General features: G+C 40.2%; 6 protein-coding genes, 2 long non-coding RNA genes and 2 pseudogenes across 9 annotated transcripts; 6 read left to right on the forward strand and 4 right to left on the reverse strand.

The window, feature by feature from the left end:
- The first annotated feature begins 29,785 nt into the window (after nt 1–29,785).
- On the forward strand, nt 29,786–32,165 carry LOC127754919 (protein FLOWERING LOCUS T-like). Its single transcript, XM_052280525.1, has 4 exons — nt 29,786–30,103; nt 30,769–30,830; nt 31,034–31,074; nt 31,560–32,165. Exons 1-4 carry the CDS (start codon nt 29,912–29,914, stop codon nt 31,787–31,789), a joined length of 525 nt encoding a protein of 174 aa, XP_052136485.1. The 5' UTR covers nt 29,786–29,911; the 3' UTR covers nt 31,790–32,165.
- A 3,328-nt stretch (nt 32,166–35,493) lies between these two features.
- Nucleotides 35,494–44,508, reverse strand: LOC127754835 (plant UBX domain-containing protein 11). Its single transcript, XM_052280431.1, has 10 exons — nt 44,318–44,508; nt 42,769–42,868; nt 41,885–41,937; nt 41,487–41,568; nt 40,797–40,862; nt 40,621–40,688; nt 38,464–38,676; nt 37,871–38,381; nt 36,097–36,369; nt 35,494–35,967 (listed from the first exon to the last, which is right to left on the reverse strand). Exons 2-10 carry the CDS (start codon nt 42,866–42,868, stop codon nt 35,726–35,728), a joined length of 1,608 nt encoding a protein of 535 aa, XP_052136391.1. The 5' UTR covers nt 44,318–44,508; the 3' UTR covers nt 35,494–35,725.
- Nucleotides 44,509–50,959: 6,451 nt separating this feature from the next.
- Nucleotides 50,960–51,842, forward strand: LOC127755677 (uncharacterized; annotated as a pseudogene).
- A 19,898-nt stretch (nt 51,843–71,740) lies between these two features.
- On the reverse strand, nt 71,741–78,432 carry LOC127754863 (uncharacterized). Its single transcript, XR_008012907.1, has 5 exons — nt 78,291–78,432; nt 77,500–77,736; nt 73,080–73,168; nt 72,619–72,668; nt 71,741–72,246 (listed from the first exon to the last, which is right to left on the reverse strand). It is a non-coding gene; the product is annotated as an uncharacterized LOC127754863 (long non-coding RNA).
- On the forward strand, nt 73,175–79,024 carry LOC127754860 (protein CURLY FLAG LEAF 1-like). The gene is made up of 2 exons (XM_052280452.1): nt 73,175–77,742; nt 78,273–79,024. The coding sequence occupies exons 1-2, from the start codon at nt 77,515–77,517 to the stop codon at nt 78,681–78,683; spliced, it is 639 nt and encodes a 212-aa protein (XP_052136412.1). The 5' UTR covers nt 73,175–77,514; the 3' UTR covers nt 78,684–79,024.
- LOC127754861 (uncharacterized) lies at nt 78,567–83,993 on the reverse strand. 2 transcript variants are annotated; one of them, XR_008012905.1, is made up of 3 exons: nt 81,633–83,993; nt 81,156–81,531; nt 78,567–78,674 (listed from the first exon to the last, which is right to left on the reverse strand). It is a non-coding gene; the product is annotated as an uncharacterized LOC127754861 (long non-coding RNA). The 2 variants fall into 2 exon arrangements; XR_008012906.1 differs by lacking the exon at nt 78,567–78,674 and adding an exon at nt 79,244–79,727.
- A 3,552-nt stretch (nt 83,994–87,545) lies between these two features.
- Nucleotides 87,546–92,588, reverse strand: LOC127754935 (probable E3 ubiquitin-protein ligase RHB1A). The gene is made up of 6 exons (XM_052280545.1): nt 92,268–92,588; nt 90,725–90,867; nt 89,655–89,829; nt 89,421–89,561; nt 88,697–88,806; nt 87,546–88,159 (listed from the first exon to the last, which is right to left on the reverse strand). The coding sequence occupies exons 2-6, from the start codon at nt 90,788–90,790 to the stop codon at nt 88,130–88,132; spliced, it is 522 nt and encodes a 173-aa protein (XP_052136505.1). The 5' UTR covers nt 90,791–90,867; nt 92,268–92,588; the 3' UTR covers nt 87,546–88,129.
- A 7,665-nt stretch (nt 92,589–100,253) lies between these two features.
- Nucleotides 100,254–100,969, forward strand: LOC127755678 (uncharacterized; annotated as a pseudogene).
- A 4,007-nt stretch (nt 100,970–104,976) lies between these two features.
- LOC127754292 (rust resistance kinase Lr10-like) lies at nt 104,977–105,468 on the forward strand. The gene has a single exon (XM_052279773.1). It carries the CDS (start codon nt 104,977–104,979, stop codon nt 105,466–105,468), a length of 492 nt encoding a protein of 163 aa, XP_052135733.1.
- Nucleotides 105,469–111,981: 6,513 nt separating this feature from the next.
- LOC127755172 (adenylylsulfatase HINT3-like) lies at nt 111,982–118,265 on the forward strand. The gene is made up of 7 exons (XM_052280832.1): nt 111,982–112,260; nt 113,632–113,687; nt 114,294–114,351; nt 115,538–115,604; nt 117,032–117,087; nt 117,437–117,490; nt 117,612–118,265. Exons 1-7 carry the CDS (start codon nt 112,045–112,047, stop codon nt 117,738–117,740), a joined length of 636 nt encoding a protein of 211 aa, XP_052136792.1. The 5' UTR covers nt 111,982–112,044; the 3' UTR covers nt 117,741–118,265.
- Nucleotides 118,266–127,598: the final 9,333 nt, after the last annotated feature.

A 127,598-nucleotide genomic window follows, 5' to 3' on the forward strand; every position in this document is an offset into this window, starting at 1 on the left:
TATTCAAAGTAAATCAAACATGCTTTATGAGATTTTCACCTGGCTAGGTGCACTTCATTGGCATGCCCTCGATTAGTAATGTCTTGCATTAAGACAATAGCTTAATTATATTATTAGTAGCGGAAAGCGGTAGGGTGTAAGAGGGCAGAAGGAGTGAAGAGTGGAAACTGAAGATTGGTCAGTCACATAGCATAGGCCACTCAAGCCGATTGATGTTAGGCCATGTTTAGTTCCCACACAAAAATTTTATACCTTTTCACATCGAGCATTTGAACACCTGTATAAAATGTTAAATATAGCCTAAAAAATAACTAATTGTACAGATTGCGACTAATTTGCAAGACGAATCTTTTAAGCTAAATTGCTCTATGATTTGATAATATGGTGCTACAGTAAACATTTGCTAATGACGAATTTATTACGCTTAATAAATTTGTCTCGCTGTTTACTAACGGATTCTGTAATTAGTTTTTTTATTATTACCCGAACACCGATGTGACACCCTATATAATATCTTATGCGACACGCCAAAATTTTACACTAGTGTGCAAGCAACAAACAGTGATTAATTTTCTCCTAACTGTTTGAGGACAGGACCATCAAATCAATCGACAGTTCTTTTTTTTTTAAAAAAAAAATTACATGTGAACCTATGGATCTGGTGGAACCCACTGGTCGATCTCCATTAAGAAGCTGGAATCTGTATGCAAATTGTAGATATGTTAATGTTTTACAGAATACCCTTATTTTTTTACACTTCGAATTTATTTCATGTTCTGAATGTTTTTAGATATTGAACACGTAACTTTCGAAAATTCTCAAACATTTTAAAAATACAGAGTTTGTAGTTTGATAACATATAAAAATCAAACAACATTTGTTCAAATTTATATAAATAATGATGTTCTAAACCCTTGGTGCAAATCTATCAACTCTATTAATAATAGTTTCATAAAAAGAACACAAGTAATAATAATAATATGAATAGTACAATAAGTTTCAAGAGGAAATAAAAATTATAAAAATCAGAAAACATTTGAGATAAATTACATAAGCAAACAATTTGTAATTTTCTTGAGAACAAGTTATTATAGACTTAAATCAAAGCGATCACAATTTTGTACATTCTACTAAGGTTAAAACCCGATACAACATTTACTACTAGTTATCTTTTAATTTTATTTCAGCCTATTCTTTAGCTAAGTGCTAATGGATGACAATTATTCGAGGTCACAGACAAATAAATTAAATATTAGAGAGTTGAAAAGTTGATTTTAAGAAAGTTTTCTAAGAAATACCGATGAATTTTTTTTTTAAAAAAACAACATACTATGTAGGAGTTTGAGAAGAATGCACGAGATAATACATAATCCATAAGTTGAAAAGTACGGGGCCATATATATATCTGAGACACTTTTATTTTTTTTTTCAGATTTTCCATAGGACAATATAACATATACAAGGAAAAGGATGTATGTGGACAGTTTGATCATGTACTCTTTGAGACCTTTCGTTGTAGTTAGTTCACACTTTACATTGAGAACCATCTCTGAGTTCGGTGGCAGCCAAAGTTTGTTGGAATATTAATTCTCTCATCATAGTTTATAACCCCACCCTAAAATTTTTTACGCTGTCACATTGAACGTTTGAACACATGCATGAAGTATTAAATATAAGCTAAAAAATAACTAATTGTACAGATTGCGACTAATTTGCGAGATGAATCTTTTAAGCCTAATTTCTCCATGATTTGACAATGTGGTGCTACAGTAAACATTTGCTAATGATGGATTAGGTAGGCTTAATAAATTCGCCTCGCGGTTTACTAATAGATTCTGTAATTAGTACTTTTATTAGTGCCCGAACACCCCATGCGACATCCTATATAATACTCGATGTGACACGCCAAACCTTTACACCCCTAGATCTAAACACCCCCTAATATGTACTTCGGTGCTCACACATGTAAATGCTATTTATTATATCATTCAAAAAAAATTGTTAAAATATAGAAGCATAGTTTTAATAGTTTAATTTCAAAGTACTTGATGATTTTTTATAAATTGATAGTTAAAAGAAGATAAAAAGTTTAACTTAGAATAAAGATATAAAATACAGTAAGTAATTTAAAACGGAGGAAATACGTACCATTCCATTTTATAGTAGCCGTCGTAATCCTGATCTCTATTCTTTGTAACAATATGTTTAACTTATAGCAATAATTAAAAAATATTAATAAATGAAAGTGTTTTTTTGTGATGAACCTTATTTTATTTTCCATGTATTAAATCTTATTTTTTTTGTACATACTAATGACTTTGATTTTGTGAGATATAACTGATCTTCCATCCACCAAAGAATGGAGAGAGAGAATATATGTTAGCACTTTTTTGTTCGATGGCGAGAACTACAGAAAACAGTTCTCATTGGACGGTCGACAAATGCCATTTGGCCACTATATATGCAGGAAACGGCCATAATTTGATTCCTGACAAATATATACATATATATACTCCATGTAAAAATCGTCCTTGTGGGGGAATGCATGCGCACAAGTCGGCGCGCGACCGCGGCAGGCTTGTGCATGCGCATGCCAAGTTGCAATTTAACTTAATACTTTAAAAACGCACACAGTTGTCCTACTTTCGTCCCCTCTAACCATACATTTTAAAAAAGTTTTCTACGAAATATACTGAGGAAGAAGTTTTATTTTTTTAGAGAAATGGAGTTTGAGAAGAATGCAATAATCCATAATCCATAAGTTAAAAAGTACGGGACCATATATTTGAAACATTTTTCGGGAGATATATTTGAATCTCCGCAGGTGGAGACCATATGTTTTTTCTTTGTGCGTAACCACCTTATTAGTTTTATTCTCGATTCATGCATCTAGCCAATCTCTAATTATATGAGTCTGGTCCGTGCTTTATTGTTAATCCATCCATTCAGCTAATTAATCTCTAGATTATTTAGGTTTGACTAACTGCAAAACACAGATATTACCATTATTATATATATAAATGTAAGCCGTCCTTGTGTGTCGTCCATGCCTAGCTGCCTCCTTCCAAAGCAAAGCAAGCATGCATGTATTAATAGTTAATTGATTGCATGTTACTTGTCACTTTCCTCTAGCTATACATACCAGTGGTCCATGCATATATGTGCATGCATCACAAACTATGCTGGCCAGCAGCTAGCTTGATCATCATATCATCTCATGATCTCATATATACGTATCTCCTTCATAGCTTGCAAGATCTTTGACTCCTCTATGCTAATTAGCTTTCATTTATACCCTTCTTGCCTTTTGGCCACCTTCCATACATGTGTCTTTTTGGACTAAACCAAAATACCACAGCATCTTTCACAGTAATCTCTCACACCGGATCGAGCATATATATGTGAGATTTTGGGCTCTACCACGGGCATGTGCATGCACGGACACATGCGTTATCAGTTTACTTAATTTCTTCCAGTCGGTTATAAAGTGACAAAATCCCTGAACAATATGCTAATTATATCCAACATGTACTTCCCTTTCGCAAATGCGGTATATATATTGCATGCGGTTTATTTTAACGGAGAGCATTTGGCTTTATGCGTCGGCAGCTACAGCACGCACTGTTGCGTTGAATTGCTAGAGAAAACAGTCGTCGTCGTCGTCTCATTTTCCCTTTTTTTTTAGAACTAAACACAGTTGTTTAATTTTGCATTTAGCATAGCTTGTGAAGGAAGGGACGTCGGCGGATGATTCTTGCCGGCTGGCTGGCTTCCTCCGCTGGTCAAAAGGTTAACTCTTTATGTTGCCACTTACATTTGACATTATTCGATGCAAGTATCCATATGCTAATTGTATATACACATTAATTGTGCTTTTACTTTGGGTAGTAAGTTTCTTTGTGCGCTGATGGAGAGGTCTAGACGGAATATCCATCATAATATATTAGTAATTGGACGTTTTACTCCATCCAAACTCAGAAGTGCCATAATTAATGCTAACTCCTCAACTTCCCTTCTAGACCAGCATACACAGGCTGTCACCGGTAATATTCTGTTTACACAGAGATAAAATTTTACTCCTACCACTTACCATGATGAACTTAATTAGGTTGTTAGACATACTGACAGAAAGACATACATACTTACTTCCTCCATCCCATAACATAAAAGACTTTGGAGAAATATGACACATCATAATAGTTTATAGTTTATAGTATTATGGGACGGAGGGATCGAGTACGTATGTATGGAGCACTTTTCTAGGTACTAGTAGCTAATTAGCAGGCAAGCAAGCGTGCTTGAATGCATGCTGCTTAGAGTGAGATCGCAGATATGATTATTGTTCCATATGCTCTTTGCCCTTTACGGCGTCCGTCCCTTGTGGATCGATCATTCCTTGATCACGCAGCTCTCAATTAACTTGATTTACGTACACATTAGAGGATCGATTATATTTATATATATGCACATGCATACTCCCTTCCTCTTAGAAATTAATGGATGATATGGCATATGTATTAAGAAGAGGACTAGAAATATATGATTTATTTACCTTCTTTATCGGAATAACTAAGGAGTAATCCGGAATTATAATAAGGCCAATGGATATATAGTATGAATACTACGTATATTTAAGACAAAATTCAAACTTTAAAACTCGCTATATTTTAAAATAGGAGTACATTATATATATATATATATATATCACATATCGATATTTTGAATAGAGTGATCACTTAAAAAACGATTTTTCCTAGTGTCACCCTTTCCTTTTCTCAAGCGGGTAAAAATAAAAAAATGCCAGCAAAAATGTAACCGGAGGTCCTCGCTTAAAAACCGCTTGCGAAAATTAATTTTCACATGTGGTCCTTCTAAAGAGCCACCATGAAAAATACCCATTGGAAGATATGAAAAACAACCTATAGATGTATCAATGCATATAGGCCTCTTAATTATGCATGTGTACATTTTTTCAGATATAAATCTAAAGTGTTCGGATAGAGACGCACGTCTATTTTACATATAGATATATATGGAGGTTGTGCGCAAATGGTTCACATGATAGATTTGTCATTTTTTTCCTCAGTGTGGTTCTAAAATTTAAACTTCAAAGTTCTACGATATTAGTTATATATGGTACCAACGTTATCAGTCAGTATGTTCTATATTTTTTTCCATATATAGCTATTACAAATATTCGGAAACGGTAAGTTATCCCTCTTAAAGACCTTGTGATCTGTTTGGAGGGCAATAAAAAAGAGATTAGACGGGATTGAGAGAGAATAAACATTCCCTCCATTAAAAAGTTGTATTATCGATCATACGAGATGTTTGGTTTGGAGAGGGACACTGGTCCCACGCGTATCAGAGTTTGTGGAAATCCGTGAATTCTATCGTATTTACATTTAGTTTGGGGAGAGACATTGATCCCACATGTTAGAGTTTTGGGGGTGAGGTGTTTTTTATTTTTTTGCGCGGGGGGAGGGGGGGGGGGGGGGAGAGGGGGGTGAGGTGTTGAGGATGGGGTGGTGGCTACTCAACATTCACCACCACCACCACCACTATTAAGCTATGTATTGTCTCTAGATTTACAAAGAAAGATATTTATTTATGTCATCATCAGATATCTTTGTATACATGAGGCAGCTAAATCCATTCTCGATCACACGAAAGCATATAAGCCTATAAGATCCTTTTGCAGCTTGAAAACGTACGTCATGCTTCTTCTTCTTTTTTTTTTCATTTGCTGCACATATGGTGAAACGGAAAAGAAAAGGGCCCCCCAAAATTGAGCTAGATATTGCTCATGTGCCCCTTCGAATTTACTTTCTAGATAGTGGAGTTCTACAAAAACAATTAAGGAAATAGAGGAAAAGAGATCACAGAAAAGTCAAATTAATGACTATTGGTTTAGATTTACGGGTTATTATATACCCCAGTGCATCAGGTCTAAAGCAACCTTTTTTTAAGACTCGTATGACAATAGTGTGCAGGGGGCAACATGATTTACTGAAATCTAAATTGTACTTGAGTTAAATTTTGTATTCAAAATCTTTAGTACCAAGCCACCATGATTTACATTTCATATATTTGGCATTAGGAAACGATCACATAGCTGAAGAGAAGATTTTTTTTCCCGTTGAATTGAATCTATGGTTTTAGAAATTGCATGATCATGGGTGTTCATTTAGAGGCTCAAACAAAAAGCTACATATCAAATCTCTCCCGCCACTTAATTACAAAAAAAAAGATCTACAGTAGATATTATATATTGTATCCATTTGCATCATGCAAATTGGCCTATTGTTTTTATCAATATTTTCAGTTTAATTATTTTTTCAGCTCGCTACTCATCAAATGTCAGCTATATATTCAATTAATTTCAAGGTATTATTTTATCCAAGATATTGATGGTAAACACTACACCAGATCCTCACATCTTTGACGGCATATCTGTGACGGGCTTTAGCATTGGTCAGTGATGAGAGTCACCTTTGACGGGTCCTACGGGACGCCGTCATCGGTGAGGCATCCTTCTGCAACCCGTCACAGGTAACTAGTCACCTGTGACGGTCCCACAGTAGAAACCGTCAAAGGTGAGGTAAATCTCACCTCTGACGGCTCCCACATCCGGCTCGTACCTGTGATAGGTTGCATCCTTATAAACCGTCAAAGGTGAGGTTAACTCACCTCAAACGGACCCATCACTAGAGCTCGTCACAGGTGGGGAGGGGGGGCTGAGTAGACTAATATGTACTCCCTTATCCACTCTCTCCCTCACACTCTCTCTCTTATCCATAGAAACAAAAGGACCTCTCTCTCTCTCCCTTACCCACACTAACAGAAACAAGAGGGGAGGCTCTTGCGGCGGCGGCGGAGGACCCGACGGCCCCTGGGAGAGGCGGCAGCGTGGCGGTGGTTCGGTAGCGTTGGGCGACGGCTCAGCGACGCGTGGCAGCGGCGGTGGTGTGGAGGCGCAGCGGCAAGGTGGTGCGGTGGCGGCGCTGGGCAGCGGCGGTGGTGCGGAGGCAAAGCGGCGAGGTGGTGCGGCGGCGCTAGGCGGCGAGCGGCGGCGGCGGCGGCGGTACCCACATCCTCCTCCCCCTTCTCTTATTTCCGATCTGGTGCGTGGCTCAGCGGTGCGTGGCGGCGGTGAGGAGGGCTCGACGGCGTGCGGAGGCGAGGAGGAGGTGAGAGGCGGCGCCGCGGCCTCCATCCCCGATCGGCGGGGGCCACCTCCATCCCCGACCGCCAGCATCCAGGAGCTCGGGGTCACCGGCGCCAAGCTCGAGTGACAACGACGATGACCACCGACGACAACCGCCGAGTCTGCCTCCGGGACACGGATCTGGCCTCTGGGACACGGATCTGGCCGTCGATGCCTCCCCCACCTCCCGGCCACCAGCGCCTCCACCCTTTCTTCCCCGCCGATGTGGTCGGTCGCCATGGCTGCCATCCCTCGCCCGCCGGTCTCCAGATCTGTCGCCGGTGTGCAGTGTGCCCCTCTCGCCCCCTATCCTTTTGCATTGATATGATATTGTTGTATGTGCATTGAGAAATTCTTGCCATCCCCTTTGTGTGAATACTTCTATATGAGATCTATCGGTTTGAATTTTTTGTGTGATGATGAATGTGAGCAAAGCAGCTCTGAGCCTGTGACAACGAGCACCACCACAGCAGCGTGCACCATTTTTTTTGTTTGTTTTTCACACCAGTGACGGGTTGCACGCTGCTTCTTTTATTTTTTTCTGGGTTAAAGACATCAGTGACGGACCACAAAATAATGGATCATTTGAGATAATAGTCACCTGTAACGGGTTTTATATGTGGTCCGTCACAAGTGGCCTTCACCACTGACGGGCCTCCATCCGTCAAAGGTGAGGAGAGTCATCAGTGACCACTAATCTCTTACCAGAGCTATATCCGTCAAAGGTGACACTCTGGACCCGTCACAGGTAGCGCTACCCAGGAAAGCGAAAAGTCTTGTCTTACAAACGTATTGTGTTTTGCAAGTCAAAAAAAAAAACAAAAAAGTTCCTACTGCAGATATAGCAGGATATATCGTCCCAACGCTTTGATGGAAGGTTCTGTGCAGTGGCGTTGGGATCCGCTACAGTAGCATCTACCTACTGCAGAGGTAAACAGTAAAATGCATTAGATACTCTTTTTTATCTTTGGACGATATAAAATTGCTACAGTAAAATAACACATTTAGACAGCAATAAACAGTGCGTGAATAGTAAAACTGGTAACTATTCACTACTACATACAAGATTTTTCCGTGTGGGCATTTTTACTTTTCGGTGCGGTGGTCCGGCCCGTTTGCACCCAGGTATCTGCGAAAATCATTTTTTCGCGTGCAGGCGGGCCAACTGCACGGGATAATCGATTATCCCATGCGGTTGTGTTATACCACCCGCACAGAACCAAAAATAAAAAAAAAGTGAAAATCTCCACCGGCTACCGGACCACACCCACCCAGCCGCCGCCGAGCCCGCCACCGTCATCGCCGTTGAGCCCGCCTGCCGCCGACACAGTCGCGCTGGCCGCCACCGCCGCCAGATCCGCTGCCTTGACGATGCTCGTGACGACCAGGAGGAGGACGACGAGCACACGACAGAGCCTTGCCTTGCCTTGCCTTGCCTTGTCAGAGCGCACGACATCCGCTGCCTTGCCTTGCCTTGATGGAGCCGAGCACATGACGAGGACGACGACTAAGAGGAGGGGAAGCCTGGCCGCCGCTGTCTCGCTACTCGCCGTCGTGCTTGGCCGCCGCCTCGCCCAGGTCACCACCGTGCCCGGCTGCCACCTTGCCCAGGCCACCGCCATCACCCAGGCCGCCGCCTCGGCCCGACTGCCGCCATCGCCGGCCCAACAGAGGGGAAGGGGAGGATGGGAGGGGGAGGAGGAGGGGAAGCCAGCCAGGAAGGTGTGGGGGAGGAGGTGGGAAGCCGGGCGGGTGTGTGGCTGAGAGAGGAGTAAAAGGAAGAGATAAGGTAGAGAGAGAGAGGGGAGAGTGGTTGAGGGAGGACAAAAGGGAAAAATGAAGAGAGAGATGGGAAAAATTTGAAGTGGGTGGGAGGGAAATGAGGGAGGATTATCCTGTGCCGTTGGATTAGGACGCCCGCACGGGAAAATCGATTTTCCCATATAGGCGACAGCCTGGCACTGGTCTATTTTTCCATGCGGTTCCACTTATGGACCGCATGGAAACAATAGGGGGACGTCTTGGAAAATCAATCCTGTAGTAGTGATTTGGTCAATGCTCACTGCATTAATCAACAATGTGAAATATTATAAAAAAATTCAAAATTCCACTTTGTCAAAGATTGCTTGTTGCCGTCATTGCGGTGCTCGCCCTGCCAGCTGCTCGAGGCCACTGAGCATAGTACCCATAGTGCCGTCAACCTCTTCTGGTGGTCCACACACCTACCCCTCCTCAACTATGGCTGCTGGTGCAAACCACACTACAATTAATTTGGCCTTTTATGACGACCCACTGTTATCACAAGTCAGTGAAAATTTGTCGCTAAACAGTGGATCACCTTCTGTATAGAACAAATATGATTACAAGATCAGTACATTTATTGATTGATGATCATGTCTCATGGATCACTATATAGCTAGAGATATCAAATTAATAATGTGGACACGTGTTGAAGAACATGTTATGGATAGATCCAACCTTATACACTGCAATGATTATTATGTGCCATCGGCTAGTCTCAAGTAGTGTTGTGTAGAATCTTTGTATCTGAGATTATCATAGTTCTAGTGACATACTTTGATGCTGTCAAATACTACTCCGTAGCTAAGTAGTTATAAATGTAGTTTTTAACTTTGCTATGAATCATGTAATGGGATGTGAGTAATCAAGATAGAAATTGCGCAGTCCTGTTAATGGGACAGATATCTTCTGTGCCCCTCGATGTAATAAACCACGGAAGTGCATGGCCATGCCGAGATGAGTAAAGCGCCAATTCCTAGGAAAGTAATCTAATATAGGATCAAGTTAATGATTGAGCTATTGATAGGGTAGCACAAATCTAGTCTTGAGCTTACACTACTACATAAAGTCTAATAGGTGCCGGTTGAGAAATCCCCATAGGTGCGGAATTTCCCAACCGGCACTACGGAGGCGGTACATATGAGGGAAGCTCATCAGTGCCAGATTGCCAACCGGCACCGATAGGGGGGGTGGCAAATGAAAAAAAGAGATGCCGGCACGAAGAATAAGCTAATCAAGCCGATTCATGGAGCCAATTGCTCTCAATCACATTGCCTCTAATTCCCAAAATAAACATCATGAATCACTCGATTGCAATCACAAAATAAATCATGAATCAACATAAAGAATTAATCTCCTATTGTAATTACTAAATCAACATCCTGAATCACAAAATCCCCACAAAACATTCACAAATCACAAGATAGGAGAAGAGGCTGGACATGGGAGAGAACCGCCACACTGGAGAGCAATCGTTGCTGTTGTCGCCATGCTGGGGTGGGGAGGGTAGCCGGAGTAGCAGGCACTACGGAGGCGGTACATATGAGGGAAGCTCATCAGTGCCAGATTGCCAACCAGCACCGATAGGGGGGGTGGCAAATAAAAAAAGAGATGCCGGCATGAAGAATAAGCTAATTGAGCCGATTCATGGAGCCAATTGCTCTCAATCACATTGCCTCCAATTCCCAAAATAAACATCACGAATCACTCGATTGCAATCACAAAATAACTCATGAATCAACATAAAGAATTAATCTCCTATTGTAATTACTAAATCAACATCCTGAATCACAAAATCCCCACAAAACATTCACAAATCACAAGATAGGAGAAGAGGCTGGACATGGGAGAGAACCGCCACACTGGAGAGCAATCGTCGCTGTTGTCGCCATGCTGGGGTGGGGAGAGTAGCCGGAGTAGCAGGCACCACTAGGAGAGGGGGAGCAGCCAGCGGGGAGAGGAGGAGCAGTCACCACCGTTGCCGCCACGCCAGGGAGGGGGAGTAGCTGCCCGCTGCCTCACCAAGGAGACGAGAGAGGGATAAGGACGCGAGGATGTAGGAGAGACATGAGGGATTGAGAAAGTGCGGAAGGTGCGTTGGACGAGAGGGTAAGGTTTTGATTTCTCACATACAACTTAAAAGGTTTTGATTTCTCTTCTCCCATGTCCACGCACTCGGCTCAGCTTGGTTCCATTAAAGTGCCACTTTCTTATAAAATTGATACTTTTATCCCACGCATAGGTGCTAGGTTTTAACATGAACCGATACCTTTGTCCAACAACGCTCAAAGGTGTCGGTTCCTATTAACAACTGGCACCTATGTCACCATATAGGTGCCGGTTGTCTCAGACGACACCCTGCGGGAGCACTCTCGGGTTGGAAAAGCACTATAGGTGTCATTTCTAGGCTTTCTGGTATCTATAGTGCCATCGCCTATTTGCTGTTTTGTACTAGTGTTAATCAATATCATGAGGCAAAGGTGTTTGTACACAAAAGCATCAAAGGTTCAACTGATCTGATCTTTATGTATGCTCACCAGGTCAATATATCGTGCTAGGGGCAACTATTGACACATGGACAGAGAAAACACTTTCGGGTTGCAACCAAGTATGCATGAATCTACGGGGTTGGAACAAGATAATTGGATGGGGATACAATAATGGCTCAATTCAGATAGGGATCTGATAGGACTCCTAATAGACCTTGGAGGCCTGGTTAAGGTCCTATTTGCAGAGAAAATTCCCTATGTTCCTCTGAAAATTCACACATTTTCAATCCCTTATGTGCCCTGAAATTTGCCTCATCATTTACATGCCTCTGAGTTTTCATTTTGATCTCCTCTATGTGTTTGTTGACTATGAGTTGACTATTAAATGTTTTTCAAATTGACTATATTGTTTGTCTGTAATACTTATGTTCTAGTTTAGTGATAAAAACACAATTCGCATGCAAAAAAGATTTATTTGTAAAAAACAAATGGAATATGATTTATTTGACCACAGATATAAAGATTTATTCAAGAGCGAGGGGTCGCTGGGTATAGGTGTCACACATGAGTAGCTACCACTTCTGATCCTGGGCCAAAACAAAACCACGTGGGGCTAGCACCACTATATACGTTGTTCCTTCCATAGATGTGTCAATGCTGACCAGCCTGGAAATGCAGGGAAGCAATGACGCGAGGAGACATCAACTAATTCTTGTACATACATCTAATCGGTCTGCTCTGACTCTTCTTCCAACTTGGCCCGTCAAGTGGTAATTATCTATAACCTTTTACATTGGATGGCTCTAGGTTTATGTGGTAGAAAAATTATGCTATCATACCCTACCTATAACCCTTCATCGAGTCCCTGAATAATTGATCCATTGTCTCTTGTAGTTTTTTTTTTTTGCCCATTTGAGATTATTGGTTTAAATTTGAAACATTAGCAACTAGTGTGTACTTACAACAGTGTACGATGTTGGTATAAGCTAGTGAAAAATTAACCCTCAAAAAACAAATCAACTATATTTGTGAAATTTTGAAGCTTTGATCCAATCATCTAAGCATCCAACAGTTTTAGCTCTATGTATGGCTCCACTGTTGTGAGCTATTGTGAAACATTGTAATGTGCTTCTTTCACTGCTTTTACTCCAAGTCGACGAATCTTTTCTTTCCATTTGTCCCCCTTCTAGCCAATTTCTGCTCATGTCAAGTTATAGGTACTCCAATTGCCTTCCCACTTTTTTTTTTGCGGGGCCTTCCCACTTTTTAAGTAATCTATGGAACACTTAACAACTTTTATGTAGTGTACCCCTTTATCTTAGAGCCTTCTAGGTAATGAGGACATCACTCCTCTAGATACACATGAGAGAGGACAGAAAGCACTTGAGAAAGGCTATCAGATGGACAAGGCCAACAAGGGCATTCAAGTCAAATTGGCAGCCCAATTCATATCAAGTTCGAGTTCACCTCGGAATTTAGAAGCAGCCCACACTAAAATCATCACTCAGATCTCATAGGACTCCATTTTCGACATTCTACATACATATATATGGAAAGCTAATGAAATCACCTTTCCAACGGATCTGGTTTCACATCAAAATTTATGTTGAGTCAATGGGAATCATAGAAACAAGTGGGCATCCACAATCTATCTGGTGCTGCGTTATCGTCTTTTGGCCCGTTGGGTTGTGTATCATGCAATGGTCCACCAGGGATGCATTCAAGGGTCCTTGGCTGACTCTAGCCCCTTTATATTCAGTTGCCGTCATTAAGTTATGCTAGGGTTTTGATTATATTAATCAACCATTGAAGTTTTGTCGTTCATCGATTTGTGGCACCGTAACTTCGAGTGCTTAATCATTCATCTACAATTGAGTTGCAATATTTCTTGTTCTTGCTTGTGTTTTTCGATTCGTGTGTAGGGTTCGGATTGTGTTGATCGGAAGCCAAATCAGGTGTGTTAAGTTTCTGCCAAATTAAGTGTTTCCACCTAACGGAAGATTGGGCACCCCATTGCCGCGATTCCATATGTAGCCCTTTTGAATGGACATGAACCTCTTGTATGGACACATTTAATGTAAATATAACAACACAGTTATCTTAAGCATGATGTGAACCATGAGGTCTACCATTACATCAAAATATGCTTGAGGGAATCACAACACAATTTGGCATATAGTATGATGAAGAACTAGGGTCCCGATCTTCCGATAGGTATTAATAACTTGATACACATGATCCGACTTCCGATCAACATGATCCAAATCCAGCAATCGTAGCACCACGTCTCTTCTGGTTATCAACGGTACAACGCTTGGTTGATCTCGTCGAGAAGGCTAATCCCTACATGGGAATCAAAGAACACAAGGAAGAACAAGTTAGATTACAACTAAATTTGCAGATGAATGATTAAGATCTCAAAGTTGGGGTTCCAAAACGGAGCTAAACACGCTCAAGGATGGCGAACTCCGCTTTTCTCGGTGATGGCGATCGTGATGGCGATTAGCCATGGTGCCTCCCTCGCCGCCGGGTGGGTGGGATTTCCACCCTGGTAATGAGATCAGGGATCAGTGCCGTCGTCTCCATGGTACTCCGGTGCACTCTTCTTCTTTCTATTGCTCTCATCCTTTCAAATTGGTGGTGGACGTCCCCCGTTCCACTTTTCGTCTTGAGGAGTCCTCTATTGCTATTGCTCTTAGAGCTTGTTTGGGAGGTTCCCCTGCTGGATTTTTTGTTTCGCATCTCAATGATCGGTGTTACAGTTTCTGTGTTTGTAACAAATCTGTTGGTTTGTGGATTTACAACCTCCGATCATATATTTGCCGTGATTATCACATGAGGTTTTTCTTATGGCGTGATGGTGGTCCTAATTGGAGGTTTGAGTTTCGTCGGTGGGAATCTGAGCAGCTCAGTGAGTGGTCTGTTGTTAAGAGAAAGAAATCTATGTCTGTTAAATCAAAGTCTGTTACTGTTGCTTCATCCTCCATTCCAATCTCTAAGGTTTTTAACCGCTTCAATGTTCTTGATTCCTCTCGTTCATGTTCCAAATTTCTGATTGCAAGCTCATCAGATCTGAACTCTCAGAATCCGATCTCTGGGCCTAAAGTTTCGAAGGTTGTTGATAAACCCTCTGATCCGATTCCTAAGCCTACTCCCAATGCTGGGCCTAAACCCTTGGGTAGTGGCCCATTCAAACGGTTTTCCCCTAGGGTTCGAAAAGTCTGGGTTAAAAAATCGGTTGTCATGCCTAAGTCCCCCCGTCTTCCACTCTCTGCTGTTGCGGAAAACCCCTTTTCTCGAGAAAGCTCTCCGTCTTCAATGGCGAACCTTCATCCAAATCCTCTCCGATTCATCCCTCCCGGACTGCATTTGCACCCAGCTGGGCCTCATCGACGCCGGCGAGTGGACTCAGTTAACTTCACTCCCTCAATCATGAGTCATGAGCAGTACGTCTTGGCTCTGGTCCTTCCTCCGTTGCCTGAAGATCAGTGGGATGAGCATCGTGCTGAGATTAGGGAGTTTCTTGATCAGGTCAGGAATATTCGTGTGCTTGCTTCCTTCCCGCATCCGAATGCTGTCGCTTTATTCCAGATTAGTTCACCTGTTCATCGGGATGCTTTAGTTCTTGGTGAGCCCATTGCTTATGATGCGGTTCATGAGGTCCGTTTTGTTAGACATGATCAGGGTCCGAATTGGCGTAATGCTCCCTATAATCATAGAGGTTGGGTCATGTTGCTTGATTTCCCGCTGGACTATGTTACTTTGCATAATGTGAAACAAGTCATTTCAACCTTTGGTGAGCTGGACTGGTGGTATGATTCTGATACTCTCAAGGGTAGGGTTTTGGCAAGAGTATGGTATAAAGATTTAGACTCTGTGCCACAGTATGTTGTTTGGGAGCAACCAAATGCTCCAAACGGCCAGTCATGGACTATCTATGTTTATACCCTAAATGGTGAGTTTGCTGATGCTTTCCCTCCTGATGATGATCTGCCGATGGGTGAAGGTCCTGTGGATCCTAATGTTAATTTTGAGGATGCTCCAGCTTGGGAATTTGGTAATGTGCAGAATTTTGATCAGGAAGAGAATCAGGGTTGGGGTAATTGGGATGAGGGTCAGGACAATGTGAATGACAATGTTGATTTTCTGCCTAAGATTCCACAGCCTACTGATGTGCTACAAATTAATTCCTTCTCTGCTAGTTCTATTTTAGCTGTCAATTCAGATAACTCTGGTTCTATTATCAGTATTTCCAGTGGTGAAGCAAGTGAGATTGGGGCTGACAATAGCTTGATGGTCCAGGAAGTTTCTGTTGATGCTAATGTTTTAAAGAATTTATGCCAGGGGTTTCCTCAGATTATGTTTGATAAGAATTTTGTCAAGGATGCATCCTTTTGGTCTGCCTTAAACTCTGGAAGTGTTCTTGGTTCTTCTAAATGGGCTTCAGGGAATGATGTTCCTATTGCTTCTGGGGCTAATGAAATTCTTGATCCTGTTCCACTTGCTGTTGCGCCGCCTCCTAGTGTTTTTTTAGCCCTCACTGATTCTGACGCCCCAGTTAAACCAGCAAAAAGGGCTTACAAGAAGAGAGCAGTTGGATCTGCCACTCCTGTTGTTGCTATAGGATTAAGAAGGAGCACAAGACTCCTTGCTATTTCTGATGGACGCAAATTGAGTTTTAAGGATGATATTCTTGTTGAGCCTGATCCTAATCAAGGAATTGGGAAACCTAGGGGTAAGTCTGTAAAAAAGCTCAAGCAGGTTGCTCATGAGGTGGGCCTTCTTTTCTCAGGAAGTTCTCTGCAAGAATCTGACTTCATGGAAGGTACAGCTGAAGTGGAAGGTCCTGCTGATTGCCCTATTCCTCTCCTCCAGAAAATGGCCACTGATCTTTGTGGTGTTGCTCCTCAGGATGTGACACAGGAAAGCCTCCTGGCTTCTGCTCCAAAGTCTGTTGATGATGAATCTTGAGTTTCTAAGTCTGGTTCTGTTTAGGTTTCCTAGGAATAAATCTAGAACTTTGTCCTGTTCTATGTTCCTTAGCCCTAGTGGCTTTGTTTATCTTCAGTTCTGTTCCTTCGTGTCCTATGTTTCCTCTCCAGACTATTGCTCTGTAGTCTGTTCTAGCTTGCCCCCTTTATTTTTTGCTTGGACCAGTCAGCTCTTGGCTTTGGAATGTAATTTAATTATGTTCTATTTACCTTGTTCCTTATCTACTTTCTATGAGTAATCTTATAAGAAATTGGAATATTCTGTGTTGGAATGTGAGAGGTGTAAATTCAGCGGATAAATGCAGAGCTGTCAGGCAAGCTGTTGATGATAGTAGTTGCTCAGTTTTTTGTTTACAGGAAACCAAGAAGGAAAGTTTTGATACTGCTTATGTTAAGAAGTTAGCTCCGAAACGCTTTGATTCTTTCTCTTTCTCTCCTTCCGTTGGAGCTTCTGGAGGTATCTTGGTCTGTTGGGTTGGGGCAATCTTTGCTGCTAATGTTATTTGTATCACCCGGTCTGCTGTGATTGTAAAGTTCTTTTCAAAACACTCTGCTGAGTCCTGGACTCTTGTTTCAGTCTATGGCCCGTGTGTTGATCCTGATAGATCCCTCTTTGCCCAGTGGTTGTTTGATTTGCAAATTCCTGACAATGAAAATTGGATCCTCTTGGGTGACTTTAACTTTTACAGATCTGTTGAGAACAGAAATAGGGCAGGTGGGGATATGAATGACATGATGATTTTCAATAATATAATCAGTAATCTTGGTCTCCTTGAGTTGCCTTTGAAAGGTAGGTCTTACACGTGGAGTAATATGCAGAATTCACCTCTCTTGGAGCAACTTGACTGGTTCTTTACGACTGTTTCTTGGACTGCTTCCTATCCAAGCACCTTGGTAAAGCCTTTGGCTAGATCTATTTCTGATCATGTCCCATGTGTGGTCCAAATAGAAACTTCAATCCCAAAGTCTAATCTCTTTAGGTTTGAGAATTTCTGGATAGAGCATGAGGGTTTCTTTCAGTTGATTTCTTCAATCTGGTCTAATCATGGGACTGGTTTGGATGCTGCTAAGAATATAACATCAAAATTTAAATCTCTTAGAAAAGGTCTCAAAAAATGGAGTAAAGGCTTGTCCAAGTTGTCCTCACTCATAGCAAACTGTAATTTGGTCATAGCCTTTATTGATAATCTTGAGGAGATAAGAGATTTGACCTTGGCTGAATGGAATCTCAGATTCATTGTTAAAAGGAAAGTTTTGCAGTACCTGAGATATAAGCAAATGTACTGGCAGAAAAGATGCACTATAAGGTGGGCAACTTTTGGTGGTGAGAATACTAAATTTTTTCATGCAGCGGCTACTGAGAGGTACAGAAAGAACTTAATAACTCACTTGCAGACAGATGATGGAAGAGTTTTAACCCAGCACAATGAAAAGGCGTAGATAATTTTTCAAACTTTTCAGTAGAGAATGGGAGTGTCTTTGCTACCTGTTATGCACTTTGACCTGCAGAGTTTGGTTTCTCACAATGATAGTCTTGCCCACTTGTCTGAAAACTTCTCCATCTCTGAAATTGATGAGGTTGTTAAAAGAATGCCTACTGATAGAGCACCCGGTCCAGATGGTTTTAATGGATGCTTTATTAAAAGTTGTTGGCCTATTATTAGGCAGGATTTTTACACCCTTTGTGCTCAGTTTTGTGAAGGTAACTTGGCTTTGGAAAGTTTAAATAGATCTTTCATTACTCTTGTTCCCAAGAAATCAACACCTGAGAGGGTTAATGACTACAGATCGATTTCTCTCCAAAGTGTGGCTCTCAAGCTTTTAACAAAGGTTCTTGCTGATAGGCTTCAGTCTGTAATTACAGAACTCATCCATCAAAACCAATATGGTTTCATCAAAGCCAGGACAATACAGGATTGTCTCTCTTGGTCTTTTGAGTACTTACACCAGTGCCAACAATCAAAAAGGGAGATAGTGCTGTTGAAGTTGGACTTTGAGAAAGCTTTTGATACTATAGAGCACTCTACTATTTTGGACATCATGAGACAAAAAGGTTTTGATTCAAAGTGGTTGAATTGGATTGATTTGATCTTTTCTTCAGCATCTTCTTCAGTTCTTCTAAATGGGGTTCCTGGAAGGAATTTTTATTGCAAAAGGGGTGTAAGGCAAGGGGATCCATTATCACCTCTTTTATTTGTGCTAGGTGCTGATTTACTGCAGTCTGTTATCAACAAAGATTATTCTCAGGGTGTTTTGACTATTCCAATCCCAACTCCTGATAATGACTTTCCAGTTGTACAGTATGCAGACGATACTCTCCTTTTCTTGACAGCTTCCTCAAAAGAGCTTTTCTGTTTGAAGGCTATTCTCAACACTTATGCAGATTCTACCGGTTTGAAGATTAACTACAGTAAGTCATGCATGATTCCTCTGAATGTGGACATAGAAAAGGTGCAGCATTTGTCCAAGATGTTTGGTTGCTCAGTGGGCACTTTACCTTTCACCTATTTAGGTCTGCCTTTGGGAACAACTAGGCCAAAGATAATTGATTTTGCCCCCTTAGTTGATAGGGTTGAGAGAAGATTGTCTGCTACTTCTGCTCTTCTGTCTTATGGAGATAGATTAACTATGGTCAATTCAGTTTTATCTTCCCTCCCAACTTACTATATGTGCTCTCTTTCCCTTCCAAAGTCAATAATTGAAAATATTGATAGAGCTAGAAGAAATTGTTTATGGAGAGGAATTGATATTAATTCTAGCAGGAAATCTTTGGTTCTTTGGGAAAGGGTTTGTCAACCTGAGGCTGCATAATAATGCTCTTTTAATGAAAAATCTGCACAAATTTTATAATAGGCTCTCAATACCTTGGGTTAGCTTGATCTGGTCCACTTATTATATTAACAAAGTTCCTCATGCTGATCGCCCTAGAGGGTCTTTTTGGTGGAAAGATGTTCTACAATTTGCAGACATTTTCAGGGGATTGTCCACCTGTAAGGTTGGGGATGGAAAGACTTGTCTGTTTTGGGATGATTTCTGGAATAATAAAGTCAGGTCAGTAATGTACCCAAGGATTCACTCTTATGCTGTTTCTTTGAAGGATTCAGTGAGTTTAACCTCTTCCAAGAGTATTTCGCAGCGTTTTAATCTCCCTCTGTCTGAGCAAGCCTTCCATGAGTATGATACAATGTGTGCAGCTGATCCTTTAGATCAATTATCTGATGAGAATGATGTCTGGTCTTATGTTTGGGGAAATGGTTTGTTCTCTTCCAAGAAAATATATGACATTAATTTCATGCATATACATGCGCCTAGTTATCTAGCTTGGATCTAGAAGAGTAAGTGCGCTATGAAGGTTAAAGTTTTTGGATGGTTCCTGTTAATTGATGGACTCAATACTTATGACATGCTTGACAGAAGGCATTGCCCTCCCAATAATTTAGATCTAACTTGTGTCCTTTGCTCAACCTGTGCAAGAGAAACCACCTTTCATCTATTTTTTCAATGTCCTTTTAGTGCTGATTGCTGGGCACAGTTTGGAATTGTCTGGGATATTTCTCTTGCCTTCACAGATATGCTGCATCAGGCAATGAATTCTTATAAGTCTACGCACTTTGTGGAGAAATTTCTTTATGCAGCCTGGAATATTTGGAAACAGAGGAACTCCCTGATTTTCCAGAATTTAGCACCCTCAATTTCTTCTTGGAAAGCTCTCTTTAAGAGTGATCTTTCCCTTTTAGTTTTTAGATTAAATGTTTCTGAGAGACAGTCCCTTTTGAATTGGTTATATCTTTTGTAATTTATTTTCTATAATAAAGCTATTTAACTGTGGGGGCTTCCCCTACAGTGCCTTCTTTCAAAAAAAAAAAGTTGGGGTTCCATAAACTGCACTAGTAGCGAAACTGCAATGATAGAAATAATTTAAGAAAAAACCCAACTCTAAACTATGATGGCTACTAAATGAATATGATTAGGGGTGTCCTAGGGTTGCTCTTGGACGCCACCCCCTTGGACTTAGCCCATGACACAATTACAAGGCCCAAGGCCCAAGGCCCAAATCAAAGTTGGACAGTATGAGGTATGTGTCTTGTTTTGCAGATTTCCGACAACTATCTTGATGTGGGACCAAAACCATCTGAAAGTAGATTCCATATGCTTTCCAACAAGTATTGTTAGGCCCTAAGATTCCTTATAGATCATCGCCTAGGTCCATTTGAAGTTGATGCTATTAAGAGACCCGACCGAATCCAAAACATGCATAACATTATCTCTTGCCTTCTATGGATCAAAAGTGATGTGGTATTGTTGGAGTAGACTTGGGAAAAGTCTTGGTTTGGTCCCCAATCAACTTTTTTTATCAGCCATGTATTCCTTATATTCGGTCTCTTTTCCTTTATCCATGCAAGTACCTCTTCAAATGAGAACACACAAAACTCATAGTGCAATAATGTTTATTTCAAATATATAACTCATAAATCTCACGTGGAAAGCATGGATCTTTGGTTGATGAATACACAAGGTAGGTATGACCATGTAGGTATGGCCATATCCGAGCTATTGATGTCCTCATCATAGTCCTTGCCAAGAATACATGAAGCGGGCCTAATTCTTTGGGGTCAATGTCCTTATGAGACACTACATTAAATAAATAATACTTCCTTGTCATGACAACCTTTTTACATGTACTGGTTTGATGGCCATGATTGTAATATCGAGAAATACGATGAGCATTACATGGCAGTAGTACAAAATATAACCGGAATAAATAAATCATTCGTGGAGACTAATATGTTTTATGAGAAACCTGTAGGAACTCTAACCCCGTGAAGAAACTTGAAATTGCTCGTATGGGAGGTAGACTTTCCAATTCTGTCCTTTTATGGGGTGAAGCCATTTCCTGTTCACCGTGTTTACATGGTAGTTACATGAATTTAGACAATACTTTGTTTTGTTCAGTATGTTCAGTAAGACTCCAATGATGAAGTCAAATACATTCTTTTTTAGGTGCATGACATTGATGGCATGGTGGACCTTGAAATTTTTTTCTGTAGGGCAAGTACTTGAATGACTGCTTCTTGGATGGCATGATGAGCTCGTCAATATTTTTCGTTCTCTTTGTTCCCTTCGAACACTTCTTGGTCCCCATTTAAAAAACAATATGCATGTTCTTTGTCATTTCAAACACTAATACGCCACCTTTTGGGATTCGTGCATCATCATTCTCTTACTTATTGTCGAACTATTTGGCCATCTTGCGGTATTTGTGATTTGTGGTAAAGAACTGTCAGCGCCACATGTACATTAGCTTGTTGGAGATTAGAAGGTACCTATATATGGTTTCATCCAAACAAATTACATATCATGTCTTTCCTTTGATCTGTCCTGAAACATAAAAACAATGCGAGATAGTCATTGATGGAAATGAAAATTGTGGCTTTTATTGTGAAGTACTACCTTAAATATTCATCCTGCATCTAAACCCCCATCTCCCTTACATCCGCAATATCTTTCATCAATGGTTCATAAAACACGTCAATATCAATACCAGGTTGTCACATAACTTGAATAAAGATGGACAGTAAAACGTACTTTCACTTTTGAAAAAGTCATGTACGAAGGTTGTACATGGTCAGGAGTATCGGCCAGGTGCTATGTGAGATGCTCAAGACTCCAAGAGGGTTCACTCTGTCGGTACTTGATGCAAACCTTATATTTCTCGAATCATTGGCAAATTTTGGGTACATTACATCAAAGTTCTTCCACCGACGAGCGTCGGTGGGGTGTTGAAGCATCTCATCCTTCTTGTGCTTTCCTTGATGCCTACACATCAGTCGGCATCCCGAGAGTTGGACTACCATCACTTCATGCAATCTTTCACAAGAATGTACCACATCACCAGTTGAGGGATTTTCTTTCCGTTGGGCAAAGCATAAAGCAATTTTTTCCTCATCAATAGCATCATCTGGCAAAGTTTTTTACATATCTTGTACTGAGCTAGATCTACATCTTGGGAAACTATCCAACAAAGCATACTCTTTCCTTCTATTACAGGATGTAGACATGCAGTGGTTCACACAAGCATTAATCTTTTGCACACCAAATGAAACTAGAAAGATTAGTTTCTTCGCTAGAGATGTGTTGGTTGATAAAGAGTTAGGATTTGGGAACAAGTCTTTCAAATGACCCAACAAGCTGTGAAGCTACTATCAGACCAACCATTTCTGGCCTTCAACATTAGAAGTTCAAGCACTTATCACAATATTGTGTATTCCTTGTTGCATCCCTTTGATTCATCATATAAATGTTTCTTCACTGCCTTCTCTAACATCTCTCACCAATCCCATTGGCACTTCCAGTTTAGTATGGTGCATATCTCCTTTAAATCAAAATCAATATCATCGCAACCATCGACATCATCCATACTATATATCACCAACAACATCCATCACAATTTTACCAGATTCATCTTGTATATCACGATGGTTGCTTCTTTCAGATATATTTGTCTCACCATGATGGGACCAAATTGTGTAGTCCTTTTCAAATCTACACGTCATCAAGTGCGCTCTCATTATAGATGGATTTGCCCATAATTTTTTATTCTTGGAATCAATACATGGATAATGTATTTTGCTTCTCTTCATACTTGAAGCGTGTGCCTGGCAGCTTCAATAAATAAATTTAGATACTTCAATCAATGTATAATGGCACAAATCTTAGCATATGCATGGTACGTTCATTGCCAATCAATTTGTAAATTCATGTGAAATTAAATAATTTACAACAATCTAAAATAAACTGTCCAAATATCTAACTAATTAATACCTAACTAATTGATATATAATAATCATAAATACAGACCTATAGTAAATACTGTGCACACGAAAAAATTGCTTACATCTAAAAAAATATCCAGTATATCCCTTTTATCTCTCTCCTAACTATATCTAGAAAATTGACTTGGATACAAATACTCATTTTTTTTCAATAAAAACATCAAAATTTCTCAATAAGGGGTGATAATACATGATGAGGATGTTAGGTCCCGATCTTCCAATAGGTATTGATAAACGGTCGATTTGGGCAGAGTCACGACACAGCTCGATCTGGCTTCTGAACGAACACGCTCTTGAGCCCCGCAATCGCGGCACCACGTCCCCTCTGGTTATCACTCGTGTCGAAACGCGGATGGCCTTGCCGAGAAGGCTAATCCCTGTTTACGAATCGAAGAACACAAACAAGAACAAGGAAAAATACAACAGATGAATGATTAAGCTCACAAGTTGGGGTCTTACAAACTGATCTAGCGGCAAAACTATTCTTGATAGAATAATCTAAGCAAAACCCGAACCCTAAAGATGACGGCGGGTACTTATATATAGAGTTTAGGGTCGTGCAAACAACCCTTGACGGAACCCTAATGGGTTCCAACACGATACACGACCCAAAGGCCCAAATACGGTGACGCATCAACGGGATAGATTCTGGATGTCAACTTGTTCGGTCGATTCCCGTTGACTTCGAAAGAATTTGGATGTGGGACCAGAACCATTGGAAAGGTTATTTTCTTAGCTTTCCATCCACATAAAGAACGCCCCAATCCAAGCACGTATGCAACCTAGGCACCCGTTTTAGTGTAGACTGGTCCTGGACTCCGAATCGTACTCGAAGTTGACTTGGTTCAGGCCTCCACCTTGACTTGAACGTCCTTGATGATCCTCCATGCCTCTAAGTCCCTCTCTAAGTGTCTCCTTGTCCTCTCCATTATTCCTAATCATTAGGTAGCAATCTATTCTCAAAATCATATAAAGAAGAACATAGGAACGAGCTCACCTCTAAATTCAATTGTCAGTGCGAGCTATTGTTATTGGTCCTTGAATGACTGGTGGAGGATTGTTGTGTGTATCCGAAGGAGTGATGTCCTCATGAATACACCATTGAATGTGTATAGTTAAATCTCCATCACATCCAAAGCATAAAAATGGAAGAGAACTTCAAAACTATATAAGAAAACATAGATCTAAACTTAGATAGTGGCTATGAAAAATAGTGTTTATAGTTGTGTGGCGTGCACCTCTGCACATGCAAAATTTCTTTCCAATGATCCTACATTCAAATCCTCCCACCATCTTTGTTTTCATTTGTTATTCACAGTTGCGGCAGATGAAAAAAGAAAAAGAATCTTGGCACGGCCAGGGTTGTAACTTAGGTAGCTAGCGTGCAATAGCCGACACTTATAGAACTACACTAAGCATGGTTTGTTTCTCAATTGGTGCTATCACATCATTATGAGTCACCTCAGGGCCATCGCCAGGAACCTTTGCTAAGATGTTGGACCTCAGAGATGAGATGCGCGCCTATGCAAGTTACTTAACTTACGCCCAAAGTTTTACACAAAGGTAGATTGCATCTCTATATGTTAGGAATAGTGGGAAAGCACATAAAACATTGCAAACTTCGAATTCATATTATGGACCTTACATAGGAATTATTGTAAACGTATTTGATTCCACATGGATGAAATTATGGCGAGTGCACTACGAGACTTTGCACCTATATATCATGTGTGTCATTATGTTTTTCCATATATCCCGCAAGCAACCGAAAGAAAAAAATATTTTTTTTGTGATGGGCTTACTTAAACCTACAGAACAACTACATTCTATGCATATAATTGAAGGAGTTGATAGAAATCTAGTTTTGATAAAACTCGAGATCCAAACAGAACCCTTTAGTTAACTCTAGTTAACGATGATATACCACATTGATGTAGCAATAAACAAAGTAAACTGTTATGATCAGTTACTTTACATATTTTGCTTTAGCTTATAAAAATTCTAACAAACCTGTCAAAAAAGTGACAGTTGGACTCTCAAACCAATCACATACGCATCAATCTTACATAAGCATCCGTAGTTTATATAAACGATGCACAAACATACATATATACATATATATATATAATTGGTAGCTTAGCTTTGCTAGATATAGGACCACTACTCATATGTGCATAAATTTGTGTGTGTTTGTATATATACATACACACACATATATATAGATATATATACCGATCCGTGGTTGGCATGCATGCAATTATCTAGTGTAGCCGAGAAGCATGCTTCTGCCTCGAGATGAGAGACGCTTCCAAAGTTTATTTTATCAACGCATGCACACTTCCATGTTATGAGATCATTTGAGCTGAACTCATGCTTAGAGCTAGCCTCTCCTAAATTAAATTAAATTAAATTAAAGCTCATGCATGCATATGCTCAACACACACAGAGAAGAGGACCACCCTATACTAATTACAAGCCTTAAGATAAATCTCAAGAAATCTCAGTACATGGATCTTGTTACCTGCTGGAGAACACTACTTAAGAATGAAGCAGAGAGAGACAGTGGGAGTAGAGTTACTTGAGGGCTTAATTAAGGCATCCCTTGATTAATGGCTTTCAGCCTTTCACGACTTTTGATATGCAGATTTACCAATTTTATAAGCATGGTTAGGATAATCATTTCGGAATATATTGGATGGAATGATTCTAGAAAAGGTCCATACAAGTCGAAAACCTAGCCATCCATAGACTTGTGTAGCCATGCATATTAACCTAGCTACTAGCAACATCACCACCCCAGCACTTAATAATTAATTAGCTTAGTTTTTATAGTGCGATGATGATAGGTATGAGAATATATATACAACCAAAGGGCAAAATTAATTGTTTTCAAAAAAGGCTGGGCGATGATAGGAATTAAAGGAGCACAGAAGAATATAAACCTAAGTGGTGATCAATTAATTGATGAAATTAAAGCTGCAGAGAGAAACAATACATTGTATGAAGCTAGGAAGCAGCAGAGCATGCCTGCTCAATTCTGTTGGCCAAGTTTCAACTTGGAATAGTGGAGTAATATTCTGTGTCCTCTATGAGATCTCAGGTCTTAAGCTAATGAAATGCAATTAACTGAATCACCCCCCCAAAGTATCTTCCCTTTGCAGTACCTAGACAAGCTTAACTAAACTAGCTATAGCTAACACAGTTAGTCACACACACCGGCCTACTCCTGCTAATTAAACCATGCGGTAATTTAATTAGTTAACTGCCCAATAGATGGTTTAGTATGTGATCATATGCATGGCATGCTCATGCCAATGATCAGTGGTGTGCATCAATTAATTTAGTTAAACAACTCGTCCAGATACAGTGCATCACACGCGCGCGCGCCTACTAGTACTAACTGTACTGGAGATTAATCACACTTTAGAAAGACATTAGTTTTGCCAGTATCTATTATTGCCTGTTTCTTGAAGGGAAGATGGAGGCATCTCTCTCTTTAATTTGCTGATAATTTAACTACAGTTGAGTCCCTTTCGTATATATGCAAATGCCATCACTCATGCACAATAATGCAGAATCTGGGAGGGTATTAGTAGCTTGCTTGCCTAGTTAATCCATTGCTCAAAGTTGGCCAACATTTTTCATAGAATACCGACAGATCATTATTCTTGATCCTATATTAATTAACTAATATTGACACATGGATAACTGTTGGGCGTTACACGTAGCAAGATGCCATCTTGTTAGGCCTAGGGTACAAAGCAACCGCAAGGTAGTGCAGTCGATTAAGGTAAACTTGAATGACTTGGCAAAGAATGATAGGTCAGATCAAATCATCAAATGATTGCATTTCTAGTTATAGGAAACTTATACCATGATGGTTACCTTATCTTCAGATGGTGTTCAACCTAGCCGCGTAAGTTAACTCTAGAAGAACATATATATAGCTGTTTAATAATAAAGTAGCTAGTACATCAGCTAGTAGTATTAATTTGTGTTGTACCATTATTTGCATTATTCTCCACAAATTAAGATACAAGAAATCCTAGCTAAATTGGGATGAATCTGATGGGTGTTTAGTGTGCTACTTTGCATTGACAGTCCAGAATTCAACTATCACGCACAACTATTCCGTTATCGTTTTAGACATGCTCCCAAGACTAATTTAAAAACTTTGAACATTACTATTTTATAAAATATTTAGATTTTGGATGTATGAAAAATCTTGTGTATGTGTCTGTAGATTATTTTACTATGTTTAGTTCCTGAAATTGGGAAGAAGTTTGAGAAAAGTTAGTAGTTTGGAAAAAAAAGTTGGGAGTTTATGTGTGTAGGAAAGTTTTGAATGTGATGTGATGTGATCAATGGAAAGTTGGGAGTTGGAGGGAAGTTTGGTGTGAACTAAACAGGGCCTTTATTAGTTTTACAAATTGTTAAAATTGTAATTTTAGAACCGTGTGAATAATGTCTAATTATAACACATACTTTTTTTTTTACCAGAGGAATACTTGGGACAGATTCACTCCAAGTGGTAGTTTCATTCTCATTAAACAGGGTGCCATGTCAGTATTTTTAATGATGTGACAAGGAATTAATGAAGGAATTAATGAGTTTTATCTTCATGAAACTATATTTATATTGTTTACAATACAATTTGTCTCTTGCATGTATTGTGTATTGCTTATGAAACAACAAAATGAAACAATGTATTGTATGAGCTATTTTAATTATCAATTACATATCTTGTTACCTATATGGCACCCTTGAAAACGTAAAAATAACACCTCCCACTAGAAATGGCCTAATTAAAACATTGCCAATCTGTGATCGGATGGAGTACACTTTCTTCTACAATCTCATTTGCCAAGATGCACATTATATTTTGTCCTAAATCTCTACAAGATGCAAATTAGTATAAGAGAATGGTGTGGGCTGGCCAACCATCTTTACCAAATAGCTCGTTCATATCATTGGTCATCAAGGAACAATATTTCACAAGAAAAGGTGTCTTGTGTGGGATTATATATATCCTGACTTTGTTCCAAGCTGCAACATGTCATTTTGCACATGTCTTAACTCAATTTACTTTGAATACTTTGAACATCATGTTGTTAAATGTTTATATTATATGAATGTATGATGAAGGCGTGACGATCGATATTTACCTAAAAATATTGTCATAATTAAAATTGTGATTTTATCAGGTTTTCTTGATAAATTGTGATAAAAATGAGTGGCCAAAGTTGTATTTTTTTTTTTGAAATTATGTTGGTAATAAAAAAAGACATGTTTTCATGATTAGAGGCAGGGAGCAAAAAAATAAACTAATGTAACACGAAGAAAAATAAAACTCTCAATCTATACATGAACATGCCTATATTTCTGAGATAGCGAAAGGCCTAGGGGTCTTCTGATTAGCACCACAAGGTGCGCTAGCCGACCGGAGTTCAAGCCCCATTGATCTCTTAATTAATAAATATTTATATGAGAACCCTTCCTCTTATATCCAGCTTTTTTTTGTGTGTGTTTCTGAGACAGAATAATAAACCTTGAAAATTTATATACCATATAAATCTTCTCAAGAGCTGTTCTTGCATTGTTCCATGGCTGAATTTCATTGACATGCATGCTATGCACTGCACCATACATTCTGCTGTTATATACCAAAGCTTTCTGCACATCATATCCACTTTTACATGCATGGAGTGCTGATCGAATCCAATGCTGTAACCCAGTTGAGTGAGAAAAGTGCCAAGGAAAAAGAGAATGTCATGTTGTAAATTGTAGTCACGTCGTCTGTGATGTCAGACCGAATTGAATTAGGGCTTAAACTAAGATCGCCAAAAGGAAAGCCAAAGGGTACTAATCTCTCCAACTGTGGCTTAGCTTAGCTTAGCTTACTTGTCCCATGAGGCAACGACTCTTCTCTGCCTTTAGTTCATCATCATATCACTAGCTCTGCATGCTGGCCTAGCTGATGCAGAGAGATCATGCATCAGTTAGAGCTCTCACTAATTAGCTGCTGATATGATATGTAGCTAGCTAGTAGCGCATGCACCGTCGTGCCTGATGGGACCTAGGTCAAAAGTGACCAAACTTTTTCACCTTATTATACTTGAAGTGCATCAAATGGGTCCAGATTTAGCGAATAAGTGACACGGCGTCGTCAAGATTTGATTCACCAATGGATCGGAAGAGAGAGCATACAAATGGGTCTATTGTGCATGCCTGGACGCACTAACCCTAAAGGATGGAGAAGGGAGAGCTTCATAACCTCTTGCCAGAACCACCCAAATCCATTCTTATTTGCCCTAAAAGCAGATTCCGAGAGCCCTGGAAAAATACAGTGCAAAACTTAATTTAGCTTTTCATCAGGATGTCTCAGCTATTGATCATTTGGTAGTAGTATATATCATCCATCTCCTCTATAAATAGGCACCCCCATTCACTCCATCATCTCATCAAAGCCCTCACAGTAAGCAACATTTGAGAGCTCTCATCCTAGCTAAGCTATCTCATCTCACAGCAAGCTCTAGCTACTGATCTCCAGCTGATCCTCAGTTTCTCCCCCAATCATATTCTGTGATCAACATGTCTAGGGACCCATTGGTTGTTGGTCATGTCGTCGGCGATATCGTGGACCCGTTCGTCACCACCGCTTCGCTTAGGGTCTTCTACAACAGCAAGGAGATGACAAATGGGTCTGAGCTCAAGCCATCTCAGGTGTTGAACCAGCCAAGGATTTATATCGAAGGTCGCGACATGAGGACGTTCTACACGCTTGTAAGTGTGATACATAGTTCGGTTGAAGTTGTTGCTACAATAGGTTCATCTTTCTTGAAATCATTGGCCTTCTATGGTTTATTAGGCTTTGTCTCTTTTTTTCTTTATAAAACTTGAATTTTGAGTAGTCCTAATTAATGGATATAATTGGCATCTCTCTAGCTTGACTATTTACTGGAACCAACCCAGCATATCGCCTAAATAAAGTGTCCACTATATTCCCTGATATTATAAGATGGAAATAAAAGCATATGTCATTCAGTTGACGTCTTTAGTTCATGTGCATGTTTTGTTAATATGTCCTTTAGTAGACAATACTAACTAATCCGTCCTCTTAGTATTGGTAAATTGCAATGTTTTAGATCACATCCACTGACTACACACACACACACACACACACACTACCCTTTGCCCAATCACCAAAATTATTTCTGGTACTAATTCAACTCCTATGTATCAATTTCCTTGTGATATTTACTTGTTTTTTTGTATATGCATGCTCCCATATAAGAATTATTGTATATGCTCAACAATGATCAAAACATATTTATGCACACAACATGAGCTTGTCATAGACTTTATGAGTGCTCATTCTATGAGAATATCTAGAGTGTTTGAGAGATTCATCTCACATGTGTCTACACATCTATATATCTTGTTGCTAGGTAATGGTGGACCCTGATGCACCAAGCCCCAGCAACCCTACTAAAAGAGAGTACCTTCATTGGTAAGCTCCATGTAGCTTTTATGTGCATGCGTTTGAGTGGCAATCCACAGGCCCTTTATTTCCCCCCTTCACTTTATTTACATGCATGCATGCATGCGGTGTGCTGCTCCTGTTGTTGATAGATGCATGCATGAGTATAATATTTATATCATCTTGACATAGTACTGATTTGTTAGTTCTCAATATCTGATGCAAAAATATAGGATGGTGACAGACATTCCAGAGACCACTGATGCCAGATTTGGTAAGTGATTTGACTCTTGTTAATGCCATTTTATCTGCATGTCATGTGACTTCTCTGTCCTATGTTCAAGTTGTTCAAGCTACCTAATCAAATATTTTGGTTTTCGGCGCCGACAAAAGCTAAAGTGTCTCTAAGGGTTTCTTTTTGCCACACAAATAAATTAATAGGTGTACAGTTAAACAGTGGCATGAAAAGAGAACATGATTCCTATCTTCGATTATATTGTGCTTCATAGAAACTAATTAAACATGGTATATATCATGTGCTGCACACATTTGATCCATGTTTGGAAAGATGAAAAATAATATATTACTTCCACAAATATATTAGATTGAGTTATCTGCTTTGTAACATTAACTTAAATTTTTCATTCATCTAAGTTATAACATAACCTAAATTTTTCATTCATCTAAGTTTATAACATCTTTTAGCATAAAATCTTCACCACTACAGAAATTAAATGTTGATATTGTATGTGTCATCAGGTAATGAGATTGTCCCCTATGAGAGCCCACGCCCAACTGCAGGCATCCACCGCTTCGTGTTCATCCTATTCAGGCAGTCAGTCAGGCAGACCACCTATGCACCAGGGTGGCGCCAAAACTTCAATACAAGGGACTTTGCTGAGCTCTACAACCTCGGTTCGCCGGTCGCCGCGCTCTTCTTCAACTGCCAGAGGGAGAACGGCTGTGGAGGAAGAAGGTGTGTTAGATGATATATGTATAAATTGTTGGGTGCTAACTGAGAAAGTCCCCTTCTATATACATAATATGGTGATCAATTCTGCATGCACTAGCTTACCTCTTTGGAAGGCACACAGAAGCTAGCTAGCATATAAAATAGCAATTGGGGGAGATAAGTATCAATTCCTAAAGGGGCATATATATGTGTGTGAGAGTGCGTGTTTGTGTTTGTCTCTTTGTGTAAGTGCCTAATGTGTAGGCATTGCATGCTTGCACAATGGTATAAGAACTATATATAAATATATAGTTCACTGAAGAATGTAGCTCTTGTAATGTTGTTGTTTGTCCTAGCTCTCCTTCCCAGAAAGCTTGAGCTGCGCATTGTTCCAATTGACTACATGGTTTGAAGAAAAAGGGGAAAATTGCTTATGTTTGTTTCTAAGCTGTGATGTTTTAAGATACCCAGATGGATAGATTATTAATGTCTTTTCCCTTACTAGTTTTACAAAATGTCCCTTGTTTGTCACCTAACCAGCTGTCAAACCAATGTGTCAATCTAGCTAGCTAGTTTCAGGTTAACTAAAAAGCCTATTTTTATTATGTCCCTAAAGAATAACTATATATAGCAAAAGTTCACAGCATGTGTACATGCATATATGCTGAGAGAATCTTAAAGAGACATATATTAATTCATTGTTCAGTTTTTCACTTTTCCTTGAACAATATAATGTGTACAATTAATGCATGTGAATGTAAGTAGTAAGCTGCAATAATATGCCTAGAATTCTTCAGATTGATTTGTGCAATTATATATCCAATTGAAGATTCCTTAAATTTTGTATAAGCACTTGCTTGGACGAAGGTTTTTTTATAGATCACCCACAACTATTACTGCCCTAGCTATATATAAGTTCATGTGACAAATGGACTGTCGCTGAACAAAATATAGAACCAGTGGACCTAGTTTAGTAATTATGGCACTGCAGCAAAATATACAGAAAAGAGGAGGCGGAGAAGTTCAAACCACTTACGACTTCTAATAATTAACAATTTTGGAAAGTTCGAGGGAAAGAGTTAGAGCGGATTCGCTTGTAAATAGGCCCAGACCAGCACCTCTTTTGTTCTACATGGCATCTTGATTCTTCACTACACCCAATCTGTATTAACACATTCACGTAAGTTTCGGATGAAAGTTTATTCGGTCTATCTAAAAATATGGCGATGTATTTTTTAAAAAAATATCAAATGTAATTATAATATAGACCTAGTACAATTATATATGTAATTTAGAGACTTACAACATAAATATACGCGGACTATTTTTTCATGAAAAACATGCGACACATTTATAGCTAATCCGAAGGTTGTTACCACCATAGACTTTAAAACCAGATAGAATGCAACCATCCTGAACTTTTCAACATATAATCACTAATTAAAGTGGTTTTGGATTATGACGTTTTATATTTGGAAGCTTATATGAGCGTTTTCATAACTAATTAAGATAACAAATTTATCAGTTAGAGTGAGAGAGAGAGAAGAAAAGTAGCAGAGTTCAGTGAAATTTTGACATATATCACTAGTATACATAAACAATTTTGTCAGACAGCCAAAATAGATTTTCGAGTGCGGGCCAAAATAGGTCCGTCTACACCTAGGGGTCTACAAAAATCATCATTTTTCTGTACGGGTGGTGCACCCGCATGGAAAAAAACACAAAGAAAATTAAAAAAAAATCCAAACCCTAGCCCTGAAACCCACCACACCCTGCTCGGCGCCGTCACTCAAAACCCTAGTCCGCTGCCTCCACCCGGATCATCGTCGTTGTCAAGGTCATAGCCGTCAAGGGTCGTAGTCATCGTTGGGGAGGGCCACCGGAGCCCATGCCCGAGCCCTCCACCTCCTGAGTGCTCGCGTGAGCGCTTTGCCGGCGCTGGATCCGTGTGGGGCCACTTCTCCGCTAGCCTCCCGCTCGAGCCTGCCGCCTAATTCGCGCGGGGAGGGCGGAGGGGGCCGCCGCGCGCCATCACCCCCGCCCACCACCACCGGTGCCTATCGTCTGGGGGAGGAGAGGGGAGAGAAGGTGGGGAGAGGAGGAGGAGGAGGAGGAGGAGGAGGAGGCAGGGAGAGGAGCGGAGGAGAGAGAGAGAATGGAGGAGTAAGTGTTGGAATAGGGGGTGGGGAGATTTTCACATGCGGATCACTTAAGAGGCCCGCATATGAAAATATGCTTATTTCGCATGTTTAGAGGCCCATATGCAAAAATAATTTTTTTGTATGCAGACCTCTTAAGGAGCTGTGTGTGAAAATATGGTCGATTATGGCCAGCCTGTAGTTTATTACGGTGCTTGTCCATAAAAGTCATTTGTGTAGTAGTGTAAGTCAATATGCATGGCACAATGCCAAAAATTATATGTAAATTAGGTAAAATTCACTTTGTGGGTTACATAAACGGAATCGTAAAGTTTGCATTTTGGGTTACTAAAAAAACTCGGCCTTTTGTGCTCCTGCAGCGTCAGCTCCAGTATCCTTGTCTCCACACCTCACTTAATAGTGATGATGTTTCATCTGTATTGTTAATTTTGTTTGTGTTTTGCATTTAATATTTGTTTTCTTTTTCTTTTTTATCTTCTTTTTTTGAAAAAATGATTTTGGAGGAGTGTCATAATCGAACTTTCTATGCGTCCTAGCTCCAGTTAGTTCTGAAGATTTGCAACAGCTAGCAAATCGTAACGAGGCAGCTCTCAAAAAAGAAAATCGTAACGAGGCCCATCACATCAAAGGGTTGGTTTGGGCTTTTTCTCTTTGCTTCTTACGCCGCCGTATATTACCCCTTCTTCCCGCCACGGCGGCGGGCGCCACCCCTTCAAGGCTTCAACCACGCAGACATAACCTAACCTACCTGACCACTTTGAAAAGTGTTTTGGTTTTAAAACAAATACTCCATCCATCCGTTCCATCATAAATGCAGACATAAGTTTCCGTCCGTAACGTTTGACCATCCGTCTTATTTAAAAAATTTATAAAAAAAATTTAAAAGTTACAATAAAAATACTAATTATAAAAATATTTTAAATAAGATGGATAGTTAAAGTTGGACACTGAAACCCATAACTATGCTTATTATGGGACAGAGGGATTATATAAAAAGCATACATACACGCACGCCATAAACACAACCGTTAGACGTTAGTATACCCCCTAACACACGCTTTAAGAGCACCCGCAATGGTAAAGTAAGGTGTTCTCTATAAAACATGTACATCTCAGCAATAAACTAGATTAATAGTAAACCACCTATATATCTACATAAGTATCTATAGCTCTCTAAACCATTGCCTCGTTTTTCTCTATAGACTATCTCCAGGTTAATACATAGCTTTGTTCTCTCTCTCCATTTAATCTCTTCCAAATAGGAAAATATACTGATATAGATCTCTTGTAAAGAGCCTATAAATAACCATTGCGGATGCTCTAAGATATAAAAAACATTGGTGTGCTTCCCAAATCACAAGGCCACTGCTACGGATATTATTTCTTCCCCTTTTCCTAGTTCCAAGCCAGAGTTACCATTTACATTATGACTGGGTAGAGAACATTAATACAATGTCAATATCACGTATTTTTTTCGATGGCGGATTATACTTTCAACAGGTTATTAATTACCATTGCACTCACTACTGGCATACGAGTATAGTACATTATAAACTTTTGACCAGAAAAAACACAGACAAAATGCAAACGAAAATATCTCTCCATACTACCCAAACTGACGAAGAATCGGCTCCCGGAAACGAACCATCACAGCCAATCATCAGATGTATTATCATTTTACACTAGAAGTCTATGTTGTGGTACTGGTACCACTGAATTTAACATCTCAAATTTGTTTGTATTTATTTACCTAGATCGTGTTATTTGTCCAAGTATATATTTAACTCTGCCATGATATTGCCGGTGCTCAGCTCTCATTTCTTATCTTCGCCTCCGAACTCTGTAGAATTCCCGTTCCAGTAAACATTCCTATCATCAGATGGGCCTTGGTCATCACTTCTCAAACTGTGAACGTTGCCACCGAATTGTCTCGGCCGCCTCCTCAAGGTGCTCCCGGAGCTAGTATCCCTAGCAGCCTGTTGGCTCGCACTATCAGGAATGCGGCTTTCCGAAGCAGTGTCCTCTCCAGGACGATTCCAGGGTCCAGTGCTCGGTCCTGTTTCATGGAAATATAGACATTTCTGAACTAGCAACCATGAATAGCAAGGCTGAAAAAGGTGAAACTCCACGGAATCGTTAACACCTCATCTTTAGAAATTCGAGACTAAAGAGTAAGAAAACATACTGTACTGTGGCGACCCCTGATTTGCCAACTGATCAGGGTTTGATGGAGCAGCATTTGCTCTCAAGTAGGACAGTGGATTCACAAACGATAGGGCAGTTCTCAGATAACCGAAATATCCCGAACCACCTGAGCTGTCTGCATCCATATTGTTATCCCCTTCATGGGGTGATGATGATGATTGGCGCTTTGCTGCTCGAATGGTTTTATGATGTGGAACAATAGTGAGAGCCTGCCGGGTTTCAATACCCAGTTCATGCAACGTGGCTTCCATGTCTGAATAAAATTTTGATAATCAGTCCAAACATAGAGAGCAGTCAATGAAGTAACACAAAATGAATGAAATGCTCCAATCAGAAACCGAAAAGGTTAACACTCAACATGCTTATAGAATTGCCATATTTGACAAATGATATCATTGGAGCAAATTACATGCATAAATGAAGGTTACTTGATAAGCTTGTTCTAAAGATGCTCTAAACATGTGCTACAAACTTTATTTTTACATATATTACATATCTGGATGTTTATTATCCATTGAAAAATGCTTTCAGATCTGCACAAAGTAAATAAAATTATTAGAGACAAGATGGGATGTTGGTTAATTTTGAAAGGTCACATCAATCTCCACACATTGGATTGGATAGATAGGATAGTGCATCATTTAGCCTATTTGGTGGACGTCCAGGTAATTTGTTTACGGCTTATTGAGCATGGTATGTGTTTGAAGCCCAGAACACTTGAGCACCATAGGAAATGTATTTCAGCTGTAAAGGTCTAAAGGATATGAGCGGGTTTTTCATATAAGATATTTCAAAATCATTATAGTATATTATTAGCAGATGACAAGAAAAATCAGAGTTAATTTGTTCAATTGTATCACAAAGGAATGTTACTCAAACAATGACATTGCAAACGTGAAAATTGAGTCAATGTGTTACTAAACTACTTCAAAAGTTTCTTACAAGCTGCAGTTATTCTTAATTCCTATCAGTTCATCAAATAACCTTTGGAAATTCGGATGCAGCATTTTGGGGTAAGAAAGAATAGGTACATATATGTGTAAGAACATGAAGGCAGGCGGTAGTGGCTAAAAACAAACATAGAGGAAGCTTAACATTTCTGATTGATAATCCGTGAACTAAATGAAGCAAGAATACGATAACAAACTAAACAAGCGGAATGAAGCATGTGCAAACTTCATAGTACTGCATAAAAACATCTGGTGTAATGATTCTAGAAAGGTTACTGTCCCATGTCTATATGAAATGCATGTTATGGGGGTAGTACCACCACTCCATCTTTGAGTTACAAATTATAACTTAGTCATGTAATCAAATCATCCAACAAAACCAAAGATCATCTATGAACTAAAATTCCAGCTGATTAAGAAAATAAATACCGCATTTTTCATCCTTCACATTTCTTTTTCGGTCAGTCTACTCTCTACTAATGTCTGATGTCCTAAGCCAATTTCATTTTATTGTCCTGCTGGAGCAGGAAGGATACTTTGTAATTACTAAAACATCGAAGAATAGAATATCATTTGACCAAAATGATATTATGAGAATAGAATAGCACCAATGCAAAAACATGGCAGCTAAAAGTATTTCATTGAAGTAAAGAATGGCATAGGATTAATCTCTTGTCAAGTTCCAGGAGTAAAAGACATTATTTTATCCATCCATGCCTTGGCTGCAATGTCCACCCAGCCAACAAGCTTTGAGTGAATAGAGAATAAAATGATAATCTTACTGTGAAGGAAAAGACCCAGTACCTTGTTCAGTGAAAACTTTTCTTGGATAAAGCATAGCAAGATCGTAGGATCCAGCCCCATTAGCACGGTTTTCATCCACAAAATTCTTCACCTTCCTTAAGTTATCATCTTTTGTCAGTTTAATCTGCAGACTAGGTCCATCAGGAATGCGAACGACCAGCTGAATATCATTTGACCTCACAGGGGCAGGTTCAATAGGGGTGCTAGTGGTTGTTGCCTTGTCTTGATCCACAGCTACCTTTGACGATTTACCTCTACTAGCTACTCTGGTAGGAACTGACTCTGAGGAAACTTTGGTGAAACCATCATCCACTTTATTTTTCTGTTTTAGTGATGCTGTATTGCCTGATTGAACTGGATTTGCACAACCTTCTATATTTGAGCTCCTTGGATGATCAGGCAAAGAACCTTTAACTTGCGCACTATCTGAATCTGGCCTTTCTTGAACAGTTCTATTACCTGGACTTGAATCCAAATTTGAGGATTCTTTTTCACTTATGCTGGGAGTTTCCTGTTGCACAAAGAAGTGATAAGATGCACAAGGCAATCCTCAAATGAGAAGATAATATTCTATGAAATGGGAGAAAACATACATCACGGCTTGTGCTTCTAGGTGGCTGTGCCACCGAATCAGTAGGATTAGCAAACCCACTGGCTCCAGAAGTTCCTGTAGATTGATTTGATGAAGTAGAGGGATTCTCTGCAGCAGATGAGCCTCCTTGAGTAGGTAGAGTGGTCGGGGTGGTATTCACAGGTTCAGTCATTCTTGAAGCAAGTGATGCAGTCAGAAAGGCTGCTGCTGTACCCTGCAATATTTGACAACAGGTCATATTTATTGGAGCTAAACCACTAGTGGAAGTACATAAAACATACAACCAAGTAACTAACTCATAATTACTTAAAAAGCAAACAACCACTCTTTTTTTTCTTTTCTTTAACTTATGATATTTACCAGTAAATTCGATACATTCAGAAATGGCAGGCTGTAAGAACATGATTTCATGCTTCGTTGAGGTGGTTTTTAAACAGGATTCTTACAAGTTAAACACATGTGATCAGTGCCGGGGAAGCCAGAAAAGGTTTGCCAGCTAGTCAAGAATCTAGCTGCAACACAATTTGGAACTACTCTCTCTGTCCTAGAATGTAGCTACTTTTAGCATTCAAAATTTATCCCAAAATATAACTATATTTTCTAGAGTACTACTTCCCCCACCAACCACTACTCATTTAATCTTCACCCTCCCACTCTTCAACCACCCCTTGTTTAATGAGAGGCATCATAGTCTTTTCCCTTCATCCTTAATCTCTCTCGAGAAATGCTAGAAATACTTATATTTTGGGATGGAGGGAGTAGGTGGCAAGTTAGTCAGACAGGCCAACTCGGCAATTCCTCAGCCACAGTGACGAAGTCAGCTTAGAGCAGGTACAATAGCACGCTATAAGCCAGCTGCAAACATATTTTAAGGATATAAATGAGGAGAGAGAAGAGTAGCGGACTACAGATTTGTAGCCAGCTGTAGCACGGACTCCAAGACACGTGTGTATGACAGGTGGGACCAGGTATTAATAGTGTAGTATGTAACTATTGTATGAATGAGTTATTAGATTGGCTATAGATAAATTGGAGCTATTAGTTGGCTATACTATTAAACTTGCTCTTATGCAGTGACTAATCAGTGGCTTGGGCTTGAAGGAAGGTATAAACAGCCTGGATACAACAGAAAAAACACCAATTTCGTGGCCAATGCCTGCAGCATATCATAGAGAGAACTCAACTCGTCACACACTGCTGCCCCCAGCTCACCAGTGGGCTACAGTGTCCAACTCATAGGCATGCCACCTCTTCATCTGCTGCTTCCAGATGTGAAAGGAAATGGAGCATTTGACATGGTAATTCACAAGTCTCACTAGACCTTTATTTGCATAGAGCATATGTTTCTATTATCTAACAAATTTTACTTTGCAATTTGAATATACATAAAAGAAAAGAAAGTCTACGGATGTGTCACCTCAACCACTTAATGATAACATTTTTTTTTTCAATAAAGCCTTATGGAGAGAGTATAAAATAACTTCAAAAACATATGTGGGGCATTTGGACATAAAATAGAAAAACAGATAGTGGTTAATAAAAAAAGAGTAAATTTCATAAAACTACATATACTTTGCACGATCTATCACAAAACTACATATTTAAGAACTTGTTTCACAAAACTACAGATTTAGTGTCTTCGTTTATCACAAAACTATAGGTACTTTGCATTATATATCACAAAACTACAGGTTTAATATCTTCATTCATTACAAAACTACACAGGTTTAGTGTTTTCATTATCACAAAACTACAGGTTTTAGCATTCGGAGACACTATACCTGTAGTTTTGTGATAAATGAAGATATGAAATGTGTAGTTCTGTGATAAATGAATACGCTAATCTATCTATAGTTTTGTGAAACAAGTTCTTAAATATGTAGTTTTGTGATCGATTATACAAAGTACATGTAGTTTTGTGATAAACGGAGACACTAAATCTGTAGTTTTGTGAAACAAGCTCTTCAATATGTAGTTTTGTGATAAATTGTGCAAGATACCTGTAGTTTTGTGAAATTTACTAAAAAAATTACTCAAACATCATGTATTAAAATCCATTGTGAAGTGAACTAGCCAAGTGGTATTCAAAAGTAGCAGTTGAAAACAAATAAATAAATTATCACAATTGAATGTCAATTTTTTTTCTGGAATGGAGTACCTGCAGGTGAAGGGTAGCCCAAGCTTTCTCAATATTTTCTTTCAGATCTTTCGAGCTGATGTATCCCTCTAAGAAAAGCAAAAAAAAAAATAAATAGCACTGTTGCAATAGCTTGACCTTATGAAAGAAAGGTTCTACTGCTAAACTTTAAAACTACTTTTCTGAAGTATTCATACCATGACACCATAGCATAACACCATTCTGTCCAATGACAGATATACTTGGGATAGCCTTCTGTGGATCTAATCAAAAAGTATGTTAAGGATAAAACTGCACGCACAAATAAGACTCGTGATTATAGATAATAAAACATTTCCTGTGCAAGATAACAGAACTAACTCCTGATTAACCATTTTAAGTACCAAATGTAAAATATGGAAATGAGATAAAGTTATAACATATACTTACAGATAACCTCCTGGATATAATTGAATGCTTATCATGTAGTTCTACCGTTATAACAATCATGATGCAGTTCTACTGTTGTATAAGAAAATATGATGAACCTATCTCATCACATTCAACCATCAGCAAATGATAATCAAATCAAAATGTTTCAACATTCTATTCATATCAGAGCACTAACAATCCATGATGTCAGTAAGATACCCTTGCAATTAAAGTTTTAAGTTAAACAAATGTATTTCACCACAACAAATTATGGCATGAAGTTCAAATGTGAACATCATCAAATAATTGTTTTTAAAATGGATGCAAGGACATCTGCCCATTCATTTTAAATCGGAATCAGGACAAGCACTAATACCCCTTGGCACTGAAGTGTAAAATCAAGAGTGAATTGTCTCTGGCCAATCCAAAGCAAACATAAAGTTACAGTAAAAAAAATGCATGTGTACAAAGGATACATATAGCTGAAAATTGGGATGCATCGATGTTGCCTTGTTTTAGATGCAGGAATACGCAACAGTTGCCTATCACTTCAGCCACCTGTGCACATACATAAAGACACAAGAGCAACTTGGTAACTTCAATATATAACAATCACAGAAAATAAGTCCATCTCTGGTCCCTCAAGTCCTGTTAGGAGTCTAATTTTTACCCTTAACCTCAGTGTTCGGTGCGTAATAAACCCCACCTCCCCCCCTCCCCCAACCCCCCAAAAAACCCCATAATTTGACACTTGAGGGATGTAATTAATCGATATTAAAGCTAAGACTGAAAAAAAATTGTAACGAAATTTGAAGGATCCAGAGTGGACTTTCACCAAAACAGAATTATCCAGGCAATTATGAAAGAAACCTACACTTTCATTAACAAGTGTCGACTGGTCCAAACTACTCGAAGTCTCATCTTCACCTGAAATGCAGCAATATATGATGTTCTGTCAATATCCTGGACTGATCAATGTACTGCATATTGTCAATTACAACATAAGAGGTATTGAACAATGTGCTATAATGCACATTTGTGTTGCATAAGGGGATAATGTACTGCATATTGCAGCATGCGCCAACAGAAAATTATTTTGGTAGAAAAGTAAGTAGTTTAGTTGAATTGCATACTGTCAATAGGTTTTACTTTCATTTGCCTCTAGATACAACGTTAGAAGCCCCTCCAGATAGGAGACATGCTCATGCTATCCTTTAAGAAAAAGGATTATATTTGTTTCTACAGAATGTGATTTACCTCCTGGTCAGGGGTTAATGGATTTCCCAAACTTCACTGATGTCTAAGATCAGAACTCACTAAACCAGACAAATTTCACATATTTGAAATTTGAATTTAAATTTCTGGTTTTTTTTTTTTTTGAAAAAGAGTGCATGCAAAGAATTTTTGTTATGTTGTTGCAAATTGGGCATGTACTAGATTCAGTGCAAATCAATTCCAAGTTAACAAGAGAAATTATTAGTGTTCCAGTAATTTCCCCATTGAATCAGAATAAACAAGTCTCGTGAGAAAATTAATATTTGGCTGATCTAGAGAATAACTGAACAGAAAAGTAATTAGCATGACTAATTTCAACCTGAGGTTATAATATCTGTCTGATTGTGCATCACTAATTTTGTTCCAAATAAAATAAAAGGTTTGCCTCCTATATTTGACTTTTGCAGCATAAATCATGGATATCATCAGACAATTAGTAAGGTAGATAGCATAACAACGAGCTGCTAGGATTAGCAAGCTGACCTGATATGTACACTACAAAGAGTTTGTTATCCCTTCTTGACTGAAGGATAGCATCTGGAATGGAGCCTTTGTACGTCAAGGAATCAAGTGCCCTCTCCATCTAAGTTAGACAAAGAAATGGTGCATCATTACATGGAAAATACAAAGAATCAAGTGTGAAAATACAACGTATCCATTATGCATTTCTTCCTTTCTTTTAGTATCTTCCTTATTAATCAAAATCATAATATGCATTGTGTTATTACAAGTTAAAGTCATGTATACCCAAGTAATGAAAGAAAATATGCTGACAGCAAACTTATACTAGCCTTCTAAAAGTAAGGTGTTCACTTTCTAATCACCACCAAGTGAAAGACACAATAAGATCTTTGATTTTAAGAACTGATTCATAGATTACATGAGTTTACACCCCAAAAAAACAGAATCATAAATGCATTCAATTACCCAAGCAATTCATCTAACAGTAGGCGTACTGTAATTTCAATTGAATGGCAAAAACAGTGAAAATGTATGGTTCAAAAAAAAAACTCTGAATCCTGTTGACCAAACACCACGCAGGCACATAATGATAACTTTCTTTTTTTTTTCTTTGGTTGTGGGGAGCACATACTGATAAGTAACGGATTGAAAATACTAATACCAATTTGACATGTTAGCCCGGCAAATCTGCATAGCTATCTACCGTAAGCATGTCCAAATACAAGGACCACAAAAAACATCACAAGTCCTTTTCATTACCTCTTAGACCGAATATGAAAGTAAATTTCACAAAACTACAAAAACTACAGATACTTCGGTTAAATTATCAGAAAACTACAGATTTAATACTAATTTTATCACAAAACTACAAATTTAAGGTAAAATATCGCAAAACTACAGATTCAGTAACAAAGTTATCACAAAATTACAGGTTTAATATCAATTTAATCACAAAACTTGGACATTTATAACTCAAGCATAACATTAGTGCAAAGGATTTAGACCCAAAATCTATAGTTTTGTGATAATTTTATCATTAAAAATGTAGTTTTGTTATACTTAGTCTTAAACCTGTAGTTTTGTGATAAATGTGTTGCTAAATATGTAGTTCTATGATATATATGACCTTAAATCTATAGTTTTGCGATAATTTGGTCAAAGTATCCGTAGTTTTATGAAATTTACTCAGATTTTCCAAGGAGATATAGCTGCAGGTCAAACAGCCTAGGAATTGACGGAAGTTCTAGACTACTCCATACCAGCAACAAACAAGCACACAGAATAGTTGCCATACCAGCAAAGAACCGCTTGGAACGACCACGAACAATCACAAACACAATCATAGGCTAGCTGAAATTCCATGGATCGATTGGCCTTGCCCACACAGGCACGGAACGGAGGGATTCACTAGCAGTAAACTACGTAGTTTCCTGAGACCAGCAAAGGCCAATCCATCGCCCAGCAAGATTCGTCCCACTCCCCGAGGAATCAAGATTTGAGGGGGAATGATTAGGGCTAGCTAGCTAACCAGTCAGTCAAATCAGTCAGACTGTCAAGAGTCAAGACTCACCTGGGGAAGGGCCGATCCGGGCCGAGGAGGGCGCTGGAGCGGACAAAGGAGGCGGCCGCGACGGCGAACCGGCGAGGAGAGGCGAGGCTTGTCGGTGACGGCGACGGCGACGCGGCGGAGGAGTGGTGGTGATGGGGGGGAGGAATCGATCGAGCGGAAGCGAAGCGGAGGATGATATGCGGAGGTGGAGACGGAGACCGAGCACGATTTGGTTCAGATGTGAGCCGGCTGCGGGCCGGGCCGGGCCGGGCCGGGCCGGGCCGGGTATAACTGCCACGACCCACGAGGCGTCGGTATGACTGAACTTTGTTTGCCGAGCAATTTTATACTATGTTTGGTCGAGCTGTAGTATTTGAAAAAGTAGATGTGGGTTATGGCTTTTCGAAAAGTAGCTGTGGAATATGGGCTGTGGTTTTTGGAAAAACTTGTTTGGTTCAACCGCTGGGGCTTTTGAAATAACTAGTCCTGCTTACAAGCGGGCCCCACATGTCATACATACATAGGATCTTCTTCTTTCTCTGGCATCATGGGGATGCCCGAGCTCGCTGGGCGGGGTGGGGCGGTGCGGTGCCGCGTCGGGCAGAGCGCCGACGACGGGCGGAGAAGAGGAGCGACGGCGGCGGCAACGGCGGAGAAGAGGAGCAGCGCGGCGGCGGCGGGGGTGAAGAGGAGCAGCGACGGATCGTGGGCGGAGAAGAGGGGCGGAGGGGCGAAGGGATGGCAGAGGGTGGTAGGGCGGCGGGCAGAGCATCCATCTCCTCGCCTACCTCGCCGGACTCCTCGCCTCCTCCCGTCTCGCCCCGATCGCTGCCGGGGGAAAGGAGCGCATGGCTCGAGTTACCATATTTTACACATAAAATTTTGATTTCTCAAAATACTTTCTAGTACATTTTACACTAGAAAGTACCTCGAGGTACCAAATATTGGATGGTAAAATTACACTTGTTTGCCTTCTCGACCCATTGGGTTTGCCGATTATCTCATCTATTTCTTGTGTTATTGGCTACTGCAAAATTTAATCTAGAGGTAAAATAATTTCACTTTTTTTTATTTTGATTACCACAAATGTTTTAAGAATATTTTTTCCGAGCTTTTAAGAACATTTTTCAAAACATTTTCTTTAGAAATACAATATAAATGCTGGCGTGCATACACTCATACTCGATTCCTATGACCACCGCGAAGGACTGGGTTGATATTTACGAAATTACCACGGACGCCGACAGCAATCTTTTTCGATCTTTTAAGAACAATTTTGTTAAGTAAAACATATTGTTACATACACGGTATAAGTGTTGGCGCACGTATATGTAAACTCTATCCCTATGAGCACCTCCACAGTCATCTCTCTGTCGACGTACCTACCACTAAAAGTAAAAGAATAATTAGTCATAAATACGAGCACATGTGCCAAATCCAAAACTTGAACCCAAGTTTGCAAGATCGACCACAAGAAACCTAACCAGCTGGGTTTCAGCTCACTTCATAAGTAAAACAAAATCTAGTCTTAAGTAAGATCAGATAAAAATTCAATAATCCGGTAGTGATACTTGTACATATCACTCCAGATAATCACTTATCCAAAAATGAAAAAAAAATTGTGTATAAAATAACTATATTTACCCCCGCCCTCCCCCCAACAATCATCATAATTTCTTTCGTTTGCAAAATCCACATATAACGGAAAAAATTAAGGGAGCTACAAATCGAATGCCTGATTCCCTCCAGAAAAATCAAGCGGTGGACCATCGGATGAAAAAAAAAATTCAGCAATTGAAACATTTAAAAATTTTGTGAAATACAGTGAAAACACATGTTGCTATCATGTATGGAATAATGCATTTTACCAGTTTGAAACATATATTTTTCCTTAATTAGAATATAATCATGTAATATCTTGTGGTAAAGAATTAATTGCAGCAAAATTAATGATTTAATTGGATCATAGATCAAATAAGTAGTTTAGAAGAAATTAGTACGGCAGTGAAGAGATTTAGAGCAAGTGGTTGCGTAAGTTTAGTGAAACATGGTGAAAACACACGCTAAAATATGTCGCTATAGCGTATGAAATATTGAGTTTTAATAGCTTGAAACATATGTTTTTTATTAGAATATGATTATGTTATATCTTGTTATAAACATTTCACACACAGAACACCCAAAAATGAGAAACTATCAGTCAGTTCTCACTCCCACTCCCCTCTCCACCCACCTCACTCCCCTTTCCATCCTTGCGGTTCCCTCTCCCCTCTTTGCCAATGCAGATCCTTGTCAATGGAGCACATCAACGGGATACGCCTACACCGACAGGCCCATTAGTGGTGGTGCAGATCGAGGCAGCGGACTAGCTAGCGGACTTACTAGCGATGGCACAGTTCTAGGTGGTGGGCCAGCGCTTCTCCGATGATGTTGTAGTCTCGAGCTTCCCATATTGCCAATGGTCTCAAGCTCCCCTGTGTCATCGACAATCTCGAGCTTAAAAATCTGGAACCTTCCATCCTCGTTCTGAGCAATGGACCTAGTAGTGGATCTACTCAAAGCGGTGACAACTATAGTGAATTTTCTCGGAACAAGAACCTTAGAGCATGTCTAATAAGCCAACCTGGACGGTGATAATGTGACCACGTCAGCTTCACTGCTGTGCTCGAGGAGGGAATGGTAGAGAGAGAACACAAGTCGACGATAGAATTATCGCCGGCTGCAGCACGCGGTACAATGAAGAAAGAGAAATAAGCCTGATGGAGATTGGTTTAGAACAACAGTAGCAGCAATTAGTGGAACCCATATCAATTAAAAAATATATTAGCTGTTATCACAAATGATAGTAATAAAGACCATTGTTATATGAGCAGTCTATACTAACGGTTTATAGATGATGTGGCTATTTTATAGCTAGCAAGTTGATGATATTATTAAACCTGCTCTTAGCGATGGTGAAATGACACCGCTGTTAGACGTGATGTGGCGTCGGGCTACACAAGGCACCTTCAGTTCCCAGTGAGAGCCTTCCTCTCACAAGGGCGTAGCCAGCTAGGTGGCACCGTGGTCCACAGACCACCTAAAAATTTGAAATTATAGTATATGTGCTAGTTAATATAGTAAAAATTATATAGTGGACCACCCTTTTAATTGACATATTATATATAGATGGACCACTTTTACTTTAAATTCTATCTACGTCACTGTCCTCTCAAAGCCTTCTGCCAAGGCACGAGCACCCTCACGAAGCCACTTCTCCCTCCTCCCCAACACAGCAGATGGTCGAGGCCAATCGTTACAGTGGTGCATTGTTCATGGGTTAAGGAAAATTAAACAGCACTCTTTTAATTTTGAATCGTCTACACAGTTTACTTAAAAATGACATGAGAGGGGCCGAAGACGTGGGATGCATCAGCTGAGATGGTTTAGGAACCATTTGTAACTAATGACGGTTGGAGTATTTTTGTAATGGACTAGCTAGCAGTGATACTCTCTGCTACAAGTATCTTCCATATAAATTTACATGCTGATTAGAAGCACCGTAATTGGACTAGAAATTTTAAGCTGTCCATCTAGAGATGGCAACGGGGAATTCCCCGTCGGAGGTTACCCCACCAAACCCGCCTCCGCGGAGAAAAATTTCCCCCATCACCATCACCGTGAAATGCAACGGGGCAACATCATTCACCATCACCGCCTCCGTGCGGGTAATTTATCCCCGTGGAGCCTCCATCCCTGCGAAAATTTAGAATGGATGGACAGAGGGTGGAGGTATAGAGGATGAGACCGAGGCGACGGCGGCGCTAGGACCTTGTGCGGCGGCGCTTCAAACTGGTGCGGCAGGGTGCGGCGGCATCGGGATGTGCAGCGGCAGCGTCGAGACCTGGCGGTGCGGCGTCCCTGCGAGGGTGTGGCCGAGGACGCGGCGAGCCGGCGACCATGCGCGGGCACGGAGAGCCGGCGACCCTGCACGGCACGGAGAGCCGGCGACCCTGCGCGGTGCGGCGCCCTGCGAGATCGGGACAGCAGACGACGGTGTGGGGATGGGGTGGGGATGGAAGGGAGAAAGATTGGAATGGCTAGGGTTTTGGTAATGCTTTATATATTCTATGTTTTGGGCCTGGTTTTAATGGGCCATATGGGCCAAATACACAGGATAATACTGCACATATACTTATTATACCGGGCCTCCACGGAGAGCGGGGATGGGGGACGGTGAACTAAACCCGCCCCCGCCAGACCCGACGGAGACTACTTTGTCTCCATTTCATTCCCCATGGAGACACAATTGATACCATCACCATCACCTAATGGGATAATTCTCCACGGGGGACCGGAGAGCGGGTACCCATTGCCATTCCTATGTCCATCTCTGACGGCCGCGGCAACCGCAGACCGTCCACTGGCCCGACCTTCTGCAATTCCCTGGTGCATTGTCCCCCTGACTGGCAGCCGAGAATCAATTCACTGCTCATTTAAACCTGCCTGCCTCGACCATTATTTTTTAGGCGCCTACGAGATGGCAGGGCAGGAATTTTTTTTTTACTTTTTAGTTTAAAAGAAAACTTATTTTAGAAATACATTTACGAGAAAACTTATACTAGGAATGTATCATTTTCACGGCATCAGTATAGCACCCTGATCCAATATTACAGTATCAAAGACATTATTGCCATCCCCTAACCAACCCTCGAAAACTAAGTCACTATTGTGAAGAGGATCGGTACCAAAAACATTGGCACACCGATGATCTACTTATACCTTTTTTTTAAAAGGACGTATTTATAACACAACAATATTTACAAATGGATCCTCGGCATAAATATGGCACAACATCGCGAAGTGACCGCCTTCGCTCAATTTGTTTATATTTTAGTCTGTTTTTGGATTTTTTTTTCTTTTTTTCAGAATAGGTTCTCGATGTAAGTGTTATTGATGCCGACCTCCTACACATAAGTGACTTTGCTTCCGCCAAGGGGAAAGGAGGATGGTGTCAATGCCATTGACACTATCACGTTGAACCATGGCGGCAATGATACTAGCACCGCAAAAGGCATTCATTCATCAAATAAGTTTTTTTTTCCAAAGGTATATTGCTAAATAAGTTTTAAAAGGGAAAAATGTAAAATATCTAGGATGGCAGGGGGCACTATGGTTTCTCTAAAAATATAAGTGATAACCTTATCCATGCCATGCCTGATAAAGGGCCTTTTGGAGGTTCTAGCAGCCGTAGCTACTCCTAGAATCAAAAAGCTTTTCTAAACAATTTAGTTTTTCATCTAGATTTTGAGAAGTTGTTGTTACGCAGTTGTAGGATTATTCGAAAAATAAACTAAATAAACTGAAGTTAGAAGCTGGAGAACCTACCAGCCTTTTTATATTCTCAGAAACTTGTTGCTTCCTAGTTGTTTCTTAGAATTTTTAAGCTCTCTAAATAATTCTAAAATAGCTTATAAAGATAGCTTGGTCTAACTAACCAGGTTGTTATTCTAATATTGGAAGCTCGAACAGGATCATTCGCCATTTATGGTAAAAATAGACTAATTATGGTATTGTCAAGTTAATTGTTAATTAACAACAAAATATAAAAGAGAGAGGAGGGATCCGAAATGTCCGGTGAGGCGATCCTGAAAGCAAACGTGGTGCTCCTGAGGGCGACTGTGGAGTTCTTGGTTTCTCCATGATTTCTCCATGGCTGATATCTCATTTGCGGATGGTTGGGATTTCTCTCCGGGCTTGGCTTTTGCCTCGGAGATCAGATCCAGGTTCTCTTCGTCAGCGCATTTCATTTCTGGTTTTTCAAGATTGCCTTCTTTCAAGTTGGTTATTTGCTTCTCTCGTTTTAAGTTTCGTTTGAATGTTGAGTCTGTGGCTCTTGCTTTGTGTGCTTGCCTTGGCAGTGATCCAAATGGTTTTCAAGTTTATCATCTTCAGAATAATTGTTTTAGTTTTGTGGTGGCAAGCAAGCAAATTGGTTTAAGGATTTATTCCCTAAAATCCTATGCATGTTCTCATTTTAAATTGTTCTTTCATTTGTGGAGAAATTAATGGTGGTCCCGATTAGTATAAGGAGTAGTCTAATTGGTTGATTGAGAAAGAAAATGATTAGACTCTTGTGATAAAAAAAAAGAGGTCTTCCTTGATTAGATCTGGGGTTTCTTTTGCTGAGGCTACTAAGTTTGATCCTTCTAAGTCTTCTATGGTGATCCCTGTGAAGAAAGTGTTTAATAACATGAAGTCAAATCTCAGGTTTTCAAATGCTTCCTCTAAGAAATATGTTCGTGATCGCCTAAGTTTTGATGTTCCCAACAGAACATTTGCCTTTCAGCGGTTGGATGTTCCTCGTGATAGCCTAGAATTTTCAAAATTTCTCGATCCAAAATTACCGCCAATCGGGTGTCTGATCGGTAAGAAGTTCTGAATTGTAGTCGGTGTCTTGGGCAAGGCCATTCTTCAAGTAGGTGTTCCTCTTCTATTAGATGTCGGGCTTGCTTTGGTTATGGACATGTGGCCCAAAACTGTTTGGCCGTAAAAGCAGAGAGAAGAAATCATGGATAGTTAAGGCTAAACCTAACCCTGACTCTTCGTCACATCACCGAAAAGGGTGAGAAAACCTCATCTGCAATCCAACCTGTTCTTCCTCACCCTGTTCAATCCACTTTCATGGCCAACATTAACATTAATCCTGGGCGATTTGTGGAGCCGGGTCAACACATTCATGAGGGTACTCCCCTCAAAATCTAGAGAGCAGATTTGACATTTCCTCCCCCCGCAGCGGCAGCACGAGTCCTATTTCCTTGCTTAAATTGAACCAACGGTACATGAAGATGAGTTGGATGTCCAGCGTCTACAAATTAGGAACTATCTTCAAGCTGAACTAGGTATTGCTGTTACTCATTGTTCCCCTCTTCCATTGGCGATTAGTCTGTTTGCGGTCAGATCAACTTTGATTAGAGATTATCTGGTTCAAGCTTTTGGCTTTCATTACAATGGTGTCAATGTGGTGAGGTTTACAAATCATGATAGGGGCTTGAATTGGCGTGCTGCTCATGCTAATATGGTGGGGTGGGTAATGTTCCTAGGATTTCCCCTTGATTTCCATACTTAGTATTACATCTCTAGAGTTGTTAGTCTTTTTGGTAGACTAGATTACTGGCAAGAGGGAGATGTAATCCCAGGAAGGGTTATACTTCAGGCTTATTTTGATGATGTTGATATGGTCCCTAGAAGAATTGTAATAAAGGAAATCAACCAGCATGGTGGTCAAGGTGAATCTTGGGCTTTTGGTGTTTTTGTGCTAAATAATGAATTTGTTGATGCTCAGCCACCTTATGAAGATTTGCCACCAGTTGGTCCTTTGGGTGTTCAGACACCTAATAATAATCAGCCAAATGCTCCTTTTGATTATAATGATCATGTTGATGAGGCTAATCATGATAACTTGGGAAACTGGGAGCAGCATGATAATCAACAGGCAACAGGAAATTCTGGTGTTAGCTCAAACTCTGATCTTAATGGTGTATTGCAGTTGGTTCCTGTTGTTTAGGAAGTTGAGCCTGCTATCGAGGAAAGACAGATTATTACCTGAGTCCCACTTGACATTCAAGGCTGTTGTTGGCCCGATTTTCGGTGAGTTGATGATAACTACGATTTGGGAGAAATGTTGACGACCCGACTACAACCGTACAAGACATTGTTGTGTTGCGCCTTAGCGATCGATACACCTCTCCGTGGGTTATTGATCTTGCCGGTGTAGACCAACCTTATTCCTGCAAGCAAATCGAAGAAACAAGCAAGAACAAGATAAAAGCAATCTGAATTGCAAATAGAAATTGAGTACAAATGATAAGTTGGGGTTCCGTAACGAGTAAACCGGCGATCTAACCGATCACGGGATTACACGGCAAAGTAGCAAAGCTAAACTTTAATCTAAACAAAACCTAAGAAACCATGAAGGGGTAGCAAGCTATTTATGAAGATGGCAGGACCCTAGGTCGTCCTCCACCTGGTTGGGGCACACCCCACATGGGCCCCACTTGGGCCGGGGTCCCAAACGAAGTTACAAGCCCATAGGCCCATTACAGGTGACGCAACACCTTGTTTCTTCAATTGTGGCTCACTGAGATGGAATTTCGCAATGATGTTGGATCTATTGGAAAGACGACTTCGAGAGCTTTCCATCAAGTACTCACGAGCCGAAAACGGATGTCTCATACAGATTCGGCGGCCATTTGAAGTCAGCAGTGTAGCAGGTGGCCAAATCGGATTCCAGCACTTAGAGGATTTGATCTTGATATCATCTTGTTCATCCATGATGTGAGCAACAGTTGTATCCCTAGTAGCCATGGTCACATCATCCTCCCCTTCTTCACGGAAAACCGTCCTCGGTTTTTCCATATGGTGCTCTTCACATAGTCCATCCAAAATAACCTGTTTCATCCAATCAAAACTAGAGAAACTCGAAGTAGTGTGATTAGCAATAATAGTGGACAAATGTGACTCATCAGAAGCACACTCACCTTGAGTAATATCAGCACCATTTAATTTACCTTTTATGCCCTCTTCAGATAATGTAAGTGCATCAGTCTTCTCTTCTTCCTTCGTGATCGATAGAGATGGCATCTCGATCATATTCCTCTTCTCCTCATGGTGAATGTTCTGAGCTCCCTGCAAAATGTCAGATATAGGAGGCACAAGCATAGCTTGTTTCTCCCTTGGGTTCTTTAAAATATTGCTCTCAACACTACAAGCAAGCATGAACAAGTGGCCTATATGATTATATGTCACGTTAATAAGCCCCGCCTGAATATCGGAATTAAGCCCTCTAAAAAATCTAGTCATTGTGTTCTCATTGCTTTCTTTTAAACCACTATAAGTGATACAAATTTTAAAGTTACAAAAGTACTCCCGCACGGTTGTGTCACCTTGTTTTAGATGTTCTAATTTCTAAAGGAGAGTATGTTTATAATATGAAAACACAAAATTTTTCCTCATCATTGTTTTGCGTTCATCCCAAGTTTCAAGCTTATTACCAAAAGTATACCACCAAAAAGATGCAGAACCGGTACACTTTTTACTAGCAGCATTAATCATTTGAGCATTAGAGAAATCATACTCATCAAATTGTTTGTCTATTGCTAGCTCCCAATTAACATAAGCGGCGGAATCATACTTACCATAAAAAACTGGCAAATTAGATTCTACCCTTGCAAGATCACTATCATGTACCTCATATGCAATGCGTGAAGAAGTCGCTATATCTTGTTGATGGTGAAGAAGTCGATGTTGGGCCTGACCATCTCATTTCCCCTCGCAAAATCCTGCCATGGTTAGTAGCAAATAAGAAACATACACAAGAATATGCACGCTCCTATCAACTACTAGGTAGTGGTAGCTAAAATATCACACACACTCAAACTTTTCACCAAGCTCTTACAAGTTCTTACCAAAGCAAGCGGAATGGTGACGTATACAGACTCAACCAAGCACCCCAATAGAGTTTGGATGTATCGATGCCTTAGCAAACACTTGCTGTACGGTTGCAATCAAATCTGTGGAGCTCTGGGTAGGCTTAAATATGTAGCAAAGGAATAGCAAATGCTCAATCCAGAGAATGCAAAGTTGAATGATCGTTCAAAGTCAAGTACCGTGCTGATCCTAGGCTAGAACGTACTAGAGACGCGAGCCTAGACATAAACGATACCACGAGAAACAACTCACAACTCTGATATATGAAGGCGGTCTCAAAAACAACTCATTTCTTTTCTTCTTCTTCTTCTTCTTTCTTTCTTTCTTTCTTTTTTTCTTTCTTTCTTTTATTTTTCTTTCTTATTTTTTGGTGCAGCTTTTTTTTCTTTTGTATGCACCTTTCTGCCTTTTTCTCACTTTTTTTTGATTTTTTAACAAAAAACCGACTCAAGGACCTTAATGTAAGATTATAGGGACTCAAATGTAAATACAAAAATTATAGGGACTCAAATGTAAAAGTCCAAACCTAAAATTAAAATTATATAAAAATGGAATGCTCAAATTATGCCTGTTCCGTTTTTCCAAACGGATCTTGAAACCGACACCAAAACAAAAATTCACCAAGGTGTTTGACACAACTCAGAACAGGAGGAACCAGTGAGGGGAAGGAGTCGGACTCACAGGACTCCCGGAGAGAGAGGTTTGGTGGCTTTGTGATATGGAAGGCCGGACTTGTGTAGGATAAAAACAGAAACTTATTTTTAATCGATCCAATCTACTATTTCCTTCCTGATCAATCTTGACATACTTCCAAAAACAGATTTGGTAATCCTCCTTCCTCCCCTCGTGCATGAACACAAGCACGACCGAAACACAAACACGGCCAACTCGGCAACTCAACAACTCCAAAACCGACCGATAAAACTTATGAAAACTACAAAAATAGAACCCTGGCAGCAAGGCGATTTCGTTTTCATAGATCCCGATGACAACAAGCACACGACGATGACAACGACAGTGGTACAAAACGTGACCAGAACTCGAAACTCTAAATGAACTAAACGCTAGGACCAGCAACACGACTCGACGATGCAACGCAAACTCAACAAAGCAAAAGCTGAAAAGAACAATGCAATTGCACAATATGGCTAGGTAAATGATACAATTTGTTATGGGTAGATAAAAACTCACCGAGCAACGAAAGCTCTGATACCACATAATGAATGCTGAGTCCCACTTGACACTCAAGGCTGTTGTTGGCCCGATCTTTCGATGAGTTGATGATAACTACGATTTTGGAGAAACGTTGACGACTCGACTACAGCCATACAAGACGTTGTTGTGTTGCGCCTTAGCGATCGATACACCTCTCCGTGGATTGTTGATCTTGCCGGTGCAAACCAACCTTATTCCTACAAGCAAATCGAAGAAACAAGCAAGAACAAGATAAAAGCAATCTGAATTGTGAATAGAAATTGAGTACGAATGATAAGTTGGGGTTTCGTAACGAGTAAACCGGCGATCTAACCGATCACGGGATTACACGGCAAAGTAGCAAAGCTAAACTTTAATCTAAACAAAATCCAAGAAACCCTGAAGGGGTAGCAAGCTATTTATGAAGATGGGAGGACCCTAGGTCGTCCTCCACCTGGTTAGGGCGCACCCCACATGGGCCCCACTTGGGCTGGGGTCCCAAACGAAGTTACAAGCCCATAGGCCCATTACAGGTGACGCAACACTTTGTTTCTTCAATTGCGGCTCACTGAGATGGAATTTCGCAATGAGGTTAGATCTATCGGAAGACGACTCTGAGAGCTTTCCATCAAGTACTCACGAGCCGAAAACGGATGTCGTATACAGATTCGGCGGCCGTTTGAAGTCAGCAGTGTAGCAGGTGGCCGAATCAGATTCCAGCAGTTGGAGAACTTGATCTTGATATCATCTTGTTCATCCATGATGTGAGCAACGGTTGTATCCATAGTAGCCATGGTTACATCATTATGTTTGCTGAGGAGCCTCAATTCTTTATTTCTGAGGGAACTTTTGGTAGATTACAGGAGTTTTGGTTGAGGAAAGAGTTGCTTGAGCAACTGGCCAAAAAGTGTAACAATGTCAGCATTCCATAGCCTTTAACTTCTTTGGCCCCTTTTACTCAGCTTGTTTTATCCAAAAGAAAAGCTTCTGCTGATCAGCTGCCACCTTTTAAACGTCTGCATGTGGGCCGGTGAGGCCTCTGAATGGGCTGTGGTCCAATTTAAAGGCCCTGATGATTTACCTATGCCTGTGCCGTTGTCTGTTATGCCTCCCTCTGATGTGGATGTTGCTGATATCTTTGAATCCCTCCCTGATGTTGCTGGATAGAAAAGCCTGGACTTGGTACGTTTTGTTGATTCCCAGGAAGCTTGCACCTTTTCTCAGCTGGAGGAACATGTGGAGCCATCAACTCCTTTGCAGTTGCTGCTCTACCCCCTAAAGCTCCCATTAAGAAAAGAGATGGTAAAACAATTTTGTGTGACCCTGAAAGAAGGCAAAGTTCTAGGCTAAGGGCTTATGCACAAGGTTGTCTCCAACTTGACCCAAGAATGGGGTTTGGGAAACCTAGGGGGAAATCTGCAAGGAAGTTAAAGGAATTAGCAGGTATTGCAAAATTGTCTTCAGAGGGTATTTTACATGATTCTAATTTTCATCTTGATTTCTCTATGGATGATAATGGTTCCTATACTGATTCATCGCCATCTGATTGCTCTATTTCTCTCTTACAAAAGATGGGAGTGGAGATGTGCGGCCTTCATCTTGAGGATGTGGCTGAATCAAAGCTTCAGGGGGAGAAGCTGAAAGAACTTCCAAGTCCTACAGAAGATGCTGAATGATCCTATGCACATGTGGGGGCAGTTCTTTTTGGTTGTGCTTTTGGTGGCTGTCTTTTATGTCTGTGTCGGCTATGATGCAACTTGGTCCTGTTTCCAGACTCTTTGTAATGCAAACTTATGGTTGCAATTGTGCCAAACTTGTCAGATTAGCTTTGCTTGTTCTGAGACCCCCTATGCTATTTTTATCTGTTTAAATGACTAGCTCAAATTGTCATGATTGGAATGTTCTTTGTTGGAATATTCGTAGTATGAATTCGGCTGAAAAATGGGATGCTCTTAGACAGGCTGTTGATGATAGCAATTGTCAAGTGATATGTTTGCAAGAAACAAAAAAGAAAACTTATAGATAAAGAATACATGAGGAAGGTTATGCCAAAAAAATTTGACGATTTTCTCTTTGTTCCTTTGAGAGGGGCATCTAGTGGCATCCTAGTTGCATGGAACAACAAGTTTTTTATGGGAACTTTGTAGTCTTTCATTAATCATGCTATATCTATAAAGTTTGTTTCAAGGCACAATAAGGAGATTTGGTTTTTAACCTATGTTTATGGTCCCTGCAGTGGACAAGAAAGAGATGAGTTTGTAAACTGGTTAAAAAAATTCAGTTAGATCAAGATGAGACTAGGTTGTTTTTAGGTGATTTTAATTTTTATAGATCTACTGCAAATAGAAATAAGCCAGGTGCTAATATGAATGATATTCTCATCTTCAATGATATCATTAGCACTCTTGGTTTGGTTGAACTACCTTTAAAAGGTAGATCCTTCACTTGGAGTAATATGCAACAAAATCCTCTTTTGGAGCAGCTTGATTGGTTTTTCAGTTCAACTTCCTGGACTCTTTCATATCCAAATACAGTTGTGGTCCCTCTTCCTAGAGTGATTTCAGGTCACGTTCCCTATGTGATAAAGATTCAGACTAAGATCCCTAAGAGTAACATCTCTCGTTTTGAGAATTTCTAGGTAGATTTTGATGGTTTTTTTTTTGAGAAAGTTGTATCTGTATGGCTGATAGACCCTGGTTTTGAAGATCCAGCAAAATGTATCTCCTTCAAATTAAAGCAATTTAGGAAAGCTTTGACTACATGGAGTAAAAATTTATCAAGGCTAAATGCTCTAATAAATAATAGCAATAAGGTCCTTCACTTCTTGGACTTAATAGAAGAATGCATATCTCTGGTTCTCCATGAGTGGGCTTTCAGAGAAATTGTTAAAAAAAACATATTCTCAAATTGTTTGGTCATAGAAGAAAATATTGGAAAAAAAAGATGCACAAACATATGGATGGTTCTGGGGGAGGAAAACACATATTTTTTTCATGCTATGGCTACTGAAAGATATAGGTTTAATACCATTTCTCATTTTTCTGCTGGGATGGGTAATAGTCTGATCTCCCACTAGGACAAAACTGACCTCTTCTATCTATCTTGCAAGAATAGAATGGGAACCCCTTTGGGTATGAGCATGGCTTTCAATCTAGTTAATTTCTTCACTAGAACAACAGATTTGTCCTATTTGGTAGATCCTTTTTCTTCCCAGGAGATAGATGATCTGGTCAAAAGAATATCTATAGACAAGGCTTTAGGACCCGATGGTTTTAATGGATATTTCTTGAAGAAATGTTGGCCCATTATTGTTCAAGATTTTTACAGACTTATTGCTCATTTTCATGCGGGTTGCATAGATATTCAGCCTCTAAATTCTTCATTTATTACTTTGGTGCCAAAGAAGACAAATCTGGAAACAGCTAATGATTTTAGACCTATCTCCTTAATGAACATAAGTCTGAAGTTGCTAACTAAGGCATTCGTTGATAGACTACAAGGGGTGATCACCAAATTGATTCATCAAAATCAATATAGTTTTATTAAAGGAAGAACAATACAAGATTGTCTAGCATGGGCTTTTGAATACATTCACCAATGTCAACAATCAAATAGGGAAATTGTAATTATAAAGCTTGATTTTGAGAAAGCTTTTGACTCCATTGAACATGAAGCAATCTTAATGATAATGAGGCATATGGGTTTCCCTGCTAAATGGTTAAGTTGGGTTGACATGATTTTTAACTCAACGTGTACTTCAGTCCTTTTAAATAGAGTTCCTGGTATGTCTTTTAAATGCAAAAGAAGGGTAAGACAAGGCGATCCTTTATCCCCTCTATTGTTTGTTTTGGGGGTTGAGCTATTACAAGCAATCCTTAATAGAGCCTGCCAGTTGGGTTTAATTTCTAAACCTATTCGGCCTGATGATGAAAGTGATTTTCCAATGATTCAGTATGCAGATGATGCTATTATACTTATGAAAGCTGATCAAAAGGAGTTTTTCTGTCTCAAGGCTCTTCTTAATACCTTTGCTCAATCCACAGGCCTTAAAATTAATTTTCACAAATCAAACATCTATCCATTGAATATGGATGAACAGAAAGTTGAAAGCTTGTCTGGTTTATTTGGTTGCAAACTGGGGACCCTTCCTTTTACTTACCTTGGTTTATCAATGGGAACTACCAGACCAAAAGTTGTAGACTTTGCTCCTTTGGTGGATAGAATTGAGAGGAGATTGACAACTAGTTCTATTTTTCCTACCATATGGGAAGGTTAACTCTTATAAATTTTGTTCTGTTTGCAATACCTACTTACTATATGTGTTCTCCGCAAATGCCAAAGACTGCAATTCTAGCAATTGACTCTGCTAGAAGGCATTGCCTGTGGAGAGGTTCTGAGGAGAAAATTTTTAGTGGCATGGGACAAGGTTTGTATGCCAAATAAAAGGGGTGGCCTAGGGATTATTAACCTACATATTTAGAATATGGCTCTATTACTCAAGCACCTTCACAAATTCTATTCCTCTGAAGATCTTCCTTGGGTGAGTTAATTTGGGACTCATACTACAGTTCTAAAGTACCACATATAGTCTCTAATAAGGGTTCTTTTTGGTGGAGGGATGTCATCAACTTAGCAGATATATATAGAGCAATAGCTCAATGTACTGATGTTAATGGAAAATCTATCACTTTTGGGGAAGATATGTGGAATGGAAAGATCAGATGCCAGCAGTATGAAAGTCTTTATAATTAGGGTATACATAGAATTGCTTCTGTCAAAAGTTTTACTGAAAGAGAGTTTGAAGATTGTTTTCAATTGCCCCTCACCACTCAATTATATGATGACTTTCTGAATTTGCAAGCAGAGTTGCAAAATCTGGTTCTAACCAATGGCATAGGTGATAATTGGTCCTTCATTTGGAACAGTCATAGATATTCTTCCTAGAAATTTTATGGACATAATTTCATTGGCCTTTCTCCTCCAAGGCCGTTTGCCTGGATTTGGAAGATGAAATGTGTGAATAAAATTAAGGTGTTCATGTGGCTTCTCTTTTGTGATACTCAACACAAGGGACATACTTGACAGAAGAAATTGTGCTCGAGAAGATGCTGATTTAACTTGTGCTCTCTACTCTTTAGGAGTAAGAGAAAGCAGAGAACATATGTTCTTCTCTTATTCTTTCAGTTTTGCTTGCTGGAGGAAGAAAGGTCTCTCTTGGAGTTCTAATCTAGAATTCTTTCAGATGATTGTTTTGGAGAAAATCCGTTTTAGAAAAAAGGGTTTTATGGAGATTTTCTCCATTGCATGTTGGCATATTTGGAAACAACGCAATGCCCTCATCTTTCAGAATGTTGCTCCTCATCCAAATTTTTGGTTTGTTAAGTTTCGGTAAGAAATTCTCATGCATATTTGCAGGATGAATGAACCACTTCTCTCTTCAGTTTCTAATTGGTTACAAACTTTGTTGTTTTGTTGTATTTTAATATAATCCAAACAACTGGGTAAGACATGGTATTATCTTAAAACAATCAACAATAAAATGTATTAATTATCATAATCAATCACTAATGATCATGATTAACAAAGGTGATCTACGCTTCTCTGGCCATTTTTTTGGGATGAGTTTATCTAGCATCTTCATCTCGATCTTAGCCGCCCTATCCACTCTTGTCCATAAACCAAACGCACACTTAAATGTTATATCCTTCAACCAAACAAATCCTTAAAGAAGTAGCAAAACTTGAAATAGTCCAAATTATTTGGTAAAGAAACCAATGATATTAACCTCTTCAAATTTTATTGAAGAAATAATGAAATCAGTAGGAAGTTTAAACAGAAGGAGGCCAGCCCCACTCGCGCTGCCTCCTCTCTCGACATTCAAAATCCCTCCCACCATATATGTGTACATGTAGGAGAAACAGTTGACCCATTAAATCTATTAAGAAAATTGTGATTATTTTTTCCTCAAAACACATGTATGTGTACTACTAGTACACTGGTGAAGAAACCATTTATACTCCCAGTTGGTAACCCCCTTTAGTCCCGGTTTTTCAACCGGGGCTAAACATGTCCATCTTTAGTCCCGGTTGAAATAACCGGGACTAAAGATAAGGTCTTTAGTCCTAAAGAAAGGGTAGCGGTAGTCCCGTTAGGTCTCTTTTTTTCATTGTTTTTTAGCCAGAGTTTAATCCCTGTATTTTCTCCCAAATCAAGTGGGATACATATCCCCAAATCAAACCTCAAATCAAAGTAAAATCCCAAAACATTCACATCACAAATCTTAAGTTACTTATACAAACAAATCAAATACATCACAAATCTTTAAAAAAATTACACACAAACCAAATACATCACAGATTATACATCTCAGATCCATGCAACAAATGTCACACCCTAAAAATTTCAAATATATAAATTGTTGTTTAATTGGAATTATTAGAATTGATTTTAAAAGCCTAGAAGAGAAGATCTAATTTTAAATAATAAATTCCAATATAAAATGGGGCCAGATAAAATTTTATTAAATACTTTGCTTAATTCTATAATTCCTAGATTTTTCTGGGATTTATTTGAGCTAAGGAAGTATTTTTAATAAATGGAATTGCATTTCATGAATAATTTAAATTGGAAAAAGTTTCAAAAAGTCTCTTTTGGCTTTGGGCCGAAAGTCGGCCCAAAACCTTTTCTCTCTCTCCCCGGCCCAAGTCGGCCCAGTCCGCAGCCGCAGCCGTCGCTCGCGCGCGCGCGTCCGCCCGCTGACAGGTGGGGCCCACCTGTCAGACTCGTCGTCTTCCTCGCGCCGCCGCCGCCCGAAACCCTAGCGCCGCGCCGCCGTCGTCTCCTTCCAAATCCAGCCGCCCCTTTCCGTTTCCGGTGAAATCAATAGAGGGGAAATGATCTTCTCGATCTCCTCTACCTTTTCCCTTTTGGAACTTCGGCTAAAATCGTTTGGAAAGCGGAGGATTCGATCTCGAATCGGATTCGTCTCTCTCTCCCGAACCCTAACCTTTCCTTCGTGTCGCCGGTCGCCGTGGGCCTTCGCCGCCGCCTCCTTGCCCCTTTAAAAGGATCCCCGGTGTCTCCGCTACCCGTCGCCACCCTCGCCTTCGCCTCTCGTCGCCGGTAGAGCTCTAGCACCGTGTAGCTTAGCGCCGCCGTCGCCGCCGCCGCTCCAGCCGTGCGCCGTCGTCGCTCCAGTCGTCGCCGTCGCTCGGGAAGGCCGCCGTCGTGGTCGCCGTCGCGTCGCCGTCCTCGTCCGCCCCTCCGCCGTCGCTGTCGACCGCCGGAACATCGTCGCCGTCGTCAAGCCGGAGGTCGCCGCCGCTTCTTCTTCGCCGCTGTCGCCGACCGTTGTTCTTCCGCCGTTTCTTTGGTCACCGGTGAGTTCGCCGTGCCGTCCGCTACCCGTAGGTGCTCTCCGTTCGCGCCGCCGCGCCGTCGTTCGCCGGCGAGCTCGCGCGGTTCGGTCGCCGCCGGAGGTGACGTCACCGCTGACGCCATCGGTGCCGACCGCTGTGGTCTGGCCGTGGACCGGTCGATCTCGGCCGTTCGTTTTGGATGGATCGATCTCGGCCGTCCGTTCTCGTGAACCGTCGCCGTGCACCCGGTCCACCGCAAACCCTAGCCGCTGACGCAATAAATCCTCTTTTCCTTTTCAAAAATAATTCATTATTGCGTCATAATTCAATTAAAATCCATATAAGTGTTTTAATCCGATTTAATCTTTAAAAATTCATAACTAATTCATCTTAGCTCGGATTTAGTTGGTTCAAGTCTCTAAATTTTTCTAAAATTGAGATCTACATGTTAAAAATATCCACATGTACTGTTCATGCTTGTTTATGTGCTGTTTTGGTGTTTTGCTCTTTTCTGTTTAGATTCCGACGTTTCCGGAGAGTCCGTTATCGCAGGAGAAGAACTTGAAGAGTTCCAAGGCCAGCAAGGCAAGTCACACAGATCCCAAACAACCCCTTTGAGCATGTTGATCCCATTTAAAGCTATTGTTTCTATTCAACTATTGCATTTATTTTCGAATGTCATTGGGTGGAATTAACCTATTGTTTGTTATAGCCCTTTTGTTCTTGATTACTTTATTCCTTGATACCTTGGGTTCTTATAAATTGACTAGTTGAGCTTTATATTGGTTCAGCTAGATATTAGATGTGATTGCTTAGCCATGCTTAGAAACTTTAGCACACTATTGGGATAACTTATGACTCACTATTATTTAATGATGGCTTAATGATGACTCATGATGGTTAATCATGATTGGTAAATTAATTAATTTGCCAACTAAAACCTGATAATGGTGGGTTGTGAGCACATGGTTTTGATGGTCGTGCTCATGACAATTAAGGACCGGTTCACGAGTTTCGGTTGTGAAACATTAACCGTGCCAACCACAAGCCAGCGTGGGCAACGGCTTTACCTTTTGTATAGCATAGTTCATTGCGGGGCACCAGACTGAGAAGTGGCGGAGATAAGCCCACGGGGGTCGCTGGGGAGTCCATGCCTTGTTTATAAGGGGGTGATTATGATCCAGGAACGGTGCACTGTGGTGGATTGTGTTGTGCGAGGGGTACTGTCACAGCTCCTTTCTGAGGTACCGTGGTGGTATCAAGGCGCATGGTGACATGTCGTGGGGCTGTGTCTTGTGGGTACAGTGGTACACCTCTGGTCAGAGTAAAACTATTCGAATAGCCGTGCCCGCGGTTATGGGCGGGTCTAACAATGTCTTTCGTGATTAGTCTCACACCTCTCATCAGAATAAAAGATACTATGACTGGTAATAATTTGATTAGCTCCTGGTTTGGAATGGAATATTCCTGGTTTGGAGATAGAACTGTGCAGCCGGGATTGGTTGTTCAGAATGGTTGGGCCTATGCAACAGGGTATGTTGTATAGCGTTGGATTAATATTGTTTAATTATTACTCAACTGTTTCACTAAATTCTGAAATGTTTATTAAATGCTGTTTATGCAAATGAAACCCTACTATGCCATCCTTTGTTATCCTGTACACTTGCATATTTGCTGCGTGGCTTGCTGAGTATGTCATATACTCACCTTGCAATCATTCATCAGAGGAGGAGTTCTACAGTGATGCTGATGGTGTGGAGGATTAGGTGTAGCCCTGGTCAAGCTGCCTGTGGAGTGGAATCGTCTGCGCCGTTTATCTTATTTTCCGCTGCTTAGATCTTTATTGATTGAGAGGAACTATCTACCTCTGTAATGACATTTTATTCGCTTATTAATTAGAGTAATAATTGTACTCTATTATCAATTTGTTATTGTGTGCCTCGGCTGATTCCTGGACGAGGGTTCGCGCACATGTAAGCGTTTGGAATTTTGGATAAAAATTCCGGGCGTGACAACAAATCACAAAATTATACATCTTAGTGAATCACAAATTGTAAAAAAAAAAAGACGCCGGCAGCGGCTGCCGCCTGCCGCCGCTTGCCACTGGGCCCGTGCGCGGCCCAGCCGGCCGCCTGCTGCGTGGGAAGGGAGGAGGGGGAGGAGAGGGCCGGGGATGGGAGGGGAAGGGGAGGAGGCGGAGGGGAGGAGGAGGGAGATCGATCTGAGAGGGAGGAAGGGAGGAGGAGAGGGAGATCGATCTGAGCGGATGGGAAGGGAGGACGGGGAGGAGAGGGCCGGGGATGGGAGGAGGAAGGGGAGGAGGCGGAGGGGGAGGAGGAGAGGGAGATCGATCTGAGAGGGAGGAGGGGAGGAGGAGAGGGAGATCGATCTGAGCCTCTAACAAGAGAATAAGTGCGAGGCGGTTGTGGAGGAGAGGATAGGGAAGAGGGATTATATATTAAGCGTTGAATTTTAGTTCCGGTTGGTATTACCAACCGGGACTAAAAATCTTCTAGATCTTTAGTCCCGGTTGATAACACCAACCGAGACTAAAGTTAGGATCTTTAGTCCCGGTTGGTAACACCAACCATACCCGCTGTAGCCACCAACCGGGACTAAAGATCATCTTTAGTCCCGGTTTTTAGTGGAACCGGGACTATTGTGGATTTTGGCCGATCGACCAAAGATGGTTTCTCCACCAGTGGTAGTTGAAATCAACGTCAGTGTTCGGGACACTTGCCACTATGCTTCGATCTACCCTTCGTCAAAAACAAACCCAATCCTAAGTGTGTCCAGGTTCAAACCCAGAATTGGGTTTTTTTTGACGGTGGGAGTAGCTCTTATATTGCGTCATATGACACAATTAGTAATTATTACTAAGTATAGTAGCCTTTCATCATGATTTTAGAATGACACTATGCCGCTATTTTATATTTTATATTGTACTATGGTGTTAAACACTTAAACCTAGTGAAATTAGGATTAAATGAAAACGACTCTTGAGTCACATCTATACATATGTAGTACTATTTTCATAAGGTAAATTTTGCTATAGGATATCCCAACTTTATGGTTTTAGCTGTAGCTTGTAGGACATCGTTCGAACTCACTTTTTGGGGAAAATACTCCCTAAACGTGGTTATTTATTGATAGACACCGTACGCATTGAAATATTAATTTCTGGTTGAATAAGAGAGATAAAGAGCATGAAAGGTCAAAAATACCCCTAACTCTTTCTCTTCTTCCCTATTTCCCCTTCTAACGTCGCTGCTGCGACTGCTTGTCTTCCAGATCGCTGCTTGTCGCTGCACCGACATCGCCTTCTTTCCCTACAGTGCGCACTGTCGGGCGCTACACAAGCTCTGCGTTGTCAGATCACCAGACGCCGATGCTCCCCCTTCGCCTGACGACTCCAACATACGGCCGTAAGCACCAGATAATTCAAGATCGCGCGCAAAGCTAGCTAACCATTTCGGAATGCACACACAGTGGCGAAGGTAAGGGGGGTGCCAAAGGGTGCCAACACCCCCTATCCAAACACTACCACCACTACACCCTCATGTTTTTACTCTATATTAAGTTAGCTAAGATAAGTATTTATCTAGTTTATTTTGTGTAGCTTGAAAGTATTATCAGTTTAATTAGTTAGCAAGTCTAAAAATATTAGCAAGAAACATGATCTACAAAATTAGTTTGTGATTTCTCATCTTTTTCAAAGTAAAATAGATGATACTTATTTGTGAGATTATTTAATAGTTTACATTAAAAGAATTTAGCAATAAAGACTAGTTTTAAATTTCCAATGATATTATTAAAGAGCTAAAATTCAAGTTTTTCTTAAAGGACTAATTTACGCATTGCTTGTTATTGACGGTGACTATTCTTAAAGGACTATTTATTCGGTCTCATGGTTTATCTTCACCCCACACCCCCCTAATCTCAAATCCTGGCTTCGCCCCTGTGCACACATGCATGTATCCTTTTGATTTTTGCAGAGGAGTTATTTTTGAGGCTTTGACGAGATCAAACGGACTGAGCTGAACAATGGCAATGGAGCTGCCGAGCTGGAGTCCTCCTCGCGCGCATGTCGCCATGGCGGCTGCTTCCGCGGCGAACAACGGTGGCGACAGCTTGGCTAGTGACAGCCGTCTCACGGTGGCGTCTGACGCGGCGCACCTAGCAGGAGGCTCGCCCGACGACCACGGCCGCCGCCGGTTGGGACTCTCTCACCCCGCGCCCGTCATCTTGAGCCGTGGGCGGCGCTTCACCTGTGAGACGCCGTGGAGGGAGACAGAGGAAGAGATAAGGAAGAAGAGAGAAACGGGAAGAGGAAAAGAAAAAGAAAGGAGGGGTAATTTGATCACTTCGTGTAAAAATTTGGGTCCTATATTGTCTCATCAGTACAAATACACTATTTTAATGGGTGCGGTGTCCGCTGGCAAATAACTACGATTAGATAGTGTATTCCCTCAAAAGTGAATTCGTGCGGTGTCCTACAGCTAAAACCATAAAGTTGCGATGTCCTGTAGCAAAATTTACCTTTTCATAAATCCCGCATAAAAATTTATACAAACGTTCGTTGTTAGAGAGTTTGATCGGAATTTTGACATGCAATAGTAAAACACTAAAACATCTCGTATACTCTTAATTTACGCTCGAAAGCAACAATGATTAAGATTAAGATTAAGATTTTATCTCGGTTTATGTTAGCACGTTTTTCAAACTATTAAACGATTTGTTTCGTGCGGAAACGTTCTATATAGAAGTTGCATTAAAATATTAAATATATTCATTTGTCAATTTTGTCATAATTAAAACTTAATTAATAATATACTAATAGCTTTCTCGTTTTACGTATGTCAACATAATCTTCATCTTGATCAGTTTGAAACACTACATGTATTGATTTTCTTTGGTTCACTCAGCTTGATCAAGTCGAAGAAATGCTCAATAAATTTCAAGAACCTTATAGAACTTTTCCCATGTGTTTAAATCTAGTCTTAAATAATTTGGATTCTAGTGGATGGAGGACCAACAACCCCGCCAATTTATATCAATATCGTGTCATTTGTGTTTTTATGTTACTGTGCGATTGAAGGAAGATGGTGCTTGTACGGCTATGGAAATATCCGTACAGGATGCTTGCTCTCAGGCCTCCATTACACCAATGCCGGTCGAACGAGCAACCAACCTAATCGATCGGCCATTCACTGCTGCAATTTCAACGATGGATTTCATCTCGGGCCTGTTTGGTGGACTCCAACTCCTAAATTTAGCTCCAGGAATTAGGTCTGGAGTAAAGTTATGGAGTAGTCAGCTCTATTTCTCTAGTTCATTTTGTAATAGAACTTCACCCAGCCTACTCCCATTTTAAATGTAGCTAAAACTGTTTGGCTATACTCGGCTATACTCTAGCTGAAGAGGTGAAACTGGAGCTGTTGTAATTAACACGATAGTAGCAACTTGTTACGAGGTTTGACCTATTGTGTGTTTTATATACTAAATATTGTTCACACGTTGCAACAAAATTGTAACTAAAGAAAATTATCATTAATCTATTATTAACATCTGTTTTATGTATTATATATAATTTTAATTGGCATCTGAGCCTTTTGGTCTATACGTTTTTTTAAATAAGTAAAGAGTCGATGGTGAGATTGGTTGATGGTCTTGTGATCCCAAATTATTCTTTTCTCATAGAGTTGGCGATGATAGCTTTTATCACCTCACCATCAGCATTTACCCCCTTCTGAAAGGAGTTACATATATTTAGTAATGATGAAAGATGACATATATTCTACTCCCTCCATATTTTAATATATGACGTCGTTGACTTTTTTTTAACGTTTGATCATTCGTCTTATTCAAAAAATTTATATAATTTTCATTTATTTTATTGTGACTTGATTCGTCATAAAAAAATATTATATTTGCACAAAAATTTTGAATAAAAAATGATCAAACGTTGGTCAAAAAGTTAACAGCGTCATACGTTAAAATAGGGAGTAGATCAAAACTAACAGGTTGTTGTAGACCAGGGATTATATATAAACAACAATAACGAGGCTGGTAATTAAGGTGACCCAATGAGCAGTTCAGTCGCTTACAGTGCCATGCATCCACACAGTTCAGTCGCTTACAGTGCAATACAATTTGTTGAATCTTTAAACATTCCATAAACTTTTAAAAAGATTTTACAAGGGATTAAGGAGTCAAGCCTAAGACTCAAGTCCTAATTGCACTATACTTGTCTCCACCCCTGCATCCAAATTGACCTATCTTCTTGCTATTATAAGTGGCAAAAAAAACACAACATTACTACGGTATAACTTAACAATGAAAGCGAAGTTATCCGTCCTTTCCCTCCGTTCTCCCCTGAACCATGGAGAAAAACGGAAAAAGAAAACAGTTGGTTACAAAGAATCGTGTGCTTTAGACTAGATGCACGCCTAGCCCATTTCCAGCCCCCTTTGATTCAAAGGAAATTCATAGTAATTTTAGAGGATTTTATTCCTATAGAAATTTTTTTTATATAGTCCTTTGAATCAAAGGAATGGATTTTATGGAATCCTATGAAATTTCTATGGAATGTCTAATGCCATACAAGTTTTGGAGCAATTCTAATATGAGGTAGAACCTCATGGAAACTTTTATTCTAGTCTTTCTCTCTCTTCTAATTCCTACGTTTTTCCTGCGGTCCAATCAAACGATCATTCCTGTGTTTTCCTGTGTTTTGTAATCCTCTGTTTTACACTTACATTCATATCAAAATCCTACGTTTTTCCTATTTCTACGTTTTCTCATTCCTGCGATTCAAATAGGCTCCTAATGTTATGGGTCCATAGCAATGCACTGCTAACAACAAAAGCAGAGTTATCCGTCCTCTCCCTGTGCTCTTCCTGGTGCCATAGAGAAAAACAGAAATATATTTTTTAAAAAAAAAATCGTGTGCTTTAGGCCCTGTTCAGTTAAAAACAAAAATTTTCATGTTGTTACATCGAATGTTTAGACACATACATTAAATATTAAATGTAGGTAAAAAAACCAATTACACAGATTGCGTGTAAATTACGAGACGAATCTTTTAAGCCTAATTGTACCATGTTTTGATAATGTGGTGCTACAATAAACATTTGCTAACGACGGATTAATTAAACTTAATAAATTCGTCTCGCAGTTTTCTGGCGGAATCTGTATTTGTTTTGTTATTAGACTACGTTTAATATTTCAAATGTGTGTCCGTATATCCGATGTGATAACCAAACCTAAAAATTTTCCCCAACTAAACAACGCCTTAGACTAGACTCACACCTAGTCTTGTAATGCTATGACGCACTGCCATATTACTATTTACTAGTCCTAGATAATCCATCATAGATCGTTAAATGAAATCATACGTGATTATCATAAGTAGTTTTGACCCTAATTATTTGTCCATATTAAAACGATAGAACCCACTATAGTCTTGCCTTTTGGTACACTTATCGAGCATGTTGATAAGGGAAGCACCCTTTTGTATTATGTATAGTAAAATAGTTTGAACTTTTAGTTCTATCAATTTTGTCAGAAAAATTCTCACCCTTCAAAAAAAAAACTCCTCCCTCCGTCCCTAAATATTTATTTGATGCCGTTAACTTTTTTAAATATGTTCGACCGTTCGTCTTATTAAAAAAATTTAAGTAATTATTAATTCTTTTCCTATCATTTAATTCATTATTAAATATAATTTTATATATACATATAGTTTTATATATTTCACGGAAGTTTTTGAATAAGGCAAACGGTCAAACATATTTTAAAAAGTCAACAGCATCAAATATTTAGGGAAGGAGGAAGTATTAACTTTCTAAAGGTTGTCAATGAGAGTATAGGCGTAGGGATGTAAGTGGGTTTTTTTTTTCATGCTTATTAACTGTAGTTAATTTATTCATTCAAATTTTGTATATAATCATATAAAAAACAAACTATTAAGTGGGTTTATGTCGATAGCAGGATAGCCCACTTGCATACTACCTAGAAATATTCATGCCATATGAATACTTGAACTTTTGGCTCTTGTAACCTTAAAATCAATCCAAAGGAGGTGCCATGTGATCTGAGGTACTACATCTGTACAATACAGTACAGATAACGGTGTTAAATTGTGGTGTACCTTGTAGCAAGATTGTTGCTTCTAAAACGAAGCTTTCTGAATCTGGTAGCGGCGCACGCACATATGATGAGCGAATGCACCTGTTTGGTTGCTACCCTTAGAGAAGCATGCCTGGCCTTAGATAAGCCTGACCAGATATAGGTCTTGTTTGGTTGCTACCATCAGACTATTCTCCACTAGCCTGGCCTGACGGATACAGGCTCCAGGCGCAACAAATGCGTGCTTACCATCAAAATCTCAACTGTACACAGCCATTAGCCCATCACCGCGCGGAGCTCCTGCCACCATCGCACGAGGTTGCCCCTGCCGCCACTGCGTGAAGCCCACACCTACCTCAATCGCCACCGCGCCCGTCGCGTGAAGCCTCCATCGCCGGCAAGCAAAGCCCCTGCCGTGGTCGTCGTCGAGCGAAGTCCCCGCCTTGGTTGAGTTTGTGTGAAGCTTCGCGCGATCCCCTTGGCCAGATCCAGCCTAGAGTGAAGCTTCCGCTGATGCCTGATGCTGCTGATTTTTGCGGATCATTGTTGTGACTTTGTTGTTTGTATGCGTGCAATTCGCTGGATGTTTGGATTTGGGGATTTTTCTTTTTGAGGGAAAGAAGCGATTTGGAGATTATTTTCCTCGTATAGGTGATTGATTTATTAATGGAAAGCTAGGTAGCATATGGATTTTGTGAGATTTTTCCCGAGACGCCAAGCCGTTTTCTCGAGATTTTTTTTCTTCCCGTCTAATACTTGAGTTAGCAGTAATCATCTACTCAGGCAGCAATAGCAAACCAAACAAGCAACTCGTCAGGCTGCCTGGTCAGGTAGAACCCATGAGTTTGTTGGATGCCTCTCAGGCGTGCAAATTCTTCAGGCGTGGTGCTCAGGTCACCAACCAAACAGGCCCACAGCGATGCCGGCGGCGAGGAAGATGAACCAAACGGAGCAAACAGGTAATGGAGGTGTATAGGAGGATCTTACTTCAGTAGGTGTAGTGTGTTGAATGCAACCGTTTCTGCCTGCCATGGTGGTGTAGTCTCGTATACATCTTCTGTTGAGATGTATGGGGCAAGAAAAGAAAACGTACTGCATTCAATGAACTCAAGTCTGACACTATATGTCTCTGAGGAGTTCAGTCTCTTCTCCCTTGGGGAAGCAGTGTATGCACACCTTCTCTAAGATCATTTGACAGGTACAAAAAAAAAAAAGAACAGATGGAATTATCCATGTTGAGCTAATTCAAAACTTCATTCAGAAAAATCGAACTAAAATATCTGAATGTGTAGTATATGCATTAAATTTAGCATTTGTATAAATCAAAGAGTAGTTTAAGACTGTATAGATAACAGAAAAATCATCTAACGACATATCATCATCCATCCACAAATCAAAACTGTATAGAGTAGTTTACGACTGTAAAGACTGTATAGATAACAGAAAAATCATTTAACAGAAAAATCTAAGGTTTAAGATAACAGGGAATAGCAAGTACCAATTCACATGGCAAGTTGGCAACAATGCTCTAAATCATCATCCACAAATTCAGGTACGTACCGTCACTTTATTATCCTGTTTGGTGACCATAGGTCAAGCTTCAGCACAGAAAATGAACTCAAATGCTCTTGGACAGAAGTCTTGTCAAAGTTCAAGGAGACCCAGTTACTGAAGAAGAGCGAGCAAACATCCGGGAATCTGTGAATTTGTTTGCTAAGAATGGAGGCAATTAATCATCTAACGACATATCCAAGCATCTTCAATGGTGCAGCCAGGTCCCATGGTTCCGAAATTAAAGAACTGCTCCTTCCAAAAAGAAAAAGCAGATCAATGTAAGGGTTAGTTTCTGTTATAGTACAAGATGTGACAGCAACATAACTTGCTAAGAAACTTCTGATCAGAAAAAAATGCCACAGTTAATTTCCTAGGAGATCTAACCTAATGATGCTGTACATGCACATCAATTTAAAAACTTTTAAAGAGTCCTTTAATTTCGCCCGCTATTCCCACTACCAGAGTTATTAGTGAAATGTGAGAGAAATGTAGTGTCTAAATTACATAAAGTGTACAGTAGCCATTCCCATAACCAAATTAATAATCTTTTACATAATTTGTTTCAAATCTTGGTCTGCATAGAAGCGAGGTGCAAATGATGGTCAAGCAGGAGAGTACCACATCATCAAACTCTCTCAACGGTTTTGTTATACAGCCGACAAACAGAACTGCACAAATATAAAACAGAGAACAGAGACACTCAGTATGAAATTACTATTTCTAAAGAGGCAGAAAACTAAATACATACATACAGTACATATGTACCCGGTTTGCATACTTATAAGGAAACAAATATAAGTTATTTTTTATTCTAATAATAACCATGTTGTTTTTTATTCTAATAATATAATGGAAGTATATGTAATAAGAATACATTCAAAAGAAAGAACAGAATCAGAAAGGAGTAAATTGTCATTTTGCAGAATAAGCTTGTCTATATTTTTATAATTCAGCACAAAGTCAATCTGATTTCTCGTAACTCAAGAGTTATCAACTTATCATAGACATAATCTAAGAAAAATAAGAATCTTATCCATGAGATATTTAGCATAGCATTCAAGGGCAACAATATTCATAACCTGAGAAGAAGCAGTTTTCAGTGCAAAAACTCATCTAAGGTGTCCTCAAACTTGACCCCTCGTTCAAAACTTCAAATATGAAAATATTCCTGCAAATATGTTGATACCCAGTTTGACCAGTTTATGATTATTTACAACTCAAAATTACTATTCATCAATTCAAATGAAAAGACTATATCAATTCTTCCTGACATTTCTTTAATTTTGAACAAAAAAATTATATATCATCAATGATTAATAGATGCATCATTCGAAAAGTTGGTCAAACCAGTAGATACAACGGAGCCAGTACACACCATTACGGTCAGTAACTAGCAGATCTTTTAATTGCCTGTGAGGATTATCAAGCAGGGCTAGAGTCTACAATAGCGTGATGTTGTACAGTGAAAGCAATCTAATTCTAAATGACAAAGCAGATGAATGTAATCAAAATGTTACAACCAGTAAACTGCAAGCAATTACCCCAGAAAAATCAATTCAGATTATTCACCTATGTATTACGATTAAAGAGCAAGACCAGGCTTATCAAAAGCTCAATATTAAGCGCCTAAAATACAAAAAGAACAGGGTATCTTTGCACAAAAGTGACTATTAGAACTACAATAATGTATGTACACCTTGACAGAACAATTCCACAATACTTTTAAAGATATCTTTCTAAAAAATCATCTGTAAAATGCTAAGCTAAGCATCCATTCATCTGTAAAATAAAATAAAGTAAGAAGAGATTTTTTGCGAGTTTATGATCACCGCAGATTCCCAGTTACTGAAAACTACTGAAGCATAGAAACGAGCAGCTAATTCCGTACTCACTCAAAATCTTTATAGACTAGAAAATCAAACTGATATATCTACAATCAAAAACTAAGTCTATAGTGAAATATATATTTTTTAGGCAACAATGGTTGTATTAATTTTGGAGCACTATGTTTTAGGGAACAATTATATTTTATTTTAGTTCTACAATATTTATATAGGCTATGAATATTTCTCAGTGCAAATGCGAATTTATTTTGAAATGTTTGAACTTTGTAGTCATTACAAATTTTAGAAGTTAAATTAGTTTCAGTGTTGGCTACTTTAGTGCCATGCCACCTATAATATGATCAAGGTTGAAAGAGAACAGTTTTCAAACGACTGAACTGACTCCAGTTTTGAAGTTAAGGGTGCATTGTTAGACTTCGACAAAGTTTATGGTAGTAAAATGAACTTTTTTCTATCTATAGTTTACTCCTTAAAAGTTAAAATAGTCTTACTCCCTTTATTCCAAAATATAAGGCACAACCATCATTAACCCAAAGACCAAAAAATAATTATTATCACCTCATAGTTTGGATTACCCTAATAAATAGAATGCATGCATCCAATAAAATTAGATATCTTGATGGTGGAAGATTTAAATAATAATATTTTAGTGCAAAAGAGGTGCTAATTAATGACATGCATGTGTGCACGCTTTATATTATGAAACAACTTTAAAAAGTAGTTGTGCCTTATATTATGGAATGGAGGGAGTATTAAGTTTCTACAGAGTATCTTTGGAAGGGTGAGGAAATTACAGATGCAAAATATGGTCCAATTATTGAAGTTGTATATATGCCCTCAATTTAAAAATGTTTGTCCAATATCTTGAGTGTCTATTAAAATGTTGTCTTTGAGGAAATCAAGAATGTAGTTATTGCCATGTGTCCATTCCCTATCCCTAATTAAATGCTTTGAAGAAGAGGGTTGTAGTGTTATGTCATTTAGCAAGGCTATTCCTGTTTTGTCTCATAATTTTTTTCGTATATTTAGTACGTCCTTGATATCATCGACACATGCAATTTGGACTGTGGCCAAATATTTTTGAAATAGGGAGGACAAAATCATTGACAACAAAACACTCTGTGCAAACTAAATTGTGTACTGTTTCCCCGTATGCCCTTCCAATGAATTCAATATATTACTGTAACGACATTTAAAAATAAAGATATTTCTGTATATAAAAAAAATCAACAATGGAGCTGAAATTAATGATAGCTAGCTCAACTGCAAAATAATGGGCATTCATTCATGAGCATCACCACATCAGGTATGGTCTTCAAAGTGGAAATGCAGGTAGGCATAAAGGTTTGGATGTGAACACATTCAAGAAACCATGCATGATATACATGTGCATGCAGTATCTCTACTGTTGGTTCAAATTACTACTACTACTACTACTGATGATGCTATTAGCCATCATCCCTGTGAACAAAGCGAATCACATCAAATCAAGATCAGCTGTCCTGAAGAATTAATATCCAAGGAAGGAACATCAAACATTAAATAGATTCATGCCCCAACGACCAAAGAGAGAGGCGCCTCTATTTATTGTTATGGTTGGCATCGGTGAGGAGATCACAATGCAAAGAGCAACAAGGAATTAGAGAAGAGCCCAAGAGAATGGTCAGCCCAACAAAGCCCCCTATTTATTCCTCCCCAAATACCTGCCTTGTCCCTATTTACTGCATGGGTGTTGGGGGTGGTGAGTGAGACGTGTTTTCATTACCCCATATCATCATATATCTCCCCTCTCTTTATGAGGATTAGATTTAGGGTGTAGTACATCATGCAAAAGGGGGCCATGCATGAATGCTCACCCACAAGAAGCAGTTCATGATTATAACACAGTTAATGGCGTAGCCATAGAAAGGATGATGGTCAGACGATTACAAATGAGAGGCATAAAGGCATGCGTGAGGCAGAGGCACCCTCCTCTCTGCCTTGCATGCGTTCTGGAGTACTCGTATTTGCTAGCTAGATTCACTTTGCTCCTGAGCCGATCACGAACTACTACCTTTATTATCTCGTGCAATCTCAGTCAGGTCAGGAGCCATGCTTGATGAGCACTAATTATAAGCTACTACGTACTGTACTCTTTTGCTATCAGTAAATCCAGATTCCAGCACTACATAGCCACATAGATCATACCTAGAACCATAGGCTAATTGATAATAAAGTTATACTCCTAACTTGCACCATGTTTACTCGGACAGGAAGTATATATAGGGAATCTGTCGCCAAACTATCACTACCACAAAACACCATGGCTATGAAGCTTTTTTCACATTTTTCCAGTGTAAAATTAGAATCAATACCTATAACCACTCTTCCGTACCGGTTTATTGTAAAAACCGACACCAATGGTTCCCAAAGTCATAGGTGCCGGTTCTTATATATACTTCCTATCCAAGTAAACATGGTGCAAGTTATCCTTCTATCAAGAGAATCATGCACATCCAGAACACAAGAGATAGATGCACGCATATGCACGTGACCACGCGCCGAACATCTATGATCCTAGGACGTACACCAACACCTTGCAAACCATGCACGCAAGCTTGCGTGGGATATGAAGGAAGCTAGCAGGTACAGTTGCGACAATGGAGGGGATTAATTAGGAGCCAGCCAGCCAAGCCAGCAGGGTAGTAGTGTAGTAGCAGCAGCAATACGTCCTCCTAGCAGTAGCAGAAGCAGCTACTTCTGTTCCAAAATAAATTTATTTCTTACCTATCTTATACTCTCTTCGTCTCAAAATAAATAGTCTTCTATTTTAAAATTTTAAACTAGAGGGTTGTAATTATTTTGAGACGGAGGATGTACAAAACTAGTATACTCCTATTTACCAAATCTCAATGTGATTATTTGTCACTTTATTTACTCTTAAAGTATTTATCATCTGTTATTTCATAAACTTCAATACAACGATTACTTAAAAAAAAAACTTATTTTGAAACAAATAGGAATGAACTTATTTTTATTAGGACACAAAAGAGTACGTACTACTAGCAGCAGCTAGCTAGCAGATGGCAACAGATTTGATGACGGCTATGTATGTATGCATGTATGTAGCGTATGCAAGTGAGTAGCTGCACTGCATGCCGCCGCTGCTGCCATCTCACGGCCGGATGGTGGTGGCGTTATGGCGCGCAGCAGCAGCAGAGTGATCGAAGCTAGCAATGCAATGCAGTGCAAGGGCGGCTTAAATGGGGGAGGAGGTGGCCGGAGAGATTTGAGAGAGGGAGAGAGCTAGCAGCCACAGTATTTAAGTTCACTACTTGTCACCCTTTAATGCCCAGACTGCCCTCCACTCTTTTAATGAGGCGTTGGATGAAGGCCATTTAAGAAACCCCCCTCTCCTCTCTGCTCATCCTCCTCCCTCTTTACTGCACCACGCTCTCACCCTCATGACATCAACAACAACAACCCCCTATAAAATTCGAGTTCCCGGCTGCCATCTTGCAGTTGTAGAACAAGAATAGAAGCAGCAGCAGCAACAGCAATCGCAGTAAGAGCAGTATATGTATATTACTATATATATAAGTTATAGCAGACAGCAGCAGTAGAAACTAGAAAACTTGGAAGAGAGTAGACGATCGAAGAGATCAGAATTGCTTACAGGATCGGCCGGTCGATGGAGGTGCAGCCGGAGCTCTCCCTGGGGCCGACGTTGCTGGGCTTCGGCGTCGGCGCCGGCGCCGGCAAGAGCTCGTCGTCGTCGGAGTCAGACGGCAGCAGCGACGACGGCAGCAGGAAGAGGAGGAAGCACTTCGCCTGGGAGGAGGCCGTGTCCCACGCGAGCCTGGACCTCCACCTCAACGACCCCCTCCCCATGGACTGGGAGCAGTGCCTTGACCTACACGTGAGTTCAGTTTACAGCCATGCATATGAATATTCAGTAGCAGTAAACACACGCTTCTTGCGTTTTGCAGTTATTATCCTCTCTTGTTTCACCGCACATTTTGCCATACATTTTGCCATATCAAGAAGCACAAAAACTGCAGGTGTAGTTGATAGAATCAGGCATTACAGCATAGCTCAAATTCAAAGCTATTATCGTTTCATATCTGCTTGATATGCCAAACAAAATAATTTCGTGAAAAATAAGAGATAGAGGGAGTACGAACGTTCTAAATAATAACATGTTGCACCAGAAAAACTCTACACAAGCTATGTGGTACCTACCTGGTGGCAATCTGGCACTGTGCCACTACACTACAATGGTTAATTACATGCTGACGGCTAGGTGACGCTAGCAAAATGTATAATGAAGCTGATGATGATGATCATCAGGGGTTGATGTGTCACATATGATTAGTTTCGATCTTTTGACTAATTAATGACCGTATGATTTTTTGATAGAGATTTTGCGTATGTACTGTATTATTGCAGTCTGGGAGGATGTACTACCTGAACAGGAAGACCATGAGGAAGAGCTGGGTGAGGCCCATGGAGGAGCACGGCGGCAGCAACACTCTGGACCTGGAGCTCAACATCTCCACGATCCCGTCCACCTTCCACGTCGGAGCCGGCAAGGCGAGCTCTGGCGGCGCCGCCGCCATCGCGGAGGACGATGCGAGGATCGCCGGCGGCGGTGGCGGCGTAGGCTCGTTGGGACCAATGGTGGCCGTCCCGTGCGTCAACTGCCACCTCCTCGTCATGCTCTGCAAGTCCTCGCCGGCGTGCCCCAACTGCAAGTTCGTGCAGCCGTCGGTGCCGGCGCCGGCCATGCCGCGGACGCCGCCGCGTCGCCGGCTGGAGGCCACCGTCAAGCCGCTGGAGACGCTCAGCCTTCTGCACTAAAGCAAATTAAGAAAGATGACAGTAGAAAATGCGGGGGAGAGAGTGACAGACAGCAAGTGAAAGCAGCTACAAATGTGTTAATTACTACTCAGCAGTAGTGATGATAGATGAGCTAGATTATGGGTGGGGTGTGCTGTGTGTGTGTGGATCAATTTACTGTATGAGTGCTGCACATGCTACATTGCTTCAATGCAAATGAGGCGATCAAGTAGTAAATGGGATTAATTAAGCGTACTTCCCCTGCTCCCATTAAAAAACAAATCGAGGATGGTGATGCTCCCCTCCACCATCATAAAGTCCCATCACTCAAAATTGATACGGGCTCTGATGTCCAGAACGGTCTACAAGCAGATTTGCTACTCCCTTCTTCCACAAAGACTTCATTTTTCAGTTTTTGGATACAACGTTTTGACTCTTTGTCTTTTTTAAAAATACTCTATGATTAGTATTTTTATTGTTATTGAATGATAAAACATGAATAGAACTTTATACGTGACTATTTTTTTTTTATTTTCTCATAAAATTTTAAAAAAGGACGGACGGTTAAATATTGGACACAGAAAACTAAAATTAGAGTCTTTATGGGACAGAGGGAGTATCACTTATGCTTTCCTTTCTACATATAGCCTGTTAAAACACTGACTCTACTGAATCATCATATAACCTTATATGCAGAGAAACAGTAAAAGGATGCAATGCTAGTTAATTACTGCCTTCTCTGGTGACGTCCTGTCTGCCTTCATACTTACTAGCATATTGTGAGTTTCAATTGCATTTTCAGGCCACAGGTAGCAAAAAACCAAAGTGATGTATCTTCACCATTTGCATGCAAACGACAAGCCTATGCTGAGATAAACCATATAAGAACGCAATGACATGTATGAAGCCTGCAGTGACGGCAGCACAGCATCAGCTATGGGTAAATGCAAGGAAGGTAGGGAATTAGTGGTTACCTAGAAAGTTTGATTGTTTCACTATTCGGTCCATAAATTTCTTTCCTAAGCATGAAAGGCTTGGGTGATTTCAGTAGATTCTGCATCCTATCTAAGAACAGGAAAAGAACATCAATTTAATGTATTCAATGCCGAAAATGGGTTAGTTCAGCCGTAACTAATTAATACCATTACAGGGCGTTATGTTGTTGTTTGCTAAACGTAATGGTCCAAGGCAAAAGAGAAGTTAGGGGTCATGTGGAAATGTCTTTTTCCATAAAAAGACTGTCAGTTGGGTATAATTATATTGTACACTCTGCAGGCTTATGTGACATTGGCAACAAATTGTCTAACAATATGAGCTTAAACACAAACAAAAGCTTGAGAGGTTGTTTTGGATGGTTTTTACAACTTACACATACTGTGGCTTGCCACAGGTTTTGTAGCAGATTTTTTTTTTTTTTTGAAACGATTTGGCAGAGAATTTGGCCAGGCAGGTAATAGAGTGGCACACCACCATTGTGGCAAAGAGCCAAACCTTAGCCTCATTTGATCAAACCCACTGGACCCCTTACCCAAAGAAAAAAGAAGAGAAGATTGGCTGGGAATGTTAATGTTACTTGTCTTAGAATGTAACACAACAGCTAGTCTCTTTAAAATATTGATGCAGATTTTGAAATACATAGCCAAAACTATTTTCCAAGTTGGACAGTCTACTGAGATAGATTGTATTATGATTCGGCCGCATTTTGGGGTAAAAAAAAAAAGAACTCTGATGGTAGTGTTTCACTTTTTCCCCATTACAAAGGAGTACATTGCATAGGACAAAGGGCAACTGTTCCTAATTTTGCATGTCTTAATCAAATATAACTCGGTGATGCTCAAAACAGTTTGATAGATGGTAGTTTGTCCTAACATGGCGTACATAATAAAGAGTATTTATGATTACTAAATACTCCTTAGTACGCCACTATACTCATACATATTTAATGAATCCAACACAACTGCTAGTTCTGTGCATTAATTCTTTACAAGCAGTACTGTAGTTGAAGATAAGATTAGTATCAACTGCAAATAATACTGAAAAATTTCATACTGTTAAATATATTAAATTTCAGCCATATTGAAGATAGCTTTGAGAAGGCCAGCATTGTCTCGTTTAAGAGAAGAACTCTCACTATGTACCCATCTCCAACACTTATTTTAGTGAAAAATCATGCCTCCTCAGTCACCCAGCCACCATGATTTACAGAGGTCATGGAGAACAAAAATTAAAAAAAAAATGGAGATGTAACACCAATAACTTTAAAATTTTACATATGAAGTATCAATTCTTATTTGGAGATTAAGAAAGATAATATTCATAGAGGATAACATGGAAACTGAGATTTAGTTTGTGGTTAATGCTACTGTAAAGGAAAGGAATATGTTGTCAAATATATATTTGTCTTGCGTACAAATATTTACCCATTGTGAACATGGTTGGCATATTGACACAGCGAACAAATACACATGAACAAAATAATGATAGGAGATTTACCTCTAAATTGATTGTAAATAGATAAACAACCCCCGCATGATTATCGAAGCGGATTGACTTCAAGAAGCATTGTGTTGTGCTTCTCTTCTCTCTCAGTAACCTTGTTCAATGATCACCAATAATTGAGAACCTTGAAAAGGATCCTTGCCAATAAGCATGAAGTAGATGGAAGATAAATTTCCACTATGAATAAAAAAAACTGTGCAAGTTCATATTTGGACCTGCTTGCCTATAACTGGGAAAATTGACTTGATCAAATTCGGTGTATTTGTAATGCACAATGGACTTGGATGATATCAGAACAAACAGCCGGAATTCAATCCATGCTTAGCATAGAACAAGTTCTTCCACATTTCACCCCTTCTAATGCTTATTCCTGGAACAATAGTATACTTTAATCAAGATTACTGGTCAAATATATAGTAAGAATTAAGAAATCAAAGAAAGCGATGTCTATCTGTAAGCTGAGTTCTCAACCTGTGATATTGCTACCTACTTGTCCTTTTCAATCAACTGGCAGAACTAATTTTCTGGTGACAGGTGCATGGCAGAGGAATGGAGCATGCTTGATACATTCCTATTGCATTAAGAATGGTATCCATCTGACTTCAAGTGCAAATAATGCTCTATAGCTTTCAAATACATGTGAAGCATCTGGCACAGAAAGACTCATGGAGCCATACCTTCTACTGCATTGGCATGGACATCCGAAACACTTGCCAGCGAGACCTCGAGGATTATCAGGTATACATATATATTCACATTTACTAAAATCAGCATGTGAAAGACAAACAATCTACAAGTTGCCCAAATGTTCATAGGCCAGTTGGAAGATCACTTCGTGCATAGACTATCGACGGTGGCCCAGCAGCAGTTCCCTGCATTGTGTGCAATCAGGCAGGAGAGATCATTGGGAGAAGACGCAGATACCAGAAAAGCAGTCGGAGGTGCTAGTATACTGAAGATGAAGCAAATCTATCAAGCCCTGAAAGGGCCAAGGCAACCTTGTGCAAACTAGACGTTCATTTGGAAGAACCGAGCTCCTCCGAAAGTACAATTCTTCGCTTGGCTACTTTCTAAAGAACGGCTCCCAACCAAGTTGAATCTCTTCAAGAAGAATGTGGTACAATCAGCAACATGTGTTCTCTGTGCTGGCGCAAATGAAACTGCTCCTCACTTCTGCATCCAATGTCCCTTTGTTGTTGCATTGGAGCTCGCTGGGGATCCAACCAAACATCAGCTCAATGCAAGAATTACACAATCTGCGTAGACCAAATCAGATTCCAGCCAAACATTTCCAGGTTTTTTACCTATTGTGCTTCTTGGGGCTATGGAACCACCGCCACGATGTCGTCTTCCGGAACCAAACTCCCTCTACAGCCAGGCTAGCCTCTAAATGCCTTGAAGAAGCGACCCTTTGGGCTGAACGCCTAAATTGTGCCGATAGGATTGTAGTTGAATCCTGAAAAGAAACTCTTTCTTCCTCCTTACACTCTAATGTAACGAACTGACATTGTACCGTTCTCCATTGTCTATAAAATTCAGGTAGGGAAGCTCTTCTGCCCGATGACCAGTCAAAAAAAAAATCAGCATTTCAGTTCAGTCTCCCTGTCATCACCAGTCTGAACTCATCCAATGTATACTTGAATATCTTTCTTGCAAGCATAAAAGTTCTCTTGCCACCACAATGAAAGTCTAGGAGCTTATCTGTAGCGCATTTCTCAGTCCAACTGGCCATGTCGAAGAAAATTCCACATTTACATGTACCTTGCAATCTTCTAGAAGTGCATTCTAACCTGCATCAAACCCCGCAATGTTTCTTTGCCATAATGTCAGTTTCTCCTAAAAGCCCAGGCAAAGCTCACATCATGCTCTGTTCCAGTTTCAACTTTCAACAACACAACCGCTTCCATTTCCTCAAGAACAGCAGCGCCCAGCTGAAATCCACAGATAATTGTGACATAACCGGGCCGTTGCTTTCAGCATCTCCTGCCACCAGCCAGTATCACATGATTTCCAAGCACTGGTTGCCCTATGCCATATTGCCACCATGAGCCCATGACCATCTCACATGCCATAAGACCAATTTTGCGCCGGCGATCGCATCTCACCAGCTTGCGTCCCCCCACATCAACACACAAACAGTCCACATTAACACAGCCTACTCATTACCCAACACGATGGACATAGATCACACGTACTGTAGCAGCACGGCACAAGGCCAATCCGTCCAAAACACCATCCTGCATCCTCGAGAGACCCAGCTGCACCAAGAAACGAGACAAAAGACACAAGTCGCAAGTGGGCAGGGCAGCCAAGGCAGGCTACCTTTCGTGGTTCACTGAATTGCCGACGGGGCCATGGTCACGCAGACAAAGCAGTTCTGCTCCCTTCGCATGTACCCGCATATCTCCGGCCCTAGGCCCGAAACGCGACACGCGCCATGCTTCCGCTTCGTTAGCCTGTCCAGGAAGCGGACAATGTAGCCGAGCATTTCGTCGAGCACCTTGCGTGCGTTCAGGCAGGAACGCGCGCGCGGTAGTGTGGGGATGGGGGTGGGCGCTACGCCACCGGCCACCGGACCATCAGAGCGCTTTCCCTGTGAACCATCCTCCGTGGTGGCCGGTGGCCGGTGCGGCCGCCGCCGAGGGGTGGGAGTGGCGGCTGGTCGGACGGCAGCGACACAATTTGGGCGAGGTGGCCTGTGCCCCGTGAGGCTATGATAGGCGGAAGACAAAGCGCGCTTGCCAGCCCGATTGACCGGGTACTTTTTTTTTTACCTTAGGCCGGGGACAAAATATAATAAGTTTTCGAATGGTGAATTTTAATTTTCATCACTTTTTAGTGGTAAAGTTTTATTTTGGATCATCTTCAAAATATGATAGGATTGGAGGAGATTTTATAGAATTTTGCTCGAATTTTGGAGGGAGGAGAAAGAGCGATCCCCATGCCGCCAAGCCAGGGAAAAGGCGAGGAGGAACAAAGAGATGGCCTGGGGTGGCTCCGCCGCATGGCGCTAAGGTTGGTCAATGCCAACCGTCTCGGTGCCGACCTTTGCCACGTCGGCCTATGGGCCCAGCCTCCCGCTCGACGGCATGTGAGGCCGTCACGATCTCAATATCAAGACGTATGGCGCTGACGTGTTAGAGGTCAACATCAGGGCTAGGGTCCATTTTTTTAATAGTTTTCAACAGGGACCTATTTCGAAAATAGTTTTGAAAAGGGTTAATTGTAAAATTTTCGGCCATCTCGCATTTAAACAGAGCCCGCTTGACGATTAAATTGTGGTTTTAGTCACTAGCTTTCACTCACTCTTCTTTCTTTCCTTTCCTCTCTAAATAAAAAAGATTATTTATGGTTAAATCTAAGAGTAAAAAAATAGTCATGGTTCAATAAAGAGTAAAAAAATTAATCATAGTTAAATCTTAGGAAAAAATTTTAAGGTCGGGCAGGCGCATCCGCCTTGCTGACCCGACATTAGCGAGAGAGGCTAGATAGGAGAGACAGAGGATAGAGACAGTGGAGGTGATGGTCGAGGCGACTCCAACGAAGGTATGGCTGACAGGTAAGCACTGCTTATTGCCGACGTAGCTATCAAATCTACTCACATCATCAATGGTCGATCTGGGACCACCCACCCCCTGTTGTAGGGGAGATGGAAATAGAGAGTGGAGGTACGGTGATGCCCTAGTGGGGTGTTTTTTGGTATAAATTTTCAAGCAGATCTTGGTAGTCCACTGGAAGTGTGCTAGGTACACTTTTTTTTTCACACATTTCAAGTCATGGTCTGGAGGGGCACAATGTTTATCAGGGCTATGAAAAAAGCCCCTTTTCTCGTGGAGAAAGAACGGAACTCTTTAAAAATGAAATAGGTCTTCAGAACTTCTTAAAAACAGTCCTAAATATATTGGAACACATTAGCATTGACTAAAAATAAAAACACCTAATTTTAGAGACCTTGTTGGATCACCCAGTTCATACGTGTCATCTAAGACCCAAGAACCTAGTGCGCAGACTGGACGTTCCATTCTTGTGAGCAGGAAATCAACTTTTGTTTTTCCCTACATGTGCAACTCACACGTTCAATTTTTTTCTCTTCAGATCCCATGACAGCTACAGGCAGCTCAACCATGAGTCCATGACGTGTGCTTGCTTGTTCCACAGTTATACCAAAGTATTTGACATTTAGGGTAAAATTTAGTCAATAATTTGTCAAGGTCTTGGTACAAAAGAATAGACATATAATCTGCTTTAAAAAGTGCTGTCGTGATATCATTGACTTTTTTTAATTTTATGAACTTACAATTTTCCCTAGAATTATGGGTAATTATTGATGGTCAAAGTTTAAGTTTGATCCAATCATGTCGTAAACTTTAAAGTATTTATAACTTTCACATTTGTTACTTTGTTACACCCACCTACAAAACCTCTCGTCATACACCATTTAACCAATCCACCAAAGTTTTTTCATAGAAAGCCCATATTCCATCTGGCTAATGGACCAAGACTTTTGGAGCAAACAAAAGGAAAATCGATTTTGCTATATCTCACTCGAAAGATTTTTTTCTTATATCTCACTTGATTTTCTCACTCAAATTTACGGTGCATTTTTTTGTAAGTTATAGTGTAATTTATGAAACTTACATTATAACTTTTGTAAGTTACAATGTAATTTTTTAATCTTCGTATATAAGTTTTGAAATTTGTATTGGATTTGGTCTTTTTCTTAAAGATATGGTAATTTAGTGTCCATTATGGTGTTTCTTAGTTGCTTTTTACCTTTTACTGTGTTTATCGGATTTTAATCTAAAAATTAAAAATATGTGTGATACGATCATATAAATCTTTCGAAAGATGCATAGGTACTCCCAAGGAAAATACAAATCATCCAACGTTATCTGTAGCTGAATCTGACTTAAAAGAAAAACATGAAGCAAATAAGCATACAACCGTCGGCACAATTTCAGCCCAAAACCAGGATTTTTTTTTTTTGATGGCACGATTACAAAACAAATGTAACACGCAAAACAAAACCCTATTACTGATAGAACAATTTGAGACTGAACTTATAGCATTACTACTAGCTGCATAGCTGACAACGAAAGCTACCAGGCCAGGCTTATCCGCACCAAAAGATAAATGTATAAATTTACACGCACACAAAACTACATTTATAACGGCAACGTAACTAATATGTACTCCCGCTGTCCTATAAAAAACCAAACTAATACTGAATGTGACATATCCTTGTACTATAAATCTAGACACATGTATATCACATCTGGTACTAAATTCTTTTTTATAGGACGGAGGGAGTAAGTGACATGTAATTATGGTACAAATATGATATGACTGCATTTTAACCTTAGCTTTTATCACGAAACTGTACATTTATCCAAGAAAAATACTTCCCCCGTCCTATAATGTAAATAATTTTTAGGTTAACATGGTTATTAAGAAAAACATGTGAGAATGATTAGACGAAGTGTGTGATTTATTGAGAAGAGAAAATAGACGAAGGAGAATGATTGTGATTGGTTGAGAGATGAGGTAGGTGAAGAAATAGCTTCATTTTAAAACAAGGTATTGTGTTAAAAATAACTACTCCCTCCGTCCCAAAATATAAGAAGTTTTAGAGTTGGACACGGTTATTAAGAAAGTAGGTAGAAGTGAGTGGTGAAGGGTTGTGATTGGATGAGTAGTGGATGTATGTGGGAAAAGTGAATGATGGAGACTTCTGATTGGTTGGGAAGAGAATGTTCGTATAGAAGTTGTTATATTTTGGGAGAAATCCTAAGGGCTAAAAGTTATTATATTTTAGAACGGATGAAGTATATTTTAAGATGGAGGTAGTAACACAGTTGACAACTCCGCACTCGGAACTGGTTTGATGGCATGAGACAGAATGAGTTTCAGAGTATATAAGATATTAACAAATCTGACTGTAATAAGCCAATAATTCTAAAAAAAATGAAATTGTGCATGTACTTTCATAGTGTTACACTTATATATAATAAAGTCTTAAATAAATTCAGCCGTAAGAAAATAAAAAAAAAGTTTTACATCTATAAATCTATCATAATATTTTTTTTCTCTCTACGTATAATGTATAATGAATTTGAAGATGATATTTTACATATATATATATAATATTAATACTGTTTATGTATGCATTTTCATATAACTTTCTGTGATATTTATTAATTGGTGTCTATGGTGTGTACACGTGAAGACTTATTGATAGAATTTCTATGTTCCTGATATAAATTCTGTAATTCCGAGCAAAGAATTATAGAGGAAAAATCTCATCCCGTAAGGAAATTTAATAATCATATAAGCATTATTAATACTTAATACCACCCTTGAGAACCGTTATTTTAACAGGAAACATTAGCTGAACCCAAAAAAGATGCCGAGATTATAAAGCAGGCAAATGTATACCATTTTACATAAATCAGCCAACTTGTTTCACAACAGGGGACTTAATAGTCCCTGACTAATCAAAAGGCGAAGGATATACATGAAGCTTGTACAGCTTTGATCGTTGAACATAAATTAGAATAAAGTTTTTTTTTCCCTGTCACCTATCTAACGTGTCATGATTTATACAGACGCTAACCGCAACCAGAAATGAAATGGAAGACATCCCAAGTTCAAAACTACAAAGAAACAGATAGCTCATCTGGGGGTTTCATCAACTGTGAAGCAATCGAACCAGCAGTAGATATGGATACCAACAAATCCTCCTGTTGTCATGAACAGTTAATGCTTCAAACAAAATGTAAAAGGCTGAGATGATATTTAACAAATTTCAAGCCATTCCCGTCTTTAATTATTTTCCCTTAGTTTTCTCAAAATTCATTCCAATAGCACCCCCGTCTGACCAGGTTGATATATCAGGAGCTTTGCTGACTGTACTTCCTCATTAAAACAAACTAGCATCAAACCAAACATAATAGTCCCATGCTCCAATGCTATTCATACATATCATCTATCAAAGTAATCTGCAACATAAGATAAGGAAGCTTTCAGCAAAGAAGGTATTCTCCTGGTACATATTCCGTGCACAAAAATATAAGTATCCAAAATTGAGAGAAATCAGGTAAAATAGAATCCATGTTGGGTGAAAATTAGCAGTTCTTTATGAAGTCTGAAGAATGTTTGCAAACTTGCGTGATTAATTTTGGTGGAATCCACGCTATTTACACAAACTTCTTCCAAAATGAAGCTTTAGATTAACAGAAATATCAGGAACAAACATGAGGGAAAATCTCACAGACCAGAGCCCATCTGTTTTCATTCATATTGATATTATCAAGTGGTGGTTCTTAGATGGATTTATTCCACAGTTTTCACTAAGGATAACCATATGGGAAGATGAAATTATAGTAATTTCTTTAAAACATAGATCTTCTCACTGTGTGATGCAACATTAAAAAGAATACAACATACTGAAATGATAACATAAAATACATCCATGTGGTACAATAGCAACAAATATAAAATTATAAACTATGATAAATTGGCTTTCGTTAACTAACCTGGTCACAAACTGGGCAGGTATCACTTCGCTCCATCCATTCAAGTATGCAACAAAGATGGAAATGATGCTCACATTTAGTTAAAGAGCGAGGATTTTCTGCATCATATTCTGGTGAAAGGACAAACAGAAGTCATGACTGGAGTTTTGTGGTCCATAAGAAAATAAGCAAATAAGATTTAGAGTATCAATAAATGTTAATGGAGTGCAAGTACAATGCACATTGTTACCCAATATTGCACCTAGGAATCAACAAAAGGGTATGTACCAATTGAGAAAAAAGAATATACACAATTGGAACCCTTCATCTCTTTGAGAAGCAACTATCTAAGATTGGTTGCATATTAAGCACAACACTTCTTAAGGCTTATTTCATATGCAGCATGGCCATATACATCCATTAAGGATGTGCATACATATTACATCTATTGAAGGTAAATAAAAGGAGCACAAGCAATCCTTTAATTGGTAAATTATAGGTAAGATATCCTAAACCATTATTTCCGAAATTAAGAATAGTTTCTTTCAGCTAAAAACAAACGGATCAAACATACAGTGCACTTTTACCAGTTTTACTGTGACAGTAGTAAAATAGCACTACAGCAGGCAGAACACGTGTATCCAGTTCTACATTCAACCAGGTAAAGTTTGTACTCAAACAAATATCCAGTTATTATTATGGCAATCTAAGGAATCAGGTTTTCAATGGTCAAAAGAAATACAACCTTCAAGACAGATTGGGCAAACATCCTCCTCATCAGGCTTATCTTCAGCGACACATTTTTCACATGATTTGAACTCATCCACCTCTAAAGATTCCTCCTGTTGGTCATCGGTTTTGCTCTTCAGGTCTGACTTCTCCAAATCTGAAAATGAATTTGAAACTATAAGCTTCCACCACTACCATTTGAGGTTAATTCCATTCCTCATGTTCACAGGCTCAAAGGTAGTTAGTTTACCAGGGTTTTCTGGGACTGGCAAACTAACATCATAAGGCAATGGTGCAGGTGGTGCTCGGTAAGTATCAGGAGTGGATGTATCCAGATTTGTGTCAACAGCAACTATAGCAGAAGCTGGAGATGATCCATCATAGGCTGAAGACAATGGTTCATGCTCCTCTTGATTTTGCTGACGCTGAACAAAGAAAAGCCAAATAACATAAGCCAAATAAAGCGTTGGACAATGCAAACAGTACAAATACCAAGTTATATTATCAATTAACTGGCTACACTTGTTTAAAGCAAGCTGCACACTTTCTAGAGTTTTCAACTTGATATTGCTGAATCTCAAGTGAATACTCAAATTGGAGAGTCACACTAAAAGAGAAATAAATTCTCCTGTTGCACTGAAACTACAAAGTTATCTGTAAACTCCTAGCACCACGATGTTATTAATATGTGCAAGTAACAGAAGCACAATCTGGGCCACTCTCATATGACAGATGATAGATAACTAAATCACGTATTAATAGGCAGAAGCATAGAGAAACCAAAATATAAAATTAGAAATATGTCAAAATCTTGAAATGGATCGATTTGGTGTTAACGAAATGCACCAACACTAAACTGCAGTTAATGACAAGAACAAGAAAAAAACTACCACTTTCAGGTATACCTTTCTACTGGAAAAGTAGAACAGATGTTAGATATACCTAAGATTAATTTCAGGTTGCATGGTACTGCATAATGTCGCACAAGTTTTTCTCTTTTTTTTTTTTTAGATAAGGAAGATGGTTACATCCCCAGTCTCTGCATCTAGGATGCACACAACCATCAAGTTTGAGTTTTAAGAAACAGTCTCAATAAGGGATGGAAACCCCCATGAGAATAAGCAAAGCATGCAGTAAATAGAAGCACATAAAGCATGATGCACTAAGTAAAAGCATATTAGGCATGAATCCTATTAGTAGCCTGCCATCCAAAGTGGGTAAAAAAGGTCCTTGACGATCAACTCCAGGAGTGTGGCTCTTGGTAATAATAGAACATTTGAATTAAGATAATGTATCTAAGATAATTCAGGATCTACATACATAGATATGAACTGGTGCTCTATCTGTCTCAGATCCTCTTGATGAACAGCAACAGCAGCCCCCCATGCTATCCTGAATGAAAAAGCTTACTCCAGGCTATGAAATAGCTGCCGTTTAAAACTAAAATTCCGTCTCTCATAGCCCTACAAAATGAACAAGCCTATGTTGAAGCAAGAAAGAACAGGAAATCGTGCAGTGAACTAGAAAACATAGCATATGCATAACTGACATCACAAAAGGTACCAGTAAAATTGTGCAGGTAGCTTAACATGAGCAGTATCTTTCACTAGGTGCTGGCTGCTGAGAGACTACATATTTTCTTCTAATACAGCTTGTTTAAAATATCTCAACTCTCAAGAACTAAACCACCATTTCCGGGCATTACATATAGTAGACTATCATATAAAACAAGTTAATCCATGTGCTATTATATATATTATAATTATAATATCTCAGTATGGTTCAGAACAATCTACAATGTAACTTGACCAGTTTTTCAGTTAATAAATTAATAAGATATGGAGTTGCAAGCGTTATTCCCTGCATCTAAGGCATGCAAAACTAGAAAGTTACATGTACTACTTGGGCCTTAACCACAATGTGTTCGTTTGAACTGTTCAAACGGTCCTAGATGAAGCAATGGATTGTATGTAACACAAGCAAATACTCCTCATAGACACATAACCCATTCTTCTACAGATACAATAAGTACATACCAGGCACAAATAAGCACTGGCCAATATGGGAAGTGTGGATATTATATCCCAAACATCACAAGATTCAATCCAACAAAGGCCTACTTTCCCAGTTATTATATTTATACACCAGAAGCACTTGTGTGCAAAGTGCTCCACTATGGAGCTCTGAAAGCTATACTCCAAAACAATAATGAAACAAATACGAATTCCATTGCCAACCCACGTAAATTTCTTTATCTCAAGGAACTTTACTGCGTTCCCCTCGGGACCTTTGATGCAGTGACAGTTTCATCCTAGTGCGAATTCTGTGACAGAAATGCTAAATTATGCATATATCAGCAGTCCAAGCTCAAGCTATAACCTCTTAAGCTAGAATTCAACGGACACTGCATTAAATTCACACAGAACATACATCTTTCACAGCTATTATGGCTTGATTGCTACTTGTTATGATGTTTTCCATGATGGGTTTTACAGTCAAACTGTCGGGGAAATATATTTCGTACCATAAATCATTAACTGAAAAGAACATCTATTTTCTTGCAATAAAGCTCGAATTCGTGTTTCCAATCAAGAAACCATCCCCAAGTTCTCTTCGAGCAGAGCCATACATAAAAGGTATAAACAAGCTGTTATTTGGGTAGAAACCCCCAATCAAATTCTGCAAAAACCAAAAACACCAAAAAGAAGAAAAAAAATCTTAACAAATTGAATGAACTGGATTATCCATCCAGGAAAGTAAAATCAGCCTAGTAAATCACTCATCAAAGCAAAGAGAAAGAAAACACCAGAGCAAAACCCCCCCTCTTAACACAAAGAACCGAGAGCGAGTCAGGACCCATCACCAGCGAGAGAGGAGAGTCAATCCGAGTCCAGGGGTAGATCGATCGATCCCCGCTCCTCCACCGCCAATCCACAAGAAGAATCAGAGACAAGCAAGAACCCACGGAGACGTCTACGGAGAGAGAGAAAGAACTCCCTCCGAGCTGGCGAAACCGAGGCCCCGGTGAGTGAGGGAGGGGAGCGGGTGAGAGGCCCCCGATCGGTGGCGTCGCCCTCGCCGGTCGCCGCCGCCGCCGCCGCGACGGGGAGAAGAGAGAGAGAGAGAGAGGGAGAGAGGGAGGAGACGAGGAGGAGAGTGGGAAGTCCAAGAGGAGAAGTGGACGATGGCTGGAGGGGTGAGGGGGGTATTTTAGGGGTTTTGTAGGGGTGTTTCTGCAAAACTGGAGAGGATGATGAGCAAAATTTTGGCTGCCGAGGGTTTGGGATTCGCTTCCCAATTGCCGCTTTCACATTGGATTCTGCAGTACAGTTTGTGTGGTCTTCCCTGGCAGTGGTGGTTGGTAGTACTTGAAATGTGCGAGAGTGAGTGACCAAGAGTTGTAGGTATTAATAAGAACACTAATTTGAAAAAGCTCGTATTTTACAATAAACAAATAGTATTGAATTGTTTTACAATAACAATGTTTATTTGGGGAGGAAAATCCACGTCCCAAATCAAGGGCTTGAAAAATTAGACGAGTTAAATTGGAATCCTCTCGTGATGTATCATTGTTTTTTTTTTAAAAAAAAACATGCTACATGTAGACGCTCACAACGCGTGAATACTCATCTCTATAAATGCATGCTCACTCATATCCCACCCTATGAGGATTCATAAAGTCGCCATAGACGTCTCGTTAATACGAGCGCCCATGTCAATTGTAGTACTTTAGCTCGGTGGGCCAGTTTGATTACAAGAAACCTAACCAGTTAAGTTACGCCCACTTCATAGGCACTGGACATTTCATCCGCTTTTGGTTCACCATTTGTATGTGAATTATGATATTCAGTTTGTAGCTTACTTACTACATGTATGTGTAATCTAATGAAGATGAAAGAGAAGTTAGGATACGTAAAATAAAATGTCATTAGTGCATATTAATTGAGTTTTAATTATTACAAACTTGGAAAGTAAATCTATTTGATACTTTAAAACAACTTTTGCATAGAAATTTTTAGCACGGAAAATACCGTTTAGCTGTTTAAAAAAACATGTTAATGAAAATCGAGGTAAAATCTATGGTTATGATATTTTCAATCGCATGGCACCATGAAAATGCATTTGTCTCGTACTTTTTCTAACTTCAATGTATTTGTTCCTTACGTTCTTAAACACTCCAGTAAATTGGTGCACGTTCGATAGCCATTCCTGCGGAATCATTACGGCTACAACGCTTGTGTTGTGCGGCTGCAGTTGTGCTGCTTGCTACTGCAACTAGATGCCATGGAGCTGCAGAAAATACCGGCCGAACAGGCCCATTGATTATCTTAAAGAGGAAGTTTTTGTTTTGGAATATATGAAGAAAGAAAAAACAAAGTCTTTATAAGATGAAGGGAGCACATAGTTACATAGGATACTGTTTCAGAACATTAGTGCACTCACAGTGGCATCGTACAAAAACCCCACGGACAATCTAGTGCCCTGCAGTAAACTGCTCATCGTACATCATGATCTTGACCGAGAAAAACAAAAGTTGCAAAGCAAACTGAACTAAACTCCAAAAACTTGGAAACAACAACTTGTTAGCCGTTGGTCTGTTGAACTGACTTTAAACTTTAGAGGCATAAATTATTGTCAATAAATGGTCCAAAACAAACCAAACCAAACCAAAGACCACATTTGCTCGATTCAATCGCGGTGACAGTGATCCAAACCTATATTTTCCAAACAAACTCCAACGAAATTGCGCAACTAATCAGAAGGGGAAGTTTCTTCTCAACCAAACCCACAACTTAATTGACCACGGCCAAGTTGAGAAATCAATACAAAACATCACAAGAAAAATCGCCCAAGCAGACGAGATTGACATGCCAAGCTCTGCGTTCGTTCGGGTAACATCTAGGGAGAAAACACCTCGTTCACCACGCGCACGCTTCCCAAACTACTAAACGGTGTGTTTTTGATAAAAAAAATTTTATAGGAAAGTTGCTTTAAAAAATCATATTAATCTATTTTTAAAATTTGAAATAATCGATACTCAATTAATTATGAGCTAATAACTCGTCTCGTTTTACGTATTTCTCAATCTCCTTAATCACCTTCTCCTCAAACTCACCCAGAACAGAACAGACGAAGCTACCGCACAAATTCTGTGAGATTAGGGTGCTCTTGGGGGATCTTCTAGCTACTACAGGTTCTCCCAGAATCAGAAACTCTCCCAGATAGTTAAGCTTTCGGTCTAAATTCTAATAAACTGTGGCGGTGGAATTCAGAAAAAAAATTGGAAACCAGAATATGAGAAACCCAGTTTTTCCAGGTTCTAAGAAACTAGCTACCAACCAGCTACATCTCAAAATTTTAAGTTCCCCAAACAGACCAGCTTTGCTCTCGCTTCAGTCTCCGCCGCTCTGTAAATTTGTAGGACAAGGAGGGGGTTTCTGTAACGTGGCCGACTACTAGCAGTAGTAGCATCCGGTTCCTCTTCACTTCAGTTGACTACTTTTATTTTTATTCATTATTATCATTATCATTTCTTCGCTTGAGATAATTAAAAAAAAAGATTATTCGGAGACGCAGCATAGGCTGACACGCCACGTTGACAGGACGCGTGGACTCCACCGTCACACTGACAGTGGGCCCCAGCGCTCAGAGGGCAGTTTCATTTCATTTTATTTATTATTTTTTACAAGGATGTCATCTTCGCCTAGTGCCAAGAGGTGGTTGAGACGGTTGGACTCTCTGTGATGGTAACGGCGCCGACGTGGCAGATTTTCCGTTTACCTTTTTTTTACCTAACAGCGATGGTTAAGGTAGCTGATCTGTGTCACTGACTGACTCACTTTGTGCTAACTGGCTGTGAAAAAAAAAAGGGAGAAACATATGTACTCTCTCCAGTTTCATTTTAATTAACGTTTTGGACAATGGCACGGTCTACAAAATATATCATTGACCTTATTTTCCTATTATAATATACACAATAAATAAATACATGTTTATTTTTATTATAGTGCTTTGAAAGACAAATCTATATAGTTTCTTTAAACTAAATATTTTTAAAGTTATTAATTGTTAAAGTTATAAAAGTTTGACCTCAACCTTGTCTAAAACGTCAATTATTATAGAACCAGAGAGAGTATACGTAGAGCGTGTAGAAGTGACGAGAATACTACGAGATAGTAGTGTCTTACGTGTACAACATTGTTTTTGGTGCTACCATTTTATTTTAAATTAAATCGAGCTGCTCCCTATCATGTTTTCTTTCTAAACAGGAAGTAAGGTCCCCATCGTTTGGCTTTTTTCCTAATAAGCCAAAACGGTTTATTAGAGAATAAGAATAAATTTGTAGGTAAAACTTTTATATATGTGTTCTTCGTGACTTAAAAACTAATGTTGAAAATATCTCAAAATCAATCTCAAAATTAAGTTTGAAAATTTAAATTTTGGTTTTTTTCTTTGGCTGATTAGGCCATCCGATAGAAACCTAATGTACCATCTAGTGTCCGTTTATACTTAAAAACAAAAATAAAGATAAAGGTATAACACGGAAAAAATATTACTCCGTAGAACATAATTGATTGAATTAAAAACTTTAAAATTAGATTTATCTAATATTTTAAAGCAACTCAAGTTTTCACATAAATTTTTTTATTTAATAGTTTGAAAAGTATGCCAATAGAAACCGAGGTATAATCTATATCTTAATAATAAATAAATGGGGGTTTTTATGGTCTAACATACTCCCTATGTTTTTTTAATTATGACGCCGTTGACTTTTTGAGATATGTTTCACCATTCGTCATATATATATATATATATATATATATATATATATATATATATATATATATATATATATATATATATACATATATATATACATACATATATATACATATATACATATATACATATATATACATATATATATATATATGAACATTAACTTCTTTACTAACAAGTTCAAACAAGTTTGAACTGAGTTTGAACTTTTTTTTGTTAGATTTTGGTTCTAGGTATATAACATCCAAACATATAATTCGTTAGGTATGTAATAATGAATTGTGAAATAAAGTTAAGTTTGAGTTGTTTTGTTGTTAGGCATTTGTATGAATCAAATTCATATACCTAGGTATATAGTCACAATTTGTAAATTTTTAAAAATTTGAGAGAATTTGTGTGTTTTATACCTTGGAGCCCGGGCACCATGGAGTCCCATATGGGTATCCTGTATGTATGTATGTATACACACACACACACACACATATATATATATATATGTATATATGTATACATATATATGGCAACATATCCTATGCACACAGGCCCTCACGTGTACACACGTGCACACCAACTAAAAAATGTCACCAAAAAATCTAGAAAAAATCATACACATACTTTCAATTGTATTACACCTAGGGTTAAAATCTTAACGTCAAATTCATTATATTTTAGCCGTAACAAAAAAAACAAAAAATCTGACAGTTTTAAGGTTGCAATTTTGTCAGAATTTTATCTTTTTTGTTATTCTCTATGTAGAATGAATTTGAAGATGCGACTTTGCACGTAGATGTAATACTATTGAAAGTATATGTATGAATTTTCCTAGAATTTTTTGTGATAATTTTTAGTTGGTGTACACGGTGTGTACATGTGAGGGCCTGTGTGCATAGGATACGCTCCTCATATATATATATATGTATATATATACATACATATATACATACATACTCATTCAAATTGGGTATATATTCAATTTGAATTTTGGAGCCCATACTCTATGTAGCACCAGTTAATTTACCTTATATATATATGTAGATATATATATATATACATATATATATATGTATATGTATATATATATGTATGTGTGTGTAATTATCATTTATTTTATTGTGACTTGATTTATCATCAAATATTTCTTAAGCATAACTTAATTTTTTTTTATATTTGCACAAAAACTTGAATAAAACGGATGATCAAACGTCTATTAAAAAGTTAACAACGTCATATATTAAAATGGAGGTAGTAACAATTAGTCGGTGTTTGTTTTTATGGTCACTACTCTCTCAGTCAAAAAAAAAAAAAATTCCTAGGACATAGTGTAGTTCTAGGTCAAACCCAGAATTAGGTTTTTGTAGTGACGGAGTACGTTGCATCTTTGATCAATGGTTTCGTGTAATTCTTGTTGCGTTGTTAAATTAGGAAACGATCTATCTAGCTCAATAAAAAATAAGGGGTTGGTATGACTTATAAAACTTGTAGCCGAGAGATGTTGTGTAACACTTGATGTGTCGCACCTAACGCTTGTAGCTGAGTGTGCTTACGGCGTGTCACAAATACTTAGCCATTTATTGGAATTTCATATCTCCCCTAAACTGCTCATTTTGTAAGTTTGTGTATTAAATAACATATATAGTTTAAATTATTGTACTAGAATATTCAGTCCAAGCAAGTAATGAGTCATAAACTCTATATATTGTTATATTAATATATGGTGTGTTTAGTTCACGTCAAAATTGAAAGTTTGGTTGAAATTGAAACGATGTGATGAAAAAGTTAGAAGTTTGTGTGTGTAGAAAAGTTTTGATGTGATGAAAAAATTAAAAGTTTGAAGAAAAATTTTAAAACTAAACTCGGCCATACTGTAATTTACGAAGAAAACACTTAATTGCGGCGTAATAGTGTAACTAATTGTGGATGGATTATCCCACATTCAATTCCTGATTTACACGAATATTACACATAAACAGGTGAGATAAAGTTAACAGGGTTTTAAGTAAGGTCAAAGATTTGCTGTTGACATATTTAAGAGTTTGTTGCGCGTGGGAGTGCATCTTTCGTGGTGGATATGTGAGTATGCTAAATGTAGTGGTGTGTCTTCTATGAGTATACTACAATTCACTCTTTTTATATTTTTATATTAGTATATGTATGTGCATCCGGACCTTCTCATTGAAAAGACAAATGCTCCACACATGGCTTTATTCGAAAGGAATGGTGCAGTCTCCATGGCAGCACGGTTAATTTGCTTGCGTGGGTGGTGGCAGTTGGTTGGATAAGGGCAAGTACTATAAGCATCTTATCACTAATTCTAAGATGCTATGTAGACTTAAATAATAATGTGGAGGAGAGAAGAGAAGAGAGAGAAGCAGCCACCCCTCATGCAAGGGGCAACCTCCACATAAGTTTCAAGAAATGAGAGAGAAAGATAGAAGTGGATTGGTAGCAAGTGTATTGGGTGTAGTGTAAATAGATGCAATCTATTGTATGTATTACCTCTAAATTAATATAGATGATTTAGATAAAATTAGATGTGACCATCTCCGCTATTATAAAACTTGCCATAAGGGATGTGAACCAAACCAGTCAGCCAGCCACTTGGACAACACGACACGCATCATTAATCTTTTTTTAATGGAGCAATGTGGATGCGTAACTGTGACGGAGGGCCATTGACTGATTAATTAATTAATTAATTACTCATAGTGTGACTAATCCGTTTACTTAATTACCATGGGAGAATGCGACCTGCTTAATTTGTACGTATATATGTATGCATCCAAAGTATAGGGGTTCCAACGCATGAATGGGAATTGGGGGGACAGAGACGCCATGTGGACAGTGTTCTAGGTGCATCGTCACGTCCTTGTAGCCAAGAAGCACGACACGATCGATGCTATGGTGGCACTCAAATACTTCCCCGGTTTTATATTATAAGACTTTTTAGCATTGTTCACACACACATATATATATATATATATATATATATATATATATATATGTTAATGAATCTAAATATATATGTGTGTCTAGATTTATTAACATCTATATGAATATAGATAATGTTAGAAAGTCTTATAACCTGAAACGAAGGTTGTATGTTTTATATGCTTTCGTGACTACTACTACTTGAATTTCCTCATGTTTTAAAGTTGAAATGCCAATAATGTAGTTTAAACCTATGCCAAACAACTGCTACCTGGATGTTCTCTCTTTTTTATCGTGGCAAAAAAATTTAAACTCTAACAAAAAAAAAAGATAGCCAATATGGAACCTATTTGGTAGAATTTTAACTCCTAAATTTAACTTCTAAGAGTTGGGTTTGAAGTGTAGTTTTGGAGCAATGTAAACCAAGCTCCAACTCTCTCGATTATTTTGTGAGAGAATTTCAACCTACTCCACTCTCCTTTTAAGGGGAATTGAAACTGTTTGGTTGAGCGCTAAAGCTGTACCAAACAGACCAATAGTCCTAAGAAAAAGAAAAAGAAAAGATAGCCAATATTGACATTTAGCGAAAGAGAAAATTGATGTCATGGGAGAAATTGGTACTCATATAATTATCCCATAAATCGGATAGGGAGTGAGTGAGAGGAGGGCATATTTGTTATACGGCTACTTGAGACATTTTATACACCATTCTATTTACTTAGCACACATTCTCTAACAAGAAAAAACCAATTTACACTATCGATATTGTAGCCGAGGAAGGAGTCCTAATTAAACTAGAAAGAGAGATTATTGCTCAGTCTAGAGGTTAGTTAACTAGCCTTCTTCGATAAGAATAGATCAAAAATATCAAAAGGCAAAAGCTTATGATGTTTTTCTAAGTGATAATAATACCAAATATTATCACATGATTACCAATAGTAAACATAGAAAAAAATGGAATCTTCTTCCTTGAATAAAATGAAGGGAAGATTGAGGGTAATGAAGCTTTGAAGAATTATATAACAAACTTTTATAAACCATTGGCACCACCGAAGGACAACTCAATCTAGAACGAGGACATTTCTCAAGTGACTGAGTTAGAAAATGAATCTCTTACCGTTCTCCCAAAAAGAGGTACGGGATGTGTGTGACACGTAAAGTAATGAACCCCCTGTATTTGATGATTTCCCCATTGAGTTTTACCAAAAAAATTTTGGGAAGTAGTTAAGGATATTTTGTTGAATTTATTCAATGAAATTCATGCTGGAGACCTAATGAGGACATCAAACTCCTTTAATACATCAACGTCTCCACAAGTACAACTTCAAGGTCCTATACTCCTATTACCCGTGCTCCTGCACGTCAACTCAACTATCAGGTGAGTTCATTCTTGAGTTCTTATTTTTCTTGTTTATATCCCGGAGACGCGTGCACTCTTGTCTCAGGAACGATGGGGAGGATCCAACGGAGAGAGGATTCACATGGGGTGGATTCGAACTGCGGGACAACGCCAACTTCTGATAGTTGCCACGACTTCATGCAAACTCCGATTTGAGCGTGCAAGTACTTCATCGAAAGCTTTCAAATGGATCCAGCCCCATGTCCATATCTGATCTGGAGCGGCCGCAATCATCGTTTTACTGCCGTGTACTTTTTTGTCAACGGTTTTGCGTCACCTCATTTGGCCCCAATGGGCTGTTTATCAAGTTGGGCCCGTTAAGGGCGCGTCTTAGGGTTAGAGTATGACCCCAACACCCCTGTGGTCGTTCTCCCCCTCTTTTTATACCTTTTGCCGCCGCCAAGAATACTTGGATTTTGTTTAGATCAAAGTATAGCGTCGCTACTTTGACGAGTTAATCCCGTGATCGGTTAGATCGCCTGATTGCTTGTCACTGAACTCTAGTTGTGCTATTTCTACTGATTCAATCCATCACCTTTGATTTGCAAATTGAGTTGTTTGTTTATCTTGATCTTGCTAGTTCTCAATTGCTTGCATGAACAATTACCCTCATGGTTGGGCTGATCGTGCATTCCGTCGAGATTCACGACCGCCTCTAGAGTTGGTGTAACAATTGCCAAGGTGCAACATCCCTGGATAGTTGTAGTCGGATCGTCAACATCGCTCCATCCAATCGAATTATCCTCTCATCGAAAGATCAGGACACCCTCGCTCACATCAAGACCTCTCATTATTTGGTCTAAACTTTAGGGTGATTATAATACTTCCAAAAGTTAAAAGAGGCTAATTATATCTAACACATAGACCAATTTGTCTATCAAAGTTGCCACAAACAAAATCAATTCGATGGACGACCATACAGTGAGCCCGACAAACTGTTTTTTTGCGTTGGTGAAACATACTTGATAGAGTTGTCTTCATACATGAGACATTTGATGAAATGCATCGAAAGAAACCTGAGTGGGGTAATTTTAAAAAAATGACTTCAAGAAAACCTATGGTAAAGTTTTTGATAGGAAAATCATATGATAAAGTTAAATGACCATTCTTGCTACAAACTTTATAAATGAAAAAGTTCTCGTCGAGATGGATTTTAAGTCTATTATTTTGCAATAAAGTGTAGTAATAAAAATCAATGATGATGTCGGTTATTTCTTTCGGGTAAAAAAGAAATGCCTTCGACAAGGTGACCTCCTATCTCCAATACTTTTTAATATCATATCTGACATGCTTGCCGTTCTAATTAAGAGCTAAGGCCAATGGACAGATTGAGAAAGTATTACATATATAATTGATTGTGGCTTGTCTATTTTATAATACACCGCTTGTTCTTTTCATAGAACATGATCTAGAAAAGGCTCGAAATTTGGAACGTTTTTTTACACGCGTTGTAGGTGTCGTTGACGTAGACTTTGTGCACAGAGTTGTACCGATCCTCGGAGAACGGCTACTGCGTCTGCATATCCTCCATTCCTTCATGAACAGTGACATGACTCTCGTGAAAAGACACGAATATTAGAGAATGACCTAATACTATCAAATAATTAGAAGAGGTGAAGCTTCGAATCCAAGTTGTCTAGCACACCACTTCGTAGAGCTAGCCGGAAGACCCCCTCATCAGATATCTCCCGAGTCCCAAGCGTGATATCCTGCTTAATTAGTTAATTACCATCCAACAATCAGGCTTAGCAATTCATATCAAATTTACTTATATGATTTGTAATATTTTTCACGGAGTTTGTTATAGAAAAGGTTAAATTCGGTGCATGTGCTTCTTGATTCCATAGATTTGATTGGGAATGTTTCGCATAGTATATAGATTTGACGTGAAAACTTGATTCCAGGAACGAAATGGGCCAAGGTAGCCCAGCCTGGTGTACCTCTGGTGAGCACAGTAGATAGAGGTTTTGTTCAGGGAATAAGTTTACTTTAACACCCTTAACTAGTTGCTTAATTAATTTGATTTGTATCACTCAACCACAATACCGGATATCTTGACCCCCAATTATTAAAATCGGTGCAATTTGACTCTCTTAGCAGTTTTGAAGGGTGGATTCCCTGACGTGGTGCCTACGTGGCGGTGTTGACCTGGTCTTTATGCAACGTAGCATTGACGTGGCACTTATATGACATTAGAACTAAAAAAATATGTGGAACACATTTGTCATTCACAAAAAATAATTTGTGGGGCCCACATGCCATGCTCTCTCTTCTTCTCTTCTTCCTCCTCCCTCTCTCTTATCTCTCTCTTTCTCTCCCCTTTCTCTTCACCTTCATCCGGCAGCGACAGGAGGGGCTCGAATGGCGGCGGCGGCGGCGGCAGTGGAAACCACCCCACGCCACAGACCTCCAACGAGGCGGCCGCGTTTGCCTCCGACAGGCGCACTGGATTATTCCCAGCCTCGAGCAAGGCCATTCATGGCCTGCGTGAGGTGACGGCTGCTATCGCGGGAGAAGATGAGTGCGTCGTGTGCTTGCTTGATTTCAGGGCGGGCGACAAGCTTAGGATGATGTTAGAGTCATATTTGTATCGGGTTCAGTTTCTTAATTATCTCCCGATTTTGTTTCTATAGAAAGTTCTTTATATGTTGGAATAACTGAAGAACGAGCAAGGTGGGTGAGGGCTTCGGCGCCGAGGTGACCAAGTCGACGATGCCAAAGTGTGGAGTCGGGAACGGCAAGGGCATATTGGAGTTCAGCTGGGCGGATAAGGTAGAGATCTCTGGAGCTATTGCACTTGACGATCACGTTCCTGGACTAAAAATCCTTCACATCAAGACCATGTTTTTCAAATTCAACGAAAACATCATTATCGTGAGCAAAGCGACGAACGCAATAAGATTTTAATAATTTCAGGACTAACAAGAGCATGAGGAGGACGACAGGCTTGGGCATTCTGCTCACACAGCAGCAGGATCAACCGGCCGATGAACCAGTTGAAAAGGCTCTATTTTTGTTCCAGTTCACCTGCTGGAAATCCTTACCACTGATACTCCTTCTGTCTCAAAATATAAACATTTTTAGCTATGAATATAGATAACCGTGTATCTAGATTTATAGCTAAAAGTTGTTATATTTTGCGATGGAGGTAGTATATGATTTCTATGTTCCAACATTTATCTACCCATGAATGTAAATCTAGAAGCATGTTGCTGTGCTGTGTCGATCTACTCCAGATGAAGTAGGACTCTAAGGCTGCTTTCGTTTGGAGAATAAAGGGAGTGAGTTTGTTTCGTATTCCGCGCACGTTTCCCGAACTAGTAAACCTTGTGTTTTTTGCAAAAATTTTCTATAGGAAAGTTGCTTTAAAAAATCATATTAATCCATTTTTAAAGTTTAAAATAGTTAATACCCAATTAATCACACGCTAAGGGCTTACCTAGTTTTACGTATCTTTCTAATCTTTTCTATCTCATTCTCCTCAAACACAACGTAAGACATGTTATTTATGTTCTCTACAGAATGTCAAACTATAAGTGCAATGCCATGTTTATTTCAGCTCTCTTTGTTGTGGGGAAATAGCACCAAAAGTCCACAACAGAGATCAAATGTGGGGAGGCGTAATATCCCACAAAAAAGTAGCCACCAGACGAGGCTAATTTACCTCCAGAACGTTCGAAATTAGGGGAGAAAAACTGGAAACAATCGAACACGCACAACATTTTTCTTATACATTTCACTCGACGGCCCGGCCCAAGGCCTGATGATTTGGCCCGGCCCAGGCATAGCACGGCCCGAGTTGGGTCGTGCCCGTGCCAGGGCTGCTACCTCGGCACACTGGCCAGCACGAAGTTCAGGGATGTGAAACAAACTTATTTTCAACCATATGTAAGGCAGGGCACAAAGAATAGGGAGGAAAAATAGACGTATCATATAGCACGACCCAAAGAGTAAGGGACGTAAAATAGACTTATTTTAGCTATATATATGTCACGGAAAAAGTACACCGAAGGTCCCTGAACTTGTCACCGAGATAAAAAACGTCCTTGAATCGCAATACCAGACACCCGAGGTCCCCTAACTTTACAAAACCGGACACCCGATGTCCCTCAGCGGTTTTCAACCCAGTTTTGTCCGACGTAGCGGCTGAGTCAGCGTGGGACCCACATGGGCCCCACATGTCAGCTGGCCACTTCAGCTTCATCCCTCTCCCCCTCTTCTCTCCCTTCCTCCTCCTCTCTCTCTCACTCTTGTCTCTATCGGCGGGCGAGCAAGGCGGCTTCGGCAGCGGAAGCAGGAGAGCAAGGCGGCGACGACGGCGGCCTCCGGTCTCCCCCACCCTCTTCGCTCTGGGCTGAGGCTGCCGTGAGTCAAATCGGCGGAAACCCAAATCGACGGCGGCGGCGACGCGTCGGGGAGGAGCTCGTGGTGGCAGTGGCCGAGGACGGCGAGGTTCCTGTGGGAGATGGCGCACAAGAAGCCCATCCGGTTCACGCCGCGGCAGCTCGCTGGGTTCACGCGCGGCTACTCGGCGCGGCTCAGCGCCGGCGGCTTCGGGACGGTGTACGGCGGCGCGCTCCCCAACGGCCTCGGTGTGGCCGTCAAGGTGCTCTGCGGCGGCATGGGCAGGAGGTCCGAGGAGCAGTTCATGGCGGAGGTGGGCACCATCGGGAGGACGCACCACATCAACCTCGTTAGGCTGTTCGGCTTCTGCTTCGATGCCGCCGTGCGCGCGCTGGTGTACGAGTTCATGGGCGACGGCGCGCTCGATGCCTACCTGTTCGACCGGACCCGCGCCATCGGCGACAGCGACGGCCTCCGGTCTCCCCCGTCCTCTTCGCTCTGGGCTGAGGCCGCCGTGAGTCAAAATCGGCGGAAACCCAAATCGGCGGCGGCAGCAACGCGTCGGGGAGGAGCTCGTGGTGGCAGTGGTCGAGGACGGCGAGGCTGGCGGTGATGTGCGCCTGGTTGCGGCGGAGCGGGCTGCGGAAGACCGCGGCGGAGTGGCCGTGGAGGGAGCAGCAGAACGACGAGCAAGAACTCGCCGCGGCAGCGGTGGCGAGGCGATGGAAGGAGGAGAAGTTGGCGGTGGCGGCGGCGAGCTCATGGAAGGCGCGCGAGGAGGAGAACGCATCGGGATCGGTGGCGGCAGGTAGGCTCGCGAGGAAGCGAGCATAGATGGCAGAGGCGGTGCCGGCGGGGGGATTGGAAGGCGGCGGCCGCAAGAAGAGCAGCGGCGAGGCGGGAGCAGGCTGTGGAGAGTGAGAGGCGCGCGACGGTCGGCATGGGGACAGCGCATGGGGAGTGGCGGCGCTCGGCCGGCAAGGGAGATGCCGCCTCCTGCTCCCGCATCGCCGTGCCGCCATGTCCTCCTCCCACGGGCTGCCGCCGTGGATGGGGAGTGGCGGCGCTCGGCCTCGTCGTCGTCGTCGGCGCCTCCGGGCAAGGATAGGGCCGCTGCCGCCGCCGTGCTCCCCGATATGGATAGGGCTGCCCCAAGCCTGAGCGCCGCCTCTCCTGCCTCGCCCTGCCGAGCTCCGAGCCGGCCACCGCCCTTCACCGCCAGCGTCCTCCTCCTCCTTCGCCGCTGCATCGACAGCGTGCCCCGCTGCTCCCTCCCGGCCGCCTCAGCGACGTCATCCCTGTGAGTGCGAGAGCAGAGCGAGAGGAAGGAAAGAGAAACAGAGAAAGAGAAAGGGGAAAGAGAGGGTGACGTGGACATATGACATGTGGGGCCCACGCTGACTCAGCCACCACGTGGACCAAAACCGGGGTCAAAACCACCGAGGGACCTTGGGTGACCGGTTTTGTATAGTTAGGGGACCTCGGTTGTCTGGTATTGCGGTTCAAGGATGTTTTCGTATCTCGGTGACAAGTTCAGGGACCTCCGGTGTACTTTTTCCTATATGTCACAGCCCAAAAAATAAGGGAGGTTAAATAGACTTATTTCAAAGAAGGCATGATGGGCCGCTTATGCCTTCGGACCGACACGTCACAACCTGACTATTGGTGGGCCATGCTGGCCCGATGGCCTCGGGCCGTGCTTAGCCCGTGCCTGGGTCAGGACGTGCCGGGCGGGTCTTATGGCCATCTATACGGACAAATATGCAGCTTGTTGGGATACGCGTACGCTACGATAGCATAAATCAAAATTTTCTATTGTGTAAACCAGGAACCATGCAAGTATTAGATCATAGATCGTTACCACTAGACGCGCTGCGCAGCGGAAGAAGGCGCTAAGAAGTCGAAGGAATTCTCGCGAAGTAGCGCGCGTCGATGTAGAGGAAGTAGTCGATCGCACCGGCTCGACCTTCTCCTCCTCGTGCGTTCTCCTCGCTGTATTCCCACGCCGATCAGCACCGCAAACCAGTGGCGCCTCTACCAGTATCCACACGTACAGGGACGGAACGCCACGCGCAGATGTGCTAGCACCCGCGCACGACTAGGGTTTTGCTCGGGGAGGGGAATGACAGCTAGGGTTTCTAACGTGATGCAATACCTCCGCCGGTCACACCCCTCACGAATATATAGGATCCATCACTCGGGCCTCCACGGCCCATAGGACTCTTATTCGGATCCCTATCCGAATTAAGCACATATTGGATCTCCATCCAATCCCCTTATTTCGGCCCATTAAGCGTGCGACACTGTAGGTTTATGTACACTCGGCTGTAACCCGAGAACTCCTTTTCGGTCCACGCGTCAACAGCGGCCCCTAGCAGAACGTATTGACCCACCGGGCATACATAAATATCATAGCGGTTGAACCTCTAGTGTATACTTGTATGAACCCTTTTGCCTCACGATATCGATTAAGCTCAAGGCTAGATATGTGCCATCCTCTAATAGCTCAATCATTCACTCGAACCTGTTGATAGATTATATAACTTGTGATTGACTCCTCAATCACCTTTGGCATGGCCATGCACTTACATAATCTACAACATCGAGGGGCCCAGAGATATCTCTTCATAGCAGGGGCAAATCCCATCTTAATTATTCATATCCCACTACTTGTTTCATAGCATACCCGAAAACTACTTTTATAACTACCCAATTACGGAGTAGCATTTACCAGTCCCTAAGTAAGCTACTACACATGTTGGGAACCATGATAATCTCAGGTCTAAGGATTCAACACCAACACTAAATGAGATCACTGATGACACAACACATATGGCTCTTGCAGTGTCTCATGTTGGGTCTATCCAACAACATGTTCACTAACATGTGTTTACATTATTAATTTGGTATCTCTATACCATGATCCATGAGACATGATCATCAATTAATACATGTGCTGATCATTTAAACATATTTGTTCCACATATGATATTTGATCAGGGATCCTTTAGAAATAGTAACACATAATATAAAGAGTCTCATGAAAGAATCACATATTCATTAACCAATAATGAGTTTATCTATTTCAAGAAATAAAGTCGGATAAATATATAAACATAATATGTGATACAATTATCTCTATGATTGCCTCTAGGGCATATCACTAACACAGCTCTGGCGCGTCCACTTCCTCAAGCTGCGGGCCATCCTGTCAGACTACGATTGAGACGGGCAGGTGAAGTTGGGGACATATTTAGCGAGGCTGCAAAAATTAGCAAGGCGTAGCCAGGTGAAGTTGGGGACATCAACGGACACGGAAATGGGGATGATCCAGGCAAAATTCCCACGACAATGGGCCAAGAAGAAGAAGAAGCAGACTAAGTCATGCATACAGAAGCTGATGCAGAATTCCAGGTTCCTCCGTGTTGCCAACTTCGACGGCCTTGAGATCGGCAAGAAGCTGCCCTCCGAGGTCACCAAATCCATCCACGCTCGCGTCCCAAACCTCAGGAAGCTGCGGCTCACGGGGATGATGTTGTCATAGGAATTCATCAAACAACTCAGTGACCTGCAATTCCTTTCCGCGCTCACTCTACGCGGCACTTCTTACACAGTGAGCCAGCCTATCTTCGATCATGGATTTCATAGCCTCACGGAGCTGATGGTGAGCGCGGAGAACCTTGACAGGATCGAAATACATGAGTTGGCACTTCCCAAACTTAAGGATCTGGATGTTGTCGGCCATGGCAATGATTTCCATGTTGAGATCCATGGTCACCTTGTGAGAGGCATCAAAGGTAAGGATGAGAAACCTTTTAAGATCCTGCATGTAAAGTCAAGGGAGAACAACAAGAATGAAGATTCCATGTCCTGAAGAATGAAGATTAATTGTGTGCTCATGTGCTTGTATTGTGCGCATGCTCCTGATTGCATTCTCCCTCTGTGTGTGTATTGAACTACTGCACGGCACAGTACGTGCAACGTAGTTACGTGGAACACCTCACAGCCTCCCCCACAGCTCTCATCAAGTATTTCTTTTACCCACACAAACAATTGTGCAGTCCCACCTTCTAACCCGCATCCTCCACTCACTTTTCCTGCCAGTAATTTGTTTACTGCAACAACCTAAGAGTATATAAACCCATCAACACCTTAACCTAATCAACCATCCCCGTCACTATCCAATCCTCTTCCATTTTTCCCGGATCTGGGGCAACTAGCCGCACCATTTGCCGCCGCTTCGACGCCCTACACCGGTGACGGCGGATCGGACCAAGAGAGTGAGAGGGCCTAGATGGCGGTGGTGTTTCACAATGACCTCCACCCCCGCTCCACCCGGATAAGGCATGCCATCGCTGCCAGACCATCATGACAACCCATGATGTGGAAGCAGGAGGAGGTGCACTCGCACGATGCCACGGTGGCAATGGGGATGACGCCCGGGAACTTGTGTCGCGGTGCACCAGGAGGGACATATGACGGCGGCGATCAGGACCAGACACCTGCCAGTGTCTATGTTACCCTGATATGGCTACAAAGTCACGTATCTGTATCAGATATGACAACGGATATATGTCGGATACGCTCCAATATCCGTACGTATCCCACATATTGCTGATTTCCAAAAAAAAAAGCAAAATAAATCGAGATACGCTAGTGATATGTCCTGATACGGCCACGGCCCGCCTCTGCACTTCACTCGCTACTGCGATGCGCCACCTCATGCGCTCCCAACCTGATGCCTCTAGCGTGTGCCTGGCTTTGCCGCCAGACACCGGCTGCAGCCGTGTCGTCGCCATTCGTGGGAACACAGCTCCCCCTCCACGAGATGACAAAGACGTCGCTGGTGCTCCTATTTATGGTTAATTATTATTTTAGTGGTATGCGATGTATCTGCTAATATCAAGGTGCCATTGATTAGCGAGACGCCCACAGTGACTCTACCTAGTATTTCGAAGATGTTCGCAGGAGTTCACACACTCAAAGTTCTCAAAAAAAAAAGTTCACACTCTCAACCTTTGAGATCAAAGGCAAAGTTTGTCGTTGCTTTCATCCACACCCTGCATCCTTCGATCAACTGTTACATGCTTTACGTTCCTAGCTACCAGCAAAAAGTCAATAAAACAAACTCTACCAGCAAAAAGTCAAGAAAACAAACTCAACCAGCAAAGCATGAAAAAAAAGTAAGAACTAGCAACACATCCTTCGCTTTTTGGAACCATTTGGTATCCATTCATTCAGGAAAACAATTCCATTCTATAAGACTATATTACTTTTGTTGTTTTGTAAAAAGAAAAAAAAAGAGACACAGCTAATCTTGAGAAAAGCTATATGGAAAAAAGTCCTAGAGAATTTTTATATACCTTAATTTTACATGATATGAGTAAATACAGATTTTCTATGAGTTTCATCTAATTAAACCAAATGGTAGCAGGAAGTTTTTGTGAGGATTTTTTAGTACTGTAGCAATACTAATCAATCGATGTCCTTTAAATTTGTCCAGCACAACTGATTTTATCATTAATTTGGTTGCTAATTATTCTTGAAGTGGGCAAAAGAAGGATGTGAGCTCATTCGTAGATGCGGGATGTGTGTTGGAAATATGGTCACAAGTCGGCATATTTTAATCCAAAATATTAAGACAATAAGTATGACATTTGCAGTGTGTGGTGATCTAGTGATAGAACTGAACGTAAACATGAGCATGCGTAGGATAATATAAGCATAAACATAATGAACAGTCACATAGGATTGGAATCCTATGGATACGTAAACTAGCAGTACCAACGTAAACTGCAGAAACGTAAACAGCAACAACACATACGTAAACTGCAACAGCAACAACTAGAAGAAACATTATAACCTGAGAATGGCCCTCCACTGGTATTTGAGGCAGTATTGCCTCCTCCATTGGTGTTGACGGGAGCCTCCTTCTCCGTGTCTCCAGTGTTGTTGTCGTCGCCGGTGTTCGACATGTTGGCGTAGACGATGCAGAGGAAGACGAACCGGAGCGAAAGACGTTCATGCCGATGACGAACAGATGAAGAAGCGCGAGAAGCACTTCCCAAAAACCTGATCACCCGCCTACCCGTGCAGATACTCAGGCGAGGGTGTGGTTCCGGAGGCCCTGCTCGTTCCAATCACTTGTGCGCGTAAGAGATCAGGACCGGGGAGAACTGAAGCAGCGTAGGAATAGAAGGGGATGAACCAACGATGGAAGAATAAGCGTAGAAGTAAACCAAACCGAGAGTAGAGTAAGCCAGATCAAGATCAGAGATCAATCTTCTCTCGTCTATCTCTGTCATCCTTATTAGTGCGTAGGAAGGGAGAGATGAATCCCGATCGCCCAAACCGAGAGTAGAGTAAGCCAGATCAAGATCAGAGATCAATCTTCTCTCGTCTATCTCTGTCATCCTTATTAGTGCGTAGGAAGGGAGAGATGAATCCCGATCGCTTTTGCTTCTGTTACCGCAGTAACAACGTAATCAATCGAGGAATTGATTCGCTTGCCATTACGTTACAGGAATTATTGGGATTCAATTCTCAGCCGTTGCAAAACTTGAGAGAGAGAGAGCAGCCGCCTCGCCCACGCCCTCGGCCCGGCCGGCTCGGCGCGCACGTGTGGCTGTCCGTTCCCCACCTCAACCGGTCAACAGAGAATCTTCAATAACTCTCTATTTATATTGACTCCACTTTTAATCTCCAAGGTGGTATTATTATCTCTAACATTTATTGTGGGCCCTTGAGATTTTAATTGAATTAAATTGGGCCTAGTCCATTTATTCCAACAATGTGTATGTATGTATTCATAGGATTAAGCTTACGCGTGTGAAGTGTTAATAGGGATAGTGTGTGTTTGTAGAGGTTAGGCTCCCATTAGTTGCCTATATTTACTAATAAGCCAAAACGACTTATTATGAAATAAAAATTAATTTATAGCCAAGTCAATGCTTAAAAAAGAAATTATATTGAAAATATTTTAAAATATTCTTCAAAACTGAGTTTGAAAATTCAAATTTAGGCTTTAGGTTATTTGAGCAACCAATGGGGCTCGTGGCCTAAAAAAAACGCAATTGCCAAAAAAGAAAAACTGTTCTGAGAAGAAAAAAAACAAAAAGAAAAACCAGCAGAAGGCACGCGAGCCCTGTCCATAGACCACGCTTTCATCCCCACTTTGTCTCCCACACAAATGTCGCCGGCGCGGCGGCTCGCCGTGCTCCGCTCCCACCTCCAGCCCGCCGCCCCCGCCGGCGAAGGAGACCGGGACGTCGTCGTGTGCGCGGAGCAAGCCGCGGGGGTCTCGACCTCCCCTTGCTCCGCCGCCGCCGCCGGGGGCGGGCGGGAAGCCGAGGGGAAGAGCTGCGTGTTCTGCCGGATCATCCGCGGCGAGGCGCCGGCCTTCAAGGTTCGGTCGTTCTAGTCCCCCTCGCCTTAGCTCCCGCTCCCCCCGCGAGTAGTAGTGCTCTTCTTCCGCTGAGAATTTGGGGGTGAATAGAAATCGCAACCGCACATATTTTTTTTATAATTATTATTTTCTGGTTCGTAATTGCACTGCGTCTCTTGGCGCATAATTCTAGTTGATTTGGTCGGCTTAGTGATTTCTTCTCTAACTTTAAGGAGTCTAGTGTATGATTGCAAAAAACCCTGACTCGGGGGGTTATTTGATTCAGCAACAGTGACAAGTGCTTAAATTTCAGGTGCGTTATAATTAAACGAGCAGCCATTAATTCTGGAAGTCATAGGAGTAACACATAAGCTGCTGTTTATTTATTTTTTGGATAATGTCTATGCTATTGTTACCATCTTGTGTCACCAGCTATTATCCACAGCTTTAATTCGTCATCAAGTTTTCTGTTATTTTGAAACCGTGCTTCGAGGTTCCTGGCGCTCATAGCTTTCCACTGAGCCCTTAAAGTCGATAAACCTCCAATTGGGTCGTCAGTCTACTCCTTTGTAGAATTTGTTTTGATTCTGTTGACTGGCTGGCCCTTTGAAGGAATTCGTGCTGATTAGAGGTTGCAAATTTCTTGAGATAGTCTTTAGAATCGCGGCCTCAGATAACATTCACTTTTGGAACTTGCTGGTCTAGATTCATCTGAACTTGAGTGCAGACAAGATATTTGAATAAATGCACTTTACACTCCTGAAATTGAGTGCAAACAATATTTGAGGTTGCCCCCTGTGCACTGTCGGGTCATATTGTTGTCAGTTGATCGATGATCTTTGGATCCATTTAGTGAAATTGAATTAAAGGTACTGAGGATTGATGCTTCATGAAATGAATTGTCGCGTGTTTTTTTAGTATAACCTAAAACCATTATTATTTCATTTCAAAACGCGCTGAAGGTAATGTCTCCATGAAAAACAGTAGGGGCAGGAGAAAGCAAGAGTAATAGTGAGGGGGAGAACCACAACTGGAATCTATAAGTGCACTAGTGGACTGGTGGATGTTATTCAGAAGTTATTATGTTTTTGCAATATATGTTCAGATTCTGTAACTAGACAAGCAACTGATACTTTGGAGAGATCGATGAGCTCAGTGACACTGAAAAATATTTTTGAGCTTTGTTGTATATGGGAACTTTACAACTGTCAAATGAGTTGCTTATCGGTGTTTTAGTGTTCATATTTGTCTTTCTTACTATATGGAGGTGCTCAGCATGAAGGAGACTTTAAATTCGTTACTTAAAAAAATACATTAGTTGATGAAATATTTACACATTTTTGAAATGTTGAATGTCTATTTCCTTTTATCAGCCTTATTTGTTATTTGCAGGTCTATGAAGATGATGTATGCCTGTGCATATTGGATTCTCATCCATTGGCGCCTGGGTAAATTGCTTCTCTATCTTCTCCATATTGTCACTGTATTGTACTGTTGTTGTACGATTGGTAGGGAGGATTTCTATCTGGATCAAAATCCTCTACTGTGTTAGCTTCCCACAAGTTCTGGCAGAAGGGAGAGAGATATATTGGATTCAGTGGCTAAGTTAGTTATCAAGAAGAAGAACTTCATCAGAGGATGACATGTGGGTTCTTAGTATTTCTTTTAATATAAAAAAACTATTTGCTGATTTACAAACTAACAAAGTTGTATCTATGTGCCATCCTTGTCAGCATAGCATGAGCACATAGGTGCCATATCAGCCTAAATTGGTTTTGCGTATGATGAATGGGTGTTTTCCTTTGGCTTTGAGAACTCGAGGATATCAAATGCTTGATTTCGGAATTGAATTTGAGGATTGGTCCGGATTTATAAAAAAAAATTGACAGGTGTAAACTGAAGTATCGTTAATTAATTGGCACCCCTTTTGCTTATTTTTGTGATAATACTGCATCATGTTCAATATATTGAATAAAAGAGTCTTTACCTTTTCTCGTTACTTCATCCTAGCTTTTTACTCCATGGTATCTTGTTAACATTTTTTCCCTCTACAGGCATTCCTTGATTATTCCAAAATGCCATTTTCCATCACTGGAAGCAACACCACCACATGTAAGCCATCTGTCACTGTTGGCACATTCCCTTTGTTTGGACTTGAATTTGTAGATTGGTGAGCATTTCTAAGAGATTCTGTGCATTTTGTCACTCTATGCTTCCATTCAAGATAATTAATGGATATGAATTCACATGAGCTTGCAGTATCCAAATGAATAAGTGGTTCAATATGCCATTTACAAATTGGCTTTCTGTTAAATCAATCATAATGGTACAAGCTGGTCAACAATCAAGTAATCAACATTGCATTACTTTGTGAAGTATGAACAATGCAAAATTTGTAGTTATTTATATAACCGATTAGTATAATGTATACAGTAATAATCAGCTGTGGTGTAGCACAAAGGCCTTCAAGAAACCCACATTTTTGCATCATAGAAGCACTGTCCAATATCCTCTGCCCATTAACCTAAGCAAACCATAGTCATCACAGATGTAAGCCACAACTAGCAAATATGCAGCTTTAGTTGGTACTTTATTCATTTCTTAAGGTATGCCCATCTCGTTTGTAAATGGACACATTCAAGCACATGCTGAATTAGGCAAACGATACCTAGTGATATATAAGTCGAACATTTATGTAAGGACCATGAGCATTGGAAAAGGTTCACCTAGCACCCTCAACTGCAAAACTAGGCACTGAACACACTCAAAGCATACAAAACTGGCTCACTACACCATATGGTGTCTCTAGGGAGCACTTTTGATAACATGTATCCAACTCAAGGCGGTTTACGCTATTAGCAGCCATATCGTTGTTTTTTGTTGAGGAGACCGACCCAACTAAAGGTTGTTCATCTCTCTTCTCCTCTAGCACTCTCTAGCTGTGCATTATATTCTTTATTTTGTCTATCTTCATCTTATTTGGACGCAGTTCAAGTTTTGGGCTTAAATAAGATGAAGATTTAAGCAATTTTATATTGCATGGTTAGGTGGACTTTTTGTAAAGTTCATGGGTGTGAAATGTACTTAAATCATACGTAGTATATATTACTCCTATATATACTGTTGAGTACTTATTGGTGTGTCATGCCTCATGTCAAACTAATTCCTCCTGTTCTTTGGTCATCTGGCCATCTTCCAAACAAAATATTGCATGCTAATAGTTGCGAGAAACATGGCTAATCATTTACTCCCAACATCGTTGAAAATGTTTCAAGTCATTGTCTTGTTTTTGAGCCAGGTAGTAGCAGCCATGTGTTCCAAAGTGCCATTTCTTAGTAATGCAATTATGAAGGCTACTCAATGTGGTAGGTAAACTTTGCCACAATATTTTGTTAATTGCTGTGACAAATGATTTCTAATTTTGTTCACATAATAACGTGACACTATTTATCCCATAAGTATCCTGCATTTACACGGAAATGCATTCATCTTAATGTTTTTTTTTTTTGGTTTTTGCATTTGTCTGAATGTTATTTTTCGTTTTAGCATTGTGAATCTCAATAACCAATCTCTTGTGCATAGATTAGATCTGCATTATTTTTTTTAGGCTCTATTGGATCGTCCTGTTCATTCAAGATTAGCAGTACTACAATCTTATACCTCCACTTCTTTATTTTCTTGAAAAAAATTGGAGAACACTTCCACTACCATTGTGGAACCCAAAGATGTGCCCTGTGCCCTTTGTCCTCTTTCTTCAGTACCTGCTAACTAAAATTCTTGGCTGCTTTAATGAATTACATGGAAAAGGTTGCCTGTCTAAATAATTTGCAAAATCGGCAGTTAGGTCAGATATTTTAGGACTCAAGTTTTTAGTGCAATATGTTTAGTTTACTTGTCACTGCACAAGAAACAATATTTTAAAAGTTCATAGTAGTAAATTTCTACAGTCTACCTGTTATTCTGTTGAGTTGCTAGATCTTTCTGGAATTCTGGTCATTCTTTTGCTGTTAAGCACCCACAACTTTTATTATCTATTTGCACAGATAGGCGAATAGTTGTTTGTTTTTTCTCTAGGAATCTATAGATTGGCCAGGATTCAATATGCTCTGAGGACTAATATGATCATACATAGTAATTTTGAATTACTGTACTGCCCCTTTGGTTCCAAATATAAGTCATTTTAACTTCTCAAACACTTCCCCAAATACAAGTCGTTTGAAACTTCTAGGTACTTGTTCTTTTCTTCAATGTTTGCCCTTACCAAACAAATGATATCACTTTCACAAATGAATGGCTTGTCTTTTTCAACTCAGTATAAATGAAAGGCAACAAAGTCATTTGAATTGTTTCCTTAAGTCTAAAATGACTTATTTCTGGAATCACAGAAGTATTCTCCTTGGATTTTGAAGGAACATTTTGATTCTTTCGAGTGTTACTTGTCCCATTAGTCCATATTGACCATTTCTCTTCCATTTGCTTATTCGCCTACATGGCTGCATCTTTGCTACCTGTAGCCACCAACTAAGGCACAATCCAACCCAACAGCAAATGCATGTGTGTTCAGTTTTTTTTAATCTGTGTTAATAAGAAATGGATGGACATATGAGCTGATGAGAAGCCTAAATTTATTCTCAGTTACCAATATATTTGAATGACGCAGCTGTTTCATTCAATCTCTGCTTTGGTTTGGTTGATTGATCAAAATCAGGAATACATTCATACGATCCCTCCTACACTTCATCTAATTTATAATATTGACAGATTACTTTGATTTGGTTACCTTGGATTACAGATTCATTTAACATGGTGGTTAATAATGGAGCAGCTGCAGGACAAGTTATTTTCCATGTAAGCAATAACATAAACTTAACAAATAGCCCATCAATATTCTGCATACGGTACACTTCTTTGGGAGTGTTGTACACACCTTCCTTTATAAATTTTGAATGATCACATGAGTGTTAACATGGTCACCCAATGGTTCCTTGTACACTTGAATTCAATTTCATATGGAGTTTAGTGTCAACTCAAAAATTATAACTAGTTTTCTGGTTCATTTATGAGACATGTAAGTTGCTTACATTTACAAAACAGAAGGTGATCTCTTAAAGGTGGATTCAGATACTTACAAAAGTGCTTCTCATGAACTTATATGAATTTGTAATAATCCTGGCCATGTTTTGTGCTATTATTGCAGACCCATTTCCACATAATTCCTCGAAGATCTGGCGACAAGTTGTGGCCTACAGAGGTAATAAGATTTGATGTGTAGAATGCATGTGTATTTTTGCCACAAACAGTGTTCTGATCGCCTCAAAGAGAAATAACATCTACTGGTATTCTTCATCATGGTTTATGAACCAAAACCACAGAGTTTGAGAAGGCGCTCCATCGAGCCTAACGAAACTTCAGGCCTTGTTAGCTGCATCAAAGAGCAGCTCTATTCTTCACCAGAAGGCTGTAAAGCCGAACCACCATCTTCACTGCCCAAGGAACGGTGACACCAAAGCTGTGATCCAGTCCGGTACATAATGCTCCTCAGTTGCATATTGAAATCAAATTGCCCCATTTGGGAGTGTGGGATTCAGTTTCAGAGTTGGAGGGTGTATGGTAATTTATCCTTGGGCGTTGTTGTACTTGTAATAGTTTCTCATAGGTCTGCAACTGTATCTGGTGTATAAATCAGACAACAAGGACTCAGTACAGCATTGTTATGCCCTGCTGTCGGGTGTCTGCCTGTCTGGTTTCCTCACTTTCTGGAGTGGGGCTGAAATCCAACAGCCATGTTGTACTGTGTTTGGCACTTTGGCTGGTAGTGGATGATAGCCATGGCGAAGCTGAAGATTTGTGGACAGAGCATGGGGTTGTGTTGGGTTTGATGCGTGGAAGTGTGTTTGGACTCTCACACGGCAGCGGCCACGCGGATTTTGTTGTGGGCTCGATCTGCTTCTCCAGTTGTGATGCGCAGCATCATTTCACTTATGTTTATAGGTACGATTCATCGTATGAGTATATCTATTCTTCATACGACTCTTGCATATACTTATGTTTATCCTTGCGAGTGCATTCTGATTCTCAATTGTCAGGTTATGAGGCTAGTACCGCATAAGTTTATCTTTCACCTATATGGCACATACCAATTAAAACAAAAACTAGAATATCCTTACTTAATCAAATCCCAATATAACCATTTTTCATTTTATTTATTCTCAATATAATTATTTTATACTTTCATTAACTCCAATGTAATGATTACTTTAAAACTAAACTTAATAGTAACTAAAAAGAAATTTATTATGGGACGAAGAAAGTAACTTAAGATTTAGTATTTCACATTTGTCATCCAAAAAGGTTAGAGCCCAACCAAACGCTAGCGGATCCGAAGCTTTCTAGAGCTGCCTACCGGAGCGCTTGATCAAGCGCCAAATTTTCACTGCCAAGAGAGTGAGAAACGCGTCTGCTCCTTTTTTACCAAGTGGTTGGAGTTAGAGCAAGTTTAACTGTATAGCCAACTATTAGCTCTAATTTATTTATAGTTAATTTAATAGCCAATTCATACAACAGTTACATATTCCCTCCGGGTTGATAATACTTATCGTTTTGGATAAGGACACGGTCTTAAAAAAACAACTTTGACCATTATTTTTCATTATAATATGTATAAAAATGTTAACAAATATATGCTTTTATTAAAGTACCTTTTAAGACTAATCTATACGTGTAGTCATCGTAATTGAAAGATAAATATTTCAAACTTGATTCACAATCAAAGATTCTAAAGTTGGACCTCACCCTTGTCCAAAACGACAAGTATTATTAGCCCGGAGGGAGTATTACACTATCAATACCTGGTCTCACCTGTCTTACGCACATTGCGTCTTGGAGTCCGTGCTGCAGCTGGCTACAAATCTATAGCCCGCTGCTTTTCTTTCTCCTCTTTTATTTTCTTAAAATATGTTTATAGCTAGCTGATAGCCTGCTATTGTACTAGAAGTAAGTACTTAGATTACCGAGGTAAGTACTCTAGAAGTAGCATTAAATTTTTATTACTGTGGCAGGAGCAAGTGGAAACATAAGAAGGCAGGGTCGTAGGGATTCCTGGGCGACGGCCGGCTGCATGTGTAATGTGATTCACTTTCACCGCGTCTCTGCTTCCTGATTGTTTACCTGACGGTCAAACTTTCTTGCAAGTTGCATCAACCAGCGCATTCACAACCCGAAGTGAAAATACTCTCCCATCCCAATTTAATCATCTGAGATTTTGAATATTCATCTAAAGATGTAGTGTCTCGTACAAATATTAAATGTGCATCGTGAGATACATCTATACAATCAATCAAGATTAATTTCTATTTATTCAACCCAAACAATATTTAAAATATGAATTAATTTTTACTACTCCCTCCATCCAAAAGTCTTAGAGCAGGTACATTAGGAGACTATAGGTCAGCTATAAACACATGTCGAGAAGATAAAAGAGAAGAGAAGAGGAACGTGCTACAGATTTGTAACCAGCTGCAACACGGACTACTCCAAAACACAATGTGTATATGATAGGTGGGACCATATATTAATAATGTAGTACTATATGTTTATAGGTAACTATTGTATGAATTGACTATTAAATTATTTGGAGCTAGTAGTTAACTATACGATTAAACGCCCTTAGACATATTTCTTTTTTCATCAAGATCAATGAGTAACTAACTCATCCAACAGGTGACAAAACCAATAAACTATACATATGCATGCAACCAAAAACCAATAAACTATACATATGCATGCAACCAATAAGTATTAAAATAATTTCTTCGATTCCGGTTAACAATTTAATTTAGAAATAAGACATAGACTTTTGAAAAAAAATATATCTTAAACTTTTGGATGTAGAAAGTATCAGATATGAAATGATGGAGCACCTTGATTGATAAGAATTAATTTCAGAATAATGTATGTTTTAATGTTTTTTTATCTTGGTGTTATTTGTTTAAGGGATGATCAAATTAAAATGGAAGGAGTATGTTTTATTACTGGTAAAACTTTTTCTTGTACGGAGTAGCCAGCCAAACATTTCTATAGAGATGACTATGGAATCGAGCCCAAAATTATTTAGGGCACTACACTATAAAAAATAGCTTTTTCTAGCAGCTAAAATAGAATTTTGCTGGCGGCTAGGCTAACCGCCAGCGACCAAAGGCTGGAGAAAATACACTATCTTTACATGCGGGCTTCATTCGTGGACCACCAGCGAAAATCAACTTTTATAGGTGATAAGATTAAGTTAACCGCCAGCGAAAATGATTTTCCAGGGAAAAAATAAATCCCCAGAATCCCTTTCTACCATCTCATCTAGGAAATTGTCAAAAAAAAAAGAAAATAAACATGAACATCATTCAAGCATCAATCCAACAACAGAGCATCACAAACATCAACATTAATTTCATCGCCATAAGAAACAACAGTAGCATCATCAACAACAGTAGAGTAACATCAACAGAACATGAATCTGACGATCGCCGGTGTCGTCGTACTTGAGGTTGTTGTTGTGATCACTGTGGACTTGGAGTTGTCGTTGTCGGACTTGAGCATCACCAGCGCCGTGCCCCATCATGCGCTCGAGGTCCCGAGAACCGCCAACACCGGATCCGCCTCTCCCGAGCACCGCTAGCAACGGATCAGCCTCTCCGCAATTCCCCACCCTCTCGAACACTGTCGTCGCCTAAGCGAGCCGCCTCACCGCTACAATCCCTCCCCTTTGCCGACACTGCCTACGCGAGCCGTCGCCGGTAGGGAGGAAGGAGGAGGTGCCGGATCCGCCTATCCACAGTTCCCTCGCCCCCCCCAAGCACCGTCGCCAGAGCCATCGTCGTTGCAGGTAGGGAGGGAGGAGGAAAGGGTGCTACGGTGGGTGGATCTGGAGGGAGGAGAAGGAGAAGGAAAAGGAGGAGGAACGGTGGGTGGCATGTTTTCAATGCGCGGTAAATTTTTTTTAATGTGTGGTGATTTTTTTTCAAGGGCGGTACTCTTTGTGAAATCATTATCATGATTAATATTTGTGATGAACAATTGGCTTTGTAAAATGATTTAGTAGCTGCAAACGAAAATTCAATTATCACTGGCTGTCACTTAAGAGACTGGATTGCAAAAATACCTCTATTTTGTAAGCGGGTCTATTAAGTGACAACCAATGAAAATTGATTTTAGTTGATCGTTGGTAGCAGAAATCTCTCTCAATTATCTTTACAAGGGTGTGTTTGTTAAATCCGTTAGTTAAAATGAAAGGATGGTGCTGTGAAAAGAGGTTTTTTTATAGTGTAAATATTTTAGCATGTCGATCTAAATACATCTTATAAGACTTTTAAAAAGTTCCGTCCTTCCTCTTTTAGTAATTTGGTTCAATCAAATGATCGATGGATATAAACATAGTCACTATAAAGAGCTGAAGACAATGATGTGAACTTATGTCACTACTAGAAAAAGCATTTTCAGCGACGTAGGGGTTTTATTTTCGCAGGCGGGCATGACCATCGGAGCGAAAACCCCGCCAGCAAAGACGATAACCGGGGAGGAGTTGGCGGTCCGCCTGCGAAGATTGATTATCGCAGGCGGACCACATAAGCGAGCCTGCGAAGATTGATCTTCGCAGGCGGCAAGGACCGTGCGCCTGTGAAGATTGATCTTCGCAGGCATCGCTTATGTGGTCCGCTGCGATAATGGCACTATAAAGTCATCTTCCTCCCCGAGCCCTATTCATTCTATCTGGTGTTTCTCTCTCTTAAAGGGACTTAAATACAGGGGGAGGTTTTGAACTTTAAATCTTCGGGGGATTTTTCTACGGTGGTTAGATCTACTCCTTTCCACCCTAGGTATGCATTTTTTTAGGCTTTTAGACCTTAATTTGTGATGGATCTATGTATGCAAAATTGTGAAGGAAAAGCTCCATGTTTTTTTATTTACTTTCTTTTGATATGTTGATGTTAGATATATGTGTAATACTTGATGACTCTTGTTGTAGTGGTTTAATGTGGTAACATAAATTTTCAATTTTTTTTTATTTTGCTATCACATCCACCTCCTAGATCTAGATCTATATCTAGACATATATATGAGAGAGAAGAAAATTGTTTATGTCTATTTATTTGGTTTATTAAAAAAATTGTATTATTTTTAATATGCCGATGATATGATTTTGTTAGATTTTCCTATTATACTAATTTGGTATGTCTGTATAAACCAAATTAAAATAAACTTTGTTTTTAGTTAATTTATAAATCACCTTCACTTAGTTTTGAATAGTGATATGTTATTGTTAATGAACCCTACAAATTTGGTATTAATAGTGCAAATATTTGTTGTTCATTTTTTTAGAGATATGGACATGCAGCAATGGATGTATCATTCGCTGATGTTTTTGGCTCCATATAGGGATGAAGTGTCTAAATTTATTGGTATTGCGAAGGCACACGCTGAATAGTACAATATGAGGGAGATATACTTTGTCCATGTGCTAATTGTAAGAATAAAATAGCCTAGAAAGATGCTTCTACAGTGATGGAGCACTTAGTAACTCGCGGATTTATGGAGAAGTATGAAATATGGATACGTCATGGCGAAGAACAAGTGGACAGGCCTAAAAATGTAGTTCCGACAGAAGTTGAAGACATGGTATACGACGATGGTTGTGGTGAGGACAAAATTGATCTAGAGGAAATGTTACATCATGCAGAACCCGATGTGCTGATTGGGTTGGCTAGAGGTTTAAATAACTTTGAAGCTTTACAGAAGGCAGCTAAGGAAGTTTTGTACGATGAGTCAAAGGGCTGTGACAGTGAGTTCACAACACTACAGTCGGTTCTTGAACTTATGAGGTTAAATGCGAGACATGGATGGTTTGATAGTAGTTTCGACAGTCTACTTGAACTTCTGAAGAAAATGCTTCCGAGGCCTAACTCATTACCATCTAACACATATCAAGCGAAGAAACTCATATATCCCCTTTCACTTGGTGTGAAAAACATTTATGCGTGCGTTAATCACTGCATACTGTACAGGAAAGAGTACACTTCTTTGGATGAATGTCCAACATGTGGTGCTAGCCGGTACAAATCGAATAGCAATACTGGCCTAGAACTGTCCGACACAGTTGAGGGAACTGTTGACGGTCGTTAGCGATCAGTTTCGATCGTCAATATTACCAAAATAGAGGAGAACTAGTTATGCTTGCAATGCATATTTAAGTTAGAATAATAATATTCCACTAGTATTAGGTTTACTAACCTTTTGCAGAGAATAACCATAAAGTGGAGAAGAATCGACATCAAATCAGACGATCAATCAATCGGACGATGTCAAGAATCAGACTTATGCATGAATGGGCCAAGAACTCAGAAATGACACGGCAATTGGGCCAAAATTCACAAGTCTACAACAGGGATCAATAGAGGAGGCCACCAGCCGAATTGTGGGCTGGTTGGGCCGAACCTCGGGTTTGGCCGAATCCCCCTCTCGGCCGTTTGATCCAGGGATTGGAGGGACGGCTGAGATGACTCCCCAATGATGGTTGGTGGGTATTACCGACCTTTCCAACCGTCATTCTCAATCTATATAAACCCTTCACTCTCTCTATTTCTTCACACATTTCAAGCAAGAGCTCTCTCATATTCTCTCAAGTTCAGTTTAGTAGTCTTAAGCTAGTGGAGTAGAAATAGAATAGAAATCGGAGTCCGGAAGTCTTCGGAAGAGTTCGGGTATGGCTCTAGTAGCTCTCCTTTCCTCTTTTGTAAGCTTTGCACTTTATTTAGAATATTCATCTTTATACATTTCTGGTATTGAAATACTTTCCGAGTATATGAATGCCAACTTTACTTTATGTTCATATTATACTGATTATACTGCTAGCTTATCTGGGAGATGCATAGGTACATGCATAATGTTTGCTTATGCAGTTACTCTATGCCATGACGATGATATTAGAGTAGTATCTGGTAGTTTAGGCATGGTGTCTAGATTATTGGGTATCATTATTTGGGGTTATATGCTGTGGATGAGAGGTGGGCCGTTGATGGTGACAACTCAGTATGGGAATTCCTCCGCGTGTGTATATAGTCCTAAGTTAATTTCCTAGGTAGGGTACTACTCCGTATTTAGCCCTGGTTGTATGGTCATGACGGGCTGTCGTAAGGAACTCGGTAGTCAGGGGGTGGCTTCTCGAAGTACTAGGAGGGCATCGGAAAGAGGGTATTAACTAGTTAATCATATAACTAGAATGTATGTGTACTATGTATATTAGAAGTATAGGAATAGATTCTTTTCTACTTTCTTTCCACTTAGCTTAGATAATTTAGTATAAGAATGAGTAGTTCTATGCTTCTGTGTCATTCTACCCTATGGATTATATTAACCCCTGCTTAGACTATGATTATTACAAGTAATATATAAATTATTAGTACGGTTCTCTCTACTGTGATCTTCCCATGGGATTAAATAAATACGATACCCTTGGAATACTCTCGGGTGAAATGCTACAATGGTATATCCGCGTGCTTGTGGATAAACTCTATAACCATAATATACCAGGAGTATTTTTGCGCCATTGCTGGAAATTATATTTCTAGTAATGTCGTTAAGAAATACCAACATGAACTAAGAGAAAAATCCCGCAGCTTGTGATGTGGTACCTTCCTGTCAAAGACCGCATTAAATAGATATACTCAAATCCACGAGATGCGGAACTAATGCGTTGGCATCAATAAGGGCGCAAGAAAGATGGGATGATTCGACACTCGGCAGATGCTCGTCAGTGGATAAACTTTGATGCTCAGTACAGAGAGTTTGCTAAAGACCCACGAAATATTAGGTTTGCCCTGAGTACTGAGGGAGTTAATCCTTTTGGAGACATGAGCAGCTCACATAGTACTTGGCCAGTGTTTGTCACCATGTATATTCTTCCTACCTGGCTTTGTCAAAAGCGAAAATACGTATTACTCTGTAACCCGATATAGGGACCCCGTCAGCCTGGTTTTGATATTGACGTATTTCTTGAACCATTATTGGAAGATATGGCTGATTTATGGAAAGAGGGGTTGAAAGTGTGGGACGACTACTTAAGAGAATACTTCATAGTGAAGGCCATCATCTTCATGACCATTAACGATTATCCAGCCATGTTTTCAGTTTCAGGGGAAATAAAAGGTAAAACAGGATGTGTGATTTGCTTGAATGGAACATACTATAGGTATCTCTCGGGTTACAACAAGCTTGTGTACATGCGGCACCGGCGGTCCCTACGCACAAATCACAAGTACCACAAGATGAAGGCGGAATTCGATGGCACTGAAGAGAGTGATCCTCCACCAAAACCTACATCCGGGGAAAAAGTGTGTGCAATAACAGAGAAAATTGTTTGCGAATTTGGAAAAGTGACTAAGGGCAACCACAATGTTGGAAAAAGTTAGCATTAAGCAATATATGCAGCACGGTTGGAGAGCATCAAACATTGTGAGATTGCACCGTAAGCTAAGGTGCATCGTAAGCTTAAGGCTGAACGTAAGCAATAAAAAAATGTTGTTTATTGACCATTGTGAGTTGCTGGTTGGGAGAATTGCTGATTTGTTTACTGAAGCATGGGACCCGCACTAAGACTCACACATTGTGTTATAGGCATCAACTACTGCCAATTTTGTCTGGGCCCCACCTTAAGGTTAATTGGGCAACTACCATTGCGCCTGCCCTAAGAAACCTTCAAAGGGGACAAAGCGCAAGAAACCCGACAAGACTAAGAAACCAAAATATAGTAAGAAGCTAGATGATAAACTCCCTCCCCCATTCAAGAAGCATTCTATTTTCTTTAAGTACCTCTCGTACTGGAAAGATCTGGAGGTTCGGCATGCCATAGACGTCATGCATCTAGAAAAGAATGTTTTTGACAATGTAGTTGGAACATTGTTGGACATGCCAAAGAAGACTAAAGATGGAGCCAGAGATCGAAGAACTGGGTAAAAGCTAGAACTCCTAAGATCATGCAAGAAGGCAAAGTTTCGTTTGAAGATCCCGAGCTGCAGGGGGTTGCCGATAAAATAGAGACTTTATCCAGTGCAAAGAAGAAATGATCTTTTAAGCCAAAGTGGGAGAAAGATATGCTAAGTACGATGCTGGGTACTACTGAGCACGGGAGTAGGGGTTCGAGGTGTGTCGTCCAAGCTGAGTTGGAGGAAGGGTTCAAACATGACCCCTACAAGAAACGTGATACATAAAAGGATAGCCTAAGGGACGAAGGGGCTCATGAATTTGAAAGGCAAATGATGGATTTCTGTGTCAGGTATCTCATTTTTTTTGACCCCGCATCCTGAGCCAGATTACCCCTTCGATGACCTAAAGGAGAATACACCCTGCAAGTTGCACGTTCCAATTGGACGCTCCGGAAGAACTCTTGAGGCCACTACAGCCATTGCTATCCCTGGGAGAACATTTAATGACGAGTTCATACCCGATGAGTATGCCAAAGTGCAGCCGCAAGTGTTCCATGAAGGGTTTGAGTCGTACGACATCGACATCCCTACTCCAGATGGTGTATCCGTACTTGGGGATGCGGTCAATCTTATAATTCTTCGGCACAAGAATGACATATTCTTTGGATTGGGCACCGACGCCACGCAAAAACACGTGGTGCCAAAACCGGGGGGGGGGGGGTGCAAAAACCTCCGAGACCACCGAGACCTCCTCCTCCGAAGTAGGTGACTGATAAAGCGGAGGAACCCAAGATGCCTAAGGAAATTACAGTGCTGGAAGTGCCACAGGAGATTTCAGTGCCGGAGGTGCCCATGGAGATTTCAGTACCGGATGTCCCCATGGAGATTACATTGGCAGAACCAGATGTACAACTTGTGGCATCAGTCGGGACATATATAGAAGTACCAGGATTGGAATGGGACGGTACAGAGCTAGAAGTATTTGAAGACCCTTCTCCTGCGAAAGACCCCGAGGTGCAAGAACCCCCGGTCAGTGACAAGGCCAGTGACAAGTCTGAAGTGCCTAGAGTGGTTAGCAGCCACAACTCCAAGTCCAAAGATGATCAAAAGGAGAAGTTCATGGTAACCGTCTTCAGAGGGGGTAAGGAACATGCCAAACTCAGAGAAGATGACCCCAAGAAGGCCGCTTCACTAGCTAGGAAAAAAAAATACTTGCCAACTGATGATTGTCCGGAAAAATACGAACATGGGAAAGCAATCTTGCCGGATTGGGCACTTGAGGAAGGTCCATGGGAGATGAGAAGATTACATAATGGTACATGGACGCCGGCAAGAAAGGCCTGGGTAAGATAATAGCTCGATCACCGGCAGAGTGTTTCTCCAGCGAAGGTT

This window comes from Oryza glaberrima, chromosome 11, assembly GCF_000147395.1.
Source record: "Oryza glaberrima chromosome 11, OglaRS2, whole genome shotgun sequence".
NCBI lineage: Eukaryota > Viridiplantae > Streptophyta > Magnoliopsida > Poales > Poaceae > Oryza > Oryza glaberrima.

Bases quoted from the DNA above. Each gene is read 5' to 3' on its own strand.
- LOC127754919 (XM_052280525.1), top strand. From the start codon at position 29,912: ATGTCTAGGGACCCATTGGTTGTTGGTCATGTCGTCGGCGATATCGTG. The intron at 30,104-30,768 runs GTAAGTGTGATA...TCTTGTTGCTAG, and splicing joins TGAGGACGTTCTACACGCTT to GTAATGGTGGACCCTGATGC. The intron at 31,075-31,559 runs GTAAGTGATTTG...ATGTGTCATCAG, and splicing joins GACCACTGATGCCAGATTTG to GTAATGAGATTGTCCCCTAT.
- LOC127754835 (XM_052280431.1), bottom strand. From the start codon at position 42,868: ATGGAGAGGGCACTTGATTCCTTGACGTACAAAGGCTCCATTCCAGAT. The intron at 40,863-41,486 runs GTATCCTTTGTA...CTTTTTGATTAG, and splicing joins ATCCCAATTTTCAGCTATAT to ATCCACAGAAGGCTATCCCA. The intron at 35,968-36,096 runs GTATGTTTTCTT...TCCATGAAACAG, and splicing joins TCAGGGGTCGCCACAGTACA to GACCGAGCACTGGACCCTGG.
- LOC127754860 (XM_052280452.1), top strand. From the start codon at position 77,515: ATGGAGGTGCAGCCGGAGCTCTCCCTGGGGCCGACGTTGCTGGGCTTC. The intron at 77,743-78,272 runs GTGAGTTCAGTT...GTATTATTGCAG, and splicing joins AGCAGTGCCTTGACCTACAC to TCTGGGAGGATGTACTACCT.
- LOC127754935 (XM_052280545.1), bottom strand. From the start codon at position 90,790: ATGGGGGGCTGCTGTTGCTGTTCATCAAGAGGATCTGAGACAGATAGA. The intron at 89,830-90,724 runs GTATGTAGATCC...TTCTTTGTTCAG, and splicing joins GAGCACCAGTTCATATCTAT to CGTCAGCAAAATCAAGAGGA. The intron at 88,807-89,420 runs GTTGTATTTCTT...TCCTTTCACCAG, and splicing joins TTGCCCAATCTGTCTTGAAG to AATATGATGCAGAAAATCCT.
- LOC127754292 (XM_052279773.1), top strand. From the start codon at position 104,977: ATGGCGCACAAGAAGCCCATCCGGTTCACGCCGCGGCAGCTCGCTGGG.
- LOC127755172 (XM_052280832.1), top strand. From the start codon at position 112,045: ATGTCGCCGGCGCGGCGGCTCGCCGTGCTCCGCTCCCACCTCCAGCCC. The intron at 113,688-114,293 runs GTAAATTGCTTC...TTCCCTCTACAG, and splicing joins TCTCATCCATTGGCGCCTGG to GCATTCCTTGATTATTCCAA. The intron at 114,352-115,537 runs GTAAGCCATCTG...TTTTTGAGCCAG, and splicing joins TGGAAGCAACACCACCACAT to GTAGTAGCAGCCATGTGTTC.